Source organism: Protopterus annectens, chromosome 3.part1 (assembly GCF_019279795.1).
Source record: "Protopterus annectens isolate FY-2018-M chromosome 3.part1, PAN1.0, whole genome shotgun sequence".
Lineage (NCBI taxonomy): Eukaryota > Metazoa > Chordata > Ceratodontiformes > Protopteridae > Protopterus > Protopterus annectens.
The window spans coordinates 1824568371-1824712549 of NC_056732.1; the positions used below are offsets into that span (position 1 = coordinate 1824568371).

The following is a 144179-nucleotide window of genomic DNA, read 5'->3' on the forward strand; positions in this document are numbered from 1 at the left end:
ACACGGAAGGACTGTGGCTGACCAGGTTCGCAGATGACTGCAAACTGGGTGCCATAATCGACTCTCCAGCCGACACAAGCATCCTCCAAAAGGGCCTCATAGAAACAGACAACTGGTGCCAGAGCCATGGCCTCAAGCTAAATGCCAAAAAGTGTATAGTCATCACCTTTGGCAAAAACAAAGTGCCCACAAATTACCACATAGGTGGAAATCCATTAAGTACAGAAGAAGTAATTAGGGACCTGGGGACCCAAGTTGATAGCAATCTCTGATTTGACAACCACGTGGCCAAAGTGGTTAGAAAAACATTTTATATAGCCCACCTAATCATGAAGGGATTCACATCTAGATCAGGGGAGGTCATCGTGCCTCTTTACTCATCCCTCATCAGGCCCATAATTGAGTACAATGCCCTTTTGGGATGTACCTTACCAGACACCTGCAGCAACTGGAAAGACCCCAAAGGTACCTCACCAAGAGGATCAAAGGGCTCAAACAGATGCCATATGTTGCCCGGTTAAAGAAACTCCAGCTCTACTCAGTGGCATACCGCCTGTTCAGAGGAGATCTGTGCCTGACGATAAAGCCATGTCCAACCCGGAATTAATGGACATGCTGCACCTCAGAAAATACAAATCCCATCGAGCTACGCGCTCGAGAGACTTGAACCTCAGCACTGAAATAAATAGGACATGCTGGAGGGACAGATTCATAACCCAGAGGCTCCCTTCACTCTGGAATAAAATCCCAGTCCAGGTTAGGCAGAGTCCCTCATTGACTCTCTTCAAGAGGAATCTTGATGAGTGGATGGGAGATCGTAGGTTTACCCCGGGTATCACTTCTGTGTCACTGTTAGATAGAGGCATAGTATACTAACCTCGAAAAAGGGCATAGCAAAATAAATTTAAAATGGGTGGCGAAAGCCAAACACATTCTGGCTAGGCTTATAAATGCCCTAGGGCAGATAGCCTAGTATGAACCTATGAACCTATGAACCTATGTCTTGTCTTTCAGTCTCTGTTTCTTGAAATCGGACTAGTTTCTCACACTTCTTTCTTGTTTTTTAACAGAACTGTCTAATGCAGATGTCTGTCATTCCCCTACTACATCTCTTCTCTCCACACACAATACTGACACCTGACTTCACTGCTTGGCCATCTAGTTCTTGTTCAGACTGCAAACTTTTGTCTGGGTTTTGTGCGTTTGCTTTATCTCCAGTTTGCAAGTTTAATATAGTGTTGTATGATTTCTGTCATGGCAGCACTGGGATTATTCTTCCTGTTGTGTGGACTTTTGAAATCACATGAAAGATGGCATCATTGTTATTTTTAATGGGATCAAAAACTAGGCTGTACCTTACATATCAGATGTAAGCATACAGACATTACTACAGAGTCTTACAAGCCTATAAGAAGGAAAATGATTCAGAAGAGTAACATGTGAGCTGAATGACTAGTGTCTGAAACAGGGACATAGATATCTTTATAGGTAATAGGGTGTGCCAGACTCTCTAGGTAGAAAACCTGATGCCTCAATGCCTTACTAGATGTCTACTGTTACAAATATTAATCTATTTCATCCTTTTTTGATTTTTTTCCAGTATTTCAAATGCTTTGAATTGATGTTCGTGCATCATGAATACAGCTGAAGTAGGTTATTTGCTTTCAACCTTTTGCCTGTTAACAATTTACTTGGGAAGAGACTGAGTCCATACAGTGAATTATTTATGTATTCCAGAATTGCAAGATGACCGTCACAACTCTTGTTCTCATGAGAATCTTCACTGTGTATCTATATATATATATATATATATATATATATATATATATATATATATATATATATATGTGTGTGTGTGTGTATATGTGTTCATCATATTGATCACTCCTGCAGTAGCTTTTCCTGTATGGGTTATATCCTGCCAAAGATATAAAAGCCAGCCAGTTTCCAAATCTTCAGGGCACCTTCCACACACCCAAACTGTCAGCTTGAACTAAGCTGACTAAAAGACAAGTTTGGGTGCCAAACCCTTCAGAGCTTTACTGCCGCTGAGGAATATGCTGCTCTGAGGCTTTTGTGGTTCATCATTTGGCTTTATACTGTTTCTTTACTAGACAGATAAGTTCCCTTTGGGAAAACAAAAAACTTCTATTTTACAAGTGTTGTTTGTATTTTCCATTCCTCTTCAAGAATGGTATCTTAAAGCTAGAAGTTTCTGTTTTAACAGTCTGTCATGTTTGAAACTGGAGAGCTCTTTTTTCCTGTCAGTTTAAAAATTGTGTAAAGTAACTGAAAACTGTTTTTTTTTTTGTTTTTATGTGGAGAAAATTGTTTTAAAGTATTTTATTGTGAAAAAGTAACTTTTAAAGATTTGTAGTTTTCGCCAGCATTTGCAGCTTGTCTTCCCTGGTAAACAGGTGCCATTTTAGTGTTGACCATGGAGCAAACTACTGGTCCCATGGTCAATCCTTCCAGCTGCAAAAAAAAAAAAAAAGTTTAGCAAAACAGCCTTTGTCACTGCAGCAGGCTAGCAATTTGCTGCAGGTGGACAACTCTGTGGCCATTTGTTGTACCTCAGGCCAATGGTCTGTTACACTGGATCCCTCTGATGTAGCACCTACATGTACTATTGACCAAGGGTTAGCCACATCCTCTGTGGCTGTTGGGGTTCCCACAGTGGGCAAGGGAAAGCCACTGTTGTCATTCCTGGTGTAGGCAATAGAGAAGACTTCCCTGTTTTGTCACAATACCGTGCTTGCTCCAGGGAAAGTTGCTGCTACCGTTAATAAGACTCTTGGTCCCATTTTTACTGTCAAAAAGAGACAGAAAACTGAACTTGTGTCTACACCTCCTTAAGTTAGTATAGGTTTAATTCAGGCTATTGATCTTTCTTGTAAAGTAGTTTTTGGTAAAAGAAAGAGTAATACTTTTCCTGAAGAGATTCAAGATTTTGAATCTGAAGAGGAATATGAAGGAACAAATACAGGGTTTTCTCAGATTTCTGATTCAGACACAGGGGAGAGCTCAATTTTCATTCTCCCTATGGGAGTTTATCATTCTCTGAGGTTATTGTTAGAATGTGCCATTTTTTTCATTCAGAGAACAGTGAGGTTAGTCCCACAGAAAACACTGAGTTGTTACAGAAGGAATTTCCAGAAACTACACACATTCCTTCTATTCTGACTGCTTTACAACATATGTGTGTCACTGCTTGCAGTTTTCCTGATATGCAGTCAGTTGCCCCTAAAAATGCAGATAGGATGTATAAAGTTCCTCAGTCTTTTAAATTTGTGTATACCATTCCCAAACCTGACACAGCAGCTATAGCTTTAGTTGATCCCACTGCTGATAAACAGTTAATTCCAATCCTACGTTTTCTGATAAGGATGGGAACGTTATCGATAAACATGGGAAAAAAGTACTTCTGCAACTTTGATTTTAAGAATTTTGAATTGTCAGGCTCATATGTTAAAGTTTGTTCTAATTGTGAAATATGAGTAATGTTTTATCTGCAGTTTCTTCTTGTGAGGAAATTTGCTTTAAATATTTAGTTTATTCTGTTGCACACGTCACTACTCGCTCTTTACAGAGTATGTGCAGGACTCTGTTGATGCTTCTTTGAGGGTTGTGGCCACTGGTACTGTTTTGCATTCTCAGGACCTCCCAGATGATGTTTAAAATGAGATTTTAAATTTCCCTGTGGATAGCGAATTAGTTGCTGCAGAGGTGATCATAAAGTGTGATGGAAGGGGTAAGTTGATACAGGGAATCTCTAAGATTTTTCATCCATCCTTTTCCAAAATTTCTAAGGGGTTCTCTAACCCCTCATCCAGTTATAGCAAAAAAAAAAGTAATAATAATAAACAAAATGCAGGTAAACAGATGTTTAAGAAGAAATGGCAAAGGGGTTCCAAAAAGAAGCCTCGGACCTCCCAAACCAAGTACTGTCCAACAAGTCTGAATGATTATTCAAGAGACCTTGTAACCCACTCCCACCCTGGCCCCCTTTTACCTTCCAGAAAGTCTGAATTTATATTTTTATTTTTGGTAGCAGGTAGTTTCATACAAATGGGTGCTAAAGATAATTCATCAAGGTTACAGATGACCGTGGAAGGAAATTCCTCCTTTCCCAGCGAGTCATTCCTCATCCTCCAGACCAGACTCTCTTGTTTCCACCTGTTCTTCATCACATGCTGTCCCAACCAGTTCCTCCTTCCCAGGTGGGGAAAGGTTTCTATTCATGTATGCTCTTAATGCCAAAGAAAGAAAATGTTTGGAGATCAGTTCTGGACCGTTCTTTCCTAAACCTTTTTGTGATATTGCCCAAATTAAAAATGATGACACTTCACAACTTGTAATCTCTTCTTCCTCTTTTAAGTTTCCTGGTAACACTAGCCTTAAAACACGTTTGTCATCACAACCCTGTTCACCCAGACTAATCAGACTAACAGGTCTGCATTTCAGGGGTCAGTTGGTGGTCCACCTTTGTGAAGGGTGATAACTGTTGCTGACTTTCACATTTGCATAGTTGCTCTTTCAGACTCTATAATGGTAGAATATGACTTGTGTACTTCTGACTTATCAGTCTAACGTTTTCTCTCTCACTTGAAATTATGCTGCCTTAGTCTTTCTTCAGCTGTACTGATCACTTGTATTGCTCTCGTGTGTCTGACTCCATGTTAATACATCATCATTTATATTTTTTCACATAATATCTGTTATGCCAACAACAACTTTTAAACTCCATGTAAATCACACAAGTACCCCTGGGCATTATGAGCGATTGTCTGTACAGGGTATACATTGCAAAGCTTTGGAAATCATTCCTAACAAATATTAGAAAATGTTGATCACAGCAACAATTTAAAACTTCATTAAAAATGTACCTAGCAAAAAAAAAAAAAACAGTAGTACCATATCCCACCTTCAAGTCATCTTGTTTACAAACATCAGAAAATCTCACTTTTATAACAACCAGATACATGTTTTGTTGTGTACAACATGCCCATGCCAGATTCACTGTCTGGGGACAGAAGTTTACATCTCTCTCTCTCTTAACTATACCTCTGAACTATACTGATTTTAGCAGAATGTCCACATTTTTACCTGATATTTTTGGTCTGTTTTTCATAAAATTGTGGTTTTCTGCAAATTACTGGCAAATCATTAAAGGTTAAAGTTAGAAAATAATAGCAGACATTTGAGTTTCAGACTTCATACCTTTCAGAAAATACATGTTAATACAAAACTTTCTAAGTTTGTAAGAGCAATATTTAAAAATTGTCCTTATTTTTGGGCCTTTTTCCCCTCTTTAATTTATGGCTTTGTCCAGATTTATTGCTGTAAGAGGTTGATAAGTATGTATCTGTCTCTCGCACTCTCTCTCTCATATATATATATATATATATATATATATATATATATATATATATATATATATATATATATATATATATAATATATACATATATTCTAGAGAGAGATGGAGAGATATATAGATATAGATATTACTGACCACTATGTTTGGTACAACTGCAGGATATATCCTACTGAATTCTTACATTTACTCTTCTGTCTCTCTCTTATGCAGGCTCTGCAATATTCTGAGTTGAACAAGTCTGTTGAAGTGTGTGATCTGCAAAAATGTATGTAATGGGTTTTTTTATATGTTTAAAAGAAAAAAAATATACAAATTCATTAATAAATTTATAATAGAAGAATAATCGACATTCAGCCTTTTAAGATTTTTAATTCAAAATGTACAATGCTGAAAAAAATCAAATAATCAAAACTTATCAGATCACAAAAGGAAAATGATCGGTTGCAATTTGTGATCGGTCAACTTAAAAAAAAAAAAAAGCTAACAAAATCATCAGACAAACTTTGAGTAGTGGTAGTATTAGAGAAAGGGTTTTTCATAAGGTAATGTATAAGGCTGGGGTTCGGGACAGGCATGAGGTTGGTGTTAGTGTTAACATACAAGTAAGGTGGGCAGGGTGTTGTTTGAACCATCATAATCTGTTCTCTTTGCAATTGGAGCTACTTTGGCTTCTCCTCTGATATCCTCATTTCTGTCCTACAGTGTATATCCTACTATTCATCTCAGAAGTTTCATCTCTATCCCCAAAGGCTTTCTTGGCTTCTGTGCCTTCATTGCCCAAATTTCTGTGCCATACAGTAGCACTGGTTGCATCACTGTTTTGTAAACCTTACTTTTCAGCTTGTTTGGCATTTTTTGTCACACACTAACCCTGACACTCCATGCTAGTCTCTGATCCATGCTTTGATCTCTGTATTCACACTTCTCTTGCCCTCAACAACACCTCTCAGATGATTGAAGCTGTTAACTTGTTCCACTGTTGTCCCTTCTTGTTCAGGTTTAACCTTGTTCTGATTTTCCTCATTTGTTGCCATGACTACTGTGTTTCCTGTACTGATTTTCCTCATTTATTGCCATGACTACTGTTTTTCCTGTACTGATTGTCCTCATTTGTTGCCATGACTACTGTTTTTCCTGTACTGATTTTCCTCATTTGTTGCCATGACTACTGTCTTTCCTGTACTGATTTTCCTCATTTGTTGCCATGACTACAGTTTTTCCTGTACTGATTTTCCTCATTTGTTGCCATGACTACTGTTTTTCCTGTACTGATTTTCCTCATTTGTTGCCCTGACTACTGTCTTTCCTGTACTGATTTTCCTCATTTGTTGCCATGACTACAGCTTTTCCTGTACTGATTTTCCTCATTTGTTGCCATGACTACAGCTTTTCCTGTACTGATTTTCCTCATTTGTTGCCATGACTACTGTTTTTCCTGTACTGATTTTCCTCATTTGTTGCCATGACTACTGTCTTTCCTGTACTTCATTTCATTCGCCTTCGATTTTGCATTTAATTTCTGTATCATTTGCTAAAGTTCCTATTCAGAGTCTGCTTATAATGCCAATATCATCCAGGGTGAAAAGCTGCGGGCTATTAACTGAGCCATCATGTATACCCACTCTGACTAAGAACCCCTCTGTGAGAACAAATGCTGTTCTTTCTTTTGTCGCTGGATCCCTGTACATAGCCTGTACTCCTTTTACCAGTATTTCAGGGGTTTTGAACCCACGTAATCAAATCAGCTTTCTTGAGACTTTAGCATATGATTTTTCCAAGTCTGGGACTGCACAGTTAGAGGCTTTGCCCGTCTCCAGTTTCTTAATGTCTATCTGTCTCAGTGCAAACATTGGGTTGATTGTACTGCCTTCTGATCTGAATCCAAACTGTTCATCTCTTGTTGGAAGACTGCAGTATAAGTTAAGTGGCTCATTATGTTGGGAGGCTGCAGTATAAGTTTATTTATTTATTTATTTTATTTTATTTAAATTTGTTGACCAGAAGTGTCACTTAACTAGGCCAGTACTTATTATACAGCACAAACTTCTTCTTCTTGTAACATTTGTTAATGTCTGGTATGCACTTCACAGATATTCTAGTTGTCTACTGATGTACTATGTTCTTCATCTGTAAATATGTTGTAAGTAATTGCTATGTAAATTGTTAATCACTATGTAATCCAATGTAAATACTGTCTGTTTATTTTAACTGTGGAGCTTTTCTCCCCGGGCCTCTGCTGAAAATGGACCCACCGGAGACTATCGGACACTCCCGGTCAACAAATTTAAATAAATAAAAATAAATAAAAATTCTGTTCATTCAATTATTAGTCACTCTCCCTATAGGTTCTTGGGTATATACTGGGCTAGCAACCACAAGGGCCTTTGTAAGCCTAGCCATGCATCCAAAATGTATCCAACCAGTTTGGTACCCTAGAGGGTATTTTTAGGGGTATGTGTAAACTAGGGCATGGGTGGTCAAACAGTTACAGATTGCCTCTATCCATTTGAAGCATAGGTGACAGACCAGGGATGAAGTTCTGATTTCCCATCCAATGGTCCAGGTTGTGCTTGAATAGGGTCAGGGAAGAACTCTGTTTCACATGGATGGACATTCTGTTGCACAGAGGGAGTATTCTCTGAACCACATACTTGTCCGTTCAAAGCTTTGCATGCCTGAGACCATTTGTACTCCTCATACCATGGATGTCTGTACACTGACAGGATAAGGAGGCATCATCTCACACCATCTGCAGTTCTTTTTTTTTTTTTGGATGTACATTGGGGTTGTCTACTCCCGTTTACTTTACATTGGGAAGTGTCAACAGTTCAGTTCCATTACTGGGGCTAGCAATGTGGAAAATTCCTCTTCTCCTAATATCAATGCAATATTGCTTATTTTTCCTGTGTTTGAGTTTGTTTTTGTGATTGATGAATTATTGGGTTTATACTTATTTTTAATCCCCACCACTTTAAAGGAATCTAAGTGCATGTGTGGGTGACACATCCCATAAGAAGACTTCCATATGTGGTGTGTGTTCTCCCTTGGCCTTTCTCATTATCTGTCCTTTTGCAGAACTTGTGGTACTTTAGCAGGAAGACCTTCCAGAAAAGGTTGGGTTCTTCAGGTCTGACATAAAAAGGAAACTGGAGGACATTTCTTCAAAGAATTTGCTATCTGAAAACACTTATCCACCTTGGGTACCCTTCTGAGAAAATAAAAAAGTGGAAAAAAACATGCCTAGCAATTGAAGACGAAATTGGAAATCAGAGACAATGCAACAATTCCCACTGGTCCTGCTATGTTCAAGGGTATCATACATAAAGAAGTGCTTTTGCAGCCCCCTGCCCTGACACCTGGCACTGCTGAGGCCTCTGGTATTGCCCCTTTGGAGGTCTCCAAACTGTCATCCTCTAGCATGCCTTTCCATGCCTAGACTACTCTGCCATTTGTCAGTCCAGACACCAGTTCCCTAATCTCTGCCACCCATTTCTTACTTTACTCTGGAGAGAGGGAGGTTCCCCAAGTGCTGGTTAGTGAGGGCATCCATAGTCATATGGAAAGAGCAGGATTCTCAAAAACAGTTCACGGCTTCAGGAGATGTGATGATAGCAGGTACTGCCAGGCATGCCAGGGGAAGTAGGGCAGTGGATGTATGACTTGTGCCAGCACAGCTAGCTGTGAATTTGTAAATAATTGTATGTCATTTGTATGATTTCCACAGATACTTATGCTGAAAATGTATTTGTGAGGTTTGCTTGTGTTAAAATGTATCAACAGTGCACCCTGCTGGAATGAAAAGAAATATACATATATTATTGTGACTGAATTAATTTTAATAGAGGATACTGGGACAGCAAGAGTTAACCAGCCAGCTTACTTTAAGAAAAATAAGGGAAATGTAAAGGAGCTGTAAAACCATTAAAACGGCAGCTCACATTGCTGAATAGGACCGGAGACAGTGGGTCTGGAAGAAACCTTTGTTCATTAGGTCAGTAAAAAGTGGGGAAGCCCCAGGCCCTGCCATAAACATTTAGATGAATATTGCAGCCATCTATGCTAAATTCCTGTCTCAGCTTCATAGGGGGATACTGTAAGAATGGGTCTATATCAGCTTATCAAAAGCTGATAACATCAAACGCTAGTTGATCAACCACAAAAGATTGAACAAATAAAATAAAGAAGACACAGAACACCGATTTATTTATTTTTTTTTCCCCCAGGGAAAAAAATTGGCTGAGACGTTGTTGGCAGTTTGCCATTTCCTTCACTGTGGTGTGATCTCGGATTTCATAGGTAGGTACTAGGCTATTGGCCCTAGGGCTTATACAAGCCTACCCAAAAAGGTACCCTGGCTTTCGTCATCCAATAAAATTATTTTCTTGTGCCCCTGTCAAGCAGAGCCACATAAGTGATCCCCAGGGTGAATTTTCTATTACCCATCCAATCATCAAGATTTTTCTTGAAGAGTGCTAATGAGTAGCTCTGCTTGACATAGATAGTTTGTTCCAGAGTATGGGAAGTCTCTGGGACAGGAATCTATCCCTCCAGCATGTTCTGTTTATTGTGGTGACAAGGTTTAGGTCCCTAGAGCGTGTAGCTCGGAGGGATTGGGATTTCCTTAAGTGGAGCATGTTCAACAGTTCTGGGTTTGACATAGCTTTGTATGTTAGGCAGAGATCGCCTCTGAGTAGGCAATATGCGACGATGTATATTTAAATAGGGGTGTGGGGGGGCACAGCCCCCCACTTTATGTTGTGTTTTATTTATTTATTTTTTTTGTAGAACAGCGATTTGTTTTCCCTGGGAAAAATAATCGCTGTTCTGTGTCTTTGCTATTTTGGTTGTTCGACCTTTTGTGGTCGATCAACTAGCATTCGATGTTATCAGCTTTTGATAAGCTGATATAGACCCGTAAGAACCTAGACTCAGGTGACCAGGTGAGGTCATTCTGCAAGCCATCTTGGATATTATATTTTACGGGGAGTAATCTCAGATTATTTAGTATTCTGTTTTGGGGAACCTGACTAGAAACACTGTTCATATTTTTCATTGGGCCTTGCTCTGTCAAGTAAGTTATTAGGCAATAGTAATTTGCCTAGATTCAGTCAGGAATATAGTGAAGTTTAGTTTAGAGATTGTTTGTTTTTCTTTGATGAACAGACGCATACAAATAATGTTATTTTCAATATTTCCTGTGATTTGAACAGTAGTTTACTGTAAGTATATATTCAGTATTTTCTTGATTTGTTTTTATTTGTTATTAAATATATTTAAAACATTTATTGTGGTTGGTCCTTTTAGAAAATACCTAACCTTTGAGAGTGCTTATATTTATTTGGTGACACTATGTGGGCCACTCCAGAAGGCCTAGCTGTCTTGGTCAACTACTACCATTTGTATTAGTATTAATATTGCACAGTATAATTGGACACTTGTTAAGGGCCTTAGAGTAGCTGATTGTGGAGTGTCTAGTGACTAACTACCTTGTACTCTGGGCAGAAGGAGGCACAGCAGGTAAATCTGTGCTAGGCTTTCCTAGGGGTGTGTGTGTGTAAAATACTTGGTTTGGACAGTCCAGCCGATGACCTAACCCTACAGCTGTACCAGTGAATAGTCTTATTGGTGACCTGGAGAGAGACGAATATAGAGAAATCCAGACCTCGGGATGAGTGTGTTCCCTGTCTGCTGTTAAAAGAAATTGTGCTTGATGCAGAGAGGTCTGCATCTCGAAATACTGAGTGCATCCATTTGTATTCCAAGTGCATGTCCCTCTTCGTGTGAGTGGTAAGGATTCAGGTCCTTGATTACTGGCACAGTGTGGGGACGTCACAAGAGGTGACATTTTCCACCATCCAGAGGACCCTAAAGCCAAAGAGTCAAATGACTGCAATGTTGAATACATGATCCCTTGGACTTCGTACCTCCTGTACTGTCTTACAGGTCTAGTAGAAGCTGATGCAGGAATTTCTGATATTTATTCAGAACCTACAGCCAAGGTCAGATCAGCATTCCCCTTTAGGAATCACCTTTACCCAAATGCAGATGAGGCAGTCCTGTGCTTAAGAGATGGCCAACGTCCTCTGAATCAGAAAATGAAAATGAAAATCTTGCTTAGCAGTTACTGAAGTCATCTCCCCTTGGTTAAACCATGTGTGATGAGGATGCTTTGTCTTCTAGTTCCATGGGTGCTGCTATTGGGTCTAGATTGTTACAAACCCAGAATTCTCTTTCCATTGTCTGGGAGAGTCAGTTCTTGAACCATTTTGGGAAAAGTACATACTTCAGTAACATTGGTCTTCAGAACTATGAGAAGGCAGACATTTGTGATTAACTATCAACGTTTCTTCAGGCATTGATGAACAAAGTAGTGGAAGTAGCTGATGCTGGTCTGAAGGGAGACCTGCTCACCTCTGCCCATTCAGCTGTGCAGGTAGCCTGACATGCCATAAAATATGGTTTTATTATAATATGCCTTAATAATTATTTTAGGGTTGTTTCTTCTTCTTACTTCTACTTTAACTAAATTGACTTTTAATTGCCTATTAACTTAGACGTGAGACTTTTACACTGTATTTAAATCATACACTAGCCTTTCTTAGTTGATTTATGCACCTGAGGAAGCCCTTTGATTGAAAGTTTTTACTTGCATATCTGGAAACTGCTTAGAATCATTAAATGATTTTAGTTCAATCTGTGTACCTGGAAAATTGCTTGGAATTATTAAAAGATTTCAGCTGACTCTACCCTGGTTTCCAGTGATTTCTTTTTTTCATTTTGGACTCCACTGGTGTGTCACTGGATGTGCCTACATGCTGGTTCATTCTTCTTTTGTTGTTCATGTTCTTTCTTTAGATAGAACTTTTCTAGTCATAGTTATAGACCTCCTTGATTCCATAACTTTTTCAAGCTGGAGAAAGATTTCCTAGTACATTTACTAAAAGCAGGAATTATAGACATTTCTGTCAGAAATGAGATAGGTCAGACTTGTTGACAGACTGTAGCATTCTGCCAGGTACACATGCCATGTTGTAATGAAAACATTTGGTAACCCCAGCTCTCCTTTGTAAACTGGAGTAAAGAGCTTTATTTTGCTTAATTTTGGAGGCTTCCATTACCACAAGAAGCCTAAGAGTAGTGCTTGGCATTTCTTATTCAAGTTAATGTAACCTGAATGTGGAGGATGCCTCATCATAAATAAGGCCTTAGGAAGGAAAAAAATATGAATCGCACTAAACATATTAATAAATGGAGGGAAAATATTCATCCATAAATGACATTTTGATTCCACTTCCTTAATAACTGGCATTAATATTAAGCTTGAAAATCCTAAATATATCAATGGATGGATGAAAACTTTTATCGGCACTCCTTTACCTTACTTATCTGTGTCCTTGATCCGTCTTTTAGCACTTGTAATGCTTTCTTTGTTAGTCAAAACAACTTGTTTTTGAATAGTTTTCACTATAAGACTGCTTTTTTTGAGAAAAAGATGTATTCTATAATCAACATCCTGTTCATTAACGGGTGGCTTATCCAGATAACCCATCATCAGTAATCCATGAGGACAGAATTCTTTGAGAATTAGTTATCAGTATTCCACATTCTATATCTTTTTTCAAATAATTCTTTAGTGAAAATAGGTTCATATGTTCATATTCTTATAAGATTTAGGCGATCTCTCTGTCGGTAATCAAAAGCCTAATCCATACCTCATATTCAAATAATCCTTCCAGCCTCATGGAGAGGAAGAAAATATAGGTCAGGAGAGAACTTGAGGCTGACAGTGCAATTATCAGGGTTTACCTTGAAGGTGGTAAGGGTGCTTCTGTGCTTGACATGTAGTGGAAGTTTGTTCCACAGGTGAGAAATATGTTTGTGCAATTATCAGGGTTTACCTTGAAGGTGGTAAGGGTGCTTCTGTGCTTGACATGTAGTGGAAGTTTGTTCCACAGGTGAGAAATATGTTGAGATGCGAGTCTATCACTCCATTGTGCCTTATTTACCTTTTGATGAAGGTTTAGTTTCTTTAACCATGTTTTTGAGGTACCATTTGTTCTTTGAAGGAATAGGAGGTAAAGAGTGTTGGATTTTTCATGGTTCGCAAAGCTAGATGCAGGTCTCAAAAGAAATAAAGATCCAGACACTTGTAGTTTCATTGGACCAGAAGTCCAAATAGAATCATGAACCCAAGAAATGGGATGCAGACATCTTGCCAGTAAGCCATAGTGCATATACTACACACTAAGACAAATAAAACTGGGTAGAGGAGACAGCCTTGCCTGGTACCTTTCATAAGAGGGGCTGCCTCTGGTACTATCTCACTGGTAGTTATTCAAGTTGTCTGACACTACCCCATTGGTAGTTGTGGAAGTTGTAGGATTAGTGGGATTATTAGGAAGGATCTTGGATTTATTAGTGAAATCTCATTTTATTAAATAAACATCAGAGGCATTGCCATTCTGTAGAATCAAAAGTTTTTCTGAAATCCAATAATACTACTGCTAATAATGCTGCAACTTTATTTATTTTTTTTACTGCAGCTTTTTTCTTTGGATATTGTGCCATAACCGTATCAGATCTGGGTCCTCCATTCTGTTCTTAAAAAAAACCGATTAATTAATTTGTACAGCTTTCTCAACTGTTCCTTTAAGTCTGTTAGCCACTATTTCAGCAATTTTTTTGTCATCATCTCAACAAGCAAAATGGGTCCCTAGTTTATTGGCTGAAGATAGTTTAGGTAGATTAGAATCTGCTGGAAATGGCCCCATATTGTTTGATTATCTAAATAACTTACAAAGGGGTCTAAGTTAGTTAGTCCACCTAACCCTTGCACTTTACCATGTGTTAGGTTGTTTATAGCCAAACAATTTTCCTTTCTTGACATAACTTTTTTTGGACTGGTTGAGTTATCGACAGAGGTGAAAGGTAATGGAGATGTGTGTAGTTAATTTGCATAGTCTACTTGCAGAGGAGTGGAGCCCTTACTGCAACTCAGGAAACCAGGGTTAGAGTAGTGGCCCTTGCTCTGGAGGAGCCAGGCAGTGAGGAGGAAGAACAAAGATGCGTGGCCTGCTTGACTCGCCCAAGGGTGAGGAGAGTTACACACACTCGGAGGCATGAATTGGTGTAATCTCCTCCAGTGAGTATTGGGAAAAATACCACTTATACTTCCTGGGGGTGGGCAGGACTGCTTGGAGGTCCATCCCTTGCAGAAGTCAGGAAGGCAGACTCAGTGGTCAGCCACTGCATACCTTCCCCCTGAGCTTGGCTGAGTGAATGTGAGGGATTAGGACCAGCAAGCAAAAAGCTGAATTTTTAACATGGCTTGATCTGAAAGAACTGAAAATGTAATTGTTGATTGTAAAGCACTAAGTAAAAAACTTCTGGACAGCAACCATGTGTCTGTCATGTAGGCTGTTCATTTGGACATTAAGAATAATAAAGTCCTGTGTATATAAGTGTGATGCTGTCCAGCAGTCAGTCAAATCCATCTCATTCTGAGTTTGACATTTCCTTGGCCGTCTTGAGTAGTCTATTATGTTTCTGTGGTTTTCTGTTTTGATATGCATTCATAACAGTTTTAAAGTCACTTCCCATGATAAGGTCCCACTGCCTCATAAAAGAAGTTATAGCAGCCCAGCCTTAAACTCCTTCCTTTGCATTACCTCATGATTGTTGGTGTCATAGAAGTTGGCTAGAATAACTGTTGCAGTTGGCGTTCTAACCCTAGCTAGAATCCATTAACCTATCTTATCTTCCTTGGTTTGCAACACCATTAATTTCCAGAGCTGTAAATCAAAATGGCAGTTCTCTTTGTAGGTTTAGCTCATCTTTACAAAGTAATACCCCTCTACCAGCTGGATAACCAGACTAGTAATACCATATTTACCTTTGCCTCTTACAGGAAGTTTTATTCTGACCCTGTTAACCTGGATGACTAGTAATAATGCTTTACCTTATGCTTATTACCTAGTCCCTTAACGTTCTGTGGTACAGCCCCGCTGTGTCTGTACCGCCATTTCCTTTCTGATTGGCTTCTGACTGTTTGCTCTCATGACTGTTTTGATCTATTCCAATGTTTAATTCCCTTGTTTAGAAGTTCTTATTAAATCAGCCACTATTCTGTCTGTATTGCCCACTCGTTAATCCCCCACATATGGGTCCAAGCACAAGGACTGTGTAAGTTACTTAACATCTCAACAGTGAATACATTGGATTCCTAATATGTTACTGGGCTGGGCTTGAAATTGGTCAATTTTTGATCAGTGTTCTACCCTGGTATATAAATGTAGATGAAATAAATAAAAATCACTGCAGTGCTGCAGCTAAGCAGTGAATAAATAAAAGTGCAAGTGCTAAATGTCTCTTGCTTAACCATCCCATAGCAACCATAGGCTTCTATGAATGGACAATTCGTATGTGACACACTTCCTTATTTATGTACATTTACAGCACATACATAAGACTTCACAAAGGCATTACCATTGCATGCAGTAAAAAAATAAAACAAAAACAACTGACAACATAGCGTAGTGTTCCACTGTATACAAAGGGTCCTTCAATGTAGCTGTAACAAGCAAAAATCTAGATTGCATGCTCCCCATGTGATTAGTCTAATTAATTCATTTCAACATGCACAGGGTACATATCTATTACTTGATAAAATTATTTTCAGTAGCATAGGTCCAGCGGAGTTCCTGTTTAACCCATATTCCATCAGTAGTATCCAGTTAGTAGTCAGTTTTTGTGACCAAAAAAAAAAATATATATATATATATATATATATATATATATATATATATATATATTTTTTTTTTTTTTTTTTTTTTTACATGTGTTGACCTAGCTATCTAGCTGGATACATATCCTTTTTTCAGTAGAGAGAAAAGAAAAAAAATAATATAATAAAAAAAAAAACACACAGATTATAGTAGAGGGTATGAGGTGAAAAATCAATATAAACATGGTATATATAAACATATATAAAATGCTTAAGAAAAAAAAAAAATGAGACAAGCTAGGTTGTGACATATGGGAAGGGTGGGAAGGGGGGGTATGAGAGGAGTACAATTTGAGTGAGAAGCAGAGAAGAGAAGAAGAATGAGTGAGAAAGAAGACTATGAAACCTATAGGAATTAGTCTGGAATAGACATGTTTACAGCCAGTCTGAGATTGTGTTGCTGGAAGTATAGAGTGAGAACACACACACACACACACACACACACACACACACACACAACACACACACACACACATATATATATATATATATATATATATATATATACACACACACATATATACACACATACACACACACACACACACACACACACACATATATATATATATATATATATATATATATATATATATATATATATATATATATATATACATATATATATATATATATATATATATATATATATATATATATATATATATATATATATATATATATATATATATATATGTATGTATATAGTAGAGGCAGAAGGGGTAAATGTAATATGAAACATAAACTAAAGAACAAGCAGAAGTCATTAAAGCAATGTTTACCATCTTTAGCCAACCAGGTTTTCTAACTTTCTCATAAGTTCTCAACTGTGACTTCCATCTCCACTTAAAACTTACTAAGTAGCACTTTATGCAAGATGTACGTCTCTATCATTCCAGCTGTTGTCATAGGTGAGCTGCATATTATATGTCTCTATCATTCCAGCTGTTGTCATAGGTGAGCTGCATATTAAAGAGACTTTTATCTCGTTCTTCCATAACTTGCTGGGTGGGTGTCAGGTCCTACCTGCTTTACCCTTCTTTGTAAGAGGAGTCAGTGTTTGGACAGATCCTTCTCTTGCTGTCTGCTGTAGTATCATATACAAGAAGTGGGTTTACTGCCCCTGTTGTGATGTATCCTAAACGTTTAGAAGGCGTTCTACATTTGAAGGCACAATAAATGAAAAATTTGGATTTCATTTACTAAGGTAATAGGTTCATTCATAGGTTAGTACTAGGCTAATTGCCCTTGTGGGCCATTTTAAGGCTAGCCAGTTACCCCCTGTGAGAATCAAACCCTGCACTTTATGCCTGCAAGGTGAACACCTTAACCATTCTGCCATCCCCCCACCCCTATTTGTAGGGTGTCTAAATGAAACTCCAAATCGTCGTTTCCTTGCCCATCTTGGAAAGGACCCCACTTCTTTGTCAGATTACATGCTATTTCAGAATGTCAGCCAGTTATTTGGCCATTCTTAGAACGCAGTCTGTATTGTAATTTAGACACTTGCCTAAAGATGACAATATTTTTTGTCTGGAGAGTATCCCTGTACCCTCTGAATCACTGGTGACATCTACACTCCCAGAAGGAAACATAGTTTATTTTTAGTGCCTGCTACATGATCTACGAGCACCCTCTCAGGCAGTCTGTTAGATTGTACCTACATGCCAAATTTTCTTAGTCATGTAGTTTTTCTAGTAACTGAGTTATGAGACTGTATAACCTTTTTATATTTGATCTTCAGACTAATTAAAGACCCTTACTCTGACAAGATAGAGCTTTCTTTTAAGGGCGAGTAATGAATTTGCATTTGCTGGTCATGACTGGCTAATACTTGCTTTATTTCCTGAATCATTGTTCATGTTTATTCATTTTAATTTTTTATTTATTATTATTTTTTTTCATGACCCGCGGTGGTGGTGCTGCGGTAGCGTTGTCGCCTCACAGTAAGACGCTGTCCGGTTCGATTCTCAGCTAGAGCGTCTTCTGCGTGGAGACATACGTGAATGGGCGTACCTTCATTGAAGGTTGTGCATCAGGCCTGGCAAGCCGGTACGTAAAAATCAACTGCCAATCATTAGCGGACCGGAGTTCCGCTGTGGCGACCCCTAACCGGGAAAAGCCGAAAGAGACAAACAAACAATTTTTTTTTTCATAGCTTGTCAGTGAAGTACTGCACAGAATGTTTACTCTTCCGCACTTGGACTGATTCTGGATTACATGGTACTCTTTGATATCTCTGTAAATGGTACAGCAGTAGTGATTGTTGTCTATTTGCAGTTTACTTACTGAATAAGTTAACCGGTTGGCTGACTCGTTTCAGCCATGACCCAGACTCATAAATGGTCACAAAATACAGTATGAAGTGTAAAGAAGCAAGATATAATGTATTAAATGAATTAAAAAGATGAAACAAGCATATTGCATATATATTATAGCTACAGTCTAAGTAGTAATGTGTTGGCAGAAGTCTTAGTACATACTATTGTACTTTAGAGTAGAAATGGTGTTACAGACGTAAAGGAAAAAGCATGCAAAATTATGTGAAACAACATTAACGTTTAGAAGAAAAGTGGTAATTACATCTGTACAATATTCATATAATAAACATTGTACAGTTGTATGAGCATATTAATCATAACAATACACATTCTAGTGTAATGATCAGAGCTGCAGTATAGGCTCCCTACTGCCTACCTCCTACTGGGTGCCAGACAGCTGACTATGATTAACTGATGTTAATCATAGTCATACTGCTGTATTTTTTTTTGTCAAACTGAATCTTGGTCCATGGGAAAGTATATCAACAGCTGTAATGGTGACTTCTGTTGATAGGTAGTATATTTCTTTTTAATTGTGGTATGTTCATAGGTTAGTACTAGGCTACCTGCCCTTTCAGGCCATTTTAAGCCTAGCCAGTTACCACATGCGAGAATTAAACCCTGCACCTTGTGTCTCCAAGGTAAACACCTTAACCATTAGGTCAAACTCCCACCCCAATAACATGTTATTCGTTTTATGTTTGTATTTTGTATTTCAGTTCTTTTAGTTGGAGTTTGGCATTGTTGGTTGGTATAGGAAGTCACTGCCGATTCAGTTCACAAGTACGCACCTGCAGTGATTAATTTGGAGAGATTTCTGCAGATGTTCATCGTGTTTCACTGTTGCAGTCATTACACTCGGGTTATCCTGCTGGCAGGCTACCCGCAGTCGGCCAGAATTCCAAAGTCTAGGTCCGGCGTCGGTTGCTGTCACCTCCTCCCTGACGTCAGTGCGCCAGGGGTATAAAAGATGCAGCCGATGCCATTTTCTTCAGTCTTTCTTGCCGCACAGTGCCCGAAGCAAAAGCAGTTTGCAAGTGCCTGTCGGCCGACTCCTGAGATTTTCAGAATCGAATTTCAGAGCCGAAGTCTTCATTAAAGCTAAGTACCCCATTGGGGAAACTTTTTTCTTGCTCCAGACTGATGTCAGAAAAAGTTAATAATTGTATTTCTTGTGGGAAGCAAATACCTCATAAGGATTTTCATTCTTACTGTATACCTTGCCTAGACCCAGACCACAATGTTGCTTGTTGTCGTTTTTGTGCTAGATTTAACCAACGCACTATCAAGCGTCGGTACGGTTTTGCCTTTCATTACTTCGGCCGAAGATTTAATTATACTATACCGTCGGAACAACCGACGAATGGAGTTTCTAAAAAACGCAAGCATAAAGACAAGGACAGGCATCCGAGGTCCAAAACCGACGATGAGGCTTCCACTAAGCTACTCGTCGGTTCACCGGTTCTCAATGAGGCGCTTTCGCAGCCCCTGGCACCCGCTACCTCAGAGCCACAGGCCGATTCCAACCCCCACGTGGAGCCGACTGGGCCTTTGGAAACTCAAGGTATTGGATCCTCGGAAACAGTCCCCTCAGATGGGTCCGGAGCCGCTGTGCAGGCATCGGCTTCTGAGGGTGTTTTCAGACCAACACAGTTATATGTAAAGCCATCTTCAGCTTCAAAGCCAAAGACTAAAGCAGCTCTAAAGACAAAGAAACAAGTACAGCATTCTCCAGGACAAACTTCCATGCCTAAAAAACAAATGCTCAAAATGGCCGAAGACCTTATTACTTTGATCAGGTATTCCCATCCCCCTCCTGATAAGAGGCCTAGGCAAGAGACTGAATATGAATCTTCAGATCAGGTTTCCATTTCCTCTGATTCCTCCTCTAATGTAGAATACTCTCTTCCTCCCTATGAGGATTCTGATGCTGAAGAATCTATTCCTTCAGCTTCTCCTCATGAAGATTACTCTTTTGGGGAAACCCTGCATACCATGAGGGAGGATTTCCATTGGGAGAGCCAGGATTACTCAGAATCTAAGAAAAGGCTCAAGAGATTTTCTTTTACTTCCACAGCACAGGCCCCTTGCTATTCCCCCTGTTCTGGACATTGTGGATGATGTTTTTTCAGAGTCCGGCCTGTCTCCAGACTCCATACCTCCTGCACCAGTTAAGCCAGACAGATACTACAGGGTTCCAGATTCCCATATATTTTTATATAAAAACCCTGCAGCTGACCCAGAGACCATTTCCCAGGGTCCTAAGGGTGTCAAGGCTTCCACTGCAAAAAACCCTGTCCCCTCTGATAGAGATTCAAGGGCACTGGACAGATGGGGGAAAAAAGTTTACACTTCAGCTACTTTGGCCGTAAGGGCCTTAAATTGTCAATTTCATATGCTTAAATATCAGCAATACTTAATGTCACTATTAAAACAAAAAATGATGACTATCCAGACAACAAGGAAATGCAGGATTTATTGCATGCAGCTGAACAAGTGGGAAAGCATACTTTGCAATGTGGTTTTGATTCTTTGGAGGCCTCTTGTAGGGCCGCTGTGACGGGTTCTGTGATTAGAAGGCATGCTTGGTTAAAGGAACAGAATCTGCCTGATCATGTTAAAGCAAGATTATTAGATGCTCTATTACAGCATGATACTTTGTTTGGTGTTAAGGCAGAAGAGGTGTTGAAGAAAATGGAGGATAAAGCGAAATCTATGCAAACAGTTAAAGATTTCTTACAGGTACAGCCACCCAGATTTAGCAGAAACTGGCCTCCAAAAAATTGGTCCTTTCCAGTATCAGACAGGCCACAAAGAGGCAGATACAGATTCCCTAGAGGCAGAGTCCAGCTCCAAGGCTCATACAGGCCTAAACAATGGGGTGCTTCCACCTCCAAAAGTGGAGAAGACAAATCTCAACCTTATAGGAAACAGTCACAATGACTTTCCACTACCACTTCCAAGCACTTACCTTTTACAAGCTCCCTTAGGGGGAAAACTAGCACTTTTTCAACAAAACTGGCACATGATTACACAGGACAAATGGGTCTTGAATATAGTGTCTCATGGCTACAGGTTCCACTTTCACACCCTGCCAAAGGCAAGAGGCATGCCAGACCTGCCACACAACCAATGGGCAGAGGCACAAAAGCAAGTTTCTTCCCTCATGGACATGGGGGCCATTCAGCAAGTACCACTTCAGGAGCAGGGACAAGGATTTTACTCAAGACTCTTCTTGGTACCCAGAAAGGACAAAGCCTGGAGACCAATACTGGACCTGTCTATTCTAAACACTTTTCTGGAAGTTCCAAAATTCAAAATGTTAACTCTGCAGCAACTTCTGCCCATGCTGGGCAACAAGGCTTGGCTCGTAACTTTGGACCTAAAGGAGGCATACCTGCTTGTTCCAATCAGACAGTCTTTTCAGAAGATACCTCAGATTCATAGCTGGCTCAATGCACTACCAATTCTCTGCACTGCCCTTTGGCTTATCTGCTGCGCCCAGGGTCTTCATAAAATGCCTGGCACCAGTAATTGCTTTCTGCAGACAAAGAAGAATTCAAATATTTCCCTACTTGGACGACTGCCTTATTCAAGCAGAGAACAAGGACATTCTACTGAAACATCTGGCGTTTGTAAAAAGATTGCTAAATTGCGTGGGGTACACAGTAAACAAAAATAAATCAAAACTAGTACCCTCTCAAAAGATAATATTCCTGGGTGCAAGCTTAAATACAACTGCCCAGATGGCTTATCTCACGCCAAACAAACAAAGGCAACTAACTTCTTACTTCAAAATGTTGGCAACAAAGACCCAGTTATCTGCAAGAAAAATTCTGCAGGCTTTGGGCTTCATGGCATCCTGCATTCTTCTAATTCCATATGCCAGACTGCATATGAGGAAACTACAATGGTATCTAAAAAGTGTTTGGACTCAACATTGCCACAGCCTGGAAACATTAGTAACCCTCATTCCTTGCCTGCAACAGGAATTTCGATGGTGGACACAGGCCTGTCACCACAACAAGGGGCAGCCATTCTCCCTACCCACAGCCAGGCAGTCAATAACAACAGATGCATCAGACTATGCCTGGGGGGCACACATGGCAGGAAAATGTATTCAGGGCACATGGTCCACAAGCCAAATGCATCTTCATATCAATCAAAAAGAGATGCTGGCTGTTCAGAATGCCCTAACAGCTTTCAAGGATCTACTTCTTCCAGGACAACTTCTGATAAAGACAGACAATACTACAGTCATGTGGTACATAAACAAGCAAGGAGGCACACATTCCTACCCCCTCTGCAGACAAGCCATGACTTTGTGGGACACAGCATTGACTTATCAAGTACACCTGCAAGCACAATTCCTGCCAGGAAAGAAAAATACTCTGGCAGACGACCTAAGCAGAAACCTCATGGATCCCTACGAGTGGCAACTGGATCCACAAGTCTTCAGCATGATAACAAAGAAATGGGGATGCCTGGACATAGATCTATTTGCCTCCCCTCAGAACTGCCAGCTACAAAAATTCTGCACAAGGACTTATCACAAGCAAGCATGGAAAGTGGATGCTCTATCATTCAGCTGGAAAAACCTTACAGTGTATGCCTTTCCACCTCTGCCTCTCCTCCCCAAGGTACTCCTAAAGGTCAGACAAGAGAAGCCAAAAATGATTCTGATTGCCCCAGACTGGCCCCACCAGCACTGGTATCCAATCCTAAAGAGCTTGTCTCAAGGCCCAGCGTGGACATTACCTCTGATTCCTCATTTACTGACTCAACGAAACAATCAGATTTGGCACAACCAACTCAGGACCCTAAATCTGGCAGCATGGCAGATAATGTAGCCATTCATAACACAACTCTCTCTAAAGCAGTGATGGATGTTATTTTGGAGGCCAGCAGGCCTAGTACCAGAAAATCTTATGCAGAAAAATGGAAGAGATTCTGTGCCTGGAACCAGGCACAAGGAATTGACACGATTGTACCAATTATTCCTCAGATTTTACAATATCTAACTGAGATGCTGGACAAAGGCCTATCTTTTTCATGAATTAAAATATATGCCTCTGCCATTTCAGCTCATTATAATACGGAACCACCTATTTTTTCACATCCATTGCTAAGACAGTACCTCAGAGGGGCCAAAAACATAAGACCCCCAAGGAGAGCAGCAATACCTGCATGGGATCTCAATTATGTCTTGGAAAAACTAAACTAGCCAGCCAACACAGCTGAAATAAAGGTCTTATCATGGAAAACAGCTCTGCTCCTAGCAATAACCTCTGCAAGAGGAGTCTCAGTTACAGGCACTCATGGCTGTGGAGCCTTTTATCATTTTTCATCAAGACAGGGTTTCTCTGAGGACAAACCCAACTTTTATGCCTAAGGTAGTGTCCAGTGTGGCCCTTAACCAAACAATTAATTTGCCCACCTTTTATCCAAACCCACAGAATAAGGGTGAGAGACTCCTGCATTCTTTGGACATACACAGACAGCTACGCTTCTACGTGGACAGAACTAAAGCTTTCAGAAAGACTGAGCAACTTTTGGTGGCATATGCTGCAAGATCACAAGGAAAGGCTATCTCAAAGCAGACTATTTCAAAATGGATAGGCCACTGCATTCGTTTCTGCTATTCACAACATGGCAAATCAATGCCTAAGGCCATTAGGCCACATTCTACTAGAGCAGCAGCCACTTCAGCAGCCTTCCTCAGAGGAGTACCAACCAAAGACATTTTAGAGGCTGCAACTTGGAGTTCAGTGCACACTTTTACCAAGCACTACCACTTACCTCTCTACTCTAAATCTAGGGCAGGCTTTGCCACTGCAGTTCTGCAGGGCCTTATAGCCTCTCCTTATCCTATTTAGACCAAGCCACCCAACCTCAGCTTTAGGATTCAACCCAAGTGTAATGACTGCAACAGTGAAACACGATGAACATAGTACAGTTGTGTACCTACCATAAATGTAGATGTTCGAGTGTATTCACTGTTGCAGTCCAGGTTACCCTCCCACCATCCCCCTTTCTTTGCTGGAACTTTTCTGTACTTCTCCATCCTATACAATCTATGTGGTGTATTTGCTTGTAGATGAAGGAAATGTTATTGTTGTGCATGCATACTTATTGGCATAATTTTTTTAGCCTTCCTATATGGGGGCACCTGACATCTGGGGCAAGAAAAACTGAAGAAAATGGCGTTGGCTGCATCTTTTATACCCCTGGCGCACTGACGTCAGGGAGGAGGCGACAGCAACCGACGCCGGACCTAGACTTTGGAATTCTGGCCGACTGCGGGTAGCCTGCCAGCAGGATAACCTGAGTGCAATGACTGCAACAGTGAATACACTCAAACATCTACATTTATGGTAGGTACCCAACTGTACTTTTGTGTTTATGAAACCACTGAGTTGATACATATACCTGTGGGTGTGGGAGCTTGCTCTTCACTTGGAGGGTGCAGGGGTGTGGCTTATACCCCTGCAAAACCACTTTTATTATAGGTTTTGCATTTATTAAAAAGTGTTTTTTTTTTTTTATGTTTGTGTACTTTGATTCTTTTGCCATCCAGGTATTTTACAAGGTGTATCACTGGATGTAGTTGTACTTCAAGTCAGTGCCTGTGATCTTCCTAATTTTCTCAGTGTCCTTACTGTATCTTGGCAATTTTTATACCTAACATTGGAGGCTCCCTCCTACACCTTTACCTAGGTATTGTCTGTTGTGCAATGGACAAGTCTTTTGGCCTCATATCCAGACTTTCTGGGCACAGACATGTTAGTGGCCACCTCAGTCAACCAAAAAGGAATTTAAGATGACATGGTCTGTTCCTTCTTTTGTACCATACATCCTTCTAATGTCTCTCTAGAACATGAAAAGTCAGTACCCTCAAAGGTGGTGGTCAGCGGGCTAATGTCAGGCTAAGCTATTTGATGTTTTCCTGTTGTATACCCATTTATTATGAATTATATCACAGCAGTGATTCTTGCAGTTTTATCATGAGTTTGCTGATGTTACTGTGCTGTTTTTTGCTGGTGACTTAGTTTTTATTGACACTGTACGCAAAAACAGATTATTTTTACTAAAATAAGAAATTAAGGCAGGTTTATTGAACTATGTACTGCTACAAAATTCATTTTTAACACTTTGAGTAGGAAAATAAGTCTCCAACACAGATAATCATTTTTCTTATATATTAATTTATATTTTAAGTCAACAGGAATGCAGATTTCAGTGAGATTCAGAGTCGTCAGTCATCGTATGGGAAATATCGAAATTCCAAATGTCAGAAAGCTTTGCCAGATAACCTGTCTTGTAGAAGGCATGACCTGGTAGAGACTGCAAACCAGTACCATAGCTGTGGGGACAGCGCTGATGGTTATATCAGGATAAATGAACTGCAGTTACATCTGGAAACTCTTGGACAGGAAACACCACGCAAATGGCTTAATTGCAGTGTGTTCAACCTTCGTAATGACCTCTTAGCTCACAGTAGCAAAAGTCAAGTGAATAGCTTGGAAACACATGAACAAAATTTCAGCAGAGAGAAACTACATGAAAAGACATATAAACTCAACACACATGTCATATGTAACGAGGATTTCACACTGAAACCAAACCTGGTAATGCATCAGTATGTCCACACTAAACAAAAACCTTATAAATGTGCTATATGTGACAAGGGTTTTGCAAAGAGAACTGACATGGTACAACATGAGTATGTACATACTAAAGAAAAATCATGTCAGTATGTTGTATGCGACAAGGACTTCACACCAAGGGATGATGTGATGTTACAGCACTATGCTATATCTGACAGGAATTTTGCACAGACAAGTAACACGATATTGCATCAGATATCCCATAGTGGGCAAAAGCCCTATAAGGGCACCATGTCTGATAACAGTTTTAATTACAAGGAGTTAGTGACAAAGCATCAGACCATCCACACTGGACAAAAACCATATCAATGTGCCACATGTGGCAAGGGTTTTACACAGAAGAGTAACTTAATGCAACATCAATATGTCCATTCTGAGCAAAAACCTTATAAATGCACCATGTGTGACAAGAGTTTTACACAGAAGAGTAACTTAATGCAACATCAGTATGTCCATTCTGAGCAAAAACCTTATAAATGCAACATATGTGACAAGAGTTTTACCCAGAAAAGTGCTTTGGCACATCATCAGAGCATCCACAGTGGGCAGAAACCATATAAATGTGCCACGTGTGGCAAGGGTTTTACACAGATCGGCAGCATGAGACGACACCAGTATGTCCACTCTGAGCAGAAACTCTGTAAATGCACCATGTGTAACAAGAGCTTTAGACAGAAGAATGCTGTGATAAGTCATCAGAGCGCTGTGATAAGTCATCAGAGCATCCATATGGGGCAGACACCATATAGGTGTGTATGTGACAAGGGTTTTGTAAAGAGAACTGACGTGGTACAACATGAGTATGTACATGCTGAAGAAAAATCATGTCAGTATGTTGTATGCGACAAGGACTTCACACCAAGGGATGATGTGATGCTACATCACTATGCTATATCTGACGGGAATTTTGCACAGACGAGTAACACGATATTGCATCAGATATCCCATAGTGGGCAAAAGCCCTATAAGGACACCATGTCTGACAACAGATTTAATTACAAGGAGTTAGTGACAAAGCATCAGACCATCCACACTGGACAAAAACCATATCAATGTGCCACATGTGGCAAGGGTTTTACTCAGAAGGGTAAATTAAGGCAACATCAGTATGTCCATTCTGAGCAAAAGCCTTGTAAATGCACCATGTGTGACAAGAGTTTTACACAGAAAACTGCTTTGGTAAGTCATCAGAGCACCCACAGCGGGCAGAAACCATACAAATGTGCCACATGTGGCAAGGATTTTACACAGAAGAGTAACTTAATGCAACATCAGTATGTCCATTCTGAGCAAAAACCTTATAAATGCACCATGTGTGACAAGAGTTTTACACAGAAAAGTGCTTTGGTAAATCATCAGAGCATCCACAGTGGGCAGAAACCATATAAATGTGCCACGTGTGGCAAGGGTTTTACACAGATCGGCAGCATGAGACGACACCAGTATGTCCACTCTGAGCAGAAACTCTATAAATGCACCATGTGTAACAAGAGCTTCAGACAGAAGAATGCTGTGATAAGTCATCAGAGCATCCATACGGGGCAGACACCGTATAGGTGCACCACATGTGGTAAGGGTTTTACACAGAAAAGTGCTATGCTGTATCACCAAAGCATCCACACTGGAGATAAACCGTATAAATGCACCACGTGTGATAAAAGTTTTAGGCAGAAGAGTGCTGTGATTAGTCATCAGAATATCCATACTGGACACAAACCCTACAAATGTGCCATATGTGGTAAGGAATTTATATATAGCAACAGCATGAGGCGGCATCAGATTGTTCACTCTGGCAGAAACTCTATAAATGCTCCATGTGTGTTAAGAGTTTTAAACAGAAGAGAGCTCTGGTAATTCATAAGTGTAGCAATACAAAGCATATCAGCATCAAGCAGCAATGGAAATGAAACCACAAGCAGATAAAAATCAGACAGCAACTGAATGTGCCAAAAAACGAAAGAATATAAGGTGAAGGACCAGATAAAAAGACAAGAAATGTGGAAAATCCATAAATATAGCTGCAAGTACAGAAAGCATCTGGAAGAACCTCATGTTGATCAAGAACAAATGCAGGAATGGTTACGGAGAGGCAAATTCAAACCAAGAAATGAAAAGTTAATATTGGTGGCACAAGTTAGTGGGCTATATACACACTGGTTTACAAAGTCCATTGAGCATGTGGGAGAAACAGACGAATGCAGATTTTGTAAAACAGAATTGGAAACAGTTGCACACCTCATTGTTGGTTGTGACATACTAATTGCAGAAGGACTGTATACTGACAGGCATAATAATGTGGCAAGACTATTGCACTGGGGACTGTGCAAACATTATGGTATTGAAGTGGCTGAAAAACAGTGGAAACGTGAGCCATAAAACATCATAGAAAATTATGAAGTTTACATCATATGGGATCACCCATTATGAACAGTTCAAAAGATATATGCTAGAAAACTGGATATAGTGGCCCATGAAAAGAAGACAAAAGTAGCATTGGTCATTGAAATCACCACACCCAGTGACTACAGTGCCGTGTGTACAGAGAAACACAAAGTCATAAAATGTCAGGATTTGCAGGCAGAAACGAGAGCAATGTGGAAGAAAGATACCCAAACAGTTCCAATAGTAGTAGGAGCAACAGGTCTTATAAAAAAGAATGTACAGTCATATTTAGATATGTTACCACTACATGTAACTCCATATGAATTGCAGGAGGAGTCATTACTGTGCACATTGCGGGTGCTGTGAAGAGCACTTCTGGCTGATATCAAAGATTGAAACAATACTAATTTCATGAACTTTAATCATACTTTGACTTAGGAAAAAGTTCCATTCCTGTCATGGTATTAGAAACCCAAAAGACTTGGAGAAATTAAAAAAGGCAGAAACCCTATAGGTGCACTAGCTGCGACAAGAGTTTTCTATTGAAGAGCAATTTGTTAAACCAGAGTGTTCACAGTGGACAGAAATCATATAAATGGGATACATGTGACAGTTTTGCAAGGAAAGATAACATGATACAGCATCAGATTAGTCACACTATGCAAAATCCATACAAGTGTAACATGCATGGAAATACCTATAGATGGAAAAGCAATATGTTATGGCATCAGAGTATCCATACTGGTCGTGAGCACTCAGACATAGTAAACAATGCAAAAAATAGAATAATAGCACAGAAATGGAAGGTACTGAAAAGTGAGCAGTTCAGTAGTACAGAAAGTAAGAATATTGAAAAGAAAGTGATAGATTAGCCAAAAAATGACGGCTTTGGATGGGATCCCCAGATACAAACAGTGTCTCAGTGCAATGGTTCACTAAAACAGGTAAATGTTTATGAAGAGACAGAATAAGTAAAGCAAAGTATCAGTAATGAGATTGGTTCGTTAAAATAATCGCATGGTCAAAAAGTACTAAGGAGCTAAAGCAAAGTATCAGCAGTAGAGATGATTTATCATAGGTTCATATTAGGCTATCTGCCCTGGGGCATTTATAAGCCTAGCCCGATTGTATTTGGCTTACGCCATCCCTTGATTTGAGTATACTGTGCCCTTTTTAAAGTTTAGTTTACTGTGCCTCTGTCTAATAGTGACATGGAAGTAATCCCTGGGACAAACCTACGATCCCCCATACACTCATCAAGACTCTTCTTGAAGAGAGTCAGTGAGGTGCTCTGCCTAACATGAATTGGAATTCTATTCCAGAGCGAAGGGAGTTTCTGGGTTATGAATCTGTCCCTCCAGCATGTTCTATTTATTTCTGTGCTGAGGTTCAAGTCCCTCGAGCGCGTGGCTCTAAGGGATTTAGATTTACTGAGGTGGAGCATGTCCATTAATTCTGGGTTGGACATAGCTTTATATGTCAGGCATAGATCGCCTCGAAGTAGGCGGTATGCAACTGAGTAGAGCTGGAGTTTTTTTTAACCAAGCAGCATATGGTATCTGTTTGAGTCCCTTGATCCTCCTGGTGAGGTACTTTTGGGGTCTTTCTAATTGCTGTAGGTGTCGGGTAAGGTACATCCCAAAGGGGGCATTGTATTCTATAATGGGCCTGATGAGGGATGAATAAAGGGGCACGATTACCTCTCTTGATCTAGATGTGAATCCTTTCATGATGAGGTGGGCTATGTAGAAGGTCTTTCTAACCACTTTTGGCAATGTGGTTGTCAAAGGAGAGATTGCTATCAACTTGGGTCCCCAGATCCCTAATTAGTTTCTCTGTACTTAATGGGTTACCACCTATGTGGTAATTTGTGGGCACATTGTTTTTGCCAAAGGGTATGACTATACACTTTTTGGCTTTTAGCTTTAGACCATGGCTCTGGCACCAGTTATCCACCTCTGCGAGACCTTTTTGAAGGATGTTTGTGTCAGCTGGAGATTTGATTATGGCGCCCAGTTTGCAGTCATCTGCGAACTTGGTGAGCCATAGTCCTCCCACGTTGGCCTGTACCTCAGAAAAGTAAATACCGAACAGGAGAGGTCCCAGGACAGACCCTTGTGGGACGCCACTTGTGACTGGTTTTGAGTCTGACATGGCTCCAGCAACTCTGTGGGTTCTGTCTTTGAGCCAGTTTGCGACCCATCTTGTAACATAGGGGTTTATATTTAGGCTGGGTAGCTTATCTATGATGCCCGAGTGGGGTATTGTGTCAAATGCCTTTGCGAGGTCCAGATAGGCTGTGTGGACTACCTTCCCTTCATCTATGGCCTTGGTGACTGTTTCGAAGAAGTCGACCAGGTTCAAAAGGCAGGATCTGTCCTTGACGAAGCCAAATTGGGTAGGATCTAGTGTCTGTAGGTCCTCAGTGTCTTTGTTTATGAGTTCCATGATGATCCTCTCCATAGCCTTGCATACTAGGCTAGTCAGGCTTATGGGGCGATAGTTTCCAAGGTCCGCAGAGGCGCCACCTTTGTGGAGTGGGACCACTGCTGCTGTACGCCATTCTTTAGGCACATATCCTGTAGTGAGGCTGAGATTGTACAGCAGTTTTACTTGAGGGATTAGTTCTTCTTGGAGTTCATGTAGGACGCAACCCGGGACACCATCTGGTCCCATGGAAGCAGTGTTTTTTGCTTTGGAGAGGGCAACCTTCACCCGAGCATCAGAGATGTTTTGGAGGCTGCACTCTGCCGAGATAGATACTTGCTCTTTTGGGGGGAGGGGGTGGAGAAGTTTGCACTGAACCTGTCTGCCAGGATATTGGCAATGTCTGTGGGTTCAGTGTATTTTTTGTCGTTTAGAATCAACTCAGAACAAGTCTGGGAGTTGCATCCCAGGTTCCTAACATAACTGGAAAAAGCCTTATGATTGTCTTTAGTGTCCTGTGCAATTTTTCTCTTGAAGTTGGCCTTGGAAGATTTTATGAGGGATCGTAATTTTTTGCTAGTACTGATCAGAGATGCCTTCCCTTTTAGGGATTTTGCTCTATCATGTAGTAGCTTCCTCCTTCTGTTGTACAGTTTATTTATGGCTGGGGTCCACCAGACTGGATGCCTGCCTTTGGATGATTGGGTCTTGATTTTGTTTGGGATAGCATGATCCATGCATTCCTGGAGATGTCCGTAGAATGCGTTTATATAGGATTCTGCAGTCTGGGCCGTAGTTTCCACTGGCCCTGGGGCCTTGAAGGTTTCCACTTCAGTTTTAAGAAGTGTGAAGTTCACTTTTGAGAAGTTTTTCACTGTGATCTTCTGGGCTGGGGGTGGAGTCGGGATGTGGATATCCAGTGAAATTAATTTATGGTCTGATCTTACCAATGAGGGATATACTTCTGGTATGGAGCATAGAGTCCCCATGTTGGTAATGATCAGGTCTAGTATGTTTTTCCCTCTTGTGGGAGTGGTGACTAGTTGTTCCATAGCATTTGAGTTTATAAATTCCAGGAACCTTTGGGCTAAGGTGCTGGGGCTTGAGTAATGCTCCCAGTCTATGTTTGGGTAGTTGAAGTCACCCAATATAATGGTGTTCGGAGAGATCTTCGTGTTCTCCAATGTTTTCAGGAAAGCCGAGTGGGATTCCTGACTTTGAGAGGGTGGTCTGTAGGATGCTATAAACTGAAAAGCAGTCTTGCCCACTGTCAGTTGCACATGGATGGTCTCCGATACTTTGTGCACTGCCACTAACCTGGAGGTATGGATATCCTTGATAAATATGGAAACTCCCCCTCCTTTTGTGGTTTGGTCCGGGTTTTGGGGCCAAAAAGCATGATATGAGGTATAACCTGGTAGTGCTGGGGTGCTGTCTGGAGCCTTGAACCAGGTTTCTGTCACTGCACAGATATCGATGTTCTCCATACTGAGGAGAGCTTCGAGTGCATGCATCTTGAGGTTAAGACGTCTGGCATTTAGCAGCATTACCCTTAGTTTCTTGTTCCTTGTGCTGTCTATGGAGGTGTGTTTGACTTTTGAGCCGTGCCTAAAAAAGGCACTATGGGGGTGGCAAGAGCCTTTGCCAATATCCGAAAGCCCAGGGGTGACAGGTGCAAGCCGTCCCTAGGGAAGCAATGTGGCTTGTCGAGCATGTCATCCCAGGCTGACAGACACTGGATCCCCTTTGAATGACACCAAAATTTTAGCCAATTGTTAAAATCGATCATTTTGTCTTTATACTGTGGCATCATTCTAGGTGAGGGTAAGATGCTGCTCAAGGTCAGGGTCATACCGGCCTGGGCTACATGATCAGAGAGCTCCTCTATGTCTCTTTTCATGTAGTCGAGGGAGGTACATCTCAGGTCATTCACATGACCTGAGTCATGTTTGTATTTGCTTTAGAGTGACCTGAGTGCTTGCGTTATGTGGCGGATCCTAGCGCCCGACAGGCAGCTCACTGTGACCTTCTCTTTATTCAGCCTGGTGAGCGGGACGTCAGTGTGTCTGACAATAGAGTCACCTACTACAAGGGTATCAGGTGTGTTATTCAGCCTTAAGGGCTGTGACTGCTTGGCACACTGACTTTGTGTGCTATGTGTTGTACGTGTTTTGTTTTGGGGTAGCGTTTGCTTGGATGTCTGCTTTGGAGGTCTCTGTTGCTTAGGTAGATTTTTATCAAACAACATTTCAGAAACTCTGGAGCATCATCAATTAAAAAAGATATTAACATGCAAAGGGAGAAAATATTTGATAAAATCTTAACCAAGAAGATAGTGATTTAAGAGGAGACTTGTTGGGGTTAACATCGAGAATACTAAATGGATAAAGGATGTAAAAGGAAAAAAACAGGAAATTCTTGTTGAGAATGTGGAATGGAATGAAGTAACCATCACTGAGATGATGACAATGTTATTAAGGCTTCCATCTGGAAGACTCCAGGTCCTGATGTTGTATCCAACCTCTGGCTAAAGGTATCCACATATTTGCAATGTGATTTAGCCTTTAGTAAAAACTGCGGGCATACACACCCTGATTAGGTTCATAGATGTTTACTAGACTAATGACCATAAGGGTCTTTTTAAGCCAAGCCATGCATCCCAAATCTCTGACAAGTTCTGATACCCTTAATAAGTGTAAGCAGGGGCTTGGGAGATGAAACATTTACAAGCAGGGGCCTAGGAGATGAACCATTTACAGGTAGCCTGTGTCCATTACAGACATAGGTGCCAAATCAGGGATGAACTTCCTGTTTCCCATCCAATTGTCCAAGTTGCACTTGAATTGGGTTAGGGAGGAACTCTGCTTCACATGGATGGGGAGCCTGTTCCAAAGATGGGTTAGTCTTTGGGATACATGCCTGTCTCTACAGCAGGTCCTATTTATATCACTGCAGGGTTTATGTCTTTAGAACGGGTAATTCTGGTGCTGTTTGTTCTGTGGATATGCAGGAGGTCCATCAGAGTGGGATCTGACAAGGAACTGTATGCCAGGCATAGATCTCCTCTCAAAAGCCTGTAGGAGACAGAATACAGGGATAGGGCCTTGAGGCGATCTGCTTGCACCATGTATTCTTTTAGTGAGGAGCCTCTGTTGACATTCCAGTTGTTGGACATGCATGGTTAGGTACATACCAAAGGGGGCATTTTACTCAATGATAGGTCTGATGAATGCTGAATACAGTGGAATAATGACTTCCTTGGACTTAGATGCCATACCTTTGTTTAAAAGTTGCGCAACATAGAATGATTTCTTCATTACAGACGCATGATGGTCAAACACTACATTACTGTCTATGTGTGTCCGTAAGTCCCTGACTACTGGGTCATCTCTAAGGGATTTGTTGTCAATATGATAGTTACCAGGGGTGGATGATTTCCTAAAGGATGCATTTCTTGGCATTTAGTTTTAGTCTATGGCTCTGACACCAGTTGTTTGTCTGTATCAGCCCTTCCTGGAGAACATTTGTGCCGGTGTGGGATTCAGAGATGGCTCCTAATTTGCAATCATCTGCAAATTTAGTCAGACAGAGACCATTGACATTGGCTGTGACTTCAGAGAACTAAATGCCTAAAAGGAGCAGGACTAATCCCTGAGGGACTCCACTTGCAACTGGCCTCTTTGTAGTGGTGGACTTCCCAATTCTAACTTCCTGGGTCATGCCTGTAAGCCAGTGGGCTATCCACCAGATGACATTCGGGTTTGTAACTAACCTCTTGAGTTTGTCAACAATGCCAAAGTGGGGTTTTGTGTCAAATGCCTTGGCCAGGTCAGAGTCGGAAGTCTGAACCATTTTGTCCTCATCCATTACTTTGGTGACCTTCTCAAAGTCCACTAGGTTGAGTAGGCATGACCTGCCCTTGCCAAAACCAAACTGGGTTGGGTCCAGTGTCTGGAGGTTTACTATATCACTATAGATCATTTTCATGATAATATGGTACCAGCCTGGCTAAAAATGGAGAAAATCATGCTTGTACGTAAAGTGAATCTTCAAATTAGCGTAAGAAGTATTATTGTCTTCTAACAACATATAAACTATTAACAGAAACTAATGCAGACAGTCTACTATCATCTGAATAAAAACTCAGTCATGGCAGTTGAATAGAAGGTGAATAGTTTGGAACTAAGTATCATCTTTTTACTAAACAAAGTTGCATTAGAGACCTGTAAAAGGGGTCGGAAAATCAGTATGAAATAGACAAATTGTAAAAAAAAAGAAGAAGGCATTCAATGCAATTCTATTTTTTTGGATTATGGTATGCTTACAGATGTATAAGATTCATTGTTTGTTGATAAATTGTATTGTAATTATTATGAAAAAGTGCCACTTTACAATTAGATTATGTAAAAGGAAAGATTTACTATCTAAGGCGGAAAAATGAATGTAAAATATTCCAGGGTGATTCATTGTCACATTACTGTTTGCTTTGCCCTCAGTCTGTTAAGTTTTTGTTCAACTGACGAGGTTGTGAGTATAGTCTGACTTTAAGAAAACTATCCTATTAAATGGCATCTTCTCTGCTTTTTTGTTGTTCTAAACCTGTATAGCTCATCTGACAATTGAAAGTAAGTTACAGATTGTTAGAACCTATTCAAATGGCATTAAAATGATATTTGGTTTTGACAAAAGTGCAAAACTACTGCTTATAGCAGGAAAACTGAATCATCTAGAAAACATCGGTCTTGGAGTGGATGGTGAGCTAAAACAGTTGGAACAAGTATTTAAATATCTGGAAGTAGATGAAGGGTCAGCAATCCAGTATGAAAAAAATGAGAACAAAGCTTAGTAAGGAGTATTTTAATAGACTGAAACTAGTACGAAAAGCCACTTTTACCCTCCCTATTCTAACTTCATCTTTGGCATGATCCACTGACCAGAAAAAGATCAGGAAAACAAGAATAGTGCTTTATGTCACCAAATTACATACAAAAAAGATTGTATATCCATTAGTCTGAAGGAGGTATGAGCTACCTTGAAACTGACTGCATGTGTATGTCATCAGTTGTAGGTGTGCATACATGTTTGATGATATCATCAGATCCAAACATAGTGAAGCTTGTAATCCGCGAAGAAGAGAAAAGTCATCTAAGACAACATCTCTGCTCAGGTTAGCTGAATCACTTAGGAAGGTAGCAGATAGGAAGTCAAACCAGAAGTGGACAAAAAAACAGCATCATGAACTGATGTAAATAAAGAGAAAGACTATAAAAAATGTGACCTGGAAAAAAGAAGAGAAAACTGGAAAGCCCACAATTATAGTGGAAGTCACAGAGGACTGCTGTAACAGCCATATGTTGATAATGAACTAATGCAGTTGTGTTGAGGGGGGGGTAATGTTAAACTAGAAGTTGAAACGTTAATAATTGCAGCTCAAGACAGAAGAAAACATAACGTGATGGTTCAAAACTCTATAGAAAAGGTAGGAGATTTATTTATTATTTATTTTGCATTTGTTTACCGGGAAAGTCGGACTGGACATAGGTCCTTTTTTAGCAGATGCCCAGGGAGAAAAGCTCCAGTTACAGTAAATTAGAGTTTAACAAACATGTAAAAAATATACAGAAGTATCAATTACAGACAGAAGTTAACAAGCAAACAAACATTTAGGCATTACTTCATTGATAGCAAGTAACAGATACATAATGGTGGAAAATACAATTCTTTAGCTAGAAAGGATGCACATTATAGTTCATAATGAGTAGAATACAATTAAATAATACAGAAGGCTATTTTCAAGGACAATAAATTGCAAGGATACTAAGGGAGGCCTTTCCTGGAGAGTTGCAAGAACATAGCCAGGTATCTGTTGTGTGTGACCTAAGAAGCTTTTTAAATTGAAAGATGGAGCTATTTGAAGTTACTCGGGATGGCAGCTTATTCCATATTTTAGGAATATAGTTAGAAAAGAGAGAATTTCCAGGTAAGTTGTTGGCTTTGGTGGTATGTAGAAGGTGTTGGTTGCTGCAATGAAAAGATCAAGAAGTGGTATATGGATGTATAATATTTTGAAGAGCAGGGTTTTATCAGGTTGGTAGAGAATTTTGTATGCAAAGATTAGTGGTTTAAAATACAGAAGCTGGGGAAGTTCAAGCCAATTTAGTTGTTTAACAGATGTACAGTGATGTGACCTATAGGCTGCACCAGTAACAAACATTGCTGTTTTATTATAGTAGGATTCCAGTTTGGTTAAGTCATTTTTGCAGAGGTTGGTTAGTATTAGGACTTTCCCAGTCAACAAATGTTAAATAAAAAAATAAAAAAAACTTAGGGAGGCATAGAGGAGGGTAGATAAGAGGTATGTATGTGCTATAGCTTTTGTGTTTCCTGTAAGAATTTGTTTGTTTCTGTACAGGAGACCTAGTTTCCTGTGGACCCTATTTATGGTTTGGGGTATGTGAATATCAAATTTCAAGTTATTGTCAATTTTGACACCAAGCAATTTAGTGTGAGTTATTGGGGAAATTATAAATGTATTTTTCAACAAGATAGAGTCTCTGATTCTCTGAAGTACAGGCCAACACAGAAGGTCTTTGGATAACAAAGTTCGCAGATGACTGCAAACTAGGAGCCATAATCAAAACTCCAAAAGATGTGGACATCCTACAAAAGGGGAACAAACCAAAGCCACTCAGGGTAGACCAAGTGAACGGATTAAACCATATACATTTGTACATCCAAAAGCAATCCAGCACAAAGGAAGGTAAAATAAGTAGGCTTTATTGTGGCAACTCCATCATGCAAACCGGTTTCGGCTAAGAATCAAGCCTTCTTCAGTGCAACAGAAAATTCAATTAGAGCACATCCTAGTGTTAGCTATTATATCACAAAATTTAAAGAGATACATTCAAAATAAATAAATGTGAAGCAGAACCACCAAAACAAAATTTAACTTAATTCATTAAGGCCAGCTCTAAATAAAGCTCCCAGCCTGGTGATTCAAGAGGATTCTATATTGTTTAGTATATCATGCCAACCTGCTTTGGAAGCTCTGTGCATTTGAATTTTATCTATTATGATAAACTTGAATTTCGAAGTTTTATGTGTGATGGTGTGTTTGTAAAGGGCGTTAGAAACTCTTTTATTTCTGATCTCACTTAAGTGTTCGCTTATGCGGTGTCTAAAGGGTCTAGATGCTTGTCCCACATAGAAAGATGAACACGTGCAGGTAGCTAAATAAATTAACCAGTCACTGCTGCAGTTACCAAAAACTCTGATCTGGTACACTTTAGAAGTGTTACAACTAGTAAATTCTTTGCTTTTAAAGATATGTGTACATGCACTGCAGTGACCACAGGGAACACAGCCTACTAAAGAGTCACCAAATAGTGTTTTCTGCATTGGGATGGGTGGGTTGTGGCATTTGTAATGGGTAAGATGTGAGTTGATAGTTCTACCTCTACGGTAGGAAAAAGCACATCTATCTTGTAGTATTCCATTTAAATGTTCATGCGCACGTAGAATATCCCAATGATTGTTGATGATATCCCTAAATCTTGGAGTGTTACTTCCAAATGTAGTGACTAGTCTAATTGGTTGGGATATCTGTGTATTGTGTCCAGTGGTACCATGTTGGTATTCCAAAAGTTGTGATCTCTGCATACGGTTAACCTGGGTTACAGGTTCTGGGTTACAGTTTGGGTAATGCAATCTTTGTTATAACCTCTAGTTATCAGCCTGTTTGTTAGATCTTGTTGACACTCCTGGTGAGATTGTTCAGAAGAGCATATACGCTTAATACGTAAGAATTGGGACTTTGGGATGTTGTTGATAATATGGCAGGGATGATGACTGGAGGCATGAAGTAAGGTGTTGTATTTTGGAAATTTTCTGTGTACCCGAGTTTCCAATGTATGGTCTTCTTGTCGAGTAACAATGACATCCAAAAAGATTATTTGTTGATATTCAATATTTAGAGTGAAATGAATATCCCATCTATTACTGTTGAGATATGTAACAAATTCATGTACAAATGTCGCATCACCCCGCTATACCATCCAACAATCATCCAGATATCGTCTACAAATATCTAGCTTGTCTAAGAAAGAGTTATTGTTGGTATCATAGATAAACCGCTCTTCAAAAAAACCCATGAATAAGTCAGCATAAATGGGAGCAAAGGATGCTCCCATGGCTGTGCCTCTAACCTGCCAATAGGACTGGCCATCAAAGTAAAAAAATTATTGAAACCTGCCAATAGGACTGGCCATCAAAGTAAAAAATGTTTTTAGTTAAAACAAATTCTGTTATCTTGAGTAGAAAATTATTGAAACCCGGAGTGTATAATTGGGATTTCTCTAACCAGTATTTGATGGCCTGTAATCCAGCACCATGTGGTATGCTGGTGTAGAGGGAGGTGACATCCAGTGTGCAGAGAAACCAGTCTGGTTCCAATTGTGTATCACAAATGATATTCAAAAACTCAGTGGTGTCTTTGAGTCTGGACCTAACCATGGACAATAATGGTTGTCATGCATCCAAAAACCGAACACACAGCAACAACAGTAGTCCAACGCCCGTGAGACATAAAAAGTCCTCAAACAGGAGAAAAGTTAAAGTCAAAGGTAACCCCATATGAACTGCAGCAAGGGCAGTTCTGGGTACAGTATAGATGCTTTGAAGAACATTATTGGTAATTACCAAAGATTGAAACAAAACTGATTTTGTGAACTTTAATTATGCTCTGACTTCAAAAATGGGGTCTGTTCCTGTTTAGGGTTCAAAAATATAAACACTTTGAGATGTTAAAGGCAGAGTAATATAATACCATGCATTAACTTCTTTTCTTAAAATAAGTTATGTGCAGGAAATGATGCAACCTGGGTCTAGAATCATCTAGATAAAGCACTATCAGGGTGACAAATAGAAATGGCATTTAAGAAAATCAAGTGGAGCTAAAGATAATAATTTCCTAAAGAGGCCTTGATGAAGAACTGTAAAAAGGCAAGGAGTCTCAGTATGGCATGGCTAGATTACAAAAAAAAAAATTGACAGCATGCCATGCTCCTGGATTATAGGATGCTTATGGATATGTAGAATTCATCATGCAGTGACAAATTGTATTGAGTTTACTAGAAAAAAAATGGCACTCTGGAATATTCTTCTTTAGATTTTTCTGTCTGAATAGTATTTTACCTTTTTTTATGAATCAGCTATAAAGTTGTCACTTCTTAATAATAATTGCAATATAATTTGTCAATGAGCAAAACACAAAAAGAGCAAAATTACTATGCAGGACATAAGAAGAAGATGGAGAATACACATTAATACACCAATGCGATTCTTTCTCACCACTGCTGTTGTGCCTTATCCCCAAAACTTTAAGATGTTTCTTTAACAGAATAGGCTGATTCTGTGAAATGATAGCTCATCTGCATTATGTGGATGGTCTAATAATGTATAGTTTATCCGCAAGACAACTCAAAGTACATCTACAAGTTGTAAAAACCTTAAAAATGTCATGTTTTCAGTAAATGTACAAAAGCAAAATTTGTAGTATTAAAATTTAAATAAAAGAATTAGAAAAAGAGAAAGTCTAAGAAGATCAGAAAACAGATTAAGGAGCAGCAGTACACCATTGCCCAGTGATAATACAGCTTAGTAAGGAATATTTTTGAAGACTGAAATGAATACTGAAAATTTATTTGGCGTCCAAGAATACAACTGTAGCTGTTAATCAACTTGCCCTCCATATTATAATTTAAAGCTTTAATGTGATTGAATGTCTCCAAAAGATGTTAATTCAAGGGGAGAGGAAAACAAGATAACTTGTAGACAAATAAAAAAGAAGATGGCTACTCACGCGTCATGAGAAGAAACTCCACGTAAAAATTACAGTTATTCAGTACAACTAAGTGCTTTTGTCCCTTACACATGGGACTTCCTTGGAGTTGTATAACACTTCCTGTGATGTGTTTTTAAACTACTAGTCACTCAATAACAGTTAATTACCTAATCTTAATCAATTAATGAAAAACATCCAATAATAAACTGTTGCTGTACTAAAATGTAAACTTTAAAAATGTCACATTAATATAAATACAAATAGTGACAATTTCATCCACATATAAATGTCTTCATGTAATTCATTACAATGCAAGTGTGTTATATAGTTACTAAATTTACTATTAATACATTCCACTTACAATTCTAAATTTGTTGGTTCTAAATTTAATACAATGGAAATATGTGTGAAATCATTGATAATGGAGGAATTACAGGCATTTAGCCTTAGGTACCATATCAGTTCTTTGAACTCTAACAATTTTTCTAAATCTCCCCGTCACATTGTACGCCATCTAAAATTAAAAAACAAAAACTTTAAACGTGGGACATTTTGTAAAATGTCTATTCACACCACTCATATGTCTCGTTTTTTCTCATGTCATACAGGTGTTCATAAATACATCCTTTTACCCTTCTAGTTGTCTTCCCAACATAAAGCACTGGACACACTGTACAAATTGGCAAGTATACCACTCCTGCAGTATCGCAGTATAACTGCACAGGCCTGGACAGAATATAATTCTCTTATATCCTTCAACCATTATGTAAGGGTCATCATTGATATACCTACAGTGCTTATAGCCATCACATTTTCTCATCCATTGTTTCTGGTAGCATTCCTTCACAATGTCTTCCTTCCATTATATTTATAGTACTTTTGCCTTTGTGAAAAACTATACCTGGAATTTCACATATTTTAACATTTATATCAAGAATAAAAATTTGTCCCAACACCTTCTCACTATGTTTGTGTACTTATGTATATCACTGCTGAAGGAAAGAACTAAAAAAGATTCTTGTCAAAAGACTGATTCCCCATAACTTTGCTTACATTGGGCCTATCAGAGGGGGAAACTTCAAACTCCTATACTCCCCCCACACACACACACATAGTTTCATTTATTTAATTCCATTAATAATGAGTTTGGATATCTTTTTTTCTAAAAACATCGTAAGGGCCCTAGGGCCATTAGCCTAGTAACCTCCTATGGTCCTATACAAATTTGTCCCAGGGGTTCTACCTGTGTCCCTCATTGACAGGGACAACATGTGCTGACTGAGGTCTCTTTTTGGGGGATAAACTCTGGCGAGGCTTGTAGGGGCCCCAGGGGCATTAGCCCAGTAACCTCCTATGATCTCTATCAAATTGTCTAGCTCCTGTAAAAACATTTTTTTACACTAATCAGTCAACTCTGAGAAAGTCCCATGTGTAAGGGATGAAAAGTGCTTAGTTATATTGAATAAAGGTATTTTATGTGGAGTTTCTTCTCATGGACCCTGACTAGCCATTTTCTTTTTATTTTATTTGTCTACAAGTGTTCTTTTGGTGGTTAAAACAAGACAACTTTTGTATGCCTGCCACATGACATACAAAAGCCAGTGCTTACCAAGATTATATATCCCTCAGTCTGAAGGAGGCATAGGCCTCCTTGAAATTGGCTACATCAGAAGTTGTTGAATTGCATTCATAATTGTTGACATTGTCAACAATTATGAATGTAATTGTTGGCATTGTCAGATCCAAACATCTTCAAAGTTCTAAACCAGAAAGAAAAGAGCTGTAACATGACATAATTGCCCAGGTTACCAGAAGCATTAAGAAGGGAGCAGGCATAGAAATCAAACTAGAAGAGATTGAAAACAGCAGCAGAAAGTGCTAAAAAAGAATGTAAATAGTGCTGCCAGAAAAAAATAAATAAAAGAAAACTCTAAATCCGAGAATGGAAACTATAGAGAACTGATGGCACAAAAATATGTTGATCAATAATTGGTACACAAATGACAAAGTTGTGGTAAATTTAAAACAAGAGGTGAAAGGTTCATAGTGGCAGCTGACGATAGTGGACTATGTATGTGATGGCTCACAAACTCTGTACAGAAGGTAGGAGGTACAAATGTGGGTTTTGCAGCACAGAACCAGAAGGTGTTGCACTTGTTGCAGGCTACAATACAGTTATGGCTGAAGGTTATTATACTGAAAGACATAATATACAAGGTGATTACACTGAAGACTGCATTAACATTACAACATACAGGTAACTGACAGAGATTGGAATCATCAACAGGAGATTACTGGAACTGAAGGTGTAATGATCACTTGGGATCATTCCATATCAGCAGCTAAGGAGGCAGAACCAAGAAGATGCTATAGTTCCCCCCAAAAAGAAAAAAGCAGCATTGCTTATAGAAATTGCTATACCCAGTTACTGTAGTGTCTTATGAAGTGGAAGATGTAAAGTTATAAAATATCAAGACATGCAAGCAGAAACTAGAGCATTATGAAATTAGGACACACAGATATTTCCAGTGGTAGTGGGAGCAACTGGGCCAGTAGAAAAGCATTTCTAACCATATTTAAAGATGCTACCCATACAAGTAACCCTGCCTGAACTACTCAAGTTGGAAACATTGTGGGTGTCAAGAAGAACACACTTAGCAAACATCAAAAATTGAAGCAAAACTGATTTCATGAATTCCAATTATTCCCTGGTTTAAGAATGGGGTACAGTGCAACTGTGGTTATATATTAAACAAAACTAATTATTTGGAGAAATTAAACAAATAAATACATAGAGGGTAAAATATTAGGACAGGCAAACCAAAACTAAACCAGTACGTAATAAGGACAGCTAGACAGTTATAGTGTTAGTAGAAGCAACTGGGCTAATAAAAAAAATACAAGTGTATATAAAAATGCTACCAGTATAGGTAGCCCCATATGAACTACAGAAAGAGGCAATTCCAGGTACTTTCTGGGAGCTGGAAAGAGCACTGTTGAAGTTATCAGACTGAAGCAAATCTGATTTCATGAATCCCCAATAGGGATGGAGTCCATTCCTGTCTCAATATTAACCAAAACATTTGGAGAAATTAAACAAAAGACAGACACCACATAAACATATTACATGAGGCATGTATTTTTCTAATGGTGGAAGCCTAGTAGTGTATCACATAAATTAACCTGTTTACAAACTGTAATTGGAAAACCCAGGTCTAGTTTCCATATCTAGCTTTAGCCTTTAGTTAAAATTATGTCTAAGCATTTTGTGAACAAACACCAACTAGGTAAAGAATAGAACTACACTTCTCGCTGGGTGTGAATCTGTCAAGTTAAGATCAGTTATGAGAAATGAACTGCAAACTAGTGGCTGTGTTATCACTAGTGTCAAAGAATAAACTACCAAACCTGTGAGTAAAACACCAAGGTCATCATTGTTTGTATGGGAAGGAGCTCTCTGTGCACTGTGAGGTTTCAGCTGCATGTCCATTAATCTGGTTGCACAACCATGGAAAAAGGAGAAACACCCTTGCAAAAGTGAAAACAGTGCTCACTTATGCTGCAGTCTCATAATATGGAGTAAATGACAAAATATATTCTGGAAGCAGACACTTTGCAGAACTGAAATGAAGAATTGAAATCAAGAAATTACATTCAATGGAATTATTTTTTTCAAATGGTAGTTCTCTTAGTGACTTGCTTCCAGCAACATATAAGCTGTAGACTACAGTCTTGCACATACATATTCAGCTATGTCAGTGGAACAGTAAGGTAATAAAAGCAAATGATAGGGGAACCAACAGTAATTGTCTACGAAGCAAGTCATAATAGAAAGTTCTAAAACAGTCTAGAAATGTCAGTGTGGCACGTATAGACTGCAGAAAAATTACAGTATTCCACATTCCTTGTTTATAGAATGCATACAGGTGGGTATGAGAGACCATATATTAATACATTAGATTGCAGATACCATGGTAAAGTGGCTTGTTGCTTTAGAACCGAGACATTAAAAAAGGCAGATTACAATTTCTGTTGCAAGAGTCCATTGTAAAAGAAATACTTTTACTCTTCTGTTTTGTCTTCAACATTTTAAACTGCTTACTTAAAAGACTAAGCTTTGAAAGCAGTTTGACTTCAGGAAAAATTTCTATTTATTGACATCTCACCTCCTTGTTATGGGAGAACTAAACTGTACATCTGACAAGCAACTGAAAGAAGTCGTTAAAACATTTTAAGATGTTATTCACATCTGGGCTTTAAAATGTTTCAGCGCAATATTTGTAGTACAAATGTTGAAGCATCAGGGAAATGTCAACCTGGGAGAAGAATGTGACGTAAAAGAAGGGAACAAAAACTGGGTCAGCAATACAACAATCCCTTCTCTGCTTAATAGAAGCATTTAGAAGAAAACAAACATGGAATCAAGCCAGAAGTCTTTATGAAACATTCAGCAACATAAATTTCTAAAAAAAAAAAAGCAACCAAAGAAATGAAGGACTATAAAGATGTTGACCATGTGAAAAGGAAAACATGGCGGTAGCAAAATCCAGAACACCAGCAGTAGATCATAATTTGCTAAATTAATTGTTAAGGAGAAGTGAAATTAAAACAACAACAAAAAAATTAAAGTGTGATAATAATACGTCAGTGGACCCAGTATCCAGTATAACTGAAACATTGACAAAAAAAAAAAAATAGCATGTACTGTTGTCATAGTTATATACTGTAGCCACAAGCAGTTTTGTGTACTACAAAGGAAAATCGGTAGATAAAAGAAAACTTTGCTTTAAAGTTATTACTACTTTTCCACAGGTTTTAATGTGTACATCTCTACAAAATGACCAAAGACCACAAACAAAAGTCCCTTGTTGTAAATTCCTCGCAATACTAAATGAATGTAAAAGCAACTCCAAATTAAAATGTCACCTGTATTACCTTCCACCAGATATGAATTTGTGAGAAGCTTGTCTAACTTCCTACTAAAATAGGTTTTGACAATAAGACGGAACAGTACTGTTAACAATAACTGCAGTGTGTGGGACCATATAGGCATATTTCAGACCTAAGGATGTTATAACTCCCTTATACTCACCCTTCATTAGACCACTAATAGTGTACAACATTCCCTTCTGTACGTACCTCACCAGACACCTGCAGCAGCTGGAGAGACCTCAGTGGTTTCTCACCAAGAAAATTCAGGGCCTTCAACACATGACCTATATGGACAGACTGAAGGCCCTGTCACTGTACTCTTTATCTTATAGGTTGCTGAGAGGTGACTTGTGCCTCACCTACACAGCAGTCTCAGACCATGCCCTAATGGAAATGCTGAACATCCACAAGTCAAATGGGACAAGATTCACTCGCTCTAGGGATCTTAACCTAGCCTGCAACATTAACAGGATATGCTGGAGAGACATATATATGCCTCCCAGAGATTGCCACTCCTCTAGAACAAACAAACAAATGACAAAAAACAGAGCTCGTCAATTACCCTATTTAAGTGCAACTTAGACAACTGGATGGGAAACCGTAAATTTACCCAGGAGTATCACCTATGTTCCTCTTGGATAAGGGCAGTTTGTGCTGATCATAGATTTGTGATACAAATATAGACAATAAACTTGGTCAGTAAGGGAACAAGTGTATAACATGGCTAGGCTTATAAAGGCCCTAGGGCCAATAGCCTAGTAACCTCCTATGAACCTTAATAAATAGGGTCCACCTTTTTCTTCTCCACTGTGGATCCTAGTAACACTTTATGTCCATACCCTACTATAGTTTAGTCTTTCATAAAAAAAAAAAGTCCACTTGATGAAAAAACCTTACCAGTTATATCTGTAGAATAGCCCCTTTCCAGAAATCTGGTAGTAATTTAATTGAAAGAGCTGTACAAAATCAGAATGCATCTTGCATGAAGAGATGCACTCCTGAATCCTCCTTATGGTAAGAATCTCAACAAAGGCATTAGGCAGTCAGTATTTTCAAACAATAACATATTAGTATCTATAGAGTTACTGTACAAAGTTGACCTAACTATTCCTTTCTCAATAATAGGTCCAAGTAAGAAATCCGCATCTAAGCAAATGTTCCTGAAAATTGTAAACCAAATGGTTACAATTCAGGTGCTGAAAATTACTCACACGTTGTTAGTTGACCCTCTGTGATATATAAATCATCTTAGTAAAGTGAAAAACACAGTATGTTTCATAAAGGTTGTCCTATGGCTGTATTGTTTCTCAAAATGATTTGTAAATATATAGTGTGGGCATTTGATTTTTTACCACTAGGTCATGTGATAGTCAAATGTAAAGTAATGCTACATCAGAGAAATCTCACCACATTTTGAGATCCTGAGGGAGATGCTCTAACCCTGCCAAAATCCCATGCAGTACACATGAGACAAGTACTGTTCCTAGGGGTAGAGCTGGGTAGAGTATAGCAGTGTGTCTTCCTCTTCTGAAAGAAAGTGGCGTTTCTGTCTCCTACATCTTGATAGCATCTGTGGTGACGCTACACATGAGGAAGGTGTAGTGGTTCCTGAGAAACAGATGGAACTAGCATGCCCAGTCCTTATAGTGCTACATCCATGTACTGGCCTGCAGCATGTTCCGTCATAGTGTATTCAGCAGGAGCACCTCCATCAAGAGATGTGTTTCAAGATGATGCTCACCACAGACTTCTCAAACACAACCTAGGGACTGTGCTGAGATCTGTGGATCTAGGATACCTTGAATGTAGATCAGATCAGATGAGGGAACACTTCAGTATAAAAGAAGTTATTATAGTAACGCTAGCCATCAAAGTATTCATACACATTTGGCAGTCTCGATCCTCTCACATCCTCACAGATGGAACCACAGTGCTGTGGTGCATCAAAAAGAGTGAGAAACTCACTCCTACCTGTTTTGCAGGTTAATGGTGCTAAAATGGGTTTGATCTTCAGGGCATCTTAAATCCCATCCCAGGGAAACGTTTTGACAGACTACCTGAGCAGGGCAGAGATGGCTCCCACTAATGGATAATGAAAAGGAATATATTTCTTGATTAAATTCACAAATGCCAGAAACAAACCTTTTTGTTTCTCTGGAAAAGCTGTGGGTCAAAAGATTTTGCACCGGCACACCAGCAGTGGCCTGGGTAACAGATGCTTTTTCCATAAACTGGGCAGATATAATCGAGCCGGTCTGTATCTTTCATTTTGCTCCAGTTCCCTTACTCCCCAGGCTTATATAGAAGGTAAAGGAGGACAGTCCAAATCTGCTAATGTACCTCCTTTAGTGCCAGACAGCACTATGTCTCCCTTCCACTGGGTCTTCTAAGGACAAAACCTATCTTGTTACCTCATTTTATGGACAGCTAGACCCAAAACAAAGGGGCAGTCAAGCACCCCAGACTGAAGATTTTATGGAAGACAGCTTGGATGAGCTGATATTCCCTTTAGGCAAATGTTTTCATTCCATTTAAGGCAGGTTATATATTTATTTAGCAAGCATTTGTGTACTGGGAAAGTTCAACTGGGGACCTGGACCATTTTTAACAAAGACCTGGAGATAAAAGCTCCAAAAACAAATCAGAACAAAATCATTCAGGAATTATACATAGTTATGGACAATGGATAATGTATTAATACAATGACAAATAAGTTAACACATGCAAAGGATGTCCTTACAAAAAGAAAAATTAGACTTGATGTACATGGAGGAAGTGGTGAAGGGTGTAGGAGGTATGCTAGGTAATTATGTGCACATGTATAAGTACCATATCTTACTATCTCTAAAAAGAAAAATTGACACTAGATAGTACAGTAGTAGGTAAAACTGAATTAGGAGCTGTGAAAAAGAGAAGAAAAAAAACATAAGAGGACAGTAAATGTGGCATCAGTGGTAATATAAGAAGTAAAAAGAAGACATAACATTTTATAGTAGATGAAGCAGTGATCAACTGCCCACTAAATGAGGACAGGATTTGTTATACAGGAGAGTGTCAGGAAACCAAGTACTAGAGAATGATTCTCCTGAAGATGCAAAAGTAGAGGTGGTAGCCAAACTAAACCTTCGGTATCCGGGATGTTTACATATCTGTCAGACCAGGTCATCTTATACTTTAGTGAGGGTATGTATGTCAGTCATTTCATCCTGTCTGCCTTGGGCCACTTCATTTTGTTCCATGCTACCAGTACCAGGGGGTGCTACACTTTAGGACCCCTACAAAAGAGTTCATTCTACCATGGGACCTCAGCTGCATTCTAGAGAAACCTATTTTGCCCTGTGTCTTGAACCAGCTGCTTCTATAACCCTCAAATACCTGACCTAAAAAACATTCTCTAAGTAGCAGCTACCTCTGCTCACAGGATTTCAGAATTGCAAACCCACATGTACAAAGAAACATTTTTCATATTTTATAAGGATATAGTAATCCTACATATAAATCCTACATTCCTGTCTAAAGTGATAACAGAGATATCTTTAAATCATGCTGCTCACTCCCCTATAGTCTTTTTGTACCCCAGAGCAAGGAGAAATGTGTAGATAGTTAATATTTTGCATGAACATGACAGAAGAAATAAGAAAATCAGAACAGTTATTTATCTGATTTGCAAAGAGCAGGGAAGAGAAGCCTGTCTGCAGACAACCCCTCCCTAAATGGCTAAGCACCTGCATTTACTTGTCTTACTTCTTCCATGGCAGAACTATAGCAGGCATGTAAGGGCCCATCCTGCTGGAGACACTGCAGTCCCCAAAGCAGTCACTGGAGGGATCAGTACTCTCTCTGTCCTGGAAATGGCCACCAGGTCATCTGTCCACACGTTCTCCAAAAATTATAACCCTGATATTGTCTCCAGAGTGAGAGAAGGATTTACCATGGCCACTCTGCACAGGCTCCTTCAATCACTTCCAGACCCACTCACTGGTCCATAAGCTTTGGGGATTTTCGCAAAATTTGTTACTGCAACAGAGAACTATATGATGAACATAGCACAGTTGTGTTAGGAACTTATGTTGTGGCGCTTGCATTAAATATGGAGTTTTCTAACTGGTGTGCTTAGGTAGGGGTTCTAATCTCACTGCAGTAAACATGTGTGTGTGTGTGTGTGTGTGTGTGTGTGTGCGTGTGTGTGTGTGTGTGTGTGTGTGTGTGTGTGTGTGTGTGTGTGTGTGTGTGTGTGTGTGTGTGTGCTCAGAAGAGCATAACTGTGTTTCCTACTGTCTCATGGAGTACAAATCTTAACTGCAAATTTATCTCAGGGGTGGCAACCATGTCCTTCATGGACAGGAATAGTCTGTGTTGATCATAGACACACACTGCAAATTCATTCCATCTAACAAAGGACAATTGGGGTGACATGGCTAGGCTTGTAGGGGCTCTAGGACCACTAGCCTAGTAACCTCCTATGAACCTGTAATTGTAGATTTTGAGTGTATTAACTAATGCAGTGCTATTTTACTCCCCTCTCCCCTTTTCTTTACTGAGGCGTTCTTTGGGTTAAGTTTGGTTGGGTTGGGGGTGGTGTTTCAGTCAACCTACCTTCTGTCTTCCTTGTCTAATATCCTGACATGGTGCTGTCTGTCTTCACTGTGACTTAACAATTGGAGAGGCAGCTTGGGGGATCTTTTGGTTGGACTTACTCACTGGTGATTACTCCCACAAGGACAGTGATTTCTATGAGTTAATACAAATCTACACTAGGTTTCCTAGGAAAGAAAATACCAAAGATGGTTTGTCCAGGTGGAAAAGTGTCCATCAAATCTGAAAGCCAAGGGTGCAAAGCTCTTGAAGTCAGGCTGAACATTGGGCCTACTGCTTCAAGTCTGAAATGTTAGTACTGCAACAGTGAATTTGGTCCAACACCTTCAATTTTGTACATGCATAACATAACTGTACTTTCAATGTGCATTACATGTTCTGAGATGACCACTTTTGAAAAAATCATCAAAGATTGAAGAAATAATAATTTCACAAAATTTAGCTATGTCTTGACTTACAAATGGGGTCCAGTTCTCCCCCAGCATTGAAAACCCTAGAAAGTTGGAAAAATAATAAGAAAGACTACAATACTGAGTTCATGAAGTTACACTATGTCCTAACTTAGAGATGGTGTCCATTCCTTTCACACTACGAAAACCTTCAAACACGAGGAGAAATTAAAAAAGACAAAATAAAAAAAGAACCATCAGGGATTTATAATTCTAGATTAAGATAGTGGATTATATACAAAATGCTTTACAACACTGATAGGTAAAGTGGGAGATCATGATGAATTCTGTCTGCTTTAAGTCTGTCTCTGATACATGTACAGCCAATGGCCACATGGCTGTCAGCCATAATAATAATGATATATCACAGCCAGAAGCATATCTGTATAGTGAAAGATGGAACAGTGTGTCAAGGTTCTTACTCTGAAGAATCTGCAAACATTGTAGTTGTGAAACATTCAAAGCATGAACCACCAAGAATTATTGAATCAAACAAGTAATGATTAAATGGGATAATTCACTGTCAGCTGTTAAACCGAGGAAGCCAAACTGAAGAAGAAAAGACAGATGGTAGCATTGTTCACTGAAGTAACCATTCCTAATAACTACAGATTCTGAGAGCCAAGAATGTATTTACTGTCAAGACACTCAAGCAAGACCTCACAGCAATGTGGGACAAGGGTGCCAAGATAGTTCCTGTAATTGAGGGCTAATACAAAATCATTTTCTTCATATTTAAACATGATAACAATACTGTTTTTGTACAGTTTTCTTATTCAATCAGTTAACTTATTACTTAATATTATATTGATTTGCAAATGTTTACAGATGTGTTTTCAGTTTCACATTTTGATGTCAGTAAATGTTTGATTAGCAAGTGATTAAGATATGTGAATTTACAAAACCAGAATATATGTCTGTTTTTGTCTATTTTGACATTCTGAGTCTGGTGCTTTTTACACTAGGTTTTTGTATTTGCTTTGTTGGTATTGATTGACGGCAGATCAAACTGTGACACATGAACATTGTTTATATCGTTTTATTTGTTTTAGTTGTTCATTTGCTGATGCTGTTAAGGATGTTTTGGACTGTGTTTGTGTTCATCCTTGTTTAGCTCAGGTACTTTGTTCATATCTTTAACTTATAAACAGGTGCTTATAATTACAAAAACAATATATATATAGAAGTCTTACAAGAAGTGTCATTGATGCCTGCTGCTTTTATGTCTAAAATTTGAGATTTTGCAGAATAAAGACCTTTATTTATTTATTTTATTTTATATTTGTTTACTGGGAAAGTCTGATTGAGCCAAACAGTTGGGGAGAAAAGCTCCATTACAATATATTTTACAGCATTGTCGAGGTGAAATTTAGCAATATACATTATAAAACACTTTTGTCATGAGTAGAACATAGTATAAAATTAGGAAAGCTTGTGTGAGGTGATAATATGCACTAGAAATACTAGACATTAGGTACTACAATACTATTAACAAGGTTGGGAAACAACTGAGAATAAAATAAAATGGCATGAAAATAGGAGGTGATTGATAGTGTAGATGAGTCATGCATTGAAAAAGTATGGCAGAGGTAAAATAAGCAGAGTGAATGTAGAAATAGGCAAACGACTGCTTTAGAGTAGCACTGTTGAACAACTGTAGTACATAGATTGGATAAAATAGGAGGACAGTGAAATAACACTGATATAGTGTAATTAATAGAGAGGATAAAAGGGGGGTACTGGGAATGTAGAGTGGGTTAATATGTAATATGCGTGGGGGAGGAAATTAATAGATAGTTGAGTTGTACATTCCAGTGAAAGACTGGAATACATAGGAGCTAATAAGAGAGCTGGGGGTAAAATGGGGGAGAGAGGAGAAGAGGGATAGATGATTCCTCTTCTTCTCAAGTACTTTTCAAATAAGGTAGTAAGAGCTTGTATCTATCTTAGGTGCCTTTAACTTTTATCCATTCATTCTTGTACTGAAAAATATCTTTGCATCACTAAGAATGACACCTAGATTCAGAGGTAACGTCCGTTTATGTTACATTACCTGTATTGTCCTTGTGAGGATATTTGAAAGCCAAAGCTTGTCTTAGCAATCAGTGGGCATAAGTCATTGAACCAGTCCTGGAAGGGATGCTAGTCTGTTGAAGGAAGCACATGTACATTCATGTCCAAACTGCATGCACATTTACACACATTTTAACAGATAATCTGTTTAACCACTGTCATACAAACTGCAGCACCCTGAGAAAATGCTTGGGACATGCAGACTTTACTAAAAATGAATCCCTTTCTGGAGCCCAAATGGAGAAACAGTCTTTGGTTTTAATAAAAAGCTTTCCTGATGGTACCTTTCATTTGAAATCTAGTGTCTTTCAATTATTTATTTTTTGTTTACCATGATGGTGCACTGATCTCAGTAGACCATTTGTAAGCACAGTCTGGATGAATATGATCACATAATAAATGAACAAAACATATTTACAGATACAAGGATACGCTAAAAACATATACATATTTACAACATTTAGTCCAAGAAGCAGTTTATATAGTCAAAACATGGTTGGAAAAATGGAATTATAGTTAGCAGAGCTTTTTCGATAAAATGTAGCCATATTGACTGAGATGGCTTATGATACAGGGATAGCAGCATATCATTGTATGTGTATATATATATATATATATATATATATATATATATATATATAAAATGTATAGAGAGAGAGATAAGAAGACATTAGAAGAGGCAGGTGAAAATAGTTGCAGGACAGGATACCGTAGGGAGTAGACAAGAGAAATAGAGAAAGAGGCATGCAGAGGGAAGAGAAGAAGAGGAAGTGTGAGAGGTGCAAAGAGAAGAGGAAAGTAGAATGAAAGAGAGGCAGTAGGTGAGGGTATGACATGATGAAATAGGGATAAAGGGGTATGCAAGAGCTCGAGGGCTCATGTAATGAGACCTGTTTGAGTGCGGCTGCACTTTGGGTGAAGAGGTGCTGATGTGTGTTTTACTTTCTGGCTTTGCAGGTGATGGACTCCATTCCTCTCTCCAGGGATGAAGGTCCCAAGGAGAACATTTTCTCCATATTGTGGCTTTTTAGGCAAGGTGAAATTGTTAGTCATTCTTTTGTAAAGATGAGTAATTTGGAGCCTTTTTTATCCTCGATGGTCTGATCTATTGTCCTTTCACAGAGCCCTAATATCTAGAGTCAGCTAATATCCACATATTGTGAAATTTAATGCATCTCATTGTTTTAGATCAAACAAGATGGGAAGAGTCTCCATCTTCATATGTTACATCCTCAGTGCTTGCAACCAGTGTGATTAGCAAAAGTATAAATAAATAAATACAATTTGGAGACTTACCTTGTCCTTGATTGTGTTGATGTCTGTCTTTTCATAGAGACATAGTTTAAGGATTCAGCTAGCATTCTTCAAATTCTAGGATTTCATTCCTATGATTGTTTCAGATGAAATTAGGTGGGGGTGTTGTCTTCATTTTCATTAACATCACCCTCAGCACCACCAACCGAGATGAAGAAATAAGAACCATTTTCCACTTACTATGTTGTTACTGTATCATTTAAGCCATTGTGACTATGAATTTCTTAATAATAAATGTCTTAATAAGCTTAATAATAATCTCTTAACTTGATGTCAAAGCAATGCTATGATTTTTGGAGATTTCAGTTACTCCTTATTGAATGGGTAGCGATAATACCAAGGATCGGAGTGACAGTGTTTCTGGGATTTTGCTATTCACAGTCACCTTGAATAGATGAATAAAAATTCCAGTAGCAGCAATAATAATATACTTGAAATTAATCTAACCAACATTGTCAGTGTAAATTCCATCCTCAGTTACCCCATAACTTATAAATAACATGTAGCAACATGTTAGTTGTAAATTATTTATTTATTTTTTATTTATTTTACATTTGTTTACCGGGTTAGTCCAACTGGATACATATCCATTTTCAGCAGAGACCCGGGGAGAAAAGCTCCACAGTAAAAAAACAAGACTTTCAGATGTTCTTCATTCCACATTGCTGCAGTCCTAACTATTGGCCATCCCCTGTCCCAGTTGTTTGGAAAAAAAAAAGTATAAAAATGGCGACGCGGTCACGAAGCGCAGACTGTCAGGCCAGGGTAAATGGGGTACTGCGCATGACCATATCCTCATCAGTCTTTTTGCCGCGGGGGATGCAGAAAAAATTTTTTAAGAGTGCAGGTTGGCGTTCTTTGAAAGTTTTCTGAAGAAGAGAGGAGCGAGACAAATCAGTGGCAGTCGCTGGGGGAATATTTTGGTTTTTTTTGGTTTTTTTGCCTCAGTATTTAAACGGATGTCAGAAAAAAAGTTGATAACTGTATTTCTTGTGGAAACAGATACCTCATCATGTACCATTGTTTGTGTACTGAGCACGACGTTGTTGCAAAGCACGCTGTGCTTGTTGGATTGCGCTCTTGTGCTAAGAGCACTTAGGACTGAAGAGTTAGACTGTGCCAGGTAGTGTTTTGGAAGGTTGTAATTATAAAAATGCCGTCGGATGCTGCGACGGCAAAAGCTTAAAAGCAAAAAAGCATAGAGGAGTGGAAGAAACCGTCCCCGACGCCGGTTCTTTCTCGAGGGCTCAGTGGAGCCGGAGGTTTTGCTTTGTGTTTTCCTTTTGGAGTTTCAGAGACTTTCTTTTTTTCCTCTAGGGGGAGCTGAGGGACAGCTCAGGGGGCCAGGCTGAGGGTTTCTCTTCTGGGCTGGTTCTCTTTCTGTTTCTAAGGCTTCTTTCTTCTGGTGCTTGCTTTCCAGGGCAGCTTTGTTTTGCTTCAGGGGGGCTCCTAGTGCTTGGTTGCTTAATAAAAGAAACATATGCTATGTATGGTATGAATGATTATTGATCTAAGCCTCAGGTTCTATGCCCTCCCGAGTTGAGGCCTAGTGTGGAACCTGAGTTTGAGAGTTTTTGGCAATGCGGAGGAGCCTGAGTCGGTTTTTTGAGACTTGCAGGAGTACCCTCTGATTCTGATTTGGATGTGATTTTTCTATCATTCTCAGCTTCTCCTCCTGAGGATTTTTTTTTTCATGGACTTTGTTTTCCATTCTCTGGCATTTGATTTTCATTTCATTTCTTTTTTTTTTCCCGGAAGGATAGGAGGGGAATTCTTGTTTTGTGACCAGCATAGGCCCCCTGTTATGCAGTTTATTGTTGAACTTGGTTTCTTTGCAGCCTACTCCCTGCTGACTGAAGTAGTTTTTGCTGCCTCTGTTGTTAAACCTGATAGGTACCATAGGTGCCTGAAGACCAACAGAGGTTTCTATCTTCTGCCTGACTGTTTCTAAAAGTATCTTTTTTCTCCCTAAGGGGCCTAAAGGGCCCTAGGCCAGTCAGGGCTAGAAGGGGGATAAAAGAGAGGTTGCTCTTCCAAATGTTCCGTTTCCTGTTAAAAGTTCAGGGCCTTTCCACTTTAGCCATGAGGGGAAGCAAGTTTAAATCACACATGGATGAAGCGTTGGTGTATCTGTTTTCATGGAAAAAATCTAAAATATCTCTGTGTCAGTTGAAGGCTGGTAAGTGGTTAAGAAGGTGGTTTTGGTGTGTTGTATTGAGTTGGTGGTTTTGAGGTCTGGTCTCATTGAGTGAAAGTGGCCTGTGTCCCTTCAGCACGCCTGGGTTTGTGGCCTCCTCAGGCCAGCTGAGTGGCTTTACAGTCTGGGACAGGTATTTGAGCTGGTTGGATTGTTTGCTTTGCAAAAAATGGAAGATAGCTTGTTTGGTTCGCAGACTGTTAAGTCTTGATGCAAGCATGTTGGTTATTTGTTTAGAGAACACTCTCAAAAGATGTAACTAGGCCTACTAAATGAGAAGTCTATACAGACTGTTTGTGCAAGTAAGGGAAGTAGCTCAGATGAGCAGATCAAGAGCCTACTAGGGGAGGTAGAGGGGCTGAGAATGATGAGGGCAGTGTCAGTCCTAGGTGAAGCAGGGCTCAGACTTTCTCTTTTCAGCTGCCAGACTTTTTCTTTCAGAGTTTCAGCTCCAGTACTTTCTCGTCCAGCAGGGAGGAAACTGTCCTTTAATTAAATGCCTTTGATGCTACTTTCATCAGATTCAGAGATCTATGGGTTTTAATTCCATACCTTTTTTGGTTCAAAGGCACATTTTTTTCCTTACAGATGGTTTAAAGATACTCAAAAGAGCGGTTTTCATTATCAAGGCCACCACTGTTTACAGGTTTTATTTCCCACCCCATGCCCTTCTTCGGCACCGGCCAAAGAATCTGTTCATGGAGAAAGGAAGGCCAAAGAAGGAATTTCTCTACTACTCCAAATAGAACATTTTATTCTCGAGAACGCCTAGAAAAGGGCAGGACATTTTAATTGTTAACGTTTCTATCTTAAAAAAGCTTACTGGACAAATGACTATCACTGAAAATGTTAGAAGATCTTTGAAGAGAACATCTGGATTTAATTAATTGGGCTAAGTTGCTTACCTTCATGTGCTGCTGGGCAAGAGTTGCATGGATCTAAGTTTTTCTGCTTGGAAATTCTTATTTATCAGTTCTCTGCATTTGCGTGTTGAAAGTATATCTCACTTAGAGTGGCATAAAAAGGTTCTGGCTCATCAAATGCTTATTTCTTTGAAAATTCAATGCTGGAGAAAGATTTCTGGTCTTCGCAGAAAGGAATAAAGAAGCATTTGAATATGTCAGCAACATGTGCTTGCTTTAAGTGGCCTAGAATACAGTTAAATTCCAGGAAGGTTAACCCCAAGACAAACAAAAAACTATCTTTGTGCTTACATGCTGTTTGAATGAATTCATTAAAAAGAACTGCAAGAAGTTTCTTTTCCACAACCTCTTCAACTATCTTTTTCAGTCCTGGCACAAGCCTAGCATGGCCTTCCATGCTTTACAGCTGTTCAAACCTTTTCTCTTAATTCCTTCTGCATTCTACTATCTTTGGACATTGCAATTCTGCAAGAACCTTCAATTCATAAAAAAAAAGGCAAACTGTACACTGCCTTCACTGCATGCCAAACATTATAATAGAAGGAATAATACCTGAAACAGTTCATGGTGGACTCAGGAATGCCTCGACATTGCTTTAAATAGAGCTCATCTGTCAGAAAGAATCAAAAAGATCAGCTAAAGAGATATGGGAAGCACAAGGGGATCGTGCACAACCCAGAATTAGCAGTCCAGCATGAAAGTGATGCTAGCCTCAGCATCTACATTCCAGGCTGAAGGAGTTGATTCTAACATTACAAGGAAAGTGGCATGTGGGAGTTACTTGCTGTCCATTAACACATCATTATCTTCCAGCCAACAGCAATGATTTGTTAGACACAAATGAACAAAACTGCAATCTCTTATCAACTAAACAATGAGGCCGGAATTCTACTAGACTAGCAAACAAGACACACTTAGCAGATGTCAGGCAAAGGAAACTGGATTTCATCACAGACCAAAAACCAGCTTCCAACTATTTAAATCAGACATAGATCTGCAATCACCATCTACATGTCAGGCAGAACTTGTAAACCACCAACAGAACTCATCCAGCTTGGTGTTAAACAACCAAAGCTTTCAGTTGAGGCATCTTCTGTCACATGCCAAAGACTTCATGCTCTTTTCTCTTCATGTCTGCCCTCTTTCTGCCAAAAAAATTCCCAAGGGCACTTTTAATTCCCACCCCAAAATCTTCAACTAAAGGATTTTCCTCTTTTGAGTGGTAGAAGGAAGCCTTTCCATGCCTGGGTCTAAGATTCCTGGTCTTCACTTTTAACCTGGTCACCTGCTCCTCCTCGTGCTTCAAGCTCAGATTAGCTTCGGCAACATCAAAAATTTTTCACCTGCTCTCTGTCATTCCTCAACAACTGTTATCTGTCTTACTCTTCATTTAAACCAAGAGTCTCATGGTATTTAGAAAGTACAAGTTGTTTTTATCAAACTGAGAAGACAAGAAATGGTATGTTCAGAGATTTGAAGAGTGTTTGTCTTGTACTGCAGCACAGAATTTTTAGATTTCGAGTATGGGCAGCAGTCCTAGTTCTTTCTTAAAATTACTTATTTTGGAAATGATTGTTTCAAACCATTCTTTTCTACATTCTTTATCAAGAATTTCTTATTTCAGCTCACAAAATTTATGCCCACGATCAATCCTTTTCCATCTTATATTCTCAGGGGGTGTTGGGCTAACTCACCCTCAAGAGTGTTGTCTTGTGCTTTGCTTCCTTTCATTACTCTCTTGAAGACTTGCTTCTACTTTCCTTTTACAAAGAAGTGTTGCTTCTGCTGACTTCTTGTATTGGGAAGGGAATTTTTTTGTTCCTGCTTTACTCTACTTCCTTTTGAGAGCCATTTTTCCTTTAGCTAGGGTAGAAGGTTACTTCACATTTTTTCTTAGCCTGGACGTATATTTAGCATGACTTACCTTACTTGGGCTTTTATAGGTTTTCTATTTTGATTTTATTAATCCCTATTCATTGCCTCTGCTAATTTTAGAAGCAGGACTAAGGAAATTTCTAGCATTATAGTTTATTGTTCTTAGAGCTTTTTTTAACTTTCTAAAAAGATTTAGTTTTCGAAGGGTTTACAGTTGTTCTTTTGGGTTGCTTTCACAATTTTGGATTTTGTTGTAAACAGGCAAGAAACTGTTTTTACACTTTATCAGCAGCACTTTAAATTTTGTTCTTCTAGGTAGCATTTCAACTGGGGGATTTTCAAATTTCTTTCTAGTTTATTGATTCTTTACTTTGGAGTTCAGTGGGGTGGCATTTCTAAGGATTTTCTCCTCTCTACTCTAAGTCTAGGGCTGGTTTTCTCTGCACTTATTTTTCTAGGCATGGTTTCAGCTAAGCTATTTTGCATTTTGCCAGCTCCCTTTTGCTTCACTTCTTCTTCTCTCTGAGCATTACCAGCTCTTTTTGGAATGTCTTTGTCTCCTCTGTTTTTATTTCTAGGCTTTCTCCTGTCATTGTTGCCAGCCTCTTGCTGTACAGTTTAGTACCTACCTTAAATGTACATGTTTGGGGATCCAGTTGTCTGTGTTATTAGTACTAAATTTTCTGTGTGTAGGTGTGGTTGTTTGTGTAGTGATGCACTCTGGTGTTTTGTATTGTTGGGGTGGGTGTTTTGGTCTTGTTGTGTCTGGTTGTCTTCTTGTCTGTATGTTTTTCCTGTCATTTTGTGCAGATGTGATTATACTGGTGGGTTTTTATGACGTGTGCATTTTAATTGATATGACTGGGTACAGTGGCCGACCTGAGCTATATGGCAATGGTGCAGGTGCAGCAACATGGATCCTCTTCACTATTCAGGCCGACTGGTACAGGACTGCATTAGTTAGGAGTACTGACGATAATTACATATAAAGGAATTTCAGCTCAACTCACACTGCAGCTACCTTTACATTTCAATAATTAACCATATACATAGAAACAAGACTTTGGTTTGCATTACATAATAAAAATTCTGGATAACATAGTAGGAAGAGACATCAATTTAAAACTTAGCTATACTTTGAGTAATTCATGTAATATGTGGAAGTGAAAGACATGGGTTCACTAGACAATATTAAAGATTAAATTATAGGCCCCGAGGAGAAGGGTAAATATTTATCTCATAACATGCTCATAGTGATTAATGAGTAGAAGGGTGTTGCAATGAACTAGAGATCATATAACATAGTATAGCAGGGCGGTAGTGGAATAAGAGAGAAGAGAGATGGCATTGGGAAATAACATAGAGGTTATAGGGATTTTTAGGACTAGTCGGGTTTAGTACAGGGACATAGCCAGTGAGCTTTTAGGAATGATTTAAGGTTACTTTTGAACTGGCTAAGGGAGGTAGTTAGTCTTAGGTTATTAGGAAGGGAGTTCCATAGTTTTCCTATGGAATTAGCGTAAAGAGCATCCCCACCTAAGTTATTAGATTTTATAGTTTGTACCAGTACACTATTTGAAGATCGGAGGCAGCTGAGATTAGAATAGGGGGTTAAAAGTTTGTTCATTGAGGGGGTTTTATGTGGTTCATTGATTATTTTAAATGCTTCAGTAAGTTGATTAAGTTTAAGAAGATTGGGAAGTTCTAACCAGGCAAGTTTTTTTAGGTTTAGGCAGTGATGAGTATGGTACGGTTCTCCTGTTACGAATTTGGCAATATGGTTATAAGTCATAGAGAGTTTATTGAGCTCAGTTTTATTGAGGAAGGAGAATACCGGGGAGGCATACAGTAGGGTGGAGAGAAGGTGTGTACGTGCAATGGTTAGTTTGGTATTGGGAGTTAGAAAGTTTTTAATTCTATACATGGAACCTAACAGTTTTTATAGTTTGACTGATGTGTATATCAAATTTGAGCTTATGATCGATAGTGACACCTAGTAGTTTGGCATTTGTGACAGGCTCTATGATGGTACCATTAGTGGACTGAACATGGAAGGTCATATTATTAGTAAGTGGAGGGTGTTGTCCTAAGGAAGTGGCTGAGGTGGGGAAAATTAGTAGTAACTTGGTTTTTGTTGGATTCCGGATAAGTTTCCTCTCTATGAACCATGTTTCAACTGCAGCAAAGCAGTTTTGGGTAACTACTTGGAGATTATGGAGGGAGGCATCGGAGCAGATCAGTGTGGAGTCATCTGCATATTGAATGCAGGTTGCTTTCGGGATGACTGAATAGAGATCGTTTATGAATACAGAAAAAAGAAGGGGACCAAGTATAGAGCCTTGGGGAATGAAAACATTGCACAAAAGATCTCCACATTCATTTAGTCATGTGAAACAGGAGATCAGTGACTCCTTCATTGCCAGAAGTTAGGATTTATCCCACGGTACCGTAATATATCTACAGATTTGTTTCCACACTTTGTATTCTTTCCTAAATGACAGTATCGCCAAATATTCCCTGTAAGGTACAAGGATGATGCATTCAAAAAGAAACTGCTTTTGTGGAGTTTTAAGTTTAAACAACTACACCACAGGAAAGTAAGGATTTGTCCTACCTACAAATGTTAGCCCACATTGTGAAATATATCCAGATGGTATGCAGTTTAGGAGCAATTATCCATATCCATTTCACAGGCCTACATGCCCATTATAACAGTCACTGAGAGGAAAACATAATCTTCTATTTCTATATTGAAAAAGTGAAAGAAGGAAGGAAATATTTAGTACTGTAGGGGTCCCCATTACTGTTGTGTCAAACCCACAAGATGTCACCAGTCTTTTGAACAACAAGGTCTGTACCAACTTTAGGCCCTTTGAAAGTTAATCCCTGTCCTGCCAGATACAGTTGATGAAACAATGCACATAACTCTTGACTTCTGTAGAGGCAGCTAGCTGTTCAGCAATATTTTACCATTTAGTGTGGTAGTGAAATTTACGAGGTATACACACTATTGTACAGTACTATATAAAAAGCCCTAAACGGCTGTAGAATTTTAATACTAAAGTTACGGTTTATTTGGTGCTTTCTTTTTCTCTGTTACTCTCCTGGTGTAACTACTGAAATGCTATTTTATCACTGATTGTTACACGTGCTGGCATTAAAACAAAACAAAAAAACGGTAAACCGTAAACTAATTTAAACTTTAATAAAAACAACATGTATAAAACAAACTGATAAGTGCTTTCATTCTGTACATAAAACTTCATCAGACCAAGTTGCTGATCATTAAAATGCATTTAAATAAAGTACCTAAAATCACATGACTACAAGTTAATGAGTTAACCTTTTCCTTTTCAGTACAGCTTTGTATTTTTCTCTATCATTCATTCCTGGAGAACTACAAGCATTTAATTTAGTCTGCCAGCAATATTCTTTCCAATCAAGCTAATCATCAGCATCCCATTGCATATTAAAATTATGAACTTGATCTGTAACTGAAAATCTAAAATTTACATCCTTAACATTTTTAAATGATTCTGGTTCACATATTTAGCTAAAGCATTACTTAGTTGCTTTTTTTTCCACTGCTTGAATGTGTTCATACATTCTCATATTGAACTCTCTAACAGTTCTGCCAATATAAAAATCGGGACAAAGTCCACATAAAACTTTGTGCACCACATACTTAGATTTGCACTTGTATTTGCCACAATTGCTTATAGTAAGCCAACATTTTTATTACCAACTAAAATATATTTGCAAAAATTGCAATTTATACATTTGTACATTCCCTTCATATGTTCTGAATTTTCTTTAACCAAATTATTTTTATTTTCATGAAAATGCTCTTTTAGATTTGTGCCTCGCTTAGTTACAAAAGCTGGAATCTCCCCAGTAATAATTTTCAAATCCTGGAAATTCATAAGAAATTTCCAGTTGTTGGTCACAATTTCCTTTATTCCTTTCTCATCTACAGAATTTTCAAGTAGACAAGATAAATAAAAATCTTTCTTTTAAGTACTACTTCTTTTCTGTCAGTTGTATTGTTATTATTCCTAGCAACATCGCTTTGACCCCTGCTCCTAATTGCATCAGTCATATTATCAACCATTTCCGTAGGATAGCCTCTCTCATAAAACCTGGATCTTAGAGCTTCACACTCCATGTAAAAATGCTGAGAATCATCAGTCAGAGTACTTACTCTTAAAAAAACTGACCTTTTACAATATTTCTTTTTAGGTTCGGGTTATACATACTATTAAAAAATTAATAACCATTAATTTGTACTTTTTTCTTATGAATTTTTACTTTTAACTTGTTGGCTGACTTAGAAATAGTTAAGTCTAGATAATTAATACTGTCTCTTTCTTTTTTATAGGTAAAACTCAAAAACCTAGAAGCATTATTCAAATACATCATAAAATCAACTAGAGCTTTTTCAGTGCCCTTTCATAAAATAAATAAATCATCAGTAAAACGTTTATATATCACTACATACTTAAAAAATTGGTTTTATAGATATATTCTTTTTTCCCAGCCTGTTATGAAGATGTTTGTGCAACTGGAGACCTTGGCTGCCCCCATTACCACCTCATTTGTCTATAAATTTCAATGTCAAACTCAAAAAAGTTATATGCCAGAATTACATCTAAGATCTCTGTGAACAACTTAATCTGTTATTTGGAAAAACAGCCAGATGAACACATCTCTCTGTTTACCATTTCTAATCCCACTTCATTTAGGATAAGGTACGACATCAGCTGTTACTAAAATCATGGAGTCATTTACTGAAACACCAGAAATAAACTTGCAGAAATCAAAATAATCTTTAAGATAAGAATCACTTTTGCCAACATCTGCAAGTACTTGTCTATATAAACTGACATAGACTCTGTTTTACAACCTCCAGTAGCTACTGTTGGTCTAAAAGTTGGCTCATCTATACTGTTGTGAATCTCAGGTAGGCCAGAAACAATTACCTAATTTAGACTTTCAGATCCTAAAATATTCAGCAATATTAACACTGATGAACCCTTCAAGTAACCAATCTTCTATACAGCAATCTATCTTATTGTATGCACTTTTTACTTCTGACCAACTCACTTTTTTTATAAAACGTTCCATTTTCTAATATTGTCTTTATTGTTATTTTTTATTTATTTGTTTTTTTTTGCAGTAGTAACTCATATCTAGAATAATTACATTATTTCCTTTATCAGTCCTGGTAATATATAAACCCCTATTTTGTTTTAATTCAGCAAGAACATCTTTTTCTCTTTTAGACATGTTATAAAAAGGATAACTTGCTTTACTACTCAACAAATCTCTCACATCATTTTCACATGTCTCTTAAAAAGCTTCTAGCTCTGGTTTTAAAGGAGGGTAAAAACACTTGGCTTTTTAAAAAAAATGTATATGTATTACCACTATTACCATTAAATAACATTTTAAGTTCAACTTTCTGACATATTCTCTTAGAGAATTGATCAAAAAAATCAAATCTGCCCTTACCAAAAGCACAAAATATAACCTTTTGCTAAGAACCTTGAGATGGTCAGTATTTAAAATCATTCCCGATAAATTAACAATTTTAAAAGAATCTGTTACAGTACCTTTGTGAGGGAGAAAAAAACTAATTTCTTCCAAAAATTGTTGTTCATAAAGTTCTTGTTTCCTCGGGAAAAGTTCTGGTTCATATTCTGATTATAACTTTTGCACCAAAACTTTTTTCCCTTTTTGGTTTGAATTCTGGTACTGTGGAGTTTGGACTGCTGTTTGTGCCCATGTCCTTTTACTAGTTCCTCCATCTTGATAAACATCTACTTTTCTAAAACTGTGTTGGTGACCACTTTGGTGACTCCGATGAAAATTTGGTTGTTGGCTGCTTGCATTAAAAAAACTATAATGGGCTGGTTCATTTACTACATCTCTTGAATCTTGGACATCTCCAGAATTGCTTCTCATCCTTTTAGCTTTTCTCTTTCCTCTATCCATGCCCAAAACATTCTTACTAGGATTGCAATTTTCTTTGTGTACCGACTCCTCAGTAAAATCACTTTATCCTCATGAGAGCCACTAAACTCTGCCCACCCAGTGTTCCTTTTACCTTCGTAGTTCCTGTTGTCTCTGAGAAATTTCTTCATTGTCTGCTTTTTTTGATTATCATTCTCCACGGAAATCTTTTCAGTGATTTTTTTCAATCTTAACCTCAAAGTTCTCCTTTGAGGTCAACCCCTTTAAATCATTACAAGAAGTAACTACTGAATTGCTGAGACATGCCAAGGTCCTCTTGTTTTCTTTGATTAACAAGCAAACATATTGTAAACCAGTAATTTAATTCAGAGCATTCCATGGCTCAATCAAATCACAAGCCAGCCTATCATCCGCTGACATTTGCAGTACTCTTACCCCTCTCAAACTTTATTTACAGCCAGGCAGGATTCAAAAAAACAAATTGTCCCATTGGATTTTCTTGATCTTTAACATATTCTTTTCAAGTTCAATAAATTCAGCCACCAAATTTGGGGGACTCATATCTGGAGTTTGCTCTTCATCAATAAAAGGATTATGAGGCTAGATTAAACAATTTTGCAAAAAAAACTGTCCATATCATCCTGATTCATGATGCTGCTACCTACTCACTTTGGCACCACTCTCAAAGCCACTCCTGCTGGTAAACTCGATTCAACATTTACTGGCATAGTCTTATCCCCTGTATTTTCAGTCTTTTTCCACCAGGGCTAGAGGTACAAAGTAAAGACATGGACATTAATATGTAAGATCCTTACCTGTGTGACAGCTTGGCCTTTACAAACTTAACTACCTTTCTGTATGCGACACCAGCAACTCTTTTCATTCATACATTTCTAAAGATATGTGTAGCTACCATCTACAAATTTGATGCGTTTGGTCCTGTATGGGATCTACAAAATGCCCTGAAACCCTGGTGATGCTTATGAACATTGATTGGAGGCACCATCATCTTTTTAATCCAAGGCAAGTAGTATTTCTCAGATGTAAGACTTTCTGCAGCACTTGCATTTATATAGGTTGTACATGTCAGTCACAGGTGTGTGTGTGTGTGTGTCTCTATGTACTGCACTCACATAAGTAGCTGCATAGGTTGTATAGCTCAGCTGTAGGTATGTGCACATTGTTTTATAAACACATATGCCAACTTTAGGTATGTGTACAGTATTATTTATTTATTTGTTGTTGATTGGGAGAGGACACTGATCAAAGTGGACCATTTGTATGTTCAACCCAGAGTTACACAGTGTAGTAACAAACTGAATTGTATATAATAACATAAATTATTTAGAAAGACAGCTTAGGTAAATGCTAAATTTTCTAAAAATTGCATTTTGTTTAAAACACATAATTCACTTACACAATCTCTTTAGAAAGTGTACACAGTGTTAGAAGTTGTAAAGAATGTACATACTGAGACATTATAGTTGGTAATGCATGGAGCATAATTTGGATGGGGAGGAGAGGACTGGAAAGGCTGTAGAAAAGAAAACAGAGATTGGAGTGTGGGGTAGGGGATGCACAAGAGTAAAGAAACTTCTACAGACACTAAAAGAGAACCGAGAGTCTAAGTGGAAAATGAAGATGGGAACAAAAGATGCATTCATGTTTGACTAAATATGACAAGTATAACAAAATGGGGCATCATATGTGAGGGTGTCTAGTTATTTGGTTAAGGCTATATTGAGGAAGACTTTGCATTAAGATTCTTTAAATAAGTAGCTCTGTAGTTTGGAATTAATTTTTGAGCAAGTGGGGATGTCTTTTATATGTGCTGGGAGGGAATTGTGATTTAGGTACTAGAATAGGGAAAGAATGTTTGATGGAATAGAGTTTATGGGATCATAGGATAATGGGATGTTATTAGGCTAACAGCCGTAGAACCATTTAAGCCTATCCATTCATGCCTTAATTTTCCCAATTATCAATGCCCACAGGCTAGAATGACTTTGGTATATGCCTGTGCCTTAGGGCATCTAGAAACTGCCCCTGAACATAAGGGTCACAGGTAACAAGCTAGGGTGAATTTGCAATTTCCTATCTATTGATCCAAATTGCAACTGAATAGACTTCAGGATGAGCTTTGTTTCACATGAATGGAAAATCTGTACCAGGGAAGGGGTAATCTCTGGGGTCTATATTAGAATTTCTACTGCTTAGCTTGTCGAATGCTGAAACATCAACAGATAAACGTCGAAGGCTTAAAATCGCAAATGGCCACTTAATCAAATTTTTCATCAGGAAAAATTTGCTTGGCCATCGCAAATTAAAATAAACTTCCACACCCTAACAAAGTGGGGGCTTCACTCCCCCACACTCCCAAACTAAATATACCAACTCTGAGATCATCTACATTGGGGAAAGGGCAAATTCCCGATAACGGTAAAGCAAATTTTTTCCCATGAAAAAATTCATGTTAAGTGGCCATTCACGATTTTAAGCTTTCGCTGTTTAGCTGTTGACGTTTTGGCATTCGACAAGCTAAGCAGTTGAGCTTATAGTGTAGACCCTAATCTCTGAGACATATCTGTCCCTCCATCATGTTTTAAAAACACAAAATATCCAACAGTGGAGGCTGAACATGATTACTGTTAACCTGTTTATTGAAAGAATAAAGCGCTTTTCGTTGTCGTAAAAACGGCAACTTCATCAGATTCATACAAGTAGATTAATTACAAGTTTAAATAGGTAGAAACTCATATCACATGACTACCATCAGCTGACGTGCTATATCATCAAAAAAGCAAAGAAAACTGATATCTCAGTAACTTCATTAAACAACAAACCTAGAATCATAAAACATAACATACAGTCTCTTCACCAGCTAGATCCTCCAATAAAAATAAAAATAGTCCAATGTATGTGTACACAAACAATACATTCTTACATTAAACATAAGACAAAGTAATAAAACATGCAACTGCTAGGTGCACTGTATTCGTATCAACTAATAACTCAAAATGAATTGAGGTACATTAAAATACATAACAATATCAGTTTGTCAACTCTCCTTCAATTCTATGTGTAAATATAATAGAAGTAATACTATTAAGTAAAAAATATATATATATATTTACACACTTGCTAGTACTCAACCATCTCGTATAATTTTCTAACAAATATAGATATGTAAAAAAATATATAATAAAAACCCCACAGAACACGTATATGAAAGTTGTACATAAAGGGCACCAACTTATTAAACCCTAATAAAGGCTAAGTAAGAGAAGTGTATATAAACCATAAATACTCTCTTATTTTATCTATTTAAGCTTTTAAGTTTTAGTAAACAAGAGATATTACAAGAGTCGTTTAAACCAGGGCATACAAAAGCATTTAGTCTGATCTGCCATGCTAGCTCCCGTTCTTCTAACATCAAGTTAAATGGGCCTCCCCTACGATCCGTACACACTTGATCAATAGCTTTAAATAAAAAACTATGATTATGATTAGTAACCAAATGTCTAACTAAGGGACTCTCTTCTTTTTTTCTTTCAATTGCATAAGTATGTTCATAGACCCTGTCTCTTAGCCTACGTTCTGTCTTCCCGATGTAGAAAGCAGGGCAGATTTGACACTTTGCTACATCTACTACATGTTTGGAATTACAATGGAACTTGCTCCTCAATTTATATTTCTTACCATTTATACTAAAATTTTCCCCTATTTCCATAAATCTACACATTCTACAACACCCACATACGGTCATCCCAACATGTTTCAAAAAGGAAAATGTAGTTTTCCTTTCAAGCAAACTTTTAAGGTTAGCATCTTTCTTAAAAACTAGTTTAGGTAGCTGACTAAATTTGTTAGTCAACACATATACGTGTTCTGTGGGGGGGTTATTATATATTTTTTACATATCTATATTTGTTAGAAAATTATACGAGATGGTTGAGTACTAGCAAGTGTGTAAATATATATATATTTTTTACTTAATAGTATTACTTCTATTATATTTACACATAGAATTGAAGGAGAGTTGACAAACTGATATTGTTATGCATTTTAATGTACCTCAGTTCATTTTGAGTTATTAGTTGATACGAATACAGTGCACCTAGCGGTTGCAAGTTTTATTACTTTGTCTTATGTTTAATGTAAGAATGTATTGTTTGCGTACACATACATTGGACTGTTTTTATTTTTATTTTTATTGGAGGGTCTAGCTGGTGAAGAGACTGTATGTTATGTTTTATGATTCTAGGTTTGTTGTTTAATGAAGTTACTGAGATATCAGTTTTCATTGCTTTTTTGATGATATAGCATGTCAGCTGATGGTAGTCATGTGATATGAGTTTCTACCTATTTAAACTTGTAATTAATCTACTTGTCTGAATCTGATGAAGTTGCCATTTTTACAACGAAAAGCGCTTTATTCTTTCAATAAACAGGTTAACTGTAATCGTGTTCAGCCTCCACTGTTGGATATTTTGTGTTTTTAAGTTTCACAAGTTTGGCGTGGTCCTTGTTTCCTCCATCATGTTTTGTTTATGTCACAGATGAGATTTAGATCTTTAGATTGGAAATTCTAGTACTGTTTGTTTTGTGAGTCTGTATCAGATCCATCAGGGTGGATCTGAGAACACCTTGTAGGCTTGGCATAGATCGCCTGTCGGTAGTCTATAGGAGACCGAGTACAGGGACAGAGCTTTGAGATGTTCTACATAGGACATATTTACACCCTGTATTCTTGTAGTGAGGAACCTCTGTGGCCGCTCCAGCTGTTGCAAAAACCTGGCCAGGTACATGCTGATGGGTGCGTTGTACTCAATTATTGGTTTAATGAAGGCTGAGTATAGTGGAGCTATGATCTCTGTGGTTATTGTGATATGCTTGCTGTTTGTAGGATGAGGGAGGGAGGAAGGGATTTTGGGTTGCATGAAATGGGGTTTTCATATTCTGTACCAGCTAATAAGGGGATATAGTTTAAATTTATAGGATTGCAAAACAAGGATTCAGTTATTATTTTAGTTCTTTGTGTCACTGGTAACCATTTGTACTTTGAAAGAGTGGAGCAGTGATGTTCTCTTTGTATTAAGAAAGTTATGAACCTAGTAATGCTGACGGTGGGCTGTAGGGTGGTTAGATTCTTTTAAGGTGGAGGCAACAAGTGGCAAAGTATGTTGTAATTATGGGAGGAGGACTCTTTTCCAGATTTGAGAAGAAAAAGTGGGACTCTTCTTGGCCTAGAAGATGAGTTTGCTTACTTTTGATTTGATGGTGTGGATATGGTATTGGATGTTGGATTTTGGGTTTAGCAATACTTTATGATATCAATCCTTCCATACAACCACTGATACATTTCCCAATATGCTCCTCCATCTCTCCTCCAAACAGTCCCCTCCCCAGAATCAAGTTACCTCCTTACCATTCTAACTCATTAGATGAAACAATAAAGCACCTCCTACTCAAACAATTCATCCTCCATACAGTCATACTCCTGTCAGTTGATATTCATCCTAAACCTGGTCCTTGCCCCACCTTCCCAATCGATAATATTAATCCCCCTAACTTTACCAACTATGCTTCTTCAAAAACAAAACAGGTATCCTTCTACTCACTGAATCTTAGAAGTGTTCTTAACAATTTAGTGAAGTCCATGCCTGGATGGCCAATTACACCCCTGACATAATTACTCTTACAGAAACCTGGTTGAAACCACACATCCAAGACAGTGATATCCTCCAACCTGGATATAACATGCTTAGACTTGACAGACAAAAGAAAAAAGGTGGTGGAGTGGCCATTGTCTATTCTGACCATCTCACTCCCTCTCACCCAAGCAAACCAACACCCTCCTTCTCACCCACTAAACTCCTGATAGCCAATTTTAAACTAAACAGTTTCACCACTGTTACCGTAGTTGCTATCTATATTCCCCCAGTAACAACATTCCCACCCTGGAAAATATTCTTTCCCACCTCCCTCTAAACATTCAAAATGAAACCATCCTCCTTGGAGATGTTAATATTAACTGGCTTACCCTCCAAGCACTCAACACCAATTCATTTTTAGTTTGCATGGCTTTGAGCAGCTAATCTCTACACCCACTCATACCAATAAACCTCATCTCCCTCGCTCTCTCCTTGATTGGATTTTAGTCTCCCACCCCCTCAAATTCCATAAACCTGAGACCCTACCCAAATGTCTTAGTGATCACTCCCCTGTAACAGTCATCACTTCACTAGGCCACACAGATACATAACCTCCCACAAACTTTCCACCTTTTACCCTGACTCCTTCAAAGACCGCCTCACAAGAATAAACTGGTCCCATCTAACCTCTCTCCCCCTCGATGAAGCTGTCCAGTCATTCAATACTACCTTCCTAAACTCTCTTGCCCCTCTCTGTTCAGTTAGGATCAAATCTAATGTATCACCTTGATTAACAAATCCTACCTGTACCCTTATGAAAAATAGAGATAGGATGTGGAAACTGTGGAAAAAAAAACAAACTCCCCATTTATTTACAAAACTATAAAGAATCCAGAAACCAGGTAAAAATCTCATCTATAAGGACAAAAGGACTTCTATACCAACCTCCCCTCTGCCCAAAGGTCTGACCCCCAAAAATTCTGGAACTCCATAAATCACATTCTGCATCTAGGAAACCCTTCCTCCCCCAACCCCTGCCCTAACAACTCACCTGAAGAAACTGCTGAGCAATTCATCACCCACTTTATTGAATCTGTATCTAAGATGTTTGACTCCTCCCTTCTACAAATAATGCTAACAACATCTCCAGTTCTACTTCTCCACCCAATCCCTCCAACTCCTTCACACTCAAAACAGTACCTACTAACTATATAAGATCCTTAGTCTCAAAATGTAAACCTTGCTCTACTTCAGCTGACAACCTACCCCCCCTATTTCCTGCATATTGCTGCAGAACCCCTTGCTCTCCCTGTACCCATCTTAATTAATCGCTCCATCTCTGAATCATATGTTCCCTCCCTATGGAAAAAGTTCTATACCTTGCCTATGCATAAAGGAGGTAACTCCATTGATATCACTAATTTCAGACCAATCACAATCCTGTCTCCTCTCTCAAAAATATTGGAAAAATCTATCCACAAACAAGTTATGCAATACCTACTTCAGGAAAACCTACTCACACCTACCCAACATGGCTTTCGCCCCAAACATAGTATCTCAACTGCACTAATATCTTTCATAAACACCATTTTCCTTGCTAGGGATAACAATAAACTGATGTGCTGCCTGTTCTTGGACCTCTCCAAGGCCTTTGATACGGTCTCCCATTCTCTTCTTCTGAATAAACTATCAAACCTTAATTTCTCTTCTTCTGCTATTGCCTGTTTTTCTAGCTATCTCTGTGATTGTCTACAGTCTGTTAAATGGCTCTTAGCTCTATCTCCCTCCTCTCCCAGTGAAAATGGGAGTTTCGCAAGGATCTATCCTTGGCCCACTTCTCTTCAATATTTTCACTACTCTACTACATACCTCCTGTCCCCAATTATCCCTTATACAATAAGCAGATGACTTAGCTGTCATCACCATCACTGACACTCCCTCCGACGTAAACTCTGTCACCCAAGCATCCTTCAGCTCAGTAGAATCCTGGCTCTGTGACAGACTAATTCTCAACCCCAAGAAAACTAAACTCTTACTCTTTCTCCCCAAAAGCCTTACCCATCTCAAAACGTCTTTTTCTATACTGTCCCTCAATAACACATTAATCACAGTCAAATCTAGCACAAAACTCCTTGGAGTCGCAATCGATGACCAACTTAACTTTGATTTACATCTGCTAAACTGTATTAAAAAAAAAACACCAAAAGCTTGGTGCAAACCGCAACAAAAAATTATTAACTAGCAAAGCTAAAATAACTGTGTCACATGCTTACCTTCTTCCTAGTTTTTTGTATAGTTGTCACATTTTTACTAATCTAAACTCCTTAGCTAAACTTGAATCAACCTACAACAAGGTGGCTAGGTTTGTTGCTCGTCAGTCTCACAAATCTCGCCATTGTCTCTCCCTAAGACAATTAGACTGGCTAGAATTACCCCACCAGCTCCTCATCTCTCAACTACAGATAATTCACTCAATTCTATACCAGTACTCTTTCTGTCCTAGCCTCACTCCTATTATCTCTAAATACTCCCCAACAAGGTTTCTACGCAGCTCTGACCAAGATCTGCTACAGATATATAAACCCAAGAATAAAACAGGCTGCAACCTCTATAGCTTCAACCTTGCCATATCTCAGACCCCCCCCTTGAAATTAGATCCCTTAAACACCCTAAACATTTCAAAATGGCTACCAGAAAATACCTACAAACTCACTGGTCCTGCCACTGCACTCATCCTCCTTAAACGTCTTCCCTTGGCTGCTTGCTTAGACTCCTGTTCACCATCTCCCCTCTCACACACACACTCTTCCTGCATAATCTCACTAGCCCCTTTCCTTGAACCTTTATTCTAAACTGTCATTTTATCTTACACTTTCTGCCTCCATAAGGAATCACTTTTCCTCTCATCTCTTCTCCCTCCTTTCTCCTCTACCGAACCTCCAGGCCAAGCTGGCAATTTATTTTTTGTAACACTGCTGCCTATCATATTTGTATTTCTGTTTCTCTGTCGGGTACATTGCTTTACTCTGGTTATTGCCTTTTCATCAAGTACTAGTGTTACTATCACATCTCATTGCAAGAATATATTGTATTCAATAATAATGATTGCTTTCTTCTGCAAAAAATAAATATTGTATTTCACTGTGGAGCTTTTCTCCCTGGGTCTCCTCTGAAAATGAGCCACTCAACTCAGTTGGGCTAACCCGGTCAACAAATGTAAAATAAATAAAAGTAAATAAATAAATATTGAAAATGCTGAGCAGTTTCTATAGGATGGTGTTTCCTTTAGTAGCCCATTTGAATTATCTTTGAGGTACTCAAATAATATAGCTTTGTTGTTGTTGTTGTTTTTATGAGAATTATGGTATTTTTGTTGAGCCATTTTGAGAGTCATCTGCCAGTGTATGAAGGGCTGTCCTAGGAATTCTGTCTGGCCAGATGCCATATTGGTGAGAGGAAAGAATTATGTAGCTTGTAAGTATTCTTCTATCTGATTGTAAATTTTTGTGTCTTTCGTCTTTTCCCGGTTAGGGGTCGCCACAGCGGAACTCCGGTCTGCTAATGATTGGTAGTTGATTTTTATGTGCCGAGTTACCAGCTCTGATGCACAACCTTCAACGAAGGTATGCCCATTCACGCATGTCTCCACGCAGAAGACGCTCTAGATGAGAATCAAACCGGACAGCATCTTACTGTGAGGCGACAACGCTACCGCAGCACCACCACCGCTGGTCTTCTATCTGATTGTAAATACATTAAAAAAATTTCCTCAGTGTTAATGGTATTGAAATTAGAAAAAAGTCAGAATCTTTGGGTGGTTTAGCTGCAAGGGTTTGACTGTTGCTGTTTTCCATTGTTGTGGCATAACATTTTTTGTGAGGCATAGGTTGTAGAGATGTGTTAGAGTCTGGGTGATGTAATCTCAGCATAATAAAATGAACGACTGTTGGAAACCATAAACTGCATAAGATCTAAGAAGGTTTGGACATCTTTTATTTTTACCTTCTGAAGCAGAAAGAGAGTGGTGTGGAGTAGTTTTGATTATGTTGTAACTAGAGTTAAGTAAGGGTGTAGTAGCACTGTGCAGCAAGGAACATGCTTTTTCAGAAAGTTTAGTAGAGTTAAGGAACCTGAAGCATTACATATGGTGTCTTTATTTAATGGGCATTTTAGGGGCAGTTCTTCCATTCATAGGTTTATACTAGGCTAACAACCACTAGGGCCCTTATAAGCTTAGCTCTGCAACACAAATGTGACCAACAAATGTGATTTTTATATGGTTGATTTACTGACTTCCTCTGTCCATAAAAGACATGGGCTCCAGACCAAAGGTGGATTTCTGATTACCAATCCTTTAGTCCAAGTTGCACTTAAACAGGGATAGGGAGGAGCTCTGCTTCACATGGATGAGGAGGCAGTTGCAGGGAATGGGAATTCTCTGAAAAACATATCTGTCGCTCCAGCATGTTCTGATTATATCACAAGGAAAATTTAGATCTTATGATCTAGTGGTTCTGATGCTTTTTGTTTTGATAAAACAGAGCTCACAGATGCCTTGTACACCAGACAAAGATCACCTCTCAGAAGTCTGTATGATACTGAGTAAAGAGACAGGGCTTTGAGGCACTCAGCATAAGACATTGTATTAACCTCTCTTTATCCTTTTTGTAAGGAACCTTTGTGGAGCTTGCAGTTGCTACATTTGTCTGGTCAGGTACGTACTGAAGGGAAGATTATATTGTATGATGGGTCTGATAAGACTGCAAAATTTCCCATGGCTTTTGCGTTCTTGCTTTATTATTATTTTTATTATTTTACATTTGTTGACCGGGCTAGTCTAACTGGAGATATGTCCATTTTCAGTACAGGCCCAGGGAGATAAGTTCCAAGACAGAAACAAGAAAAACAAAAAAAAGAATAAATAGCAACATTCTTATATACAATGCATATTCCAGGTTAAAACAGAAAATTCAATGAGGACAAAAAAAATCTTTATAGTGCAAGAAGGCATGTACAATACAACATACAGGTACAATACGTAAAAAGAAGAAATAAAAACAAAGAAGACAGGTTAATTGTATTAAAATAAAGAAATTCCTCAGTAAAAAGTATTCACAGAGGTTGGACACAGTGTAGCTATAGAGGGAGGATGTATTTATAGTCAATAAGGAATGTATAACAGTTCATGAGTAGTATGGGATAGGCAGAACTAAGTTTGAACAGACAGATAGATGCCTAGTCAGGTTTAGTACAGGGGCATCTTTATCTCCAGTTTCCAGATATAGTAGTGTTATATGATTTCTGTCATGGCAGTACTGGGATTCTTCCTGTTGTGTAGAGTTTTGAGGAGAGCTAATTATGATTTACAGAGCCATGAAAGATGGCATCATTGTTATTTGTAATGGGATCAAAAAATAGGCCGTGACTTAAATATGAGATGTAAGCATACAGACATTACTACAGAGTCTTACAAACCTGTAAGAAGGAAAATGATTCTCAAGGTAATATGTGAAATGAATAACTTTCATAGCACTCTGAAACAAGTAGTGTACTTGTCATTGTTTAAATGGACATATATCTATATATATCTTTATAAATAATGGAGTGTGCCAGATTTTCTAGGTAGAAAACCAGATGTCTTAATAGAGGTCCACTGTTACAAATTTTAATCTACTTCCTCCTTTCCTGATTTCTCTCCAGTATTTCATTTGCTTTAAATTGATGTTCATCCATCAGGGATGTAGCTGAAGTAGGTTATTTACTTTCACCCTTCTGCCCATTAACAATTCATTTGGTCAGAGACTGAGTCTATACAGTGGATTATTTTTGTATTCCAGAATTGCAAGATGACAGTCACAACTCTTTCTCATGAAATTCTTCACTGTTTATATAGATGTCCATCATGCTGATCACTGCTGCAGTAACTTAGCTGTATGGGTTATATCCAGCCAGCTTCTTAAGCTTCAGGGCACCTTTCATATGCCCAAACAATCAGACAGCTTGAGCTGAGCTGACTAAAAGACAAGTTTGGGTGCCAAGCCCTTTTGGGCTTTACTGTCCCTAAGGAGTATGCTCCTCTAAGGCTTTCATGGATTGGCAGTCGGCTTGGTGCTGTTCCTTTGCTGGGCAGATAAATTCCCTCTGGAGAAACACCTTCCATTTTATAAACATTGTTTGTCACTTTCATCTTCAAGAAAGTTATTTTAAAGATAGGAGCTTGTGTGTTAATGGACTGTCATGAAATTGTATCATACCTTTAAACAGGAGCGCTGTTTTTTCCTGTCAGTTTAGAAGCTGTTTAAAGTAACTGAAAACCACTTTTTTTCTGATGAGAAATTATGTTTATTTTACCTTTGGGGGGCTGGTAGAGAGTTTAAAGTGCTTTTATACTGTGTTTTTCTGTGAAACAGTGACTTTTAAAGACTTGCAGTTTTTACTGGCATTTGCTGCTTGTCTTCCATTGGAAAGAGACATCATTTTCAGCTTGACCATGAAACAAACTACCAGTCCCATGGTTGGTCATTTTTCCAGCCACAAAAAGAAAAAAAATTAAGCAAACAGCCATTGCCACAACAGTAAGTTTGCAGTTTGCTGCAACCACATGTGGGTGACTCTGCTGTTACCAGTTGTACCTCAGACCACTCATCTTTTACCCTGGATCCCTTGTGTACCAGGAATATCCACATCCCCATGTCCTCTGTGGCTGTTGGGATCCACTCAGTGGGCAAGGGAGAGCCACTCTTGTTGGTCCTGGGAGAGGGAAAAGGGAATGCTTCCTTTTTGTGTCAGAATGCTGTGCCCATCCCTAGGGAAACTGCTGCTGCCATTAATAAAACTGCTGGCCCCATTTTTCTTGTCAAAAAGAAACAGAAAACTAAACATGTATCTACTACTCCTCAAATTCCTTTGACAGTAGTAGTTTACTGGGTCTGGCCCAGTGTTTAATTCAAGCTGTTGATCCTTGTGAAGTAGTTTCTAGTAAAAGAAAGAGGATGCCTCTTTTCTTGGAGAGAGAGATTTAATATTCTGAATCTGAATGAGAAGATAAAGGGACAGATACAGGGTTTTCTCCTCAGATTTCTGATTCAGACTCAGAAGAGAGCTCAGTTTCTGATTCTCCCTTTCTCATTCTCTCAGATTATTGCTAGAATGTGCCAGTGTTTGCAGCGAGAGAACACTGACGATGTTCTTCGTGTTTCACTGTTGCAGTCATTACATTTGGGTTATCTGCCTGCAGGTAGCCCTCAGCCGACCTGAATATCAAAGTATTGGGGTCCTGCATCAGATGCTGTCTCTTCTTTTCTGATGTCAGGTTGTCAGGGGTATAAAACATGCAGCCGACGCCATTACATCAGTCTTTCTTGCCATGCGGTGCCTGAAGCAGAAGCAGTTTGCAAGTGCTGGTCGGCCGACTCCTGAAATTTTCGTTTTCGAGTTTCTGAACCAAAGTCTTCAAAAAAGCTAAGTACCCCATTGGGGATCCTTTTTCTTGCTCTTAACCGATGTCAGTAAAAGTTAACAATTGTATTACCTGTGGAAAGCAAATACCTCATAAAGATTTTCATTCGTACTGCATTCCTTGCTTAGGCCAGACCACAACGTCCCTCACTGTCGGTTTTGTGCCTTATTCAACCCCTGGACTATTCGTCGTCGGTTTCTTTTTGCAGCAAATTATTTCGGTACTCAGTTTAAATATCCAGAAATGGCTTCGGTAAGCCATCCGACTACAGACATTCCAAAAAAATGTAAAGATAAAGACAGAGACAGACTGCATAGGTTCAAGGCTGCCGACAATGCTTCCGCTAAGCTAGTCGCCAGTTCACCGGTACTCAGTGAGGTGCTTTCGCAGCCCCTGATACCCGCTACTTCAGATTCGCAGGCCTCTACTGAGACCCATTCAGAGTCCGGTATGCCGCGAGATGCTTCTTCGACTATGGAACCTGCGGATGTCTCTACTTTGAATGGGTCCAGAGCCGCTTTACAGGCACTGGCTTCTGAGGGTGTATTCAGGCCTTCTGATTTGCATTTCAAACCGATGCCATCTTCTTCTTCAAGGCCTAAAACTCGACCCACGCCTAGAAAACCGACGTTCAAACTACATGGTCAGGCCCATATGCCTAAAAAACAAATGATAAGAATGGCTGAAGACCATATTACTTTAATTAGGGGAAGCCAGCCTTCACCCTCTAAGAGACCTAGAACTGATTTTCCTTCTGATTCTTCTGATCAGGATTCTGAAATTTCTGTTTCTTCTGATTACCAGGATTTGCCCTTATCTATCTATGAGGATTCTGATGCAGAGGATTCCATTCCCTCTGCTTCCCCTCAAGAAGATTTTTCTTTTGGTGAAACCTTGCACACTCTTAGGGAGCATTTCCACTGGGAAAGCCAGGATTACTCTTGACTCCAAAAAGAGGCTTAGGGAATTCTTACTCCTCCCTCAACAGAGGCCTTTAGCTATCCCTCCTGTCCTGGACATTGTAGATGATGCCTTCTTGGAATCCAGCCTGGCTCCAGACACTTTACCTCCAGCTCCCAGGAAGCCTGACAGGTATTACAGAGTACCTGACTCTCACAAGTTCCTCTTCAAGAATCCTACTGCGGACCCAGAGACCATTTCCCAAGAACCTAAACGCATTAAGGCTACTACTGCCAAAAACCCTACCCCCTCTGATAGAGATTCCAGGGCCTTGGACAGATGGGGTAAGAAGGTATACACTTCTGCTACTTTGGCCATTAGGGCCTTAAACTAACGGTTTCATATGTTAAAGTATCAGCAGTATATTATAGGACTGTGCTGAAAATAAAGAATTACAGGATTTAATGCATTCTGCTGAACAAGCTGGTAAACATACTTTGCAATGTGGTTTTGACTCTTTAGAAGCATCTTGCAGGGCTGCTGTCACTGGGTCTGTACTTAGAAGGTATGCTTGGCTTAAGGAGCAAAATTTGCCACATCATGTTAAAGCTAATTTACTGGATGCTCCCTTAAACCAAGACCGCCTGTTTGGCAACAAAGCAGAAGAAGTCCTTAAAAAGATGGAGGAAAAAGCTAAATCTATGCAAACTGTTAAAGATTTCCTGCAAGTACAGCCTCCTAGATTTAGCAGGCATTGGCCTTCTAAGAATTGGTCTTTTTCTGTCTCTTCCAGGCCTTCTCAGTCCAAACCCAGGAACAGCAGACCACCTAGGCTACAGTCTCAAGGTACTCACAGGCCTAAGCAGTGGGGGGCTCCCACTTCCAAAGTTGGAAGTAGTAAGACACCACCCTGTGGAAAAATGTCACAATGACTTAACCTTAAACCTTCCAAGCCCTGCTCAACTGCCTGCTCCCTTAGGGGGAAAGATCGCCCTGCATGCAAAAAACTGGGAACTCATTACCCAGGACAAATAGGTTTTAAATATAGTTTTCCAAGGATACAGATTCCACTTCCACACCTTACCAACCCCAAACGGTTGGCCAGACCTACCCCCAAATCAGTGGACAGAGGCTCAACAGCAGGTTCTCTCTTTTCTAAGTATCAGGGCTATTCAACCTGTCCCAGCAGAAGAAAGGGGACAAGGTTTTTACTCAAGACTTTTCCTGGTACCCAGAAAAGACAGCTCCTGGTGTCCTTTGGGAGGGTGGCCTAATGGTTAAGGTATTTGCCTTACAAACACAAGGTGCAGGGTTTGAGTCTCACAAGGGATAATTGGCTAAGCTTAAAATGGCTGGAAAGGGCAGTTAGCTTAGTACTAACCTATGAACCTATCCTGGACCTCTCTATTCTAAACACCTTTTTGGTAATCCCAAAATTCAAATGCTAGCACTTCAACATCTGCTTCCTATGCTAGGCAAAGATACCTGGTTGGCAACCTTAGACTTAAAGGAAGCTTACTTGCAGATTCCAATAAGGGAATCTAGCAGGAAATACCTAAGCTTCAGAGCAGGCTCCATGCACTGTCACTTCTCTGTACTTCCCTTTGGCTTATCTACTGCGCCCAGGGTATTCACAAAGTGTCTAGCTCCAGTCATTGCATTTTGCAGGCAAAGAAATATTCAAATATACCCATACCTGGACGATTGTTTAATTCAGGCAGAAAGCCAGGACATGCTACTAAAACATCTGGCATTTGTAAATAAACTTCTAACCTTACTTGTGTACACCATAAACGAAAATAAATTTCATCTAGTACCCTGCCAACAAATTGTATTCCTGGGAGCAAGCTTGAACACAACTTCCCAAATGGCTTACCTCACGCCAGAGAAACAAGTTTATTTGACAGCCTACTTCAAACTACTGGCCACAAAGACCCAGCTATCTGCAAGGAAAATTCTGCAAGCCCTGGGGTTCATGGCCTCTTGCATTCTACTAATTCCATATACAAGACTGCATATGAGGAAACTACAATGGTATCTAAAAAGCCTATGCGTCAACATTCTCAGGACCTGGAATCAATGATTCCTGTCATTCCCTGCATAAAGACAGAGTTCCTTTGGTGGGCAGAGGCCTGCTAACACAACAAGGGGCTCCCATTCACCGCCTAAACCCTAACAACAGACGCATCAGACTATGCATGGGGGGGGGGGGTCACTTGGCAGGGCAGTGCATTCAGGGCAAATGGAACCCGAGTCAGATGCTCCTGCATATCAATCAAAAAGAAATGTTAGCTGTACAGAATTCCCTGACAGCCTTCAAGGACCACATTCTTCCAGGACAATTATTGGTAAAGACAGACAACACCACCTGCCTCAGACCCCTTCCCTGCTATCCCAGCAGGAGGGCCAGATTCTGCACCCTCAACTTCAAACCCTGAACCTTGCAGCCTGGCTAATTCCTTGAGCTCTCTAATAACATCCCTCAGTAAGCAGGTGCTAGATGTCATTCTGGAGGCAAGGAGGCCTAGTACTAGAAAATCCTATGCTGAAAAGTGGAAAAGATACTGTTCCTGGAGCCAGACTCATGGGATGGGCACAGTGGTGCCCAGCTTACTGCATATTCTTCAGTACTTAACAGAGATGCTCCACAAGGACCTTTCCTTCTTGTCAATTAAAATTCATGCCTCTGCCATTTCAGCCCATTACAATACTGATCCTCGCCTCTTCTCTCACCGCTTGCTAAAGCAGTTCCTCAGAGGGGCCAAAAATTTAAGACCACCCAGGAGAGCCCCCACTCCAGCCTCAGACCTTAACTTTGTATTGGAAAAGCTCACTCTACCTCCTTCTGAGCCAGCTGCAACTGCAGAGTTGAAATTCCTTTCTTGGAAAACAGCCTTCCTTCTAGCCATCATTTCAGCAAGAAGAGTGTCTGAATTACAGGCCCTCATGGCAGTGGAGCCATTCATCATCTCCCATGCAGACAGGGTGTCCCTCAGGACTAAGCCTTCCTTTATGCCCAAGGTGGTGTCTAGTGTGGCCCTTAATCAGTCCATTCATTTGCCTACTTTTTTCCCAAATCCACAAAACAAAGGAGAACGAATACTGCACTCCTTGGATGTGCACAGGCAACTTAGATTTTATTTGGACAGGACTAAGCCTCTCAGAAAATCTGAACAGCTGCTAGTTGGCTTTGCTGCAGGGGCAGAGGGGAAGGCCATTTCAAAGCAAACCATTTCTAAGTGGATAGCCCATTGCATTAATTTCTGCTATAAGCAGCATGGAAAACCTACCCCACAGGGGATTAGATCTCATTCCACCAGGGCTGCATCTACCTCTACAACTTTCTCAGAGGTGTCCCTACCAGGGACATCCTAGAAGCTGCTACCTGGAGCTCTGTACATACCTTCACCAAGCATTACCACATGCCTATTTTTTCTAAATCCAGAGCTGGTTTTGCCACTGCAGTTTTGCAGGGCTTATTAGCTGGCCCTAATGCTCTCTAACTTCCTCCTCCCTTCCTTAGCTTTGGGAATCAACCCAAATGTAATGACTGCAACAGTGAAACACGAAGAACATAGTACAGTTGTGTACACTTACCATAAATGTAGATGTTCGAGTGTATTCACTGTTGCAGTCCTGGTTACCCTCCCTCCAGCCCCCTGACTTCTCTTGGCTATACTTTTCTTCTTGTTTAGTGTATTTCAGCTTTCTGGTGTATTTGCTTTTTGTTGGAGGTGTAACCTAACATATAATTGCTTCCCGTTATGGGAGCACCTGACATCTGGGGCAAGAAAAATGGATGTAATGGCGTCAGCTGCATGTTTTATACCCCTGACGACATGACGTAATGGAAGAAGAGACAGCATCCGACGCAGTACCCCAAGACTTTGATATTCAGGCTGGCTGAGGGCTACTTGCAGGCAGATAACCCAAATGTAATGACTGCAACAGTGAATACACTCGAACATCTACATTTATGGTAAGTGTACACAACTGTACTTTTCTCAATCCCTGAAAAAATGCTGTGAGTTGTTATATAGTATTTTCCAGAACCTACACCCATTCCTCCTGTTCTAGCTGCTTTAGAGGATATATGTATGTTACTGCCTGTAATTTTACTGATAGTCAGCCAGGTACCCCTAAAGAGGCAGACAGGATATATAAAAATCCTCAGTCTTTTAACTTTTAATACACTCTTCCCAAACCTGATCCAGAGGCCATAGTTTTAGTTAATCCTGCTGCTACTAAGCACTTAGGTAATTCCATTCCCAGTGTTTCTGATAAAGAAATTATTGGTAAGCATGAGGAAAAAGTATATATTTCTGCAACTTTGATTTTCAGAATTTTGAATTGTCAGGCTCATATGCTAAAGTTTGTTCTAATTGTGAAAGTATGGGTAATGTTTTAGCTGCCGTTTCTTCCTGTGAGGAAAAATCTGCTTTAAATAATTTAGTTTCTTCTATTACACAGGTCACTGCTCCTTGTTTACAGTGTGTATGTCTCTGTTGATGCATTTAGCAGGGCTGTGGCCACTGGTAGTGTTTTGAGGAGGTTTGCATGGCTGCATTCTCAGAACTTCCCAGATGATGTTATAAATCAGATTTTAAATTCCTCTTTGGATGGAGATTTAGTTTTTGTCCCTTCTACTGCAGAGGTGATGAAAATGATAGGCTGATACAAGGCTTCTTTAAGATTGTTCATCCCTCCTTTCCCAGATTTTCTATGGAATTCTCTAACCCAAATTTTACTAATTCTATACTATCACTTTCTAAAAACAAACAGCATTGCTCCACTAACCATCCTGCTAGCACCCAATGATGCCATTGATACCTTCTCCTTCAGAAATATCCTAACCAATGTCATAAAAAATTGCTCAGCAAACTGAAGCCTACAACCCTAGCAGTTGACAGCTTACCTATAGAACATCTTAAACTAGCAGCTGATGCCAACTCCTATCCTATCTCATTTTGGTCAACCGCTACTTCATGGAACACCATATACCATTAAGTTGCAAAATATCATACATCGTCCCACTTCACAAGGGAGGGAACTCTACTGAAGTCTTCAATTATAGACCTGGAGCAATTTTATCTCCTATAGCCAAAATATTACAAAAAAATACACACCCAACTCATGAAATACCTATTATCTAAAAATCTTCTATCCAGTACACAATCATAGTACCACACTGCCCTTCTATGTTTTACTAATACTATTAACCAATACAGAAATGAAGATAAACTAGTATCCTCCATTTTCCTGGCTCTGTCCAAAGCTTTGGACACCATCTCCCAACAGAAACTCCTCAACAAACTCTCTGACCTAAAACTCAGTCTCTCTTCTCTTGCATGGTTCCAAAACTACCTAACTGGTCGACATCAAGCTCTTAAATGCCAACAAGATCTTTCTTCTCTTTTACCTGCCACCATGGGGGTTCCTCAGGGCTCAATTCTAGGACTTCTTCTCTTCAGTGTTTTTACCAGTAAACTTCACACTGCAACCCATCTTACCTCTGTTGTTCAGTACGCAGACATCTCTAACATTTATCTGCACTGCTCCCACCCTACAACAACTAAAAGATACAACACAATTATCTTTCTCTGCTGTGAAATCCTGGCTATCAAACTCACAATTTGATACTTAACCCAAGAAAACTAAACTTATGCTCTTTTGACCCACCAAATCTATAGATTCTCCTTCTTCATTTCATAGGGATTAATCTAAGGATAAGTACTGGTGTCATTCAAAGGGGATACAATGCCTGTCAGCCTGGGATGACATGCTCGACAAGCCACGATGCTTCGCTAGGGACGGCTTGCACCTGTCACCCCTGGACTTTTGGATATTGGCAAAGGCTCTTGCTACCCCCATAGTGCCTTTTTTAGGCAAGGCTCAAATGACAAACCCCCTCCATAGGTATCACAAGGGATAAGAAACTAAGAGTAATGCTACTCAACGCCAGAAGTCTAAACCTCAAGATGCACGCACTCGAAACTCTCCTTAGCATGGAGAACATCGATATCTGTGCAGTAACAGAAACCTGGTTCAAGGCTCCCAAGAGCACCCCAGCACTACCAGGTTATACCTCAAACCATGCTTTTCGGCCCCATAACTTGGACCGAACCACAAAAGGAGGGGGAGTATCAATATTCATCAAAGATACCCACACCTCCAGGTTGGTGGCACAGCACGAAGCATCAGAGACTATCCATGTGCAACTAACAGTGGGTAAAACTGCCTTCCAGTTTATAGCCTGCTACAGACCACCCTCCCAAACCCAGGAACCCCACTCGGCCTTCCTGAGAACACTGGAAAATATGAAGGTCTCTCCAAACACCATTATATTGGGTGACTTCAACTACCCAAACATAGACTGGGAGCATTACTCTAGCTCCAACACCATAGCCCAAAGGTTCCTAGAATTTATAAACTCAAATGCTATGGAACAACTTGTTACCACTCCCACAAGAGGGGAAAACATACTGGACCTGATCATCACCAACATGGGGACTCTATGCTCCAGACCAGAAGTGTATCCCTCACTGGTAAGATCAGACCATAAACTAATCTCACTGGATATTCACATCCCAACCCCACCCCTGCCCAGAAAACCACAGTGAAAAACTTCTCTAAAGCAAATTTCACACTCCTCAAAACTGAGGTGGAATCCTTCAAAGCCCCGGCCTGTGGAAAATCGCCCAGACCGCAAAATCCTTTATAAACGATTCTATGAACACCTTCAGGAATGCATGGATCATGCAATCCCAAATAAAACCAAGACCCAATCTTCCAAAGGCAGACGTCCTGTCTGGTGGACCCCAGCCATAAACAAACTATACAATAGAAGGAGGAAGCTACTACATGATAGAGTAAAATCCCAAAAAGGGAAGGCATCTCTGATCAGTATTAGCAAAAACTACGGCACTCATAAAATCGTCTAACGCCAGCTTCGAGAGAAAAATTGCACAGGACACTAAGGATAATCACAAGGCTTTCTTTAGTTATGTTAGGAACCTGGGTGGGAATTCCCAGATATGCTCAGAATTAGTCCAAAATGACAAAAATACACCGAACCCACAGACATTGCCAACATCCTAGCTGACAGGTTCAGCGGAAACTTCCCACTTGCCGACCAAAAGGGCAAATATCTATCCCAGCAGAATGCTGCCCCTGACATCTCAGATGCTCAGGTAAGAGCCGCCTCTCTAAAGCAAAAACACAGCATCAATGGGACCAGACAGTGTCCCAGGCTGTGTCCTACATGAACTCCAAGAAGAGCTAAACCCAAACATAAAACTACTGTTCAATCTCAGCCTTACTACAGGATATGTACCCAAAGAGTGGCGTACAGCAACAGTGGTCCCTCTCCACAAAGGTGGTGCCTCAACAGATCCTGGAAACTATCGCCCCATAAGCCTGACTAGGTTGGTCTGCAAAGCTATGGAAAGGATCATCATGGACCTCATAAATAAAGATATTGGGGACCTACAGACACTAGATCCTACCCAGTTCAGCTTTGTTAAGGGCAGATCCTGCCTCTTAAACATGGTCGATTTCTTTGAAACAGTCTCCAAGGCCATTGACGAGGTGAAGGTGATCCACACAGCCTACCTGGACCTCGCAAAAGCCTTTGATACAAATCCCCACTCGGGCATTATAGATAAGATCACCAGCTTAAATATAAACCCCTATGTCACTAGATGGGTTGCAAACTGGCTCAAGGACAGAACCCACATGGTTAGAATTGCTGGAGCCATGTCAGACTCCAAACCAGTTACAAGTGGCATCCCACAAGGCTCAGTCCTGGGACCTCTCTTGTTCGGTATATATTTCTCGGAGGTACAGGCCAACATGGAAGGACTGTGGCTGACCAAGTTCGCAGATGACTGCAAACTGGGCACCATAATCGACTCTCCAGCCGACACAAGCATCCTCCAAAAGGGCCTCATAGAAACAGACAACTGGTGCCAGAGCCATGGCCTCAAGCTAAATGCCAAAAGTGTATAGTCATCCCCTTTGGCAAAAACAAAGTGCCCACAAATTACCACATAGGTGGTAATCCATTAAGTACAGAAGAGGTAATTAGGGACCTGGGGACCCAAGTTGATAGCAATCTCTCATTTGACAACCACATGGCCAAAGTGGTTAGAAAAACATTTTATATAGCCCACCTGATCATGAAGGGATTCACATCTAGATCAGGGGAGGTCATCGTGCCTCTTTACTCATCCCTCATCAGGCCCATAATTGAGTACAATGCCCCTTTTGGAATGTACCTTACCAGACACCTGCAGCAACTGGAAAGACCCCAAAAGTACCTCACCAAGAGGATCAAAGGGCTCAAACAGATGCCATATGCTGCCCAGTTAAAGAAACTCCAGCTCTACTCAGTGGCATACCGCCTGCTCAGAGGCGATTGTGCCTGATGTATAAAGCCATGTCCAACCCGGAATTAATGGACATGCTGCACCTCAGAAAATCCAAATCCCATCGAGCTATGCGCTCAAGAGACTTGAACCTCAGCACTGAAATAAATAGGACATGCTGGAGGGACAGATTCATAACCCAGAGGCTCCCTTCAGTCTGGAATGAAATCCCAGTCCAGGTTAGGCAGAGTCCCTCATTGACTCTCTTCAAGAGGAATCTTGATGAGTGGATGGGAGATCATAGGTTTACCCCGGGTATCACTTCTGTATCACTGTTAGACAGAGGCACAGTATACTAACCTCAAAAAAGGGCATAGCAAAATGAATTTAAAATGGGTGGCAAAAGCCAAACACACTCTGGCTAGGCTTATAAATGCCCTAGGGCAGATAGCCTAGTATGAACCTATGAACGATAATAACTACAGTATCCCAAACAAAACTGCTAGGTGTTCTAATAGGTTCATAGGTAGGTACTAGGCTATAGGCCCAAGGGCCTACGTAAGCCTGGCCAGCAAGGTTCCATAGCTTACGCCACCCAAGAAAGTTATTTTCCTGTGCCACTGTCCAGCAGAGACACAGAAGTGATCCCCGGGGTGTATTTCTTATTTACCATCCACTCATCAAGATTTTTCTTGAAGAGTGCTAATGAAGAACTTTGCTTGACATAGATGGGTAGCTTGTTCCAGAGTATAGGAAGTCTCTGGGACAGGAATCTATCCCTCCAACATGTCCTGTTTATTGTAGTGACAAGGTTTAGGTCCCTGTAATATGAAATTTGACAAACATCTATCTCAAACTATCAAAAAGAGACACATTAAGCTAGAAACACTATTCAGAACCAAATCATTTCTCACCAACACTACTAGATAGGCAATTGCCATAACCCATCTACTCTGTACTCTTCTATATGCCTTCCCTGTTTTTACCAATCTAAGGAAAACAGATTTAGCAAAACTTAGAGCATGCTACAACAAAACAGCCAAATTTGCTATATATTCCCCACACAGATCCCACCAATGTTCTGCAACCACTCAACTAGCTAGAACTACCCCACTACTTAACCTATACCCAGCTCATCTCTGCCCACTATTTAACCTGTACCCAACTCACCTCTGCCCACAGCCTGATACACCAGCCAGAAGAATCCCCTGCCATCCAAAATCTACTCCAACCCTGTACCAGTAATCGGGTCCTACTTTCTTCTAATAAATAATTTCTACAAATAACAAATCCTACAACACTGCTGGAGACTCTCGTTACTCATACAGTCACCAAAACCTGGAACACAATCCCTCAACCTATCAGAATTACAGTAAGCCCTGCTCTTTTCAAAAAAATACTTAAGGATCACCAGTTTAACAACTAGATCTGCCCATGGTGTAGCCCTGGCTAGCTCACATGACTTCTTGTCTGTTTGCATCCACTCTCCTTCCTTCCATCCTTAGTAACATTACTTTCATATGTAACTATGTAATTCTCTCCTACCACTTCACCCTTCTCTCACCTCCTCAACCATAAATTATTTTCATGCCATATGTCTCCTCCTACTCAACCCAACTCTTTCACTCCTCCCCTTCATGCCATATATGTCTCCTCCTACTCAGCCCAACTCTGTCACTCCTCCCCTTCATGCCATATGTCTCCTCCTACTCAACCCAACTCTGTCACTCCTCCCCTTCATGCCATATGTCTCCTCCTACTCAACCCAACTCTGTCACTCCTCCCCTTCATGCCATATGTCTCCTTCTACTCAACCCAACTCTGTCACTCCTCCCCTTCATGCCATATGTCTCCTCCTACTCAACCCAACTCTGTCACTCCTCCCCTTCATGCCATATGTCGCCTCCTACTCAACCCAACTCTGTCACTCCTCCCCTTCATGCCATATGTCTCCTCCTACTCAACCCAACTTTGTCACTCCTCCCCTTCAATCTAATTAGCTCAGCCACCTAATGCTGCTCTCTCTATATCTGTCCCTTAACTTATTTACTCTAATTTCCTCCTCTTTGTACAGCTAAATCCTGTACACTACATTTTCACCTACCCTTATTTCCCATCTTCCATCTCATATATACATACCCCTCTCGCTTTCCTTTAACACCATCTATCTATCATCCTTCTCACTTCTCTGTAATTTCTTACACGATCTCTGGTGCATTCTGTTGTTAGATTGTATTAACTAATGCATATAGAAATGTGGGTTCTATCCATTTTGTTAATTTCATGGTATCTATGAAATATCTGATTTTGTTATGTAATCATTTTTTTGTAATCTTTTATCTTTTATATATGTAATTATGTTAATTGTGTCTAGAGCTTGTCTTCCTGGGCCTCCATTGAAAATGGGCTGATAACCAGTTGGACTTTCCCAGTAAACAAATGATAAATAAATAAAATAAAAAATAAAATGCAGGTAAACAAACATTTAAGAAGAAATGGCAAGGGCAATTCCAAAAAGAAGCCTCAAACCTCCCAAAACCAAAGACGATCCAACAAGTCTGAATCAGTATTCAAGAGACCTTGTGATGCCCTCCCACCCTGACCCCTTTTTTCTTCCAAAAAGTCTAAATTTATATTTTTCTCCTTGGCAACAGATAGTTTTGGATAAATGGTTTCTGAAGATAATTTACCAAGGTTACAGATGGCAGTGGGAGAAAATTCCTACTTTCCAAGGACTCATTCTTCATCTGGCAAATCAGGCTCTTTGGTTCTTCATCACATACTGTCTTAAGCAGTGATAGAACCAGTTCCTCCTTCCCAGGTGGGAATGGGCTTTTATTCAGTGATGGTTTTTGTGCCAAAATAAGGAAAATGTTTAGAGACCAATTCTGGCTCTTTCTTTCCTAAACCTGTTTGTGATGGTGCCAAAATTCAGAATGATGTCACTTCCCAACATGTGACCTCTTCTTCCTCTTTCAAGTTTCCTGTTAACACCAGACTTAAAAGATGTTTATCATCGCATCCCTATTCATCCAGACTTCACACTTTTTTAAGGTTTTGTATGTTTGGTTCACATTATTAGTTATCTGCCTTACCCTTTGGACTATCCACTGCACCAGGAATGTTCACAAAGTGTCTAGCCCCAGTTATAGCTCATTGCAGGCTACAGGGTATGCACTTTTTTCCATATTTAGATGACTTGCTTATCTTTGCAGAGTCTTTTTCATAGTGTCAGAAATCTCTCTCTTGGGTGAGAGATCTCTTACACAAGCTGGGATTCCAAGACAACACTCAAAAGTCTTTCTTGACTCCTTCACACAGAATTGTGTTCCTGGGATGTCGACACCTCAGTTTCAAACTTTCAGAGAGGTTTACTTCCACTAGAAAAAATAGATCTAGATATGGATTTATTTCTTTCCACTCAAATGTATATCAATCACTGAGACTGACAGTTTCAAGATGGGCTAAAAGTGCAGAGTCTGTGGGACACCAAAGACAGATGGTGCTTGCCTTGATCAAGGCAGTCAACTCTCTGAATCATCTTTTGTCCCCTGGACCTCTTCAAGTTTTTACAGACAATACCACAGTCATGTGGTCCATCACCAAGCAGGAGAGAACCAGGACATATCCCCTTGGTAGACTAGCCATGTTAACTTATAGTTACATGTCACTATAGTCACTATACAGTCTCATGCTACAGACATCCTACATTTCATCAGAGCAAAATTGATTGGTAGACAAACTGTGCAGGACCAGGGCAGACCATCACAAATAGAAAGTAGATTGATGGTTTTCCTAGATTTGATCCCTCTGTGGGGAGTTCCTCAAACAGACCTCTTTGCCTTCTTTCTGAACAATCAACCGGTAAGTTTCTGTTTCATGTCTCCATGCAAGAAGGCCTGGAAGACAGATGATGTTTCTTTTCCTTAGACACAAATGTTCCTGTATACTTTCCACCCTTTCCACTAATATCCAATGTACTTCTGAAGATTCAGATGCAAATCTACCAAGATCCTTGCTGTGACTTTCTTCTGACCCAGGAAACTGTGATTTTCCCTTCTTTTGGAAATGGCCAGGAGCAGTTATCACACCTTCATCACAGACTGGATCTACTCACACAAGAACAGGGGTGTTTGATAAACTCTCAACATCAGTCAACTTCAATTGACTGCCTGGATGATAGGGTCTTAATTCGTTTTAGGCACTTGTTTACTGAGGACATGCAGCAGGTAGTAATGGAGATAAGAAAGGCTGCTGATAGAAAATCATATATTAACAAGTAGAAAAGGTTTCATAGTTGGTGCCAACAGCATAACCAACACTCACTCAAGGTTAGTTGGTCTCTGGTTTTACAGCATTCGTGTGAGTTACTATCCTATATTCTTTCTTATTCTCTGTCAAGTTCATTTATCAGCCATTCCAGCCTGTTTGCCCATAGATTCTCCTCTTTCAATGCAGTCTTATATCTAAACGTTTTTGAAAGAGGTTTTGCAGAAGAGGCCTTCAAGTAAACCAGTGGTCCCTTATTGTGATCTTAATTTTGTGTTACAAAGGCTAACACTTAGGGCAGCCACTGTGGTGCAGCGGTTAGCATTGCCGCCTCACAGCAAGAGGTTCTCCGGTTCAATCCTTGACTGGGGTGCCTTCTGTGTGGAGTCTGCATGTCCTCCCTGTGATTGCGTGGGTTTCCTCCGGGTGCTCCGGTTTCCTCCCACATCCCAAAGACATGCTGTAGGTGGATTGGACACTCTAAATTGGCCCTAGGCGTGAGTGCGCGCATGTGTGTGCCTTCTGTGGAAGGTTGGGTGCTGGGCTGGCAACTCAACACCGTAAAACTCCACTGCCAGTCATGAGCGGACAGGTGATCCACTGTGGTGACTCCTACCCGGGAAAAGCTGAAAGAAGAAGGGGCTAACACTTGTTCCATTTGAACCAGCTAATCTGGCTGACTTGAGGTTCTTAACATGGGAAACAGTTTTACAGATTGCTCTGACACCCACATAAAGAGTAGCTGAGAAAATTAATACCTCTTTTTTGCCTATGTGGTAGCAGAGTTTACTTTAACTACCCACCTCTCTGTTTTCTTTCCTGAACCTAAAAAGATGAGGAAGAAAGGATACTCCATACCTTGGATGTCCACAGACAACTCCGGTACTATTTTGACAAAACTAAATATTTCAGATCTTCTGATCAGTTTGTTCATTTCTTGTGAAGGTAAGAAGAAGGGACAATCTGGATCAAAACAGACTGTTTCCAAATGGTTGTCCAAGGCTATTACCTTATGTTACACTCACCGTAACATTCTACCAGAGCCTTGGCTTTGTGTATGGCTTTTTGGAAAAGGTTGGATTCTAGAAATATTCTAGGAGCTGCTACTTGGTCCTCTGTACATTTACAAAGCACTATAAGCTTGATTCTTTCTTTAGGTGTAGGTCAGGCTTTGCTATGACCCTTCTCAAGGGGCTACTGGACTTTTCTCCATCCACCTCCAAATATAGTTATGGTAATCTACCCATCTAGCTAAGGCTACTTCAGTAGTGATCAATATGATTAAAATAGTTGTGTAAGTTAACTTACTGTAGGAGTAGATGTTCAAATGGTCACTCCTGCTGAAGCCTCTCCCTGCATCCCTTCATCCCCCTTGTTTTTTGGTGTGTTTTTTATTCCAGTCTGTGGACATTTATTTTTTGCTGTTCATAACATTGCCCTGTCAGGGCTCAGCCTCCCTCTTGGTGTTGGCAGGAAAGCTGTAAAGGGCTTGGCACCCAAACCTATCCCTTAGACAGTTCAGCTCAAACTACCTGAAAATTTGGGTTCATGGAAGGCGACATGAAGCTTTGGAAGCTTGCCAGCTGTTATAAACTTGGCGGCATATAAACCATATAGTAGAGGCTACTGCAGTGATCATTTGAACATCTATTGTTGTGGTAGGTTTACTTATTCAGCTACACTCTCTCTCTTAGCTTACCCCATTCATCACATCTGAAAGGACTGTATATTATATGTTTGAATTTCAACTTGTGTATAAATATTCTGAATTCCTAATTTTTATATTGAGGGACATTTCAGGTATGACAACATCAGGTATCCTATGTGCCAGGTATATAGACTGTAATGCTTTGATTACAGTTGCACTTGGAATCGATACATTTATTGGTTGCAGCTGATAATTATTGAAATGACCTTTCCTCTGCAATGGTGTTTCGCCCTTTTCCCTGAGATTGTGCAACACTGAGCCTGATTAGGTAAGTTAGGCTGGGTGTGAAGCTCACTCACCACTATACCCAGGGGCAGCTTTATTTTCTTTTATACCAAAAGATCGTTTCTATAATTATTGAAAGTGATGAGTTTGCACATAGTAATTCATGAAGAAGAGTTGCACTTTTAAGTCTATAATTTCAAGGAACTCTAAGAAATAATCTACATATATACGATACATAACTTCTGTGAAATACAACAAAGCTGCTTATGAATTTCTAATTTTGTATCTACTGGTCCGGGTTGCACTTGAATAGGGTCAGGGATAGAAAGTTGTTTCACATGGATGAGAAGCGTGTTCCAGAGAAGGGATATTTACTGAGACACATATCTGTTCCTCCAAAGCTTTGTACCCTCCTGTCCGAGATCAGCTGGACTCCTCATACCATGGATGTCTGCATATTCCAAAGACAATGCGGTGTTGTCTCACAAGATCTTCAGGTCTTTTTTGAAAGATGTATGCTAGTGTTGTCCACTTCTGTGTATTTTGCACTGCAAAGTGTCATCAGTCCAGTTCCACTGTGAGCACTTGCAGAAAAGTACACCAATGTGGAAAATTCTTATCATCCTAATATTAATGCAGTGTTGATTATTTTTCCTGTGTCTGAGATTTTATTTTCTTTTGATTGATGAATTACTGGGTTTAGACCTGTTGGGAATGCCCCACACTTGAAAGGAATCTGAGTGCATGTGTGGGTGGCACATCCCATAAGGAAACTTCCGTTTGTGGTGTTTGTTCTGCCTGGCCTTTCTCATTATGTGTCCTCTTGCAGAACCCGTGGTACTTCAACAGGAAGACCTTCCAAAAAAAGACAGGGTTCTTCAGGGCTGCCATAACAAAAAGAAACTGGAAGACATTTCTTCAAAGGCTGTGTTATTTGAAGACACTCATCCACTGTGGGCACTCTTCTGAGAAAATATGAAAAGGAGGAAAAAACATGCCTAGCATTTGAGGGCTAAGTGGGCAATTGGGAACAATGCAACAATTCCCACTTGTCGTGCTACCCTCAATTGTATCTTCATTTCAGACTTTTGAGCCCCCTTCTCTGACATCTAATACTGCTGAAGCCTCTGGTATTGCTCCTCTGGAGACCTCTAAACTGTCACCCTCTAGCTTGCCTTTTCATGTCAAGCCTACTCTGTCTTCTGTCAATCCAGATACCAGTTCCCTGATCTCTACCATCCATTTCATACTTTCATCTTGAGAAGGGGAGGTACCCATAGTGCTGGCTAGTGAGGGCATGCAAAGTCATATGGGAAGAGCAGGATTTTCAAACACAATTCCCAGCTTCAGAGGTGACAAGTTCCAACATTCAGATTACCCTAAAGCCAAAGAGCCTAGCGGCTGCAGTGTTATATACATGATTCCTTTGACTTACTCCTTCATGTACTTTCTTACAGGCCTAGTAGAAGCTGATGTAGGCCATTCTAATATTTATTCAGAATCTACAGACAAGGTCAGAACAGCAGCCCCCTTTAGGAGTCACCATTCCCTAAATGAAGATGAGGTAGTCCTGTCCTAAGAGGCAACCAACATTGTCTGAATCAGAAAAGGAAAAACAGAATATTGCTTAGCAGTTCCTCATGTCCTCTCCCCTTGATTATACCATATGCGATGAGGATGACGTGTCTTCTGGTTTCTTGGGTGCTGTTATTGGGTCTAGATTGTTTCAAGCCCATAATTCCCTTTCAGTTGTCTAAGAGAGTAAATTCTTGGGGGAAAAATGATATACTTCAATAATACTGGTGTACTATCAGATGTCAAACTATTGTGATTATCATAGTGAGTTTCTTCAGGCACTGATGAAGAAAGTAGTGGAAGTAGCTGATGCTGGTCTGAAGTCAGACCTGCTCACCTCTGCCCATTTATCTGTGCTGGTGTCTGGCATGCCATAAAATATGGAAATGCTGTTGCTGTTCTAGATTCCTATGTTGCAGCCATGAGGTCAGTTATAAAGAAACATGCCTGGCTGAGGTTATACTCCTGCCAGACAATGTGAAGGCACTTCACCTTAAAGTACCATTAGATGAACAGATGCTGTTCAGACCCCTGGTCCCAGGAAATTTTGAAAAATTGGAAAAGATGGGCAAGACTGTAGCGTCAGTAAACAGTTTTTCTCACATACTCTTGAGTATAAATGAACTTATCCTTCCAAGAGCTAATATTTTTATTGATTTAACAGTAAGTTGAAGCAAGTGAAGGAAAAAATGCCTTTTATAAACATAGTTAGGAGATAAAATAGAAAGGGAAACCTTGGTGTCCTCAGAGCTGAGACCCCTTTGGAGTGCACCAGTGATTGCATACCTCTTCTCTCCCCTTACCCATCTCAAAACACACTGTAGGACTTCACTGCCATATCCAGAGCAGGCCTTCCCCAGAACTGTGGTAGTTGTTGCTTTTTTTTTTTTCAGAAAAAAAAGAAGTTTCAATGGACAAGTGGGTGCCCATGATTTAGGTTGCGCTTCCCTTCAGTCCAAAAATTTCAGGGGATGCCTCCTGTTTCAAAAGACAAACAAACTTTGGAAGCCGTTCTTCAGGATAGTGCAATAGGAAAGAACCCAGATGCACTAGAAGGCATAGATTTGTTCTCAAGGCTTTTCCTATTATCCCAAAAAGGACCTTCTATGACAATTTTCAGCTTGTCTAAGTTAAATCAGTCTCTCAAGGTCCTAAAGTTAAGACTGAGATGTAAATGTTGCATGATGTGTTCTTGTCTCTCATTTCCCCTCAGGTTCTAATGGTTTTACTGTTCCTATACTATAATGATTTTACTATTCCTATGCACTTTTCCTAATTTGCCCCAGCTGTGCCATATCTCCTCCTCTAACTCCCTGTGTTGCATGCTTGAGATCTAAGTCTAACTCCTGTATGCACATTTGAGGAAACCCAAGAAACCCCATTAAACAAATTTAAATAGTCTAAAATGTGGCTATTTCTTCAGTGCCAACCCTGCACCATGGCAGTGTTTTCTTGATAAATGGACATTCTAAATCCAACTAGGGTAATTTACCATTTACCTGTGTGAACTAACTACAGTATAGCTACCTAAGCTGTTATATTTGTGCAGTCTATGTTAACAACTACTTGCTTATACACAGCACTGGACCCCCCCCCCCGCATACCAGCACAGCGACCTGTCTAATAACTCTCTCATTTTTGCATTGATACTCCACTTCTTCCCTTTAATCTGCCATTTTCTATTTAGTACATTTCCCTTCCATGTCTAACCCTGTCAACATGCTTGCTTTACTAAGCTTGCTCCTCAGAACATTCGAACTAAGCACAGGTACTTAAAACACCTAATAGCTAGAACAAAGGAAGCAATGCTCCTTTTTTTTCTAGATCAGCAACCAATATTTTCTCTCAAGAAAAGTCAGGCTTCACTGATTGCTTTTTGTTTCTTCACCAGGTTGTGGGTTCAGCCCACTGTGTTGCGCCCTTGCTATGTGCAGGAATCACTCCACTCCCCTACCCTACCCCCAGTTCTCACCCCCCCACACTTATGCTACATTTATACTTGAGCTCAACTTCTCCCAGCCCCTTATTCTTATCAGGAGACATTCACCTAAACCCTTGTCCCCTTTCCTCCACCTCTTACTACACCTCCCAGACACCCACATCTGCACCTCAACCCAAGTCCCCTACCATATGCTTAACCTTATTCTCACTAAATGTTCACAGCTTCCTCAACAAAGTAAGGGAATTTCACTCAAGGGTTGCTCATTCCTCACCTGACATTATAATACTCACAGGAACTTGTCTTAAAATACACATCACTGACAAAATTCTTCTCTCTTGTTACATCTTCCACTAAGATGGGGTCCACAAAAAAAGGAGGAGGTGTAACTACAATTTACTGAGACCAAATCAACCTATCCCTCTCTCCATTTTGCTACCCAACTTTCACCCTGCAGACTTCTTAATAGTAAACTGCAAACTTAATAATGACAAGAAACTAGCAGTTGCTGTGTTATGTATACCCTCAGATAATAACATCCCCATTCTTGAATAAGTTCTGTCTTGAATCACTGACTATATAGCTCATGAAACAGTAATCCTGGGTGACATCAACATTAATTGGCAACCTTTGACTGCTGACTTCCCTAGCGCCTGTATAAATCTCCATGGTTTTCCATAACTAATTTTAACCCCTACCCACTACAGCAAGCCAACTAACTGCAGCTCTATCCTCAACCGGTTCCTGGTTTCCAATCCAAATTTGTACCATAACCTTACTACACTGCCTGACTCTGTATGTGACCACCACCCCTACTACACTGCCTGACTCTATAAGTGACCACCAGCCCTACTACAAGGCCTGAGTCTGTAAGTGTACACCAATCCTACTACACTGCCTGACTGTATACGTGATCGCCAGCCCTACTACAAGGCCTGACTCTATAAGTGAAAACCTTCCCACTTCCATCCAAAGGTTCTCCCTACAACAAATTAGGCATCATAGATACAAAGAGGGCTATAGTCTCACTAATTTCAACCCTAATTAGTTCAACAATAGACTCTTTTCCATAAACTGGTCCTTCCTTTTTAACCTACCTCTTGAGGAAGCCTTACAAATGTTTAACTGTATTTTTCTTGATGTTCTCAATTTCCTTGCTCCCCTTTGGAAAATCAGAATGAAAGCACTCTTCACACCTTGGCTATCTCAGTCTACCCACACTCTAATGTACAAGAGGGATAATGCTTGGAAGAAGTGGCTAAAATCAAAATCCCCCATTCACCTCCAAACCTTTAAAGAGCTTCTTAACCTCGCTAAAAAACAGGTCATGAGTGACAAAACCTAAAGCCTTAAGCAAACACTCATAACAATCCTAAAATAATCTGGAACACCATTAATAAGGTCTTCCACCCAGGTAGCCCCAGTATTTCTAACCCTTGCCTTAACAACTCTCCCTTTGAAACTGCCTCTATTCTCAACACACACTTCATAGAGTCCATCAAAAAACTAACCCAGAAGAGCCACACTTCTGATCTCACTATTCTTCCTTCTCCCTTAGGCAATAAGACTGCCTTTTCACTCAAACCTGACCCCACTGCTTATATAAAATCGCTACTATGCAAAATTAAGCCATGCACTCTCTTGACATATAAGCTACCACCTGCCTTCCTAAAACTCTCTGCTAGCTCCATAGCCTACCCTATCTCCATCCTTATCAACAGATCCATCCTAGAATCTACAATTCCCCCTAACTGGAAACAATTCTACATCATTCCAATACACTAAGGAGGCCACTTCGCTGACCTCTCTAACTTATAGGCCCATAGTCATTATGTCCCCCTTTCTAAAATACCTGAAAAATGTATACACAAGCAGCTGCTTGACTTTCTACTACAACAAAATCTACTTGTGTCTACCCAACATGGCTTCTGCCCTAACCACAGTACATCCTCTGCTCTAATCTCCTTCAGTCATACTCTCTCTCTCAAGCCAGAGACAACATTAAGCTAATATCCTGTCTATTTGTATCCTCCCCAAAGCCTTTGACACTGTATCTCACCCTGTGCTCTCACTAAAATGTGTGATCTTGATCTCTTTAATTCTACCCCTGCTTGCTTGGTTCTCTAACTACCTCACCAAAAGACAGCAATCTGTCAAATGGCTCTCTTTCTTCTCATCCTTACTTCCTGTTAATACTGATGTACCCAGGAGCGGCCTTAGGTCAACTGGTGCCCTAGGCAAAAAGGCTCCAGGGTGCCCCCCATCACACCAACCGGTTCCCCCATCCTGGTCTACCTACATCAAATAAATACTGGAAAAGTGCCCCCTGTTAGAGCAGTGCCCTAGGCGGCTGCCTAGTTGGCCTATGCCTGAGGCAATCTATGGATGTACCTCAAGGCTCCATTCTCGAACCACCACTATTTAACATCTTCACAAACTGTCTTCATACTTCCTGCTCTCAGTCTTCTCTGTTACAATACTCAGATTATTACACTGTCATCTGCACTTCTGATAATCTTCCTCACCTCCACACTTTAACCCAAAACTCCTTCAACTTTGTCCAGTGATGGCTAACTGACGACTTGTACTTAATCCTAAAATCTCTTTCCCATCCTAAATCATCTTTACAATGACATCCCTTGACAACATTATAATTAACATTGAAAAGCACAACAAGCTCCTGGGTACCATTATTGACGATCAACTTAAATTTGATCTTCATATCCAGAATTGCATAAAAATGACTCAACATAAGCTAGGCTTACTCTATAAAAATACAAAATTCCTCACCAAAGATTCCAGACTTTCCCTTGCCCATGCCTAATTACTTCCCAGTCTACTATATGCCTCACCAGTCATAACCAACCAACATTCCTGTCTAAAGTCTAAACTTGAACTCACCTTTAACAAAATCACTAGGTTCACAATAAGTCAGCCATACAACTTGCACCACTGTCCATCTCTCAAAATTGTAAACTTGGTTGAACTCCCTCACCAGCTCTTACTTTCTCAGCTACTCCTTATTCTACTCCATTATCACCCAACCAAGCGCGTGCCCAGCCATCTCTTCCCACATCACCTTCTATACTCCAAACAGCACTTTCCACAACACTGATCAGCATCTCTTGGACATCAACAAGCCCAAAAGAAAAATTGGACAACATCTCTACAGCTGCTCTGTTGCCTCAGCCTAGACCAAACTTCCTTTGTCTATCAGAAGAATGTCCAATACCCTCTACTTCAAAAAAAGCCTTAAAAGAATATCTACTGAACTCATGGATCTCTTCCTACCAGAGCCCTACGCAACCCAACTATTTATTTTTTTCCTTTTTGTATGACTGTACTCCAAGGCTTGCCCCTTTGCTTTATTTCCTGTACTTTACTTCTGACAATTTTTGTATCTATAATTACAACCATTGGTCTTGTACACTTACTTGCTTTATTACTTGCTGATTGATCAATTCTTGTACCATATGTGTAATATACTGCTTGTAAAATTTCTATGGGACTATATTTGTGACTTTTGTACTTAATGTCTATCATGTATTTGAAGGTATATGTACTCTGTTTATCTGTTTTTTTAACTGATCTTGTTGGAGCTTTTCTTCCCGGGCCTTCACTGAAAATGGGCTCATGCTTAGTCGGACATATGCGATTAGCAAATATCAAAATAAATAAAATAAATAAATGTCACTGGACCAGAAGAGTGTGTCTTTGTATTACTCTACACAAGGACCACAAGCATTTACTAACTTTCAAAACGGGGCACCTCACTGTTAACTTGCCTTCCTCCCCTTTGGTTTAGTTGCTGTATCCATGTTTTTTACAAAATACCCATCTGTGATTACAATACAGTGGAGTACAGGAGCAAGCATATTTCCCCTTACATGGATGACTGAACCAAGCCCAATATCAGGAGGAGAAAACAAAGCATTGATTTACATTCTGAAGTACCTCCAAAGCCTAGTATTCACCCTTAGTCTTCATAAACTATATCTGGAACCTCTGGGACTGTCAACTTTTTGGTAGCATCACTGAGCTACCACAAGTAGAAACTATTTCTTCCCCATGATAGAACAGCCTTCTTTGCCCATTTTTTGAGATATGACTCAATGGGACTCGATCTCAACAAAGCCATTCTTGAGAATTCTGGGGTATAAGGCTTCTGCCATATTTGTGGTCCCCATTAGCAAGATTACATGTTTTGTATAAAGTAAGAGATCTTATGAATGAGTCACAGTATATACAGCTCTGTCTTAGTGTTCCTTTATGGGAGTCCCTATTGTCCAGACCCTGACCACATATTCCTCAGACACAGCCTCAGGAGCCTATTTATTTGGTTTGAGAGCTCATAGCATATGGACAACATCCAGACCAGGAGAAACATTAACATCAAAGAGATGATGGCAGTGACCCTGGCTTTATGTCAGTCTGCAAACCAGGGTCATGCTCCTTACTACAGTCAACACTATGGTGATGTGGTACATAAAAGAAGCAAAGGCAAACACACTCATCACTTTTGAAGATTAGAAGTGCAGGTATAGGATATAGCTGTGGAAGCAGGGTGACCCTTGGGCATCCTGTATTTCATTCAAACAGATTGTCCTGACAGACCACTTAAGAAGGACATCTGCAAATCCATATGGATAGATGTTAGATAAGAACATCTTTCCTGACCTTATTCATATCTGTAATATACCATACATAGACCAGTTTTCTTCCCCAAGTAAGATGTCACTAAGGAAATTCTGTTGTGAAACACCTTGTAGACAGGCTTAGACAAAAGGCTCCTTCTTCTTCAACTGTACAAGCCTGTTTTTCTTAGGCTTACCCTCTCATCTCACTTTTCCCCAGAGTTGATCAGCATGCAGTGATGAAAAAGCCAGTACTATTTCCAGTTTACCCTTTGGCTAGGGCAACACTGATTCTCCCTGCAAATGCATATGGCTGTTGACAAACTATATCTGATCAGCATGCATCCATAGCCGGCCTTAGGCATAGGCCAACTAGGCGGCCACCTAGAGCGCCACTCTAGCAGGGGCACTTTTCCAGTATTTGTTTGGTGTAAGCAGAGCAGGATGGGGGCACCAGGTGGTGTGGTGAGGGGTGCCATGGAGCCCTTTTGCCTAGGGCAACAGCTGACCTAAGGCCACTCTTGCATGCATCCTTTTTAACTTGGTTCATGGGGACCCACTGCACCTACACAGATTGGCTCCCAGACTAATGGCTTGGATGTTTTGACTTTGTTAACAGATGTACTTTTTTTTTTTTTTCAAAGGACTTGCTCTAGGTAATATGGGAAGCTAGGAGGCCTAGCATTAGGGAATCCTACCTCGCTAAATAGAAGAGATTTTCCCATTGGTGCCAAAGAGGGAATGAGGCAACTACATGTTATGAGTGCTTTTAATTCTTCGGTACCTGTCAGTTCTTTTTTAAATATGAACTTTATTTAAACCATATTCACATATGTATGAGAAATTAAAACAAGTAAAGCAAACAAATAATAATAATAATAGTACAATGTAGCATGTGACAGCCTCATATCAGTATTAAATTATCACGACACACAGAAAATAGTAATACATTTCAATTTACTTAAGTGTATTTATGTGTATATAAACTAGGGAATTAAACATTAAATTCTGTAACATATTCTAACATTGCACTTTAACCATCTAAATTCAAGGTCTTCATAGGATGAAACATATATGTAGCGATCATCAAGTCATATGAGCAAACATGTTCGTCCAGTATTCGATGTCTCTCGTGGTAGTTCTGTTCAGTAAAATAAAAAAGTACATTGGACATTGAATGGGTGACCAAAAGTAGTGAAACAGCCATTCTTATCCAACACCATGAGGTCATGGCCAGATGATTCTTCTCAAGAGGGATTCTCAATAACCAGAAATGGGCATCAGAGTAATTTGAGAGGGGGATTCTACCAGCTCATTTAACATTATTAATAGTATTTCCCACATAGCCCTTGTTGAGATGCAAAACCAAACCATGTGTAGGTAAACTACTTCCCCACTGCCACACCTCTGTCATGAACTACTAACCTTAATGTTCCTTATCTGTAGTTTGGTTGGATTGAAGAGGTAGCCTTGCCTGGTACCTCTCATAAGAGGGATTGCCTCTGGCACTAACCCATTGCTGGTAGTTCAAGCTGTCTGACGGTACCCCATTAGTTGTTGTGCAAGTTGTGGGATTATTAGAAAAGTATCTAGCATTTATTAGTGAATTGAAGAGGAAATCACATTTTATTAAATAAACCCCAGAGGCATTGCCATTTTGTAGAATCAAAAACTTTTCTGAAATATAATAATAATAATAATTATTATTATTATTATTATTATTATTACTACAATGCTGCAGCTTATTTTTTCTACTGTAGCTCTTTTATTTGGATATTGCGCCATAATCATATCAGATTTGGGTCCTCCATTCTGTGCTTAACAACCCCCTGTTTATTGATAAGTACATCTTTCTCCACTGTTCCTTTAAGTCTGTTAGTCACTATTTCCGGAAAATTTTTTGTCCCTCTCAGCAGGCAAAATGAGTGTTTAGTTTCTCGGTTGAAGATAGTTTGACTAGATTAGAATCTGCTGAAAATTGCCACATATTGTCTGAGTATCTAAATAACTTACAAAGGGGCTCTAAGTTAGTTAATCTACCTAACCCTTGTGCTTTACCATGCATTGGGTTGTTTATACCCAAACAACTTTCCTTTCTTGATATAGCTTTCTTTATACTGGTTGAGTCATCAACAGAGATGAAAGGTAATGTTGATGTGTGTATTTAACTTGCATATTCTACTTTCCAGCCTAGCTGCATGATGCAGAGGGGCGGAGGCCTTACTGCAACTCAAGAAACCACAGTTAGAGTAGTTGCCCTGGTTCTGGATAAGCCAGGTAGGGGGGGAGCAAAGAGGTGTGGCCTGCTTGCCTCTCCCAATAGTGAGGAGAGTTGCACATACTCAGGGGCATATGAATCAGTGTAATCTCCTCTGGTGAGTATTAGGAAAAACTGGTTCCTATCACTTCGTCAAAAGCTTTATTCTGCGAATGCCTATTCATCAAACCCTAATAATCGAATACCCTTTTATCAAGTGATTACATCATCGAAACTTTTTCCTAGGGAAGGGAATTAGTTGGCCGTCTTTACAAATTTGCCCTTTTCCCCAGTGTAGAGTGATCTTGGAGTTGGTATATATAATTGGGGGGTGGAATGGGGGAAGCAGCTTGGTGAATTTAAAATAATGTGTTGCTTGTTACAATTGTTCTGGTAACCAAGTAGTTTCATTCCGTTTGAAAAAGTTTTGACGATGTAAATGTTCGATGAAAGGGTGTTTGATTATTAGGGTTTGATGAATAGGGGTTTGTGGAATTAAGCTTTTGACGAAGTGATACAGAGCCAAGAAAAATACCTCTCATACTTCCTGGGGGTGGGCAGGACTGCTTGGAGGTCCATCCCTTGCAGAAGTTCAGCCCAGTCTATAACTTCACCCAGAGCTTGGCCGAATGAATTTAAGGGCTTACGGCTAGCAAGCAAAAAGGTAAATTTTTAACATGGCTTGATCTGAAAGAGCTGAAAATGTAATTGTTGATTGTAAAGCACTAGGTGGAAGACTTCTGGACAGCAACCATGTGTCCACTGTGTAGGCTGTACATTCTCTGGGCATTATGAATAATAAAGTCCTACATATATAAGTGTATGCTGTCTAGCAATCAGTCAAATTCATCTTTCTTGATTTGCAGCACCACTATTTTCTAAAATTGTGAATCAAAATGGCAGTTCTCCTCTTTGCATGCTTAGCTTACCTTTACAAAATAATATCTGTCTACCGATTGGATAACCAGACTAGAAATCCTGTATTTACCTTTGTCTCTTACAGGAAGTTTTATTCTGACCCTGTTAACCTTGATGATTAGTAATAATGCTTTACCTTATGCTTATTACCTAGTCCCTTAACATTCTGTGGTACAGCCCCGCTGTGTCTGTACCGCCATTTCCTTTCTGATTGGCTTGCGAGTGTTTGTTTTCATGCTTGTTTTCATCTACTCCAATATTTAAATCCCTTGTATTGAAGTTCTTATTAAATCAGCCTGTCCAACATAATTCTGTCTGTATTGCCCACTCATTAATCCCACAGACATGCGTCTGAGCACAATGACTGCATAAGTTACTTAGCGGCTCAACAGTGAACACTTTGGATTCTAATATGTTACTGGGCTGCGCTTGAAATGGGTCAGTTTTTGATCAGTGTTTTACCCTGGTAGATAAACATAGATGCATTAAATAAATAAATAAAAATCACTACAATGCTGCAGCTAAGCAGTGAATGAATAAATAAATAAATAAAAATAACTACAATGCTGCAGCTAACAAATAAATAAAAGTGCAGGTGCTAAATGTCCCTGTTTAACCATCTCATGGCACCCTCAGGCTACTATAAATCGACAGTTCATATGTGACAACATATTCACATCATATACATAAGGCTTCACAAAGCCTTTACAATTACATGCAGTAAAAACTAAGGCAACATAGTATAAATTTCCAGTTTATACAAAGGATCCTGCAATGTAGCTTTCACATGCACAAATCAAGACTGCATGCACCCCACGTGATTAGTCTAAATAATTCATTTGAACGTGCACAGGGTGCATATATAGATCTTAGGCCATAACCTAATAAAGTAAAACCAACAAAGTTCCTTTTTAACCCACATATCTACATTCAATCAGTAATAGCCAGTTTGCAGAGGTCCTGTAACAAAACATATTTATATCTATATCTATCTGTCTATATATATATATACACATATACACACACACACACACATATACGTGTGTGTGTGTGTGTGTGTGTGTGTGTGTGTGTGTGTGTATATATATATATATATATATATATATATATATATATATATATATATATATATATAGATTCACTTTATACTCTCGAAATACTGAAACATCGAATTTCAGTATATTGAGACTATAAAGTCGAATCTAAACAACACCAAAACTCCAAAACCGAGAAATTTAAAATTGCGAAGTTCAACACACCACATACCACGCTACACAAACACCAAACTACCCACACTAAAAAAAAAAAAAAAACACACACACACACAAACAAAACAATACAAACTAACAAACCTTACTACAACTAAGCAGGGTGGCAAGCCTCCCTGCACCCTCCACACTCCCCTACTGATATATTCTAACTCCGAGACCGCACCAAACAGAAAAATACAGCAAACTCACAACCAGACATTCTACTCTCCCTCGCACACACACATCAGAGAAATGCAAGTATATTTTACGTGACAGTAAGCAGCTATTACAAGAATTGTACAATTATACTAGAGGGAGACAGATCCCATTAAATACTAATATATTAATGGTGACTTGTGATGTAATATCTTTATTCACAGTGATACCCAATGATGAAGGCATACTATGGGTTAGAAAGTTTTTGTCACTTAACTCATACTCTGAACATGTTGATTTGATATGTTATTTGCTTAACATCATTTTGGAGAGCAATATTTTCACATTTGTTGGCTCATTTTGCAAACAGATTACAGGTGTAGCTAAGGGCACACCATGTGCCAATAGCTATGCCAACATGGTAATGGCTGAGTGGGAGACGCAGTTCATGGTCATACATTCATTGGCCCAATCACATTTAAAACTTTATTGAAGATTTGTTGATGATCTCTTCTTGTTATGGGATGGAAGTATTGAGCAATTACAAGAATTTATAGGGTATATGAATAATTGTAGTGGGTTTTTGAAGTTTACAGCTAAACATTCAGGCAAGACAATTGATTTTTTAGATGCTTAAGTGAATATTGATGAGAACAGATACACAGACAGATATAGGAAGAAATGCCAACACTCAGCATACCTGCATAGAACAAGTCTGCATCATCACCATATGTTTAAGAATGTTGTAAAAGGGCAGGCCATGAGGTGTTCGAGATTGACAGAGATGAGAATTGGCAAATGGAATTAAATGGATTACAGAATGATTTTTCAGATAGGGGGTACCACTAAGAAGAAATACAGAGCATATGCTCAAATCTTGCTGATTTAAGAAGAAATAGGGGTAACCCGTATTATTCTGAACCATACCTCCCTGATTCTGACCATAAGGGGAGGAGTAGTAAGACTTTGTTTACCTTTACATTCACAAGACATAATAAAACATTAAAGGAGATACTTTAGAGGAATTAGCGTATCCTTCAGGTGGATAAGCATCTTATGGGAATAGTGGGTGATGTGCCACTTATCACCTATAAGAATACCAAGAATCTCAAAAGGAGTTTATATTACCCTAGGGGGACTGATAATATGATAGAATACCAACAAGGTGAAGGGACAATTAAATGCATTAAATGTAACTTTTGTGACTTTATATATATATAAGGGGTTGGATTTTAAACATCCGGATACAGGGGTAAAATATAATATGAAGGTGAATGCAAATTGTAATATCAAAAATTTGGTGTACCTACCCCACTGCACTGCTTGCAAATCATTCTATGTAGGGAAAATGAACAAACATTTGAAAGAACAGATAAGGGACCACATGTACTGCATGAGAAGAGAGCATACATATATTGCTACAGCAAAGCACATTTTGGAATTAGGCACTGAACATGAGTTTAGATTTAATGTGTTGGAGATAGTTAAGGATGACATAAGAATGGGGAATATATCAAATATTACTGAAGAAAGGGAACTTAGGTGGATTATTAGACTTACTGCACATGTAGGTAAGGGCCTGATAGATCATCTAGCCATTACATCCAAGCTTAGGAATAGAAAATTAAGAAAATAGGTGTATTAATGAAGTGTATATGTTATTATTATTATTATTATTATGGTTAGTCATTTCTGATATTTATATTTATTTTATTATTATTTTTAAATGAATGATATTTATTTATATTTTAATTGAATGATATGCATTTGTGATTAGTGTTCTGGGTATTTGTATTTTTTACATATAAAGGGAAGTGATATTTTTTACACAGTAGGTCTGATGAAGCAAACTTATGATTTGTGAAAGCGCTTACCTGTTTTTCAGTAAAGCAACGTTTTTTTTAACTTGATTTATGTTGTATGTTTATTGCAGTGAACCATATCTGCTGTGAGCTGCCATTTGTATTATTTGTGACTTGTTAATATTTTTACTTAAGCCATATGACTGGCATCATCTCTCTCTGGATTAACTTTTGCTTTGAATATATATATGTATATATATATATATATATATATATATATATATATATATATATATATATATATATATTCACTTTATAATCTCGAAATACTGAAATATTGAATTTCAGTATGTTGAGACTATAAAGTCGAATCTAAACAACACCAAAATTCCAAACCCACAAAATTTAAAATCGCAAAGTTCAACACACCACATACCACACTACACAGGCACAAAACTACCCACACTGTAAAAACACACACACACAAACAAAACAATATTAACAAACCTTCACTACAACTAAGCAGGGGGGCATGCCCCCCCTGCACCCCCCATGTGAGGGGCTGACCCCCCACCCCCCTACTTATATATTCTAACTCCGAGATTGCACCAAACAGAAAAAAACAGCAAACTCACATCCAGACATTCTACACTCCCTTGCACACACACATCACATATATACAAACACCACCACATTCAACATTTAAATATTTTTACCTGCCTACTCTAACCCACACGTTCAACGTCCAAACACCCTCACATACACTCACACACCTACCCAAAACCCTTATAAATTAGGCACTTACCTTAAATTACACCTAAATCCACATACTAAACTGGAAACCATCCACACAACACATTCCACATCACGTACCGTTAAAGAATAACCGCAAATTCAAAATATTCATATTCGCAGTTATGCACTTTCGCCATTCCGAACATTCAACTTTATAGTCTCGAAATACTGAAATTCGATATTTCAGTATTTCGAGATTATAAAGTGAACCCATATATATATTATTTGTCTTGTAGGTTTGTGGATGTGTGTTGTTTTGTTTGTTTATGTTGTGGTGTGAGTGTTGTGGTATATGTGTGGTCTGGCGTGTGCTGTATTTTAGGTGTTTTGAATTTCGCAGTTTTGGACTTTGTGGTTTTGCTGTTTCGGTGTTGTGTGGATTCGATTTCATGGTCTCAAAAAACTGAAATTCGGGATTTCAGTATTTCGAGATTATGAAATGAATCTATATATATATATATATATATATATATATATATATATATATATATATATATATATATACACACACACACACACACACACACACATATATATATATATATATATATATATATATATATATATATACATATATACATACACACACCACGAGAGAGGCAGAAGGGGTACAAGTAATATGAAAAATAAACCAAAGACCAGGCATAAGTCATTAAAACAGTGTTTATAATCTTTAGCCAACCAGGTTTCTTAACTTTCTAATAAGTTCTCAGCTGTGATTTCCATCTCCATTTAAAACTTACTAAGTAGTACTTTGTGCAAGATGTACGTCTCTACCATCCCAGCTGTTGTCATAGAGGAGCTACATATTTTAGAGATTTTTGTCTCGATCTTCCACAGTTTTTTGGTTAGGTGTCAAGTTCTATCTGCTTTACCCTTCTTTGTTAGGGAAGACATTGTTGGGGAGGGTCAGTTTCTGGACAGAGAGAATAACAACTTCCTTTAAACTGGATGATACTCTTTTGACTTGGATGGTGCATCTTTAGGTGTTAGTTGTGCCAGTAGAAGGATTCTTCTTGTCTGCATATATATATATATATATATATATATATATATATATATATATATATATAATACAAGATGTGGTTTTACTGCCTCTGTTGTGATGCATCCTAGTCTTTTAGAAAGCATTCTACATCTGAAGGCACAATAAATAAAAAAGTCTGTTCCATTTTCTAAGGTAATAGTTGTGGGGTATCTAAATGAAACTCCAAATTGTAGTTTCCTTGCCCATCTTGGAAAGGACCCCACTTCTTTGTCAGATTGCATGCTATTTCAGACTACCAGCCATTTATCTGGCCAATCATAGAATGCAGTCCCTGTTGTAATTTAGACTCTTAAAGATAAATTGCCTAAAGAGCATAGCTTTTTTTGTTTGGAGAGTATCCCTGTACCCTCTGAGTCACAGGTGACGTCTACACAACCAGAAGGAGAAAAAGTTTGTTTTTACTAAGTGCTACACAACCTGCCACCACCCTCTCCGGCAGTATCTTAGATTGCTCCTGCATAGTCAATTTTCTTAGTCATCTGACTTGTTTTCCAGTACCTGCATTTTTAGACTGTATGTCCTTCATACGTTTGATGTTCAGACTAATTACAGGCCTTTATTCTGATAAGATCGATCTTTGCTGTAAAGGCGAGTGCTGAATGTACATTTGTTGCATCTGCTGGTCATGACTGGCTAATACTCGCTTTATTTTCTAAATGTCTGTTGAAGTTTATTTCAGTTATTTATTATAATTATTATTGTTACACAGTTTGTCACTGATGATATACCTCATGGAATGTTTGGTCCTCCCCATTTAGGTTGAGGCTGGAGTCCATGGTACTTTGGTACTCCTCAATATCACTATAAGTGATTTGCATTTTGCTTCAGTTTGCTTACTATGTGAACTGATTAGCTGGCCTTTTTCAGCCATGACCCAGACTCATAGATGGTCACAAAGTACAGTATGAAATGTAAAGAAACAAGATAGTGTATTAAATGAATTAATGAAATGAAACAAGCATATTGCATATGTATTATAGCTACAGTCTAAGCAGTAATGTGTTGGCAGAAGTCTTAGTACATAATATTGTACTCTAGAGTAGAAATGGTGTTACAGAGATGAAGGAAAAATCATGCAAAATTATGTGAAACATCATTAACGTTTAGAAGAAAAGTCATAATTACATATGTACAATATTCCTATAATAAACGTACAGTTGTATGAGCATATTAATCATAACAATATACATTCTAGTGTAATCATCAGAGCTACAGTATAAGCACCGTACTGCCACCTCCTACTGGGTGTCAGACAGCTGACCGATTAACTATTTAATTGAATGAGCATACAGTATGTTTTTTTTTCAGACTTAATCTTGCTCGATGGGAACGTATATCGACAAATGTTATGCTGACTTCTGCTGATACATAGTATATTTCTTTTTAATTATGATATGTTATTTGTTTTATGTTTGCAATTCATATTTCAGTTCTGTTAGTTGGAGTTTGGCATTCTTGATCAGTATAGGAAGTCACTGCCAATTCAGTTCATAAATATGCACCTGCATTGATTAATTTGGGGAGATTTCTGCAGTTTGTTTTTATGAAACCACTGAGTTGATATATATATCTGTGGGTGTGGGAGCTTGCTCTTTACTTGGAGGGAGCATGGGGGGTGGCTTGTACCCCTGCAAAATCACTTCTATTACAGGTTTTGCATTTATTCAAAACTGTTATTTTTGATGTTTGTGTGCTTTGATTCTTTTGCCATCCAGGTATTTTACAAGGTATTTCACTGGATGTAGTTGTACTTCAAGTCAGTGCCTGTGATCTTCCTAATGTTCTCAGTGTCCTTACGGTATCTTGGCAATTTTTATACCTAACGTTGGAGGCTCCCTCCTATACCTTTACCTAGGTACTGTCTGTTGTACAATGGGCAAGTCTTTTAGCCTTATATCCAGCCTGTCTGGGCACACACATTTTGATGACCACTTCAGTCAACCAAAAAGGAATTTAAGATGGTATGGTCTGTTCCTTCTTTTGTACCATACATCCTTCTAATGTCTAGAATGAGAAAAGTCTGTACCCTCAAAGGTGGTAGTTGGCGGGCTAATGTCAAGCTAAACTGTTTGCTGTTTTCCTGCTGTACACCCATTCATTATGAATTATATCACAGTACTGATTCTTGCAGTTTTATCATGAGTTTGCTGATGTTACTGTGCTGTTTTCTTTTCCTGGTGACTTTGTTTTATTGACATTGTATTCAAAAACAGATTATTTTTACTAAAATAGGAAATTAAGACGGGTATGCTGAACTATGTACTGCCATAAAATTCATTTTTTAACAGTTTGAGTAAGAGAATAATTCTTCAACATGGATAATAATTTTTCTTATATGTTAATTTATATTTTAAGTCGACAGGAATGCAGATTTCAGTGAGACTCAGAGTCATCGGTCATCGTATCGGAAATATCAGAATTCCAAATGTCAGAAAGCTTTGCCAGATAACCTGTCTTGTAGAAGGCATGAACTGGTACAGACTGCAAACCAGTACCATAATTGTGCGGAGAACACTAATGGCTACATCAGGATAAGTGAACTACAGTTACATCTGGAACCTCCTGGAGAGAAAACACCATGCAAATGGCTTAATTCCAGTGTGGTCAACCTTCGTAATGACCTCTTAACTCACAGTGGGAAAAGTCAGGAGAGTACCTTAAAAACGAATGAACAAAATTTCAGCAGGGAGAAACTACATGAAAAGGCATATAAACTCAACACACATGCCACATGTAATGAGGATTTCACACTGAAACCAGACCTGGTAATGCATCAGTATGTCCACACTAAACAAAAACCTTATAAATGTGCTATATGTGACAAGGGTTTTGCAAAGAGAACTGACATGGTACAACATGAGTATGTACATGCTGAAGACAAATCATGTCAGTATGTTGTATGTGACAAGGACTTCACACCAAGGGATGATGTGATGCTACATCACTATGCTATATCTGACAGGAATTTTGCACAGAAGAGTAACACGATATTGCATCAGATTACTCATAGTGGGCAAAAGCCCTATAAGGATACCATGTGTGACAGTTTTAATTACAAGGAATTACTGACAAAGCATCAGAGCATCCACACTGGACAAAAACCATATCAATGTGCCACATGTGGAAAGGGTTTTACACAGAAGGGTAACTTGAGGCAACATCAGTATGTCCATTCTGAGCAAAAACCTTATAAATGCACCATGTGTGACAAGAGTTTTACACAGAAGAGTGCTTTAGTGAATCACCAGAATATCCACACTGGGCTGAAACCATATAAATGTGCTACATGTGGCAAGGGTTTTACACAGATCAGCAGCATGAAACGACACCAGTATATCCACTCTGGGCAGAAACTCTATAAATGCACCATGTGTGAAAAGAGCTTTAGACAGAAGAGTGCTGTGATAAGTCATCAGAGCATCCATACAGGGCAGACGCCATATAAGTGCACTGTGTGTGGTAGGGGCTTTACACAGAAAAGTGCTATGCTGAGTCACCAAAGCATCCACACTGGAGAGAAACCATATAAATGCACCACGTGTGATAAAAGGTTTAGACAGAAGAGCACTGTGATAAGTCATCAGAGTATCCATACTAACCAGAAACCCTATAAATGCAAAATGTGTGGGAGGAGTTTTACACACAACAGTGCTCTGATTAGTCATCAGAACATCCACAGTGGACACAAACCATATAAATGTGGCATATGTGGCAAGCAATTTACATATAACAGTAGCATGAGACGGCATCAGTTTGTTCACTCTGGGCAGAAACTCTATAAATGCTCCATGTGTGATAAACACTTTAGACAGAAGAGTGCCCTGGTAATTCATCAGGGTAGCCATGCTGGACAGAAACCCTACAAATGTGGCATTTGTGGCAAGGGATTTACACAGAATGTCAGCATGAGGCGACACCAGTATACCCACACTGGGCAAAGGCCATATATGTGTAACATCTGTGGTAAACATTTTACAGAAAAAAGTGCTGTGATAATTCATGAACGCATCCATACGGGGCAGAAACCCTATAGGTGCATTAAATGCAACAAGAGTTTTCTGTTGAAGAGCAATTTGTTAAAGCATCAGAGTGTTCACAGTGAACAGAAATCATATAAATGTGATACATGTGACAAGAGTTTTGCAAGGAAAGACAACATGATACAGCATCAGATCAGTCACACTGAGCAAAAACCGTACAAGTGTAATATGTGTGGAAATACCTATAGATGGAAAAGCAATATGTTACGGCATCAGAGTGTCCATACTGATCATAAACACTCAGACATAGTAAACATTGCAAAAAAGTGAATAACAGCACAGAAGTGGAAGGTACTAAGAAGTGAGCAGTTCTGTAGTACAGAAAGTAAGTATATTGAAAAGAAAGTGATAGATAAACCAAAAAATGAAGGCTGTGGATGGGATGCCAAGATACAAACAGTGCCTCAGTGCAGTGGTTCACTAAAACAGTACAATACAGAGTTAAAGTGGAGAACTCTAATAAGGGGAAGAATCTAAGTATGGCATGGGTTGAATACAAAAAATCATTTGATAATATCCCACATTCATGGCTAAAAGAGTGCTTAAAATGTATAATAAACACCCTACACTGAATGACTACATTACAGTAACCATGAAACAGTAGCAGACCAATTTGCAATTAAGCCATGATAAAGGACAGATTATTATCCCAGGGATAAAAATTCAAAGGGGGATATTCCAGGGTGACTCTCTGTCACCGCTGCTATTCTGCCTTGCCATTAATCCATTAAGCTGTTTACTTAATAACTTAGACCATGGCTACAATTTGGCTTCTAGAAAACAACAGTCTAATGACTTCTCATCTTCTCTTTGTCGATGATTTAAAACTGTATAGCTCATCAGATGAGGAACTGAAAGCACAACTGCAGGTTGTCAAAACTTTTTCAGATGATATTGGAATGTCATTTGGTCTTGATAAATGTGCAAAAGCAACCTTTAAAAAAGGAAAACTGCAGCACCAGGAAAACATCAGTTTGGGACAAGAATGTGATATAAAGAACTTGAGCAAGAGGGAGTGTATACATACTTTGGGAATTGATGAAGGATCAGCAATAAAACATGAACAAATGTGAATAAAGCTCAGTAAGGTGTACTTTAGAAGACTTAAATTAATCCTGAAAACAGCATTGACATCTAGGAACAAGATCCAAGGCATAAATCAGTTTGCTCTTCCTGTCCTAACTTATAGCTTTGGAGTGACTGACTGGCCCCAAAAAGTGTTGGATAGATTGGATATTAAAACAAGAAGGATGCTTCATGCTTACCAAATGATTTATAAAAATCATTGTATACCAAGATTATATATTCCCCACTCCAAAAGAGGGATGAGCCTCCTTGAAATTGACTACATGTATAGATCTACAATCGTGGGACTCCACACGTCTGCTGACCTCACAAGATCCAAATGTAGTGAAAGTTTTGAAACATGAGGAGAATTAATCTAAGATGACATCTCTGCTTAATTTACGTCAAACATGAATGGAAATTATACCAGAAGTAGATAAAAAACAGACAGCAACTGAATGTGTTAAAAGACAAAAGAAAGAATATAAGGTGAAGGACCAAATGAGAAGGCAAGAAATGTGGAAAGAAAATAAATATAGTTACAAATATAGAAAACTTCTGGAAGAGCCTCATGTTGATCAAGAACAAACACAGGAATTGTTAAGGAGAGGTGAATTCACATCAAGAAATGAAAGGTTAATATTGGCAGCCCAAGAGAGTGGACTACATACACGCTGGTTTACAAAGTCATTTGAACATGTGGGAGAAACAGACATATGTAGGTTTTGTAAAACCGAATTGGAAACAGTCACACACCTTGTTGCTGGTTGTGACGCACTAATGGCAGAGGGACTGTATACTGAAAGGCATAATAATGTGGTGAGACTGTTACACTGGAGATTGTGCAAACATTATGGTATCGAAGTGGCTGAAAAACACTGGAAACATGAGCCACAAAGAATCATAGAAAATGATGAAGTTTATATCACATGGGATCACCCATTACCAACAGTTCAAAAGACAGATGTGAGAAAACCGGATATAGTGGTCCAAGAGAAGAAGACAAACGTAGCATTGATCATTGAAATCACCACACCTAGTGACTACAGTGTCTTGCATACAGAGAGGCACAAAGTCATAAAATACCTGGATTTTCAGGCAGAAACGAGAGCCATGTGGAAGAAAGATACCCAGAGAGTTCCAATAGTAGTAGGAGCAACTGGTCTTATAAAAAAAAATTTACAGTCATATTTAGATATGTTACCAGTTCATGTAACACCATACAAATTGCAGAAGGAGTCATTACTGGGCACATTGCGGGTGCTGCGAAGAGCACTTTTGGCTAATGTCAAAGAGTGAAACAGTACTAATTTCATGAACTTTAATTGTACTTTGACTTAGGAATGGGGTCCATTCCCATCATGGTATTAGAAACCCAAAAGACTTGGAGAAATTAAAAATGGCAAAGGCCGTATATGTGTAACATCTGTGGTAAGAGTTTTACAGAAAAAAGTGCTGTGATAATTCATCAACGCATCCATACAGGGCAAAGGAGAAAGCCGAGTTAACTAATATACAGAAGGCAGTTTCAAAGCTATTCGAAGAAAAATACAGGCAAAGGCATCCAGATATGGAAAATTTCACAATAAAAAGACTAAAAGCACAAATATTTAATGTAGAAAAGACGATTAGTAAAGTAAAAGTTAAAGAAATAGAAGTTGAAGTTATGGATTGCCTGTGAAGTGAATGATTTAATGTAGAAGGTCTAAAAGAGACTACATCACAGTATGATGGAGTGAGTCCCCAGAATAAGGAAAAGCAAGAAGAGCAGGAGACATGAAGAAAAAATATGGACAGGGGAAAGGAAAAGAGATTTAATATGGTATAATATTTATGCAAAGGAGAAAGCAAAACTAATACAAAAAGAGCAGCACCAAAGATATTTGAAGAAAAATATAGGCAAAAAAATCCAGATATGGAAAACTTTACAATACAAAAAATAAGAAGACTAAGAGGAAAAGTAGAAAAAGAGATGAGTAATGGAGAAGTCAAAGAAATAGAAATTGAGGTAATGGAACAGCTGCAAAGAGAAGGATTCAGTGTAGAAAATCAAATGCAGAAAGCACCACAACAGGACAGAGCAATGGATATCCAAATTAAGGGGAAACAAGTGGAACAGGAAGCAACAGGTCAGGTGCCACATCAAGATATTTTGGAGCCTTCCACAGGAAACCAGTATAAAAGTTCACTTGAAGCTATACAGGAAGGAAAGGAACAGGAAACTGTGGAAACTCTGATGCAGTCAATGTTGAGTAGTGACAGGCCAGTGAGTTCCCATATGACAAAACAACAGATGACATAGGATGAAATTGAAGAGAATGTCCCACAAGAAGATGTTATAGAACTTTCTATAGAATCCCCACAGAAAATGGAAAACAAGGGATATGCCCTCAGTATGGAAGAAAAGGAGTTAAGAGAAGAGTTGTTTAACTTAATAGATAAAGACAGATATGTCAAGATCAATGAGGGAAATAGACTGCAGAAGGTTAATAAAACCCCAAAAGTCAGAAGCTTGATAAAACAAATGAACACAGTAATTAGGACTGTCCATAGAGATCCATGCAATATAACAGAAGTAAACCGAATATATTACTGTGCTGCTAAATTAATAACTGATAAAATTCTACCACAGGAACACAGGATAGTGAGGGAAAAAGGGGGGGGGGTAAAAAGCGAATACCATCATGGAAATATCGAATAGAGAAAACTGTAAAGCAGCTAAGACAAGAAGTGTCATTGTTAGAAGATTATAGAAGAGGGAACAGATCAACAAAAATATTAAGAAAGATAGATGTGATAAAAGCAATGTGCAGTATTAGAACAGACCAGGATCTATTATGCACTATTGGAAATAACAAACTAAAAATTTCAAAACAGGCGGAAAGACTCAGAAGATATGAAGATAAATATAAGGGAAAAGCACAAAAATAAGCAATTTACTGATGACCCAAAAAAAGTTTTATAGAGAATTGGGAAATAAGGTAAAAGGAATTGATAGACCACCGAAAAAAGAGGAAGTAGATATATTTTGGAGCAGTATCTATGAAGATCCTGTGGAACATAACAAAGATACTAAATGGATAGAAGAAATAAAAGAAAGAATAAGAAGTTTAAAGGTACAGGATATGAAATGGGATGAAATAGCCAGAGAGATTGAGACAAAGTTGAGAAAAGCCTCTAATTGGAAAACCCCAGACCCAGATGCAGTACCTAACTTTTGGCTTAAAGTATTAACTTCTCTACATGAGGATCTAGCCATGAGTAAGAACTGTTTATATGCACACCCTGAACAGATACTGCACTGGTTAACAACAGGAAAAACAATGCTCTTACTTAAGAGTGAACCTGCAAGCTACCCTAAAAATTATAGACCGATAACGTGTCTTCCGATGACGTATAAACTATACACAGGGATTGACGCTGACAGAGTTTATAGTCATTTAGAAGAAAACTCAATTATGGCAGTAGAACAAAAGGGCAATAAAAGAAAGTCAAATGGAACAAAGGATCATTTTTTGTTAAATAAAGTTATAGTGGAGAACTGTAAGAAAGGGAAGAATCTAAGTATGGCATGGATTGACTATAAAAAAAGCATTTGATAGTATCCCACATTCATGGATAAAAGAGTGCTTAAAAATGTATAAGGTACATCCTACACTGATTGATTACATTACAGTAACCATGAAACAGTGGCAGACCACTTTGCAATTAAGCCATGATAAAGGACAGATTATTATCGCAGGGTAAAATCCAAAGGGGGATATTCCAGGGTGACTCTCTGTCACCGTTGCTATTTTGCTTTGCCATTAATCCATTAAGCTGTTTACTTAACAGCTTAGGTCATGGCTATAATTTGGTTTCTAGAAAACAACAAAGTATAATAACTTCTCATCTTCTCTTTGTCAATGATTTAAAATTGTATAGCTCATCAGATGAGGAATTGAAAGCACAGCTACAGGTTGTCAAAACTTTTTCAGATGATATTGGAATGCCATTTGGTCTTGATAACTGTGCAAAAGCAACCTTTAAAAAAGGAAAATTGCAGCACCAGGAAAACATCAATTTGGGACAAGAATGTGATATAAAAGAACTTGAGCAAGAGGGGGTGTATAAATACTTGGGAATTGATGAAGGATCAGCAATAAAACATGAACAAATGTGAATAAAGCTTAGTAAGGAGTACTTTAGAAGACTTAAATTAATCCTGAAAACAGCATTGACACATAGGAACAAGATCCAAGCTATAAATCACTTTGCTCTTCCTGTCCTAACTTATAGTTTTGGAGTGATTGACTGGCCCCAAAAAGTGTTGGATAGATTGGATAAAGGATGCTTCATGATCACCAAATGATTTGTAAAAATTAGTGTATACCAAGATTATATATTCCCCGTTCTGAAGGAGGGATGGACCTCCTTGAAATTGATTACATGTATAGATCTGCAATCGGACTCCAGACATATCTACTGATCGCACAAGATCCAACTGTGGTGAAAGTTTTGAAACATGAGGAGAATAAATCTTAAGATGACATCTCTGCTTAATTTAGCAGAAACATATCAGTGTCAAGTAGGAATGGAAATCAAACCAGAAGTGGATAAAAATCAGGCAGCAACTGAATGCTATAAAATAAAAGAAAGAATATAAGGTGAAGGATCAGATGAGAAGTCAAGAAATGTGGAAAAAACAAATATAGTTGCAAGTATAGAAAACTTCTGGAAGAGCCTCATATTGATCAAGAACGAACGCAGGAATGGTTAAGGAGCGGTGAATTTACATCAAGAAATTAAAGGTTAATATTGGCAGCCCAAGATAGTGGGCTACATACGTGTTGGTTTACTAAGTCCATTAAACATGTGGGAGAAACAGATATATGTAGGTTTTGTGGAACCGAATTGCAAACAGTCACACACCTTATTGCTGGTTGCGACTCTCTTATGGCAGAGGGACTGTATACTAAAAGGCATAATAATGTGGCGAGATTGTTGCACTGGAGATTGTGCAAACATTATGGTATCGAAGTGGCATAAAAGCACTGGAAACATGAGCCACAGAGAATCATAGAAAATGATAAAGTTTTTATCATATGGGATCACCCAATACCAACAGTCCAAAAGATAGATGCTAGAAAACCTGATATAGTGGTCCAAGAAAAGAAGACAAAAGTAGCATTGATCATTGAAATTGCCACACCTAGTGACTACAGTGTCTTGCGTACAGAAAGACACAAAGTCATAAAATATCTCGATCTGCAGGCAGAAATGAGAGCCATGTGGAAGAAAGATACCCAGACAGTTCCAATAGTAGTAGGAGCAACTGGTCTTATAAAAAATTATTTACAGTCGTATTTAGATATGTTACCAATTCATGTAACACTGTACGAATTGCAGAAGGAGTCATTACTGGGCACATTACGGGAGCTGCGAAGAGCACTTTTGGCTAACATCAAAGAGTGAAACAAAACTAATTTCATGAACTTTAATCGTACTTTAACTTAGGAATGGGGTCTATTCCCGTCATGGTATTAGAAACCCATTAAGGCTAGGAGAAATTAAAACAGCAGAAACCCTATAGGTGCATTAAATGCAACAAGTTTTCTATTGAAGACCAATTTGTTAAAGCATCAGAGTGTTCACAGTGGACAGAAATCATATAAATGTGATACATGTGACAAGAGTTTTGCAAGGAAAGATAACATGATACAGCATCAGATCAGTCACACTGAGCAAAAACCGTACAAGTATAACATGTGTGGAAATACCTATGGATGGAAAAGCAATATGCTACGGCATCAGAGTGTTCGTACTGGTCATAAACACTCAAACATAGTAAACATTGCAAAAAAGTGAATAACAGCGCAGAAGTGGAAGGTACTGAAAAGTGAACAGTTTTGTAGCACAGAAAGTAAGTATGTTGAAAAGAAAGTGATAGATAAGCCAAAAAATGAAGGCTTTGGATGGGATGCCTAGATACAAACAGTGCCTCAGTGCAATGGTTCACTAAAATGGGTAAATGCGTATGAAGAGACAGAATAAGTAAAGCAGAGTATCGGTAATGAGATTGGATCGTTAAAATAATCACATGGTCAAAAACTACTAAGGAACTAAAGCAAGGTAGCAGCAGTAGAGATGATTTATCAAACAAAATTTCATTAACTCTGGAGCATCATCCATTAAAAAGGTATTAATATGCAAAGGGAGAAAAATATGTGATAAAATCTTAACCAAGAAGAGAGTGATTTAATTGTAGACTTGTTCGGTTTAACATCAAGGATAATGAACGGATAAAAGATGTAATAGGAAAAATACAAAATTCTTGTTGAGAATATGGAATAGAATGGAATGAATTAACTGCCAGATAATAATAAGTTTAACAAGGTTCCCACCCGGAAAACTCCTGGTCCAGATGTATCCGTCGTCAGGGTAAAGGCATTATCATATCTGAAGCAAAATTTAGCCTCTAGTAAAAAAAAATGCTGGAATTAACACCCTGATATAGTACCAGCCTCACTGAAAATAGAGAAAGCCATGCTCATACATAAAGTGAACCTGCATATTAGCAGAAGAAGCATTGGTTAGTCATTTGTCTTGTAACACCATATAAGCTATTAACAGAAATTGATGTAGACACAGTCTACTATCATCTGAATGAAAACTCAGCCATGGCAATTGAATAAAAGGGAATTGCATGAAACTAAGGATCATCTTTTTACAAAACAAAGTTGCATTTGAGACCTGTAAACAGGGTGGGAAAATCAGTATGAAATAGACAAACTGTAAAACAAACAAACAAAAAAACATGCAGTGTAATTCTATATTATTGGATTATAGAATGCTTACAGATGTATAAGATTTAATGTTCATTGATAAATTATATTGTAATTATTATGAAAAAATGGCAAACCACTTTACAGTTAAATCATAAAAAGGGCAAATTTACTATTCAGGGAGGAAAAATCAAATGAAAAATATTCCAGGGCAACTCTTTGTCATTGTTACTGTTTGCCTTACCCTTATTCAACTGACTAGGTAGCGGATACAGTCTGACTTTAAGAAAACTTTCCTCTGACAGTTGAAAGTAAGTTACAAATTGTAAAAACCTATTCAGATCACATTGAAATGACATTTGATTTTGACGGAAGATCCAAACTACCATTTATTGAAGGGAAACTGAAGCATCTATAAAATGTTAGTCTTGGAGTAAAGGTGAGCTAAAACGGTTGAAAAAAAGAGAGAATATAAATATTTTAAAGTAGATAAAGGGTCAACAATCCAGCATAAACAAATGAGAACAAAGCATAGCAAGGAGTATTTTAGAAGACTGAAACTAGTATGAAAAGCCACTTTTACCCTCCCTATTCTAACTTTACTTTTGGCATGATTCACTGACCACAAAAAGAGCAGGAAAGCAAGAATAGTGCTTCATGTTCACCAAATGATATACAAAAAGGATTGTATATCCAGTGGTCTGAAAGAGATATAAGCCACTTTGAAAATGACTACACATGTATGTTTTAGGTGTGCATATATATTTGATGATCCAAACATAGTGAAACTTGTAATCCATGAAGAAGAGTGTAAGACAAAATATCTCTACTCTGATTAGCTGAATCCTTTAGTAAGTTAGCAGATATGGAAATCAAACCAGAAGTGGACAAAAAACAGGTAGCATCATGAACTGATGTAAATAAACAGAAAGACTATAAAAAATTGACCTGGAAAAAAAGGAAAAGAAAACTGGAAAGCCCGCAATTATAGTACAAGTCACAGAAAAGTGCTATGACAGCCATGTGTTGATCATGAACTGATGCAGTTGTGCTTAGGGGAGGTAAATTTAAACCAGAAGATGAAATGTTAATAATAGCAGCTCAAGACAGTAGAAAACATAACGTGGTGGTTCAAAACTCAATACAAAAGGCAGGAGATGCAGACAAATATAGCTTCTATGAAACAGTTACAAATATTGTTGCATTCAAAATTATACTTTAGACTAAGCTTCTTGGATGAGTGTATACTAACACAACAGTGGGGCAAGGCAGTTAGACTGGGGAATTTGTATATGTTGTAACATAAAATTAAAAGGCATTGGAAACATGAACCACAAAGGATTGTTGGAAGTAAGAAAGCAGCAGTCACATGGGATCATTGATTATGAAAGTTATAAAATGTAGAAGCAAGGAAAACAGATATTGTCATCACAAAGAAATTGATAAAAGTAGAAGTGATAATCAAATTTGCCACACCTAATGAATGTAATACCTTACATAATGAAAGGGATAAAGTTATAAAATACCAAATTATTTTGTCAGAAACTAGCATAACATAGAATGAGTACACCCAGATATTTCTGGTAGTAGTAGTAGCTGGAACAGCTGGGTTAATAAAAAAAGCATTTCCATGCATACCTAAATGTGCTACTAAAACTGGTAATGTAATCCCATTTGAACTGCTGCATGAGGCATTTCTGAGTACATTATGTTTGCTTTGAAGAATATTATTGGCTGTGGAAGGTTGGGTGCCGGGCTGGCAACTCAACACCGTAAAACTCCACTGCCAATCATGAGCGGACAGGTGATCCACTGTGGCGTTCCCTAACTGGGAAAAAAGCCGAAGAAGAAGAAGAACCAAAGACTGAAACAAAACCAATTTTGTGAACTTTAATTATGCCCTGACTTAAAAAATGGGGTCTGATCCTGTTTAGGGTTTAAAAATCTAAACACTTGGAGATGTTAAACAAAAGCAGATAATATAACACTATGCAATAACTTCTCTTCCTAAAATAAGCTATGTGCAGGAACTGATGCAGAGTCTACAATCATCTAAATAAAGTGTAATCAGGGTGACAAACAGGGCATTTAAGACAATCAAATGGAGCTAAAGAACATAATTTACTAAAGAGGCCTTAATGAAGAACTATAAAAAGGCCAGGAATTTCCATATGGCATGCCTAGATTAGAAAAAAGCATTTGACAGTATACCATGCTCCTGGATTATAGGATATAATTCATCAAACAGTGACAAATTATATTACATTTACTAGAAAAAAATGGCACCCTGGAATATTCATTAGATTTTTAGTCTCTGAATAGCATTATGCCCTTTTTCATGAATCAGCTGTAAAGTTGTTTGCCACTTTTTCATAATAAATTGCAATATAATTTAAAAAATGGGCAAAACACAAAAAAGGACAAGTTACTATGCAGGACATAAAAAGCTGATGGAGAATACACCAACGTGAGTCTTTCTCAGCACTACTGTTGTGCCTTATCCCCAAAATGTTATGATGTTTCCTTAACAGACTAGGCCAATTCTGTGAAATGATAGCTCATCTGCAATATATGGATGGTCTAATAATGTGTAGCTGTATTGGCTAGACAACTCAAAGTACATCTACAAGTTGTAAAAACCTTAAAAATGACTTTTTTTAGTAAATATGCAAGAGCAAAATTTGTAATATTAAAATTTAAATAAAAGAATTAGAACGAGAAAGTATACAAAGATCAGAAAACAGATTAAGGAGCATCTGTGCACCATGAATAAATGATAGTACAGTTCAGTAAGGAATATTTTAGAAGACTGAAATGGATAGTAAAAATTGATTTAGCATCCAAGAACAAAGTTGTAGTTGTAAATCAACTAGCCCTCACTATTGTAATTTAAAGCTTTAATGTGATTGAATGTCTTCAAAAGATGTTGATTCAGGAGGATAGAAAAACAAGGCAATTTGTAGATAAATAAAGAAATGACTAGTACCAGAAATGGTTTGTCCGGATGTTCAGGTGGAAAGGTGCCTAACAAACCTGGAAGGCATGGGTGCAAACCTCTTGATATCAGGCTGAACATTGGGCCTACTGCTTCAAGTCTGAAATGTTAGTACTGCAACAGTGAATTTGGTACAGCATCTTCAATTTTGTACTTGCTTCAAAACAGCTGTACTTTCTAAGTGCATTACAGGTATGGAGCTGGCCACTTTTGAAAATCATCAAAGACTGAAGAAATAATAATTTCACAAATTTTAACTATGTCTTTATTTATGAATGGGGTCCAGTTCTCCCCCAGCATTGAAAACATTAGAAAGTTGGAAAAATAAGAAAGACTACAATACTGATTTCACAGAGTTACACTATATCCTAACTTAGAGATGGTGTCCATTCCTGTCACACTATTAAAACCTTCAAACATGAGATGAAATTAAAAGAGGCAAAAAAGAATAGGACTATCAGAAATTTATACTTATTGCTTAAGATAGTGATTATATATGAAATGCTTTACAACATTGATAAAGTAGGAGATCATGATGAATGCTACCTGCTTTAAGTCTGCCTCTGTTATATTTACAGCTGATGGCCATATGGCCATCAAGCCATGATATATCACAGCTAGAAGCACATCTGTATGCTGAAAGATGCAACAGTGTGTCAAGGTTCTCACACTGAAGAATTTGCAAACATTGTAGCTGTGAAGCATTTAAAGCATGAAACACCAGGTATTACTGAATCAAGCAAGTAATGATCAAATGGGATAATTCAGAGTCAGCTGTAAAGAAAATAGAACCGAGGAAGCCAGATTGAAGAAGAAAAGACAGATGGTAGCATTGTTCTCTGAAGTAACCATTCTAATAACTACAGGTTCTGAGAGGCAAAAAATCATAAACTGTGAAGACACTCAAGCAGGACCCCACAGCAGAGTGGAACAAGGGTGCCAAGATAGTGCCTGTAATTGAGGGCTAATGCAAAAGAATTGTCTACATATTTAAATATGATAATACTGTTTTTGTACAATTTTCTCTTTCAATCAATTATTAACTTATTACTTAGTAATATTATATTGATTTGCAAATGTTTACAGATGTGTTTTCGGTTTCACATTTTGATGTCAGTAAATGTTTGATTAGCAACTGATTAAGATCTGTGAATTTACAAAAAGCAGAATATATGTATGTTTTTTCTCTGTTTTGACATATATTCTGAGTCTGGTGCTTTTTACACTAGGTTTCAGTATTTGCTTTGTTGGTATTGATTGAAGGCAGGTCAAACTGTGCTTGTGTGACACCTGAACATTGTTTATATTGCTTTATTTAATTTAGGTGTGAATTTGCTGATGCTGTTAAGGATGTTTTGGACTATGTGTTCATCCTTGTTTATCTCAGGTGCTTTGTTCACACATCTTTAACTTATGAACAGGTGGTTATAATTACAAAAAAATACATAAAAGTCTTACAAGAACTGTCATTGATGCTTGCTGCTTTTATGTCTAAAATTTGAGATTTTGCAGAATAAAGACCTGCAGGTGAGTTTTTCATCAAATATATTTGAAGTAAGTTAGTAAGAGCTTGTCTGTATCTTTGGTGCCCTTAATTTTTATCCATTCATTCTGGTACTGAAAAATATCCTTCCATCACTAAGAATGACACCTAGATTCAGAGGTAATGTCCATTTATGTTACATTACCTTTATTGTCCTTGTGAGGATAATTGAAAGCCAAAACCTGTCTTTATAATCAGTGGCCATAAGTCATTGAACCAGTACTGGAAGGGATGCTAGTCAGGAAGCATGCTTACATTCACATCCAAACTGCATGCAAATTTGCAGACAGTTTAACAGATCATCTATTTTCCCACTATCATACAAACTGCAGCACTCTAAGAAAACACTTGGGACATGCAGAGTTTGCTAAAAGCAAATCCCTTTCTGGAGGCCAAATGAAGACAGTTTTTGGTTTTAATAAGCTTTCCTGCTGGTACCGTTCTTTTGAATTTAGTGTCTGTCATTTATTTATTTATTTATTTACTGTTTACCAGGATGGTGCACTCGTCTCAGTGGACCATTTGTAAGCACAGCCTGAGTGAATATGATCACATAATAAATTAACAAAACCTGTTTACAGATACAAGGATAAGCTAAAACATATACTTATTTACATGTGCAAACAAAATGTGCTACAACATTTAGTTCAGGAGGCAGCTTACATAGTCAAAATGAAATTATGGCTAGCAGAGCTTTTTGGATAAGATGTAGCCATATTGACTGAGATGGCTTATGTTGCAAGGATACCAGCATATTATAATATAGAGAAATATGAAGAAATTAGAAAAGGCAGGTGAAATTAGTTGCAGGAAAGGATACCATGGGGAGAATACAGAGAAATGGAGAGAGCGAGAGAGAGATATGCAGAGGGGAAGAGAAGTAGAAAGGAGGGAAGCGTGAGAGTTGCAAAGAGATGAGGGAGGTAGGATGAAGGAGAGGCAGTTGTACCACTCAAGTGTCCAGATTTTCACAGAATGTCCAGATTTTTGCTTCATATGTTTGGTCTGCTCCTCGTAAAGATTGTGATTTTCTGGATTTTTGTGACAAATCAGTAAGGACTGAATTCACTAAACAATGACAAGCATTTGAGTTTCAGACTTCATGTCCTTAATTAAATGGATGGTAACACAAGACCTTTTATTCTAGCAACTTTCCACGTTTATAAGAGCAATATTTAAAATTTACCCCTATTTTGTGGCTTTGTCCCCCCTTTATTTCTGTCTTTGTCCAGACTGTGCTAAGAAGATGAGCAATGGAGGCAGTAGGTAAGGGGATTACATGGTGAAATAAAGAAGGATGAAGTAGGGATAAAGGGGTGTGCAACAGCTCCACGGTTCATGTAATGAGACCTGTTTGAGCGCAGCTGTACTTTGGGTGAAGAGGTGCTAATGTGTGTTTTACCTTCTGGCTTTGTAGGTGATGGACTCAATTTCTCTCTGTCTCCAGGGATGAAGGTCCCAAGGATAACATTTCCCCCTACTGTGGCTTTTTAGGCAAGATGAAATTGTTAGTCATTCTGTTGTAAAGATGAGTAATTTGGAAGCCTTTTTTACCCTCAGTGGCCTGATCTTCTGTCCTTTCACAGAGCCCTAATTTCTAGATTCAGCTCATCTCCATAAACTGTGAGATTTAATGCATCTCATTGTTTCATATCAAACAAGATGTGAAGAGTCTCCATTTTCATATGTTACATCCTCAATGCTTGCAACCAGCGTGATTAGCAAAGGTAAAAATAAATAAAATTTGGAGACTTACCTTGTCCTTTCTGGTGTTGATGTCTGTCTTTTCATAGAGACCTAGTTTAAGGATTCAGCTAGCATTCTGCAAATTCTGGGATTTCATTCCTGTCATTGTTTCAGAACAAATTGGGAAAGGAAAAGTGTCTTCATTTTCATTAACAACACCCTGAGTGCCACAGTGCTAGTTGCCAACCTAGATGAAGAAATAAGAACCATTTTCCACTTATGATGTTGTTACTGTATCATTTGAGCCATTGAGACTATGAATTTCTTAATAATAAATGTCTTAATAAGCTTGACAATAATAATAATTTCTTAACTTGATGTCAAGGCAATGCTTTGATTTTTTGAGATTTCAGTTACTCTTCATTGAATGGGTCTGAATGGAGAGGTGATAAAATCAGCAAAAAAAGAGAAATATTGCTGGAATTGAATTCATCCTCAAGTCTTGGTGAGTACCTTCATGAGGTGGACCCTGTTTTTCACAAAATCTCACCAAGATGACACTGATCTATAGACTGTATTTTATATAGCATATATCATGGAAAGAAGGTTAAAAATAAAGAAGCTAACTGGATGCACAAGTCCCATCATAAGAAAGTGCTGAATCCTGGTAGGCACACTGGTACCAGGACTGGAAAAAAATTGTGTAAAATCCTCACGACACGGAAATATTCCTACAATGGGGCTAGGCCCAGCCCAGGGGAGGATGACCCCCTGTTGTAGAAGGAAGTAGTAGTCCACAAAAAAAAAATCACAAAAACTGATAGGCCAAAAATGAGTCATACAGACAATAGAGTGGACTACTGAAGGTAAGAAAGAAATTATGTATTGTTACCATTATGCAAGAAACCCAGAATTTCCAGACAAAAGATATATGATCCCTTTCAACTTTCTGGCTTAAAAACGTGTGTGTTTGCACATGTTTCACATCGTGCAGCACCGCATGGCTACAGTTAAACTATTCCAGGTGCCAGAAAGTCTGCTCTTCAAATTTTCCCTCAGAACTAGCTGGTTTCTCAGTAGTAGCACTAAAATCTGAACCACTGTGAGTAGCACTTGCTGTAGAACCTGCTGCAAAGCACTAGGAAGCCTGAAACTGATACAAGCACTCAACTCTCCTTGTCAATAAGGAGAAATTAATCATAGGCACTAAACAGCCCATAACTGCAAAGTACCTTGCAAAGGTAAGGGAAAACAGCTCTTGTACTTTACAAAAAAAGCACTTAAACAGGCATATCCAAGTGTCAGCTTCCGGTGATTTCTCCTGTCCACCTGGTGAATCTGGGCATACTGGGGCAATGCAGCAACTGCCTCGTGTACACAGACAACCCTCTTCCTCCTACCACCCAACACTACAACCTGCGAAAAATGCACTTACATAGTCAAACTGGAAGCAAAGCTCTCTCTGGCCAAGATTGTGCTAGACAGTCAAGAGGAGAAGGTTAACACCTGCACTACACCTCAAGCAACTCATAGTCCTTCAAAACCCACACCAACACCCACACATAGCAACACTAAACCCACATATGCGGAGGCCCTTAACATTAACCTGCCCAAGCAACAAGGACCTCCGAAGCTGAAATGCAAACACCAGTCACAACCAAAGTGACACATAGCTCACAACACCAGTGTGCCACCCAACAACAGCCCCTAAGGCAAGACAATGTACCCAACACTTTAGTCATAGGTGACTCTATAGTCAGGCACACTGATGTCCCACTCACCAGGCTGAACAAGGAGAAAATTGCAGTCAGCTGCCTGTCGGGTACCAGGATCCACCATATCATAATGCATGCACTCAAGTCACTCCACAACAAGTACAAATATGACTGTGCATTGTCCATGTTGGAGTGAATGACTTGAGACGTACCTCTCCGGACTACATGAAAAGAGACATGGAAGAGCTCTCAGATCATGTGGCCCAGGCAGGTATGACCCTAGCCCAGAGTAGCATCCTGCCTTCACCCAGAATGATACCACAGTGTAAGGACAAAATGATTGACTTCAACAATTGACTAAGCTTCTGGCATCATTCAAAGGGGATCCAGTATCTGTCTGCCTGGGAAGACATGATTGACAAACCACGATGCTTTGCCAGAGATGGTCTGCACCTGTCACCCCTGGGATTCAGGTTACTGCTAAAGCTCTTGCCACCCCTATAGTGTCTTTTTTAGGCAAGGTTCAAAGGACAAAACCACCACCGTAACAGATACAAGCATGCAAAATCTGAAGGTAATGCTACTGAATGCTAGAAGTCTAAACCTCAAAATGCACTCTCTTGAGGCACTCCTAAAAATTGAGAAAATCGATATCTGTGCAGTAACTGAGACATGGTTCAAGGCTCCAGAGAGCACCCCTGCAGTACCAGGCTACAACTCTTACCACACATTTCGGCCACAAAACCAAGACCGAAACACTAAAGGTGGAGGAGTGTCCATATTCACCAAGGATATTCACACCTCCAGGCTAGTTGCCCAACACAATGCATCTGAAATTCTCCAGGTGCAACTAACACTAGGTAAGACTGCAATCCAATTTGTAGCTTGCTACAGATCCTCCACCATGCCCCAAGATTCTCACTATACCTTTCTAAAAATACTGGAAAATATTAAGATACAACCAAACACCCTAATACTGGGTGATTTCAACTACCCTGCCATTAACAGAGAAAACTACTCTGGTACCAACATCTTTTCCCAACGGTTCTTGGAATTCATAAATTCCAACTCCCTGGATCAACTAATCCATTGTCCCACCAGGAGCTCCAATATCCTAGACCTGGTCATTACCAACATGGGAGATAGATGCTCCACACCAGTGGTCATCCCCTCATTGGTCAGGTCTGACCATAAGCAAATCACCCTGGACTTCCACACCCCCCCTCTCCTCCAGTAATGAAACCTCCGTAAAAAACTTCTCCAAAGCCAACTTCATGCTACTGAAGTCAGAAGTGAAAAACTTCATGACACCCATGCAGACAGGATCTGAAAGTTCAACTGCTGAATCCTACACTAAGGCACCATACAAGCACATCTACTCGTGCATGAATCATGCCATCCCAAATAGAACCAAGATGCTCTCCTCCAAAAAAAGAAGCCAATCTGGTGGTCTCCTGCTATAAACAAACTATACAACAGAAGGAAGAAACTGTTGCAGAAAAGAGGAAAATCCCAGGATGCAAAAAACTCCCTCACCAGCCTCAGTAAGAAGCTGAGATCCCTCATAAAATCCTCAAAACCTAGTTACGAAAATAAAATTGCCAAAGATTCCAAAGACAACCACAAGGCATTCTATAGTTATGTCAAGAATCTAAATGGCAATGCTCAGATCTGCTCTGAGCTACAACAGAATGGCATTAAATATACTGATCCCAAGGATATTGCCAATATCCTGGCAGATCGATTTAGTGCCAACTTCACCCCCCCTCACCTCCTAAAGGGCCCATCTCAATACCAAAAGATTGCCAAATTTCAGTAATCACAGCCACACAGGGAGAAACTACACTCTCCAAAGCTAAGAATACAGCATCCATGGGACCAGATGACATCCCGGGCTGTGTACTACATGAACTACAAAATGAACAGCACCTCACCTAAATGTCATACTTAATCATAGCCTCACCTCAGGCTTCATGCCCACTGAGTGGCGCACAGCTACAGTTATCCCACTCCACAAGGGGGGATCCACCTTGGATCCCGGGAACTACTGTCCCATCAGTCTGACGAGCCTGATCTGCAAGGGCATGGAAAGCAGTATCATGGAACTTATAAACAAAGACATTGGCAACCTTCAAACACTGGACCCCACCCAGTTTGGGTTCGTGAAGGGCCGATCTTGTCTCCTGAACTGATTGACTTCTTTGAATCAGTCTCCAGAGCTGTGGACGAGGGTAAGGTGGTCCACACAGCCTATCTGGACCTCACCAAGGCCTTCAATACCATTCCCCACTCTGGAATCATAGATAAACTTACTAAGCTGGGCATGAATCCCTACGTCACTTGATGGGTTGCCAACTGGCTTACTGACAGAACCCAGACTGTAAAAGTAGCCAACTCCAAATCCAGCTCCAGACAAGTGACAAGTGGAGTACCTCAGGGTTCAGTCTTAGGACCACTCTTGTTTGGCATTTACGTCTCTGAAGTACAGGCCAACACTAAGGGACTCTGGCTAACAAAGTTCACAGATGACTGCAAACTGGAAGCCATTATTGAATCCCCAAATAATGTGGATATTCTACATAAGGGCCTTACAGAAACAGATGCCTGGTGCCAGAGCCATGGGCTCAAGCCTAATGCCAAGAAATGTATAGTTATCCCCTTTGGAAAAAAACATGTACCCATGAATTACCACATAGGTGGCAGTACACTAAACATCGAAAGTGTGATGAGAGACTTAGGGACACAAGTGGACAGTGGTCTCACCTTCGATAACCACATCACCACAACAGTCAGGAAATCCTTCTATGTGGCACACCTCATCACTAAGGGCTTTTCATCCAGAAAAAAGGAGGTCATTGACCCATTGTACTCATCCCTCATTAGACCCATATAGAGTATAACGCCCCGTTTGGTATGTACCTCACAAGACATCTGCAACAGCTGGAAAGGCCGCAGAAATACTTCACTAAAAGAATCACAAGCCTAAAGCAGATGCCATATGCTGACCGTCTAAAAAAACTCCAGCTATATTCTGTGGCATATCTATTCAGAGGTGATCTCTGCTTAACATACAAGGCCATGTCAAACCCTGAGCTGTTGGACATGCTCCACTTAAAGAAATCCCAATCCCTCAGGGCCACATGCTCCAGGGATCTAAACCTTGTCATCACAATGAAGAAAACATGCTGGAGTGATAGTTTCCTGACCCAGAGACTCCCCATATTCTGGAATAGACTGCCCATACATGTCAAGTAGAGCATCTCCTTGGGCCTCTTCAAAAGGAACCTTGATGATTGGATGGGAGATAGGAAATTCACCCCAGGGATTATGTCAGTCGCCCTGCTAGACAGGGTTCAGGGAAGTAAATATTGTGGGAAGAAATATCCAGGGAATTGTTATGGCTAGGCTTGTATAGGCACTAGTATCAACCTATGAACCTATGAAAAGATTAAGGGAGAAATTAGAGGAAAGAAAAATACTTCTACAAGAAAAACTGTCATCAGCTTCATATAAAAATTTGTGTTAATTAATAGAACAAATTCATAAAAAACACTATATAGACCAAGAAACTTTGTGTCGTTTGGAAAAAGAAGTGAATGAGAAAGTGTGAAAATTTAAAGAACAAAATTTAGAGATGTTTGAAGGGTATAAAAAAGAAATATGTACATTGGAAGAAAGAGTGATCTGATATGGTACAATATTTATGCCAAGGAGAAAGCTAAATTATTCAACACAAATATGGCAGCCCCAAAGATATTCGAAGAGAAATGCAGACAAAGGCATCCAGATATGAAAAATTTCACAATAAAAAAATAAGATCAGAAAGAGGGAATGTAGAACTGAAGATTAGTCAAGTAGGAGTTAAAAAAGTAGAAGCTTAAGTTATGGAATATTTGTGAAGTCAATGATTCAATGTAGAAAGTCTAACACAGGTCACAGTATGATGGAACAACTAGTCCCCAAACTAAGGAAAAACAAGAGGAGCAGGAGACATCTGAAGAAGAAATATGGATATGGGAAAGAAAGAGATGTAATATGGTACAATATTTATGCAAAGGAGAAAGCAAAACTAAATGCAAAAAAAGCAACACAAAAGATATTTGAAGAGAAATAAAGGCAAAAACATCCTGATATGGAAAATTTTACAATACAAAAAATAAGAAAACAAAGAGGAAAAGTAGAAAAGAGGATTAGTAATGGAGAACGTAAAGAAATAGAGACTCAGGTTATGGAGTACCTGCAAAATGAAGGATTTAGCATAGAAAATTTAACTCCAATAGCAACACAACAGGATAGAGCAATAGACACCCAATATTAAGAGAAACCAGTGGAGAAGGAAGCATCTAATCAGTTGACATGTGATGATACTTTGGGGCCTTCTACAGGAAACCAGCACAAAGGTTCATTTGGGGCTATACAGAAAGGAAAAGAACAGAAAACTGTGGCAACTCTGACACAATGATAAGCCAGGGAGTTCCCATATGAAAGACCAATGGATGACATAGGGTGAAACTGAAGAAAAGGTGGCACAGGAAGAAGCACTGGAACTTTCTATAGAAAGTCCACAGGAAATGGTGAACAAAGAATGTGCCCTCAATTTAGAAGAAAATATTTAAGAGAATAGTTGCTTGATTTAATAGAGATGGAAAACATATTAAGATCAATAAAAGAAATAGACTGCAGAAGGTCAATAAAACAAATGAACACAGTAATTATGACTGTCTATAGAGATTCATGCAATATAATAGAATTAAATAGGATACATTACTGTGTAGCCAGATTAATGACAGATAAAGTCCTACAACAAGAACAGAGGGTAGTAAGGAAAAGAAGAGAGAGAAATTGAATGCCATCATGGACGTATGGAATAGAGATAACTATAAAGCAATTAAGAAAAGGGTCACAGTTGTATAGAAGAAGGAACAGATAACAAAAATACTCAGAAAGATAGACATGATAAAAGTAATGCACAGTATTATAACGGATTAGTATTTATTATGCACTGTTGTAAATAATAAACTAAAAATAATAGTACAGGCTGAAAAACTTAGAAGATACATGGATAAATATAAAGGAAAAGTACAAAATAAGCAATTTATTGAGGACCCAAAAAAGTTTTTTAGAGAATTGGGAAACAAGGTTAAAAAGAACTGAAAGACTACCAAAAAAAGAAGAAATAGATACATTTTGAAGAAATATGTATGAAGATCCTGTGAAACATAACAAAGTTGCTAAATATATAGAAGAACTAAAAGAAAGAATAAAAAGTACAAATGTACAGGATATGACATGGGATGACATAATGCCAGAGAGATTGAAACAAAGTTAAGAAAAGCCTTTGATTGGAAAACCCCAGGCCCAGATGCAGTACCTAACTTCTGGCTAAATGTATTAACATCTTTACATGAAGATTTAGCCACGAGTAAGAACTATTTATATGCGCACCCTCAACAGACACCCACCTGGCTAACAGTAGGAAAAACAATGCTCCTACTTAAGAGTGAACCTGCAAGCTATCCTAAAAACTATAGACCAATAACTTGCCTACCAACGACATATACATTATACACTTGAATTGATGCTGACAGAGTTTATACTAATTTAGAAGAAAACTCATTTATAGCAATAGAACAAAAGTGTAATAAAAGAAAGTCATGTGGAACAAAGGATCATTTGTTGTTAAATAAAGTCATAGTGAAGAACTGTAAAAAGAGGAAGAATCTAAGTATGGCATAGATAGACTACAAAAAAGCATTTGACGGTATCGCACATTCATGGATAAAACAATGCTTAAAATGATTAAAATACACCCTACACTGATAGACTACATCACAACAACCATCAAACAGTGGCAAACCACTTTGCAGTTAAGTCATGATAAAGGACAAATTATTATTCCAGGGATAAAAATCTAAAGGGGGATATTCCAGGGTGACTCTCTGTCACTGCTGGTCTTTTGCCTTGGCCTTAACCCATTAAGCTGTTTGCTTAACAGATTAGGTCATGGCTATAATTTGGCTCCCAGAAAACAACAAAGTGTAAAGACTTCTCAACTTCTCTTTGTCGATGATTTAAAACTGTAGAGCTCATTAGATGAGGAACTGAAAGCACAACTACAAGTAATCAAAACTTTTTCAGATGATATAAGAATGCCCTTTGGTCTTGATGTGGTGTGGTGGTGTCTCCATATTTATAAAGGATATGCACACCTCCAGACTAGTAGCCCAGTATAACACATCAAAGATACTTCAGGTACAAGTAACACTGGGTACGACTGCAATCCAGGTTGTAGCCTGCTATAGATCCCCCACCATGTCCCAAGACTCCCACTCCACATTCCTAAATACACGGGAAAGTATTAGGGTACAACCCCGTATCCTTATACTGGGAGACTTTAACTACCCCTCCATTAACTGTGAAAATTACTAATGTACTAACGCACTTGCTCAACGTTTTCTGGAATTCATTAATTCCAATGCCCTGGACCAACTCATTTCTACCCCCACCAGGGGTAGAAACATCCTTGATCTGGTCATTACTAACATGGGTGACTGTTGCTCTACACCAGTAATCAACTCCTCCCTGGTCAGATCTGACCACAAGCTAATCACCATGGGTGTCCACATCCCACTCTCACCCCCCTAAAGGAATCCACTATAAAAAACTTCTCCAAAGCCAATTATGGACTTCTAAAAACAGAGGTGGCTAACTTCACAACACACATGCAAATGGAAAATAGGTGCATGACTGAATCATACACAAGTGCATGGAACAGGCCATATCAAACAGAACCAAGACAGTCTCCTCCAAAAAAAGGAAGCCAATCTGGTAATCCTCCACCATAAACAAACTCTACAACAGAAGGAAAAAACTGTTGCAGAAAGTGGTGGAGTCCCAAGACTGGAAAAACTCCCTTGTCAGCCTCAGCAAAAAACTGAGATCCATCATCAAATCCTCTAAAGCTACCTATGAAAACAAAATTGCTGCAGATTCTAAAGACAACCACAAGGCATTCTATAGTTTTGTCAAGAATCTACATGGCAGTACTCAGATCTGCTCTGAGCTGCACCACAATGATATACAGAACCAACTGATATTGACCACATATTGGCTGACAGGTTCAGTCTGAACTTTACCCCCTTTCACCCCCTAAAGGGCCTAAAACAATACCTGAGGAATGCCAATTCCCTATTATCATGGCTACACAGGTAAAAAACACACTGTCCAAAGCCAAGAATACAGCTTCCATAGGACCTGATAATATCCCTGGCTTGTTCTACATGAATTACAAAGTGAACTGGCACCACACCAGAGTACCCTGTTCACACAGCCTCATTTCAGGCTTTGTTCCTACCGAATGGCACACTGCTATGGTTATCCCACTCCACAAAGAGGGAGTACTACATACCCTGGGAACTACCACCCCATTAGTCTGATGAGTCTGTTATGTAAGGCTATGGAGCGCATCATTATGAATCTTATAAATAAGGACATAGGGAATCTCCAAACTCTAGACCCCACACAGTTTGGGCTTGTGAAATGTAGATCATGCCTGCTCAACCTGATAGACTTCTTCGAGCCTGTCACCAGAGCTGTGGATGAGGGCAAGGTAGTTCACACAGCCCATCTAGATCTTGCCAAGGCCTTCAGCACAATCTCTCTCTCAGAAATCATAGATAGACTCACTAAACTAGCCATAAACCCCTATGTCATAAGATGGGTTACCAACTGGCTCACTGATAAAACCCACACTGTGAAAGTAGTGGACTCCAAATCTGACTACCAACCAGTTACAAGTGGTGTCCCACAGGGATCTGTCCTAGATCCGCTCCTGTTTAGCAGCTACTTCTCTGAAGTTGAAGCCAACACAAAGGGGCTCTGGCTGACCAAGTTTGCAGATAATTGCAAACTGGAAGCCATTATTGATTCTCCAACTGATGCAGACATTCTACAGAAAGGCCTCAATAACACCAATGACTGGTGCCAGAACCATGGCCTTAAGCTCAATACCAAAAAGTGCTTCCCTTTGGGAAAAAATTGGTGCCCATGAACTACCACATAGATGGTAGTCCACTAAATGCCAAAGGTGTGATAAGAGACTTGGGGACACAGGTTGACAGCAACCTCTCCTTTGATAACCACATTACCACTGTAGTCAGAAAGTCCTTCTATGTGGCACATCTCATCACAAAAGGTTTCTCATCCAGGAAGAAAGATGTATAATCCCTCTCTACTCATCACTCATTAGACCTATTATAGAATACAACGCTTCATTTGGTTTGTACCTCACTAGACACCTAGAAGAACTGGAAAGGCCACAAAAATACCTCACTAAGAGGATCATAGGCCTTAGTCACATGCCCTATATGGACAGACTCAAACTCCAGCTATACGCTGTCTCTTATCGCCTACTTAGAGGTGATCTCTGCTTGACCTACAAAGCCATGTCTGACCCAGAGCTGCTAGATATGCTACACCTAAAGAAATCCCAATCCCTCCATGCCACATGCTCCAGGGACCTAAACCTCATTACCACAATAAACAGAACATGCTGGAGGGACAGGTTCCTAACCCAGAGACTTCCCATACTCTGGAACAAACTTCCCATTCACATCAAGCAGAGCACTTCACTGGCCCTCTTTAAGAGAAATCTTGATGAGTGGATGAGCAATAGGAAGTTCATCCCGGGGATCACTTCAGTGGTCTTGCTTGACAGGGGCACTGGGATCTAACTTTGGGCAGCATGATGTCAGGGAATCTTCTTGGGTTAGGCTTCTGTAGGCTCCAGGGCAGTTAGCCTAGTACACACCTATGAACCAATGATAAATGTGCAAAAGCAACCTTTAAAGCAGGAAAGCTGCAGCACTAGGAAAGCATCAGTTTAGGACAAGAATGTGATATAAAAGAACTTGAACAAGAGGGAGTGTATAAATATTTGGGAATTGATGAAGGATCAAAAGTAAAACATGAACAAATGTGAATAAAACTCAGTAAGGAATATTTTAGAAAACTTAAATTAATCCTGAAAACAGCATTGACATTTAGGAACAAAGTTCAAGCTATAAACCAGTTTGCTCTTCCTGTCCTAACTTACAGTTTAGAGTGATTGGCCTCAAAAGGTGTTGGATAGGTTAGACAGGAAAATGCAAATGATGCTTCATGCTCATCAAATGATTTATAAAAATTAGTGCATACCAAGTAGGGTTGCCACCTTCCTTCATGGCAAAAACCGGAGTAAAGCCACACCCCTCACATCACCAGTAACCCCACCCCCTCTCCTGCCCACATTCTGCCCATTTTGTGACGTTGCAATGACATCACTTGGCAGGGAATGCCCTCTTTTGTCGTTCCTGCTGCCTGCTTTTGGCTGATTTACTATGGTTTTCTGTAAAAAAAGCATAGTAAATCAGCAAATTTACAAACTCCGATAGTCTGTTTCCTTTTTGAAACAGAATACCGGAGTTTGTACAGTGTTTTCTGGACTACCAGAGAATCATTTTGATTTCCGTATTGTCCAGAAAAAAAACGGAGGGGTGGCAACCCTAATACCAAGATTATATGTTCCCCATTCCAAAGGAGGTATGGGCCTCTTGAAATTGATTACATGTATAGATCTGCAGTCGTGGGAATGCATACAGATCTGCTGACTTCACAAGACCCAAACATAGTGAAAGTTTTGAAACATGAGGAGAATAAATCTAAGATGACTTCCCTGCTTAGTCTAGTAGAAGCATATTGGCATCAAGCGGGAATGGAAATCAAATCAGAAGTAGATAAAAATCAGGCAGCAACTGAATGTGCCAAAAAACAAAAGAAAGAATATATGGTGAAGGATCAGATGAGAAGGCAAGAAATGTGGAAAATGCATAAATATAGTTGCAAGTACAGAAAACTCCAGGAACAGCCTCATGTTGATCAGGATCAAATGCAGAAATGGTTAAGAACAGATGAATTCAAACCAAAAGATGAAAGGTTAATATTGGTGGCCCAAGATAGTGGACTATGTACACATTGGTTTACAAAGTCCATTGAACATGTGGGAGAAACAGACAAATGTAGGTTTTATAATACAGAATTGGAAACATTTGCTCCCCTTGTTCCTGGTTATGACATACTAATGGCAGAAGAATGCATACTAAAAGGCATAAAAATATGGCAAGACTGTTGTACTGGGGATTGTGCAAACATTATAATATTGAAATAGCTGAAAAACACTGGAAACATAAGCCACAAAGCATCATAGAAAATGATGAAGGCTACATCCCATGGGATCACACATTACCAACAGTTCAAAAGATAGATGAGAGAAAACCAGATATAGTAGTCCATGAAAAGAAGACAAAAGTAGCATTGATCATTTAAATCACTACATCCAGTGACTACAGTGTCTTCTGTACAGAGAGACAAAAAGTCATAAAATATCAGGATTTGCAGGCAGAAATGAGAGCAATGTGGAAGAAAGATATCCACACACTTCCAATAGTAGTAGGAGTAACGGGTCTTATAAAAAAGAATCTACAATCGTATTTAGATATGTTACCGATACATATGCATTGCAGGTGTCATTACTGGGCACACTGCAAGTGCTGTGAAGAGCATTTCTAGCTGATATCAAAGATTGAAACAATGCTAATTTCATGAACTTAAATCATACTTTGACGTAGGAATGGAGCCCATTCCAGTCACGGTATTAAAAACCCAAAAGATTTGGAGAAATTAAAAAAATGGGTAGCAATAACACCAAGAATTGTGTTCACAGTGTTTATCGGATTTTGATATTCATGATCACCTTGAGCAGATGAATAAAAATTCTAGTAGTAGCAATAGTATACTTGAAATTAATCTAACCAACATTGCCAGTGTCTTTTCCATCCTCACTGTTACCCCATAACTTGTAATTCTAACCATGTAGTAACATGTTAGCTGTAAATGCAATAAAAACATGATTGCACACAAGATCTCCATATCCATTTAGTCTTGTGAAACCTGAGATCAGTGATTCCTTTATTAAGAGAAATTAAGATCTAGCCAACGTTACCCCTAATATATCTACAGATTTGTTTCCACACTTTGTATTCCATCCTAAATGACAGTATCTCCAAATATTCCCTGTAGGATACAAGGGTGATACATTCAAAAAGAAACCACTTTCGTGGAGTTTTAAGTTAAAAAAAAACTACACCACAGGAATATAAATATTTGCTCTATCTACAAATGCTACCCAACATTGTGAAATTTATCCAGATGACATGCAGTGCAGGAGCAATTATCCATATCTATTTCACAGGCCTACAAGCTCATTATAACAAGTCACTGAGTGGAAACCATAATCTTCTATTTCTATATTGAATAAAGTGAAATAAAAAAAACAAATATTTAGTACTGTATGGCCCCAATACTGTCGTGTCACATCCACAAGATATCACCAATCTTTTGAACAACAAATTCTGTACCAACTTTAGGTCCCTTGACAATTAATACCTGTCCTGTCAAATACAGTTGATGAAACAATGCACATAACTCTTGACCTCTATTGAGACAGCTAGGTGTTCAGTAATATTCTACCATTTAGTGTGGCACTGAAATTTACAAGGCATACCAACAATTGTACAGTAGTATATAAAACTCCCTAAATGGCTGTGGCATTTTAATACTGAAACTTACTGTTTATTTAGAATCCATGGAATAGAATCCAGTACAAAACTCTTAGGTGTCATCATAGATGACCAACTTAAGTTCTACTTACATCTCAATAACTGTATTCAGAAGACTCACTTAAAACTTGGTCTCCTGTATAGAAATAAAAAGTTTCTTACTAACAAAGCAAAGGTTACTCTCTGTCATGCTTACCTCCTACCAAGTCTACTGTATAGCTCACAAATCCTGACAAACCTCAACTCCTCTCTTCTTAATAAACTAGAATCAGCATATAAAAACATAGCTAGATTTGCAGTGAACCACACATAGAAATCCCATCACTGCCTCTCACTAAAATACCTAAACTGGCTAGAATTACCATATGAGATACTCCTCTCTCAGCTCCTAGTTATTCACTCTATTCTATACCAGTCTTCCTACTGTCCCAGCTTATTTCCTCTTATTTCTCACTGCTCTGCCATCAGATCTCTACGTAGCTCAGACCAAGATCTACTGCAAATCTATAAACCCAAGACCAAAATGGGCTGCAACCAATATAGTTACCAACCTACCAATTCTTGGAATAGGCTTCCATTAGAAATTAGATCCCTTGATAAACTTTATCAATTCAAAGCAGCTACCAAGGAACACTTAAAAAGACACTGGCTCTGTTCTTGCATTCACCCCTCTTAATTCTCCTATTACGCTAAGCTGATTCTCTTCCGCTTACGTACCTGTTACCCACTTATAGCCTTATTTTCGTCTTCTTACACTTGCTATCTCTTACCATGAACAGTAACCTCCAAAATTTTTACTGTAAATAAGAATCTCTCATCTTCTCTCCTTCACCCATATTACACAGTAACAGTAAACACCAGTGAGTTATTCTTCTTATTGCTTCATAGACATTGTATTTCATTGTTTTTCTGACATGTATGTTGACTTCTACTGTAATTAGTTTTTTTTTTTTTTTGCTTTTATATTCTCAATGTAATGCTTTTTGCTTTTTAATGGTTATTTTCAATTTAATGTATTTTTGTGGAGCTTTTCTCCCGGGTCTCCACTGAAAAAGGGCTGCTACAGCTCAGCCGGACATTCCCAGTCAACAAATGCAAAATAAATAAAATAATTATTTGGTACCTTTTTCTTCTCTGTTACATTCCTGGTATAACTACTGAGGTACTATTTTATAACTGACAGTTACAGATGTATTGGCATTGCTGAAGTAGATTATCTTGATATCTTGAAAGAAGTAATAGACTATATATATATATATATATATATATATATATATATATATATATATATATATATATATATATATATATATATATATATATATATATATATATATATATATATATATATATATATATATAATCATCATCATCTTCTTTCAGCTGTTCCCGTTAGGGGTGGCCACAGCGTTTCCATTTTTTCCTGTCCTCTGTATCTTGCTCTGTCACACCAACCACCTGCATGTCCTTTTTCACCACATCCATAAACCTTATCTTAGGCCTTCCTCTTTTTCTGTTACCTGGTACCTTTATCCTTAGCATCCTTTTCCCAATATACTCAGCATCCCTCCTCAGCACATGTACAAACCAACATAATCTTGCCTCTCTGGCTTTGCCTCCAAATCTTCCAACCTGGGCTGACCCTCTAATATACTTATTTCTAATCCTGTCCACCCTCATCACACCCAGTGCAAATCTTACCATCTTTAACTCTGCCACATCCGGCTCAAACTCCTGCCTTTTTGTCAATGCCACTGTCTCCAACCCATATAACATAGCTGGTCTCACTACCCTCATGTAGACCTTCCCTTTCACTCTTACTGGTACTTGTCTGTCACAAATCACTCCTGACACTCTTCTCCACCCACTCCATCCTGCCTGTACTCTCTTCTTTACCTCTCTTCCACACTCACCATTACTTTAAACTATTGATCCCAAGTATTTAAACTCATCCACCTTCGCCACCTCTACTCCTTGCATCCTCACCATTCCTCTATCCTCCCTCTCATTCACACACATATATTCTGTCTTAGTCCTGCTGACCTTCATTCCTCTTCTCTCTAGAGCATATCTCCATCTCTCCAGGGTCTCCTCCACCTGTTCCCTACTCTCACTACAGATCACAATGTCATCTGCAAACATCATAGTCCACGGGGACTCCTGTCTGATTTCATCTGTCAACCTGTCCATCACCATTGCAAATAAGAAAGGGCTCAGAGCTGATCCTTGATGTAACCCCACCTCCACCTTAAAAGCATCCATCACTCCCACCACAGACCTCACCGCTGTCACACTGACCTCGTACATATCCTGTACCACTCTTACATACTTCTCTGACACTCCTGATTTCCTCATACAATACCACAACTCCTCTCTAGGCACCCTGCCATATGCTTTCTCTAAGTCTACACAAACACAATGCAACTCTTTCTGACCTTCTCTGTACTTCTCCATCAACACTCTCAGAGCAAACATCGCATCTGTAGTGCTCTTTCCTGACATGAAACCATACTGCTGATCAGTAATCATCATGTCCCTTCTTAACCTAGCTTCCACTACTCTTTCCCATAACGTCTTGCTGTGACTGATCAGTTTAATCCCTCTGTTGTTACGACAGCTCTGCACATCA

At 39.0% G+C, this 144179-nt stretch overlaps 2 protein-coding genes across 2 annotated transcripts; both read left to right on the forward strand.

The window, feature by feature from the left end:
* The first annotated feature begins 26586 nt into the window (after nucleotides 1-26586).
* LOC122797889 (zinc finger protein OZF-like) lies at nucleotides 26587-35806 on the forward strand. Its single transcript, XM_044066407.1, has 2 exons — nucleotides 26587-27889; nucleotides 35568-35806. The coding sequence occupies exons 1-2, from the start codon at nucleotides 26587-26589 to the stop codon at nucleotides 35804-35806; spliced, it is 1542 nt and encodes a 513-aa protein (XP_043922342.1).
* Nucleotides 35807-36045: 239 nt separating this feature from the next.
* LOC122797890 (zinc finger protein 883-like) lies at nucleotides 36046-114775 on the forward strand. Its single transcript, XM_044066408.1, has 2 exons — nucleotides 36046-36127; nucleotides 112444-114775. Exons 1-2 carry the CDS (start codon nucleotides 36046-36048, stop codon nucleotides 114396-114398), a joined length of 2037 nt encoding a protein of 678 aa, XP_043922343.1. The 3' UTR covers nucleotides 114399-114775.
* The last annotated feature ends 29404 nt before the right edge of the window (nucleotides 114776-144179 follow it).

Excerpts from the sequence above, each read along its gene's own strand:
- LOC122797889 (XM_044066407.1), top strand. The coding sequence starts at position 26,587 with ATGCAACATCAGTATGTCCATTCTGAGCAAAAACCTTATAAATGCAAC. Across the intron at positions 27,890-35,567 it reads CTACAAATGTGCCATATGTG|CTCATCTGACAATTGAAAGT; the intron begins GTAAGGAATTTA and ends AAACCTGTATAG.
- LOC122797890 (XM_044066408.1), top strand. The coding sequence starts at position 36,046 with ATGATATCATCAGATCCAAACATAGTGAAGCTTGTAATCCGCGAAGAA. Across the intron at positions 36,128-112,443 it reads AAGACAACATCTCTGCTCAG|TCGACAGGAATGCAGATTTC; the intron begins GTTAGCTGAATC and ends TTATATTTTAAG.